Source organism: Chanos chanos, chromosome 15 (assembly GCF_902362185.1).
Source record: "Chanos chanos chromosome 15, fChaCha1.1, whole genome shotgun sequence".
Taxonomy (NCBI): Eukaryota; Metazoa; Chordata; class Actinopteri; order Gonorynchiformes; family Chanidae; genus Chanos; species Chanos chanos.
This window is the reverse complement of record NC_044509.1, coordinates 15,993,297-16,137,475: the sequence shown is the minus strand read 5'-3', so window position 1 is coordinate 16,137,475 and position 144,179 is coordinate 15,993,297. Positions and strand designations below refer to the sequence as shown.

At 41.7% G+C, this 144,179-nt stretch overlaps 3 protein-coding genes across 3 annotated transcripts; 1 reads left to right on the top strand and 2 right to left on the bottom strand.

The window, feature by feature from the left end:
* Positions 1 to 28,501: 28,501 nt before the first annotated feature.
* Positions 28,502 to 91,330, top strand: dscama (Down syndrome cell adhesion molecule a). Its single transcript, XM_030792290.1, has 33 exons — positions 28,502 to 28,634; positions 29,489 to 29,806; positions 29,979 to 30,125; positions 61,672 to 61,818; positions 61,908 to 62,186; positions 62,551 to 62,826; positions 63,378 to 63,674; positions 65,334 to 65,609; positions 66,405 to 66,683; positions 66,885 to 67,004; positions 67,602 to 67,781; positions 74,478 to 74,692; positions 74,864 to 74,960; positions 75,431 to 75,559; positions 75,778 to 75,945; positions 77,023 to 77,093; positions 77,232 to 77,472; positions 79,223 to 79,369; positions 81,208 to 81,363; positions 81,634 to 81,767; positions 82,227 to 82,380; positions 83,339 to 83,456; positions 83,877 to 84,037; positions 84,127 to 84,225; positions 84,522 to 84,710; positions 84,888 to 85,178; positions 86,457 to 86,633; positions 88,288 to 88,318; positions 88,566 to 88,681; positions 88,806 to 88,955; positions 89,074 to 89,268; positions 89,455 to 89,757; positions 90,963 to 91,330. The coding sequence occupies exons 1-33, from the start codon at positions 28,502 to 28,504 to the stop codon at positions 91,328 to 91,330; spliced, it is 6,162 nt and encodes a 2,053-aa protein (XP_030648150.1).
* A 7,172-nt stretch (positions 91,331 to 98,502) lies between these two features.
* pcp4a (Purkinje cell protein 4a) lies at positions 98,503 to 117,298 on the bottom strand. Its single transcript, XM_030793091.1, has 3 exons — positions 117,225 to 117,298; positions 102,077 to 102,128; positions 98,503 to 98,740 (listed from the first exon to the last, which is right to left on the bottom strand). The coding sequence occupies exons 1-3, from the start codon at positions 117,231 to 117,233 to the stop codon at positions 98,607 to 98,609; spliced, it is 195 nt and encodes a 64-aa protein (XP_030648951.1). The 5' UTR covers positions 117,234 to 117,298; the 3' UTR covers positions 98,503 to 98,606.
* A 9,803-nt stretch (positions 117,299 to 127,101) lies between these two features.
* On the bottom strand, positions 127,102 to 136,649 carry igsf5a (immunoglobulin superfamily, member 5a). Its single transcript, XM_030792289.1, has 8 exons — positions 136,620 to 136,649; positions 133,676 to 133,976; positions 130,761 to 131,065; positions 128,837 to 128,936; positions 128,376 to 128,400; positions 128,018 to 128,076; positions 127,440 to 127,480; positions 127,102 to 127,191 (listed from the first exon to the last, which is right to left on the bottom strand). Exons 1-8 carry the CDS (start codon positions 136,647 to 136,649, stop codon positions 127,102 to 127,104), a joined length of 951 nt encoding a protein of 316 aa, XP_030648149.1.
* Positions 136,650 to 144,179: the final 7,530 nt, after the last annotated feature.

Here is a 144,179-nt window from a genome sequence, read left to right as displayed (position 1 = left end):
TTGATTGTAATCCAAGTTAGTCATGACTGCCCCCTGATGGCCACAGAACATCATGCTGCTCTGTTCCATATACTCCGTAATCAGGTTTTTGTTCTGTTTTTTTTTAAACAAACTGCAGTTGCTTGGTCCTTTCTACACCCTTCCCGGGGGGTAATCCAGAAAGCGGGTTTCGTGAAAACTCTAAATCTAAATTTAGTAAGTCATAAACCTCCTAATAGAAGAGCCCCATGTCTTCATTCTCTTAGAAGAGCCCAATGGATTTGTCTTGCTATCAGGAGGTTTACTACTTGCTCCGAGTTAACTAACTCAGAGTTTTCACTAAACCCACTTTCTGGAGCACCCCCCCCCTCCCCCCCCCGTGTATGTACTCAGTAAAGGCACCTCAACCCAAACCCAAATATGCCAATTTCAGTGTAATTAGGAAAATCACACCCAAATACTGTTACAGTCACAATTTATTTCTTTATTATTATTATATTATTACTGTTAAGCAGATGCTTTTAATCAGAATATCTCACAAAAAGTGCAGTTACATCGAGAAGAAGACAACTAACAGTATGTCATCAAGTACAGAACCTCTCCATGGAAAAAGTGCTATAATTTGTGATTTTTTTTTCTTACTTAACATAAGTACTACAGTACCGGTTTGGGTTAGCCTGAGTTCTACGGTGCCACTGTGTTCGTTCTCCCCCTGTGCCACACTCGCCCGGGCGGCGCATTCTCACTGCACTCCATTAGCAGGACTGCCTAATCATTGCTCACTGAGCTTAGCCCCGCTAATTGGCAGATGCTCCGTCATAGAGGCTACATCTGCTACCTGTTTGTACCAATTAGCGAATGTGTGCCGCGCGACTGACACCTCTTCAGTGGGTTAACAGATGCGGCAATTACCGACTCATTTGAATGGCTGCTCGTTTAGCACAAGGGCTCGCAATTACACGACGCCACGCGAGGGTGTTTTATCTCCCCCCCCCTCCCCTTTTTTTTCTCTTTCCTCTTTTTTCTCACTGGCTCCGTAAACGAGTGAAACTGAGACAAGGAAACCCCCAGTGTGTTGACAAACAAACTGTGACGCGGTTCACCACTGTCAAAGCTGATGTGTCTGTCAAGAAATAAATTTGTCATGTGACAATCTTTCTATTTTTATAATTTTGTTTAAAACATGAACGCATATTCACTTGGTTTTCCATTGCAGCTGATGAAACCAGTCAGCATACACCTCAGAGGAGGATTGTTTCTTCACACACACAAAGGAGCAGGACACACTGACTACATTTCTGTTTCTGTCTTTAGACCAAGGAGCCTGGAGTCCTTAGAAAAATCATTCTTAATGTAGTTAAAATGAAAACCATAATGACTGATTGAACGCACTAACAACCCCCCCCCCCCCCCCCCCAAAAAAAACAGATGACACATAAAATAACTTGAGCTTCAGCTGAGCAGTATTTGTGCAGAATTCAATATAACAGATCTAATAATGAACCCAGGCAGGAATTAGTGATGATTAAAAGGTGTGTTCACTGATCACTGCTCCGTGATGACTGTGGAAGTTAATGGCTTTGAGAGGGTTCATATAAAGAGCTGAATCTTTTAAGAAGCCTGAAATGAGAAAGGGAACGATGGTGCAGGGGTTTGGGAGCGAGCGGAGCTCACACGAGCTCAGAGCCCTGTTATATGTTCGTGGATCAAACTGTATGTGTCATTTTGTCTGAGGGTATGATCAAACGCACATGCTTGCGCAGCCAATGAGGAAGGAGAGCTTGTTACTGGGCAGTTATGGATTCAGCCCCCCCCGCCCCCTTTCTCTTCTTGAGGTCGATGTCAAACGTCAGGGCTCATAGATTTTCAGCGCAGCGTGAGTCTGCGAGACACCGCAGAGTCCTGGGGTTGTCATGAACATCGGCAGTCTCTGCTGGTTTTGTAGGTCAGGCAAACTCTGAGCAGCCAGTGCACCACTGCCTGCAACATGCACACACACACACACACACACACACACACACTCTCTCTCTCACACACACACACACGTACTGAAGAATGCTTCCTCTGATGGTTCAGCATTTGTGCCAACAATCTTGATGAACACATTTGTAGAGAACAGACAGGATAATCATATATATTTCTTTTTGAGGCAGCTTGTCAAGGACACAAGATCATTTAGATCAGATAGTTCAGAACGTTTGAGAAGGTCATGTCTCCAGGAGAGCAAAATGGGCCGAAGTTCTGATACGGGATATCTAGTATTTAAACGACAAAGTAAACTGCTCTCTTGGAGCTTTATACTGAGGGAATGATTTGGTATGTGTGTTTTGAAATACATTATTATCTTTACGATGCATATTCAGTCTTAAAATATGGACTCTAAAGAGACACACCCTTTCCTTTTTCAACATAAATGTAAATGCGATTTATCTGGTAATTAAAGTATTTTTAATCCATGTGAGGCCTGAATGTGTGTAGCCACAGTGCTGGCCACGCGTTTAATCTTCACTAGCTTAACGCTTTGTATTAACCTCAGCTCTCAGCATTTGCATATAAAGTATTAGCATATATTAAAGTCAACAAAATGCATCTACATTTGGTCCAGATTTTCATAAATGTGTTACTACAACAGGCACTTACACCTGTACACACAGACATAAGATTACATCCAAATACCCCGTGTTTCAACAATCTCACACAGGACAACACCACATTTCACCTTCAAATATTTCACAAATGATCTTACAGATGAAAAGGCTGGTCTTCACCCATCCTCTGACAACAGAACGAAATAGGTTCAGATGGTTTAGACTTGTTAATTCTTGATAAATTTAAGTCTGACAAATCTAAATTTAAATCTGTTTGATTTCACAACAGCCAGCAGGTGTAGCACAAGAAATTTCAGTACAATCAGAGAGTCCAAATCTTTGACAGCTTTCATGGTCAGACGCCGAGTGGTACCGTGAATCTGTACATAACTAATTTTCCACCCAAATTTAGCAGCATATGTAATCTTGATATGTGGTTTAAAATGTAGGTAGATAAATAAATATGAATGTATAATTTGGACCACAGAACGTGTTTATAAACACAAATCAAAGTTGCACCATAGTTTCAATGACATGATGTCTTAGGGCTGAGGTCCTATCTGCCCCTGAAGATCCATGGTCCTACTGACTGTTTCTGCTCTCAGCTCACCACAAACTGATTTTGCATGTGGAAAACAGCTGTGTGCGCTCTTCAGCCAATCACGTTGTGGATGTGTTTGATATGAAAACCATCTGATGTGATGCTTTACTGTTGCAGTACTCTAAATGAACAGACGAGGGCGCCTGGTCATGAAAACAGAGTCACACTAAAGGACACACAGAATCTCTGGGATTTTCCTCATTCTCTCCTCCCTCAGACTGTCATGCAGTCACGCTGACCAGCGGTAATACAAGTTTTGCTGACACAAACACCAAAAACAGAATTACTACACTAAGATGTAAGATGAATGAGAATCACTTCTGAAAAACAAACAGAAAAACAGCAACAACAAGCAAAACAACAACAACAACAAAAAAGCATTCAACCGAATACTCTAAATGTATACACTCTCAGTATATTATTGAGATTACTTTATAATTCGTCTATTGATTTTTACTGGTTTCTTTTTTTTTTTTTTTAACACTGTGTTGCTCATTTGAAGGATATTCTCTCTGTTACATTTTTTTGTAACTTCAGTAGTCCTCTCAGCTTTAGGCAGTCTTTACATGTACAATGGGTCCTCTCTTCAGGAAGTGAATGCAGGTGCTGAAATCCAGTCAAAACTGACTAGAAGGAGCGTGGCTGATTTTCAGTCTCTATATCTTTAATTTGGCAACTGAGCTTTTGTCAGAAGACAACAAGACTTGAATATAAGACAAAAAAAAAAAGTCGTATCACAGCTTGTGTGGAGTGACAGCAGTTTACCAAGTATTGACTGATACTGAGCCAATATAGCAGTAGTTTGACTCTTGATGCTGAATAATTCCCAGACTCAAAGTTTCCTTGCTTTCAAACTGTCTTTAAATGTCTTACTGATTATTATGTAACGTTGCAACGGCCACCAAAGTGCCCGAAAAGACTGTGGATATGCTGGGCATTGGGATGACGGGTAATGTTTTCATATAGCTCCAGTTGGTCACTGTTTCTGTTGACAATTCTCTATTTAGGTCAGTGAGAGAGAGAGAGAGAGAGAGAGAGAGAGAGAGCCCCTCCAGCACCCACACAACTCATCCTGTAGAAACATGATTGACACATTCTCTGATTACGACTGAAGCCCTGCATTTCGACGCTTCGGACTTCTCAAGCTACACACAAAATGGAGCCGGAGAGAGCTTTCTTTTGCTTTTAGCTTCTAATGTTTGGGAACGTCATTTATACTGAGATAATGCGGCAGAAGGACACTCGATTACTGTAAGGGAAACAGGTAGTGTTTGAATGTGCAGGTGCAAAACACGCAAAAGTCATTTCTGTAAAAGGCCGGTGGAGTCAGATAATAGACTGAGTTTTTCTCTTTGGTTATTTCACCACAATCTCTAAACCTTTAAAAAAAAAAGAAAAACCAGTTTCTTTTGTTGATTGCTCCCAGTATTTGTCTGCCTTCTTGTTGCTGGTTGAAATGGTAAACGCCAGCAGGGGTGTTGTTTTTCGCTTGGGCTCTGTCAGCCCGGGGAACATCACACCCCTCTCATCAAACGCTCTCTCTCTGGATCTCACTTGGGTGTTGTAATCAACAACACTGCAAAAAAAAAAAAAAAAAAAAAAAAAAGACACAATAGCATTGCCAGGCCATCTCTAAGTCCATAATTCTCGTCTTAGACATCGGGCATCTGTTAACAGCTCCTTGTGATAGGGGATGGCGTGTTGCACTGACCCAGGCCACCTCTGACGGTCCAGGATTAAGCAGGGATGAACCGTAATGAGCTGACCACATGGTTCTTCTGTAAATCTCATTTTCCTCTGCCTCTGTGGAGCCCGCGCCTGTTTGTGGCTGTTGACTGGATTGGAGACTGAACCATGGGGGTTTGTATGGACTCCGCCCTCAAACCGACGGCGTCTTTTAAAGGCAATGCAGGAGAGCAGTACTTCATTAAACCAGCGATTTTATTGCACTGTAAACTGACAGATCAATTTTGGGGTCACATTGCTGCAAAACAAGCTTCTAACTTAATGCACATGTCATAGTGTAAACAACCCCTTATACGTCAAATGGAGAAACCAGGCAAAGTGCACACAGTAGAAATCAGAGGAGCAGTTAAACCATACAGAGCAGTACAGGAGAATGAAGAAAAAAAAACAAAACAATGGAAAGACTAAAGAATAAACTTATTCATGAATATGGATTTGAGCTGCTGGTCGCCTTCAAAACAGTCTCACAACACTGGAGAAATCGGTCAAAAGCTCTGTCACACTGTACACTGCTTTGTGTCACTGCACTAGGCCCTGAATTCTAGCAGTTCTGTGTCAGCTGGTGGTTCAGTGTGTGTACATGAGCTCTGTGATAGAGACACAGCATTCATGATGTGCAGAGGGATTGTAAGTTAACGTCTGTTGTGTGTGTGGTTAGTTTACACACATATAACTCGACTTTTGTCCGAATTCTCTGTCACGGCACCTTAACCTTTTATCCCCCAAAGATAGCAAAGCAGGACCAAGAGCGTTTAAAAAATGGGTAGCGAATGTGGCATGAATGTCTTATAGAGTCCTTTTCAAAACAGCCATTTATCCTGCTCGTTAAGAGACAGAGCCATGAAGAGAGCTGGGACAGGACCTGATCATTCAAACTCTTCAGCTACTCCTGTAATCCAGGTCTGGTCAAGGGATTAAGTAAATCCAACAGACACATTCGTGGCTTTGTCTGGTTTGCATTCTAGGTGAAATCTTTAGAGACCAAGTAACTAGCTACGTATAGTCTATCACTGTTAGTTAATCCAACATTGTAATATGATTGAAAATGTATTGTCTTTTTAAGAATAAATTACAGATTGGATTAAATTGAATGTTTGTGCTGGTGCATTATGTCTGGGATTAGAATCTTCAAAAAACATTATTACCTTTCCCTTGGAGATTTTGTCATTGAGATTATTAGGTAGTCATTGAGATTATTAGGTAGTCATTGAGATTATTAGGTAATCATATTCCCTACCACTAAGATTCAGTCCATCCTCACTATAGTCTACTTCATCCTACTTCATAATTGTACAGATAAATGCTAATCTCACAGGAAATGAAAATATATCCTTTTCAACAACAAAACTGTCTCTGCGTGACACATCTCTACCTGGATAAACACAAAACTCTTTTGGCCATAGCGGATGTGTGCGTGTGCGTGTGTGTGTGTGTTTGTGTGTGTGTGTGTGTTTGCATGCGTGCAAACACCTGCCCTCCCCTGCCCTTAGCCCGGCTGCCGAACACACACTGACCCCCCCCCCCCCTCCCCCCATGCCCCTCATGAGGCCACCATATGTGCCAACCTGCTCCACTGGCTGTCAGTTTGCCCGCCGCTCTCTCCTACATGTCAGGCAGGCGTGCAGCTGCGCAGACGTGCTCCTGCAGACAGCGGGAATGACCAGCCCAACATCTGCACGCCCTGTGGGGTAGCCAGAGAGACACTTAGGACGACAAACAGTCTCACGCAAAGCCCAGTGCTGTGCCGAGGGCCGAGCCGCACTGAGGAAGTGAAGAGGGACTCGTAGTGGACTCTCAAAAAAAAAAAAACGCCTCCAGCATGTGGTGTGAGGATACATGTCTCCACAGCACGACGCCTCTGAAACCCTCTGTAACCGTACCACTCCTCTTTAACCGCACCACTCCTCTGTGACCGTACCACGCCTCTGTGACCGTACCGCTCCTCTTTAACCGTACCACTCCTCTGTGACCGTACCACGCCTCTTTAACTGTACCACGCCTCTGTAACCGTACCACTCCTCTGTGACTGTACCACTCCTCTGTGACCGTACCACGCCTCTGTAACCGTACCACTCCTCTTTAACCGTACCACTCCTCTGTAACCGTACCACTCCTCTTTAACCGTACCACTCCTCTGTGACCGTACCACTCCTCTGTAACCGTACCACTCCTCTTTAACCGTACCACTCCTCTGTAACCGTACCACTCCTCTTTAACCGTACCACGCCTCTGTGACCGTACCACTCCTCTGTAACCGTACCACGCCTCTGTAACCGTACCACTCCTCTTTAACCGTACCACTCCTCTGTGACTGTACCACTCCTCTGTGACCGTACCACTCCTCTGTAACCGTACCACTCCTCTTTAACCGTACCACTCCTCTGTGACCGTACCACTCCTCTGTAACCGTACCACTCCTCTGTAACCGTACCACTCCTCTTTAACCGTACCACTCCTCTGTGACCGTACCACTCCTCTGTAACCGTACCACTCCTCTTTAACCGTACCACGCCTCTGTGACTGTACCACTCCTCTGTGACCGTACCACTCCTCTGTAACCGTACCACTCCTCTTTAACCGTACCACGCCTCTGTGACCGTACCACTCCTCTGTGACCGTACCACTCCTCTGTAACCGTACCACTCCTCTGTAACCGTACCACTTCTCTGTGACCGTACCACTCCTCTGTGACCGTACCACTTCTCTGTGACCGTACCACTTCTCTGTGACCGTACCACTCCTCTGTGACCGTACCACTCCTCTGTAACCGTACCACTCCTCTTTAACCGTACCACGCCTCTGTGACCGTACCACGCCTCTGTAACCGTACCACTCCTCTGTGACCGTACCACTCCTCTGTAACCGTACCACTCCTCTTTAACCGTACCACTCCTCTGTGACCGTACCACTCCTCTGTGACCGTACCACTCCTCTGTAACCGTACCACTCCTCTGTGACCGTACCACTCCTCTGTGACCGTACCACGCCTCTGTAACCGTACCACTCCTCTGTGACTGTACCACTCCTCTGTAACCGTACCACTCCTCTGTGACCGTACCACTCCTCTGTGACCGTACCACGCCTCTGTAACCGTACCACTCCTCTGTGACTGTACCACTCCTCTGTAACCGTACCACTCCTCTGTGACCGTACCACTCCTCTGTGACCGTACCACGCCTCTGTAACCGTACCACTCCTCTGTGACTGTACCACTCCTCTGTAACCGTACCACTCCTCTGTAGCCGTACCACTCCTCTGTGACCGTACCACGCCTCTGTAACTGTACCACGCCTCTTTAACCGTACCACTCCTCTGTGACCGTACCACTCCTCTGTAACCGCACCACACCTCTGTAACCGTACCACTCCTCTTTAACCGTACCACTCCTCTGTAACCGTTCCACGCCCGCTGGAATTCACACATCTCTCCCTTAGATTCATGTCCACGTCTCCATCCATACAGCCATATGCCAGTCCCTCTCTCTGAGTTTTCTTCATTAAGCCTGGCCCCTGGCGTTTCTGTTAACCTTACATTAGGTTTAACAGGGAGATGTTTCCATTTTTATCATATTTGGGTTTTGTATACAACATTACACAAACGTTCAACAATTTGCTCCTCTGATATTTAAAATCTGTTATAAAATAATTGGGTTACTGTTATTGTATCGCACTGGTGTATTTTAGAAGAATATTCATGTAAGTGTGTATATTTACATGTTCATGTCAATGTTTCTGTTTCGGTTTTTTTATTGAGAATTAATATAACTTGTTAGGTAAATATAAAACAGGAAAAATAGACATTTAGAATAAGCTTTATGAATACGAGCTTTTAAACTCTTCAGTTTCTAAAACTGAAATGTGCTTTTATAGACTGAAATGAGTTTAAGCTTTTTTTTAGCTGTTGGTTTTGAATTGGTTTGAAATCTGTAAAAAAAAAAATAGAGAGAAAAATAGAAAGGGAATGAAAGGAAAAAAAAATGAAAGGCAACAATGAATTCATCTTGCTTGAGTCTGTTGTGTGATCTTTGAAATGTCAAACGCTCTCCATGACACATGAGCCGACAGAAATTAAATCCATCATCACCACCTGAGTGGCGTGTGGCAGCCTTCACCTGGCCCTGGAGCCGGACGGCCGCTCGAGGATCTAACGTATCCGTGGGTCCTTCCCCTCCCCGCCCCGCCCCTCCCCACCGCGCCCAGCCCTGCAGCCCCTGACACGGGGCTGTGCAGCGTGTCAGAAAAGCCCTCATTAAAACAGTCGCTTAACCGTCAGCCCCACAGCCAAACCCGCTCCACACCACCTCCAACAAGAGCCTCCACCCGACGCTTGCTCCCGGCTGCATTCTGCTGACTGTGTTTATGGAGGGGGGGGGGGGGGGGGGGGATAAAATGGGATCGAGTGAGAGGGGAAAAAAAATAAAAAGGACCTCATATACTTTTATTACCACTAAGATAAGGTCAGGCATGAGCCATCGTTACTAGGCAACGTTGTAGCCTTGCGTTTGACCGCTGGGAATCAGAGAAGTCAACTCAAACGCTTTTTCACTGCCGCCACTCTGACAATCAGCCAGCATCGCATCGCAGCATTGCCAGCACTATCACCAAAACAGCAGTTTGTGTTTTATATATACACACACACACATACACACACACACACACACAAACAGAATATGTCTGTCTGTGTTTGTGTGTGTGTCACAAACTGTTTTAGTATGTATAGACACATGCAGACACACACAGACAAACACACACACACACACACACACATATATATATATATATATACACACACACACACATATAGATATACACACACACATACACACATATATAAGACAGTGCTGTCGTTTTTTTTTTTTTTAAGACATCTCTGCCTTTCACCTTTTTTCCTTCACTCACTTGTTCTCCTGTAGTGGCCTAGTTTAGAACAGCCCCGGTTGGAGAAGTCCATTCAGCGTGCTGCGGTACGGACAGCCAATGGGAGCCTGGCTGAGGACGGTAACGCGGAGGCAGGGCGGGGTTATGATGTCATAAAGGGACTCCTGTTAGTGGCAGGGTGCGCTGAGGAAAACATCAATTCAAATGTACAGAAACAGCTCGGATTCATCTGAAAGTGAGATGAAACAATAAAATGAGATAAAAAAAAATGAAATTGTATACGTGTATTTATATATACACATTTAGGCTACAAACACACACACACAGACACACACACACACCATATACATTTGTAAAATTTGTACATTTGTAGAATATATCATTTTCACATATGCGTTTTGTTTTATAAAAACATAGAAGTAGTCGTGAAAATCCATACAGTAAATATAATTTTAAAACAGTGCCACATTAAAACATTTTTAGAATATTTAATTTTAGAAAGTTGCCATATTAGGAACAGTTCACATTTGATCTCATTCATGAACTTTATTTATGGCATTTCATAGGTTTTGGAATGAGAGCATCAGTTGGTCGGTGCACGAGAGAAAGGACAGTGTTGGCTAAAAGAACGAAGGGGGATTTCTGTCCGATAAAGACACAGAGGCATTGACCGTAAAAGGGACAGAGTGTTCAATACACTCAGTCAATGTATGGATTGACAACGGCTGAGCATCAAGCCTGTTCCAAACAATCAACTGCTCAATGTCTTTCTGTGAAGGGACTGTTTCATTGAGTTCCAGCGATGCATGTTAGTCACCTCTCTAACCAGTCAGTCACCTCTCTAACCAGTTAGTCACCTCTCTGACCAGTTAGTCACCTCTCTAACCAGTCAGTCACCTCTCTGACCAGTTAGTCACCTCTCTAACCAGTGCCTCTCTAACCAGTGCCTCTCTAACCAGTTAGCCACCTCTCTAACCAGTTAGTCACCTCTCTAACCAGTCAGTCACCTCTCTAACCAGTCAGTCACCTCTCTAACCAGTGCCTCTCTAACCAGTGCCTCTCTAACCAGTTAGCCACCTCTCTAACCAGTTAGCCACCTCTCTAACCAGTCAGTCACCTCTCTAACCAGTCAGTCACCTCTCTAACCAGTGCCTCTCTAACCAGTGCCTCTCTAACCAGTTAGCCACCTCTCTAACCAGTTAGTCACCTCTCTAACCAGTTAGTCACCTCTCTAACCAGTGCCTCTCTAACCAGTTAGTCACCTCTCTAACCAGTTAGCCACCTCTCTAACCAGTTAGTCACCTCTCTGACCAGTTAGTCACCTCTCTAACCAGTGCCTCTCTACGGTAAAACCAATGCGGTTCATTCAATGCAATAAACATGTATGGTCCTTACCTCTCTAACCAGTGCCTCTCTACGGTAAAACCAATGCGGTTCATTCAATGGAATAAACACGTATGGTCCTTACCTCTCTAACCAGCGCCTCTCTACGGTAAAACCAATGCGGTTCAGTCAATGGAATAAACATCTATGGTCCTTACCTCTCTAACCAGTGCCTGTATATGGTAAAACCAATGCGGTTCATTCAATGGAATAAACATCTACGGTCCTTACCTCTCTAACCAGTGCCTCTCTATGGTAAAACCAATGCGGTTCATTCAATGGAATAAACACGTATGGTCCTTACCTCTCTAACCAGCGCCTCTCTATGGTAAAACCAATGCGGTTCATTCAATGGAATAAACATCTATGGTCCTTACCTCTCTAATACATACCTCTGTGCTGTAAAACCAATGCATTTTGTTTAATGGTATAGAAATTCCTACGGGAAAAAAAGGTATGTGTAATGTATATGTTAATGGATTATAAAATAATAAGATGTTTTGAATATTTACAGACCTTAAAATATAGCATAGTGTTTATAACTCAAAAGGCCTAAAACCAGCACACTTGAATATTCGAAGGTGTAAGTGGCTGTTTCTTCTCTCTCCCCTGTTCTGTCTGACTTTGTGGTCGCTCCACACTGTCAGTTGAACATGGTTTCTCCATTTCTTCATCCTGAGAACATCTAGACTCATTAAACTTGAATGACACCCCCATCCTTGTTTCAGGATCTGAATTGAACTATTGGACAATTTCTTTCTCCCAGATGAACAAATATTTAATAATGTAAAATTCAAGGAATGTGTTCTTGTTTTCCGTCTAAGTCATGAATTGAGAGTCAGTTCTTACCATATATTTATTTCTCAGATATACTGCTAGTGTTCAAGAATTCTAAGTTTCGGAGACAGCAGTCCAAAATAGTAAAAAAAAAAAATACATTCTGAGGTTAAATGAAAATGGTACTTTTTAACTTTTAACTCAAATACTGTGACGGGACCATTTTCCCCCTCTCTCTGGGACTGAACTTTCTTCACTTGGAGCTTAAACAATATTTTGCTTCAGAAAAGATTTTAAAACAGAATTTAAATCATTGCACATGACAGAGTCCCTCTTTTGATGCCTTCAGTATTTGGAAACCACGTGTGTCAAAACGTTCCTGGTTATCGTCAATAACTTTTAAATGATCTTAGTTTAGACACACTAGACCACACATCTCATCCAGTGGCTTACAGAGATTCTCTCATACATGCCAGGTGTACCTGTCGAGAGAGAGTGGTATGGGAAATGGGAGGGCAGTTCTGTAGAGAAGAAAACATTAGGAGTTCAGGGCAGGCTGGGTAGTTTGGATTCGTTGGATCAGTAATGTAACAGACTATTCAGTAAATGAAATCTGTGTATCACATGGTGTTATTGCTGTAATAAAATTGATAAAATTGCTTAAAATATGAGTTGAAAAGGGCACGCGCCATATTTCCTAGAATGTGGCTCATATGGAAAAACAGAAAAGAAAAAGCCTGTGTTGCATTAATCACACTGCATCGGAACAGCAAACCGTTTAGAGGGTTGGCAAAGGTCCTGCTTTATATCTGCTCCAGGGAAAACCTGCATAGCCCAGCTTGCAATTAGCCACCCAGTTTGGCCGTGCCCCCTGTCAGGTGCTGTCCTGTCGACTGAACTGGATGCGTTCTGAGGAGGCTGGCCGCGAGACCCGTGGCTACAGGCTACAGGCGACGCCCCTCCCCAACCCCTGCCTGCCTCCACAGTCTCTCAGGAGTCAGTGAGCGGTGAGGAGCTGCGCCCCTGGTCCTGGATGAACACACACCATGAGCTGCTGTGATGTGCTCTCTGTGATACCAGTGCACCGGTGGATTCACTTCAGGCACAGTGCATGGCTTTGTACCGGTGCTGCCTCTGTGGGCGAGACAGCTCACGACATGTGCAGTGCTGCAGGTTCAGAGAGAAAACGAAAGAGAAGATTAAATTTCCCTTTCATTTCTTCATTAAAAAACACTGTTTTAAAGAGCGTGTTTAAGGCTCTTTAAAACAGTCATTTCTTTAAACTGTATTACATTTCTGTAGTTGGTTTAATAACAACAACAACAACAACAACAATAATAATAATAATAATAATAATAATAATAATAATAATAGCAGCAAAAAAACAGCCAGCATTACCTTCCAAATATATTCAAATACCCAATGCACAAGAGGTCAGTATTCTGTTACAGAAACCAAATATGTTTGAAGGAATGCTGGAACATGGTGGACATCTTGCATCTTGGCATACGTCTGTGAATAACTCAGAAAAGATCCAAGCACAAAAACCAGGATTATTAAAATTCTCTCTCTCATGCTGGAATAACAACAACAACAACAAAATCAAACCAATATAGTCAAGTAAGGACAGTTGAAAAGACGGGTGTGCTGGTGGTGTTGGAGCGACAGTTAGCCTGAGCTGGGTGCCGCGGCTTTACCGCAGGGCTGCTCTGCGGTGCTGGAGCACGGGGAACAGTCTGAGACGCTCATGGCTGAGCGCCGTCTGAAGACAAGAGGCAGAGAGGGCTGCAGCCGTGCTGATAACCAGGCAGGAGCGCCATTACTGTCGAAAAAAAAAACACCCCTCCCACAGCCCAAAAGGAATGACACTAAAGCTCCCCACCCCAGTCCAGGCAATCAACCAAAATTAAAAATCTTCTCTCTGTGTTATCTCATTGAAAAGTCCATCTTTTTAGGGTGCTGGTTGGTGGGATATTATAAAGGAGGGGGAAAAAAGAACAGATCACTGAAAAGCATGCGGTGCTGTACTGGAAAGGCTTATCGTGGTCTTAATAGGACATGAGTCTAGGACCAGGCAGCCAGAGGCAGTGCGCAGTGGAACATCCAGCGTTCCAAAAAGTATGCAGGTCTGGTGTGGACGTTCAATCCGTCAGACAATGCCTGCATGCACAGGAGGGATAGAGTTGGATTGCACGAACTACAGATAAAATAACCTCACATGAAAACCTACAAACAACAATTCTAACAGAAAACCAAATACATGAAAAAGGTGGCTACATCTGCTTTCACTGCTAAAGAACAATAACCTTGATGATGGGAAAACAGTCTCTCTTTTCTAAAAAGATTTAAGATTTAAAAAAAAAAAAAAAAAAAAAAGCGTGTTTTTGACATTTGATTTCTCTTTAAATAAGATGTTTATTCAGCATTCAGTATTTGTGAACTGAACTGCAGTGAGAGACTGAATGAGCACAGCAGGCCCAGACTCAGATTGGTCAAGGTCAATTAATGAAAACAGCTTAAGGCGGGAAGAAAACCAACAGAGCCTCAGGGGTCATAAATTATACACAAAACGCATTAAAATGACATGATTTGATATCTTGTTATTAAGACAACTAAAGAAAAAAAAACCCCCACAACTGCCACATCCTATTTAAACATTCCTGCAATTCTAGATCAGGTAAGCGCTACCATGACTGGTTCGTGAACGTGAGTGGTTTAATGGGTTTTCACAGAGCTCAGAAATTTACACACCAAAATTTACTGACGCGTCATTGACATTAGGTTTAATAATCACAACATTAGCCTGGACGCGCTGTGTGCTCGCTCTGATGCACGCGCTGGTCTCTCTCTTTAAGAGTGGAGTTAGTGATGCTGCGCGCTGAACAGTGCGCCCCTGCACCTTTAAGGCAATGAAGAAAAGCGGTTGTAGAGGAGGGAGAGAGGGTTATTCCGTAATACTCTGAGGCAGAGGGGGATAACGCAGGGACTAGTGTGATTACTTGTGGGAAGATGCGTGTGCTTGTTGCTTGCTGGATGGAGAGAGGCGGTGAAGAGGAACTCGGTTCAGAGTACAGCTAACAACTATTACCTCTACCCCACATTAACGGGATTTTCGTTCGTTCTTTTTTTCCAACCAGGAAAGTTTTCATTTTTGCAAGCCGGTAACTCTCGTTAATTGACTGGTGGAAGTAGATTTTAATTTGAAACAACAAACGTAATTACCGTTATTCTTGTATGAAACTCCACCTGTGCGCACACTACACTTGTCTTGTGTACACTCTCTACGCTCTACTCTGACTCAGCATCACACCTGGACTGGCGTCCACAGGAGCAAGCCCCGCATGCACCCGTCAGAGTAGCGCGCACGAGACGCCGGGACCGCAATAAGGCAACCCTCATTAAAAGGACACGTCTATTTTGGATCTCAAGTCGGTTTTTACCGAAGACAATCACCAGCGGAGCACACCTCTTCCGATCGTGTGTGTGTGTGTGTGAGAGAGAGAGAGAGAGAGAGAGAGAGAGAGAGAGAGAGAGAGCGCTAATGCCAAATCACCAAACAATATAACAATATTGGTAATGGTGCACTGAATATTTAAGAAATTAAAAAGCAACGAAAAAAAAAAAATTAAAGACGACGGCGTGCGGTGTGGGAAGAGGAAAAATCTTGGATTGGGGATTGAAAGGAGGCGCGGGGCATGAGGATATTGGCTATTATCTTTCTCCAGTGCATCTTGAATGGTGAGTTGTGTGCAATTTATAAGTTCAAATGACGGGGCTACTTTGCATAATTAGTTATGTGGCGGTACGTTATATTTCGGAGTTTTAAACTGTTCAAAGATGTGTGGTGTACATTTTTACCCATAACAATAATTGACATCGAGGTTCGAGCTGCAGTGGTACTAGCTTGGCTATCAAACCACCACGACACAGGTTAATTGCATTCAACTCTGCACACAGACACACACGCCAGTGACACAGGCTTCGCGACTTTTATTCCACAAAACCCTTTTTTCTTTATTCAGTTTTTTCCTCCCTTTCTTCTTCTTAAGTAATGCAGTACAATTTTTTGTAATTAAACATCCGCTCTCATCAGATATGTTTTTGTTGTGATTTCGAAAGTGTGAAATTGAACTATAATTAATATTTTGAAACACTCCTTATAAAGATAAGAAAACACAGGACACAAAAAGTCTCATTCCATCACAAATTTATATCCACCATCATCTATTTTAGATACCCACGTGATCTTATGCGTTACAGTCGTCGGCATTGTGAACACACCTGATCTCCATACGGTTACTCCTTGAATTAGGAATGTGTTCTAGACATAAATATATATCATTACATTTTATTCATTATGTGCATCCCTTTTACAAAACTAACTCACTGTGCACCATTTGCATGTCTGATCATTGACTAGTTCCAGGAACATGTTTCAGTCTTTAACAACAAATAAATGTAATATGAAATGTATTTTGTCATATGAAGAAAGTCCAAGTACAAAACCCCTCGTGATAAGGTCAAACAAACAGTGCATTTTGCCTGACTACGAAATTAGCCCGAGTGAGGTATTTTGTAGGGGGGGGGGGGTCCCCCCCCCCTTCTCTCTCTCTCAAAAAAAAAAAAAGGGTATTAGTGTTTTCATGGCACCACATGCGCCATGTTGTGAGTGAAAACACTGAAACATGAGGTGGGGAAAAAACCAAACATATTTCGACATTTTTATGGCTTGATAACTATTTGCTGAGTTAAACACCTGTAGTTAAATGATTTCCCTCTTTTGCAATGTAATACTAATCTAAATGATATCTGAAAGCTACAACTAAAAAAGATGAAGGCAGAAACAAAAACGTGTTCGTGGATTTAAAATGGTGAGACCGTAGGAAGGAGGGTTTGGTTAAAATGAGAAGGGTGTGTATGCGGGGTGGGTGCAGGGTACGGAATCAGAAATAAGGGCATTTTGAAGAATTTCTTTTTTTTGTTCTTTTCTTTTCTTTTTTTTTGTTAACGGGAGATAAATGGTGGGTGAGAAATCATACATAGATCCGTCCATCCAGACTGAGTGGTGATGGCGATGCAGCGAGCACAGATGACAGAAACCATTTTCTGATGAAGGCTGGGGGGGGGGGCAGTGCTTGTTTAGCACAAAGGATACAGTAAAAGCACCATAGGACAGATGCATCTGGCTATATTTCTGCTCTGATCCATTTTATTTGGTTAAAGGCGGTTACTGATGGACGTAGTACATCATTTCATAGTTAGCTGTGAGGGGGGAAAAAAAAACTATTTTAAAATTTCTTTCAGTTCACATTTATGTACTCTTCCTTTGGAAGATTCGGTAGCAGTGTCTTTTTGTATAAAATCTGATATGGAACAGAGCATTTAAATAAAGACTACTTAGTACAGTATAGATAAATAAACTTATGCCTCTTCTAACAATATCACACATACATGATGCATTACTCATGCACTGGGTTTGCTGCAGAATTGTGAAAATGACATTCGAGTGCTTCAGTTTGATCAATATGGGTCCTATTTGTACCATCCCGTTTGCTCCGACCACACCGCCATCCCACTTTGTGAGTAAATTGATCTGTTTTCCCTGATGCGTTTTTTTTTTTTTTTTTCGGTGGACTGTCCAGGCTGTGTCAGTCTTGCCCGCAGTGTGTCTGAGCAGAGTGATGTGTGGGTTCGTATGTGTGTGTGTGTGTGTGTGAGGGGAGACACCATGCCAGACAAAATGAAGCTTTCAGGATTTGGTTCAGTACATAGCCTACTCCTTCGCTGGTCTCTATGGAAACCCTGGTAATGAATGTTGGTGCAGTGGGTCTGGTTTTTTGCAAGGCTGCATTCTGTGCAGGTGACCCTGGAAGGGCTGCTGTCCTCAGTACACATTGTTATAAATGTGTACACGTCACATTGCTATGAACGTGACGTGAAAAAGCATATGTGTTATTGAAAAAAAAAATCCTATTAGTTATATTAGTTTGTAGTGAAAGGACACAACCATCAGTTAAGTGTGTGTGGAGTGATGATGCTAGCTCTGTATTTTTAAGAAATGACTAATGACTATATTTGGTCATGTGATTATGCACGGAACTACCTAGAGATCCTAGTCGATGGTGCAAATTTTTATTTTTTTTTTGAATATCCTGATTAGAGGTATGTTTATGAGTGTGGATTTAGGGAGCCACACGGCTGATGTGTTTGCGTATGATTTCATAACAGAATTTTTCTCAGTCGCACTGTTTTTGGAGTGCTCTCACAGTAGCATCTTGGTTAGAACACAAAACGCAGCTAACTGGGACGACAGGCCTATCTATGGAAAGACGGTCCGGCCAATAGGAATAATATTATTTTTGCAAAGTGATGCCAGAGGGTGAATCTGATACACACTCAATTTAACACTGTTAAGCTGAGCTAAATATACAGCAATTCGCCAAATCTGCTGTCAATATCGCCGTGACGATGGGACAGACCAATAAAGACCTTTTTTTTTTTTTTTTAATTAACCTAAATCAGGCATCTGTGTCCCCATAAAGCAGGTTTTTGTCAAACCATGTGTACACTTCAGAGGTCTTTCTTTTTCACTTACACAAACAATGGCGCATCTGCCCTTCCATGGAGCACTAAATGCGTTTACTTATTGCAGACAAAATGAATAATGTGCAGTATAATGTCGGCTGAATGCCTGTCAGCTCTCTTTCGAATGCTCATTTAGACTAGCAGAGCAAAGGGAGGCTCAGAGACACGGGCATCTTAATGAAGTTGTCAGGAAGAGAGATTTCAATCTATTTAAATCTGGCGAGAGGCAGACTTACTGGAGTCATGACTCGTAACGTATTTGCCTGATTGGGAAATGTGTTGATGGTGTTTTGATCAGACCAGTTAAAAAGAGTTTGAAAATAGACAGTACACACAGGGCACAATGAGCATCTGTCCTCTGTTACATCCATGCAATATTTCTTTTTCTCAAATCAAATAGTGCGGACATACAAGAACAATTTCAGGTTAAAGAAATAAAATAAATCAGCTGCTCTGAGGTAGATATGAAGTGTGCAGTTATAATAGGCACTGAATAATAATTTTTCTTGATTTCTGCTGTTTCAGTTACTTTCTGTGAAATCTGAGTCTTTTATTTAAAAAAAAAAAAAAAGAGCCTCCGATTATTTTTTTTTCCCCCTTTTGGAGTTTCATTCCTCTCACCCCAGTATGGCATTGAACTAAAACTCTATGGAATTATGGTAATAACTATGGTAGTAATTCATTTGAATATTTTGAAACTTGAAGAATGACAGATCCCTAATGGTTTGCTGAGGTTTTCAATTACTTTTCCCGGCTGTCTGTCGTTTGTCATCTTTAGTAGTCAAATTCTGAGCCAACAGGGCAGGTTACAGTATTGTTGTAATTCATAACAGTAGCAGTAGCAGTAGTAGTAGTAGTAGTAGTAGAAGTAGTGAGAGACAGAGCAGGACCCAGGGTCACAGGGAAACAGAGACATGCTTAAAGCAGGAAAGGTGAGAGAAAATCTTGCCTCTCCTGTTCAAAGTCCAGGGGCTGCTATTGGTGAGTGGTTGGAATGATTAAAGATCACACAGTTTTCCAAAACCTTTTTTTTTTTTTTCATGAAGCTAACAGTTAGCTTTTTAACAAGATGATTGTGTTTCTGTGCGTGAGATTCCTCCTCTCCTCCTGAAGACACACAACTCTGGTGCAGGGTGACATTGTGATGAACTGCACTGACTTTGCCACCTCAAAACACCCCTCTTCCTTTTTCTTTCTCTCTTTCTCTCTCTCTCGCTCTCTTTCTCTCTCTCTCTCTCTCTTGCTCTTTCTCTCTCTCTCTCTTGCTCTCTTTCTCTCTCTCTCTCTTGCTCTCTTTCTCTCTCTCTCTCTTGCTCTTTCTCTCTCTCTCTCTTGCTCTCTTTCTCTCTCTCTCTCTCTTGCTCTTTCTCTCTCTCTCTCTTGCTCTCTTTCTTTCTCTCTCTCTTGTTCTCTTTCTGTAGACTGAGCGTTGTAAGAGGGTAATGTTGTCAGACTGCAAGCTTTTTTTGTTGTTGTTGTTTTTACGGCAGCCTAGCTTAACGTCACTTTATCCCGCAAAACTGCAGGGATCTTCACTATTTGGCTTTGGATGAAAATGACAAACTGACAGGACTAGGCTAAGGGACTGGGCTCGGAATGTATTTGTGCCAAAAATTTTGACGACTTGGCAGCACAAGCGTGTTTTGTTAGTTTGACTGAGAAGCTGTTTGGTTGGGCTTGTATTGTGTGTGTGTGTGTGTGTGGGCGCACGTGTGTGTGCTGTGGATTTTTAAGTTGTGTCCTTTTTCTCAGTCTGTGTCCCCATGTGTACATGTTAGAACAAATACATTTCCCTGTCAAAATTTTGAAAAGTGTAAGTGTAATAACATTTGCATACTTCAGGAAGAGGTGGAGTGACAGGTTAAGGTGGAGTGGCAGGTTAAAGACTGGGTCTGTCTAGAGCTTAGGCCAAGTCAGAGGACTGTTTCTCATGACAGAAAAAAGAATATGTGCATCTGATACAGAAAAAGACTCCCTGTATATCCAACACTGAATCCATCCATCCATCATCCACCTCCGCTCTCCATATCTCACCATTCAGGTATCTCATATCAACTCCAGTTAGAAATGTGGACCAAAAGGTTTTGGTGGCAAGAATCCTCGATTACCAAGATGGGGACATATTTGTAAATGCCTGAAAATAAAACAAGTGCAGTTCATTTAAAAGAGACCAGCTGTGAGGTTATTCAGACACATTACAGACAAACCATTTCATATACACACACATATATACATACATACGTATAATTGAATTATAATACAGACACACTACTGTTGAATAGGTGCTTATTAAGATAGAAGTGACACAATAAGCATTAGTACTTTTGTTATGTCAAAGATTGTGAGGTTTAAGAAGATAGGCTTTTTCTGAAAGGGTTTGTTTTGAAGTTTTATCTGTGAAAAGAAAGAGCAGAGCTCCAGGCATCTCCAGGCACAAGACTCCTCAGCTTTCCCTTTAACGCTCAGCACCAGAGCGCTCTCATTTATAACCACAGAAGGTTCTAGAAGGCTACGGCACAGCAGAGCCCCTTGAAACAACATCAGTGATTGGTTTGCTGGAGAGGTGACGGAGGACATGTGGAATATCTCACACAGAAAATTCTCACTGCCTTACGCTCTTTCTTTTTCTTTCTTTCTCCATCCATCACTGGCTTCACTCTCAAAAAATAGCACATAAAGACACTGTAAAACGGACATGGAATGAAGGTAATGTGAGAAAAAAAGGGGGCGTCTGTTGGAGTTTGAGAACCGTGCAGTGTGGCTTTGTGGTTCATTTCCCTAAGCTTGACTGATGTCTTATATGTCCATCACACATCAAATTCTCTGAGTTAAATTAACAGTCACTGAGAGTGTTAAATTAACACTGGCAGTGTAAATATGTCACGTCTAGGTTAATTTAACACGGTTGGATTTACTGTGTGTATTTTTACACCATATCTTATCTGACTTATGGCAAAACAATCAAGGCACTGGCTTTTTTTTTTTTTTTTTTTTTTTTTCTTAAATATTTAGTTCAGAGGGATTTCAAAACACCTGTGATGAATTCACAGTAAATCAGTATAATATATCAATCTATTCTAGCCTACAGTTGTGGCTATATTATTTTCGTGTCTGTGTGTGACTGTTTAACACTAAATGAATTACAACACACAACAGACATCCTCAGTCTCATGTTTTTGTTTTTTTTCTTAAAAAAAAAAAAAAAAAAAAGAGAGAGATCCAACATCAGGTTCCAGAAATGTGTAACATTTTCAAAGATTCCAGCGAATGTCTCATTAAAGTGTTGCTAGCCTGAAGGTCTGTCCGTGTTCCCACTCCCCTCACTATCTGCCTGTCCTCAGAAGTGATTATGCTAATTGCTGTTTGATCAGATGATTAAATTATAATTCGATTAATCCTGAACGCTAAATGCTCTGAATACATTTACATCTGCTTGGCTGCATCACTTTGAGGAGCTGTGCATGCCCCTCTGCTCCTCCCTCTGCTCCTCTTGCTCCTCCTAATGCCCCTCAGCTCCTCCCTCTGCTCCTCTGCCCTCCTTCTCCTCCATAAGCACCAATAGGAAAAACAAAAGCGAAACAGACACTGACATGCACTGACAACAAGAATTAAAAAATAAAAATAAAAAAAGAGGAGAGCGTAAAAATAGGAGTTTTATATAACTGCTGAGCTGTAAAAAAAAAAAAACAAAAAAAACAATCATATTTGTTTATTGTAAAACAAAACAAAACAAACAAACAAACAGTAGTGAATGAATAGAATGTAATAGAACGAATAGAATTTCATGAGCCTCTCAGAGAATGTGATGAGGATTTTAAAGAACATTCCATTTGAAAGAATTTCCATTATCAAATAGTCAAATTGTTTGTTTTTTTAATAAATTCACGTTCAAACAGCCTTTTGGATTTGGTGATGAGAAATATGTTAGACTGTATAGCGCCTTATGTCCTCAACACAGCGTGTATGTGAGGGAAAGGGAAAAGACGGGGGAAAAAAAACCTCAATAAGGCTTGTCCTAGATAATTATTTTTTTTTCTCCATATGCTATTTTGGATTGTGATCCATTGTTGTATCTTGTGTAGCCTCAATTTGCCAAGGATCCATCAGAAAGATTTATTGTGTGACTGAGGTAGAGCACTCCTGGGGATTGGATCTGAGCACTGGAAACAGTGTCCTTGGTCTCCGTACAGCCCCGCTGTCGCTGTGTGGGGTTTTTGGGTTTTATTTTTTTTTTTTGGGCTGGATTCAGCAGCACACAGCTGACCTGATGGGCGATGCTTTCGACCTGTCAGTCATGTCCTGAGGATGCAGCAGTGTACTGGCTGTGTGAGGAGAGACAGGATGTGTGTGTGTGTGTGTGTGTGTGTGTGTGTGTGTGTGTGTGTAAGGCTTGCGCGCGCAGGAGCGTGAAGAGGAGGAGCATGAGGAGATGAGGAGAGGGGAGCAGGGAGGAGGGCTGGGGGCCAGAGAGAGGAGATGACCATACTCCCAGACATACACAGACGCTCAGGGGCATTCGGTCCTCTTCTGGATTTATTATTATTATTATTATTTTTTTTTTTTTAATTCGGATTAGGATTGGAAATGCAAGAAATTCAATACAACACCCTAGAAAAGAATTAATTTTAAAACTGATGAAATGATGAATGAATTTAACCAAAACTTAAATTAAAATCTCAAAGCCTTTCACATATTTCATAGCTTGCAACACTCAGTGTAGGTTTAAAAATATGAAAAAAAAACCCAAAACAAAAACAATTTTATCATTCCTAATGGCATGTTGAAAATTATTACTGGTTGTCAATTTGGCATATTTATGAATGCCTACATGCACTGGTCTTCACCAAGAATTTATAGGAACTTTACAGCCATGGCAGCTTAAAACCTGTTTCAAAGACTAAAAAAATAATAGTTGTTTTTTTTTTTTGGTTTTGTTTTGTTTTTGCTGGGGAGATTATTTTAGTTTTTTTGTGCAGACTGTATTAGTTTTATGAGATTTTTCACAAAGTGGTGACTGATCTCAGTAAAGAACTCATGTAATTATCTTTAGCAGTGAATCACGCTGAACAGGTTTCTCAACCTGTTCATCACATTAACAAATCATTTCTACCATATGTGAATATTCAACCACCTATGTCCATCAACGCTCCTGCTACTGCTACCTGTACCAGTGAGACAGAAGCAACATCCATAGCTGTGGAAATAAAAAAGGTTCATAAACTAAGTACACAAGAGGCCAAAAAAAAATGAGATCAACAGTATGTACGTTATATGCAAGTTTCGTGCTCCTTTCATGTGGGTGTGTGGTGGATTTGTTTGAATAAAAAAAGTTCCTCGGAGCCGCGGTGAATTTTGGTTGGTTTGTGTCTGTGAGCGGCGGCAGGGGGAGCGCGGCAGGCTCCAGAGGAGTAACTCCTCGTCACACAGATTCAGACATCTACATCTTCACCTCCTCTAATTGATTTGGATCCCACAGGGGGGCTGTTTGATTCCGTTACCCCAACCGGGGAAAACGTGTAAATGAACGTTGAACGAGGTGATGTTCTGATGATATTCAGATCAACTCAATTAAGAGAAAAGAAGGAAAAAAAAACCCCAAAAAACAGGGAGTATTCCACAGGGTCTCCGTTAGGCTCTCCTCGCTCTCTTGACATCAGAGGAGTATCATTGTCTTTACTTAGCGCCGAGTGAGTGGGGGTCCATTAACTCCGCCGTGTTCAGTTCTGCTAAATATTTATGAGAGCAAATTGGGAGCTGGTGAATGGTGGGGTTGCGCAGCTCCGTGTCGTCTCTTCCATGTCCTTGTGCTCTCGCCGCAGGGCAGAGGTACGACTGCTACCTCACGCGGCCATTTGTCCTGCCCCTCTCTCTCTCTCTCTCTCTCTCTCTCTCTCTCTCTCACACACACACACACACACGTTTTCCACCCCCCCCCCCCCGCCATCTACGTGCTTCTGCCCCTGGAGCTGTGCTGAGCACTGCCTTAATTACCCAGAGCCCCTGTCATGAGCTGTCACAGTGTCATGGCCTGTTTGGATGCCCCGCGTAACGCCAGCACCCCCCCGCACACAACAGCACCCACAGCCACAAACAGGCTCCTGCCCTGGCCAGCTGCCAAAGCAAGGCCCCCTTTTTTACCACATCAGCCAGAACAGATCTCTCACACAGGCCTTGGATCTGCTCACTTCTGCCGCTGGTTCAGATGGTATTTTATTTTCACAGATTTTAATTATGGTAACATACATTTTTTTGGACCCATTATCATGAAAACCCAAAAGCAAACAAACAAAAAAAACAGTTTTCTTTTTTGGGGGGGGGGGGGGGGGGGATTTTTACAGTTTTATTTGAATAAGTCACCTAATGACAGAAACAGTGTTGCCTTTAGGATGTTTGCGTTCTCTGTATTAAAGACAATGTGTTTGTGTGGAGCCCTGTTTTCATATATGGGGGTGAACCTAATTCTGCATTAAGAGTTTTGAATGTGGGAATGAATCCTACTTACCGAAAATGCTGAGAAGTGATGGGAAGTCGACTGTTCCAGTGTAGCGGTTTATTAAAACATACTGTAGCGGTGTAACTTTTCCTGTATAGCCGTCTATTAAACATACTGTAGCGGTGTAACTTTTCCTGTATAGCCGTCTATTAAAACATACTGTAGCGGTGTAACTTTTCCTGTATAGCCGTCTATTAAACATACTGTAGCGGTGTAACTTTTCCTGTATAGCCGTCTATTAAACATACTGTAGCGGTGTAACTTTTCCTGTACAGCCGTCTATTAAAACATACTGCAGCGGTGTAACTTTTCCTGTATAGCCGTCTATTAAAACATACTGTAGCGGTGTAACTTTTCCTGTATAGCCGTCTATTAAAACATACTGTAGCGGTGTAACTTGTTGGCTGCAGCTCTGTAGGGCCATCCACAGCACGGTTCGGCTAGTGAGGCATGAACAGGCTAATGCTTTGGGTCTTTGTGCTGCTGTTTGCTCAGCCAGTATTGACTGCACATTTACTTAAATAAATCGCTTGAGTTGTTTTGAAAGCAGCTTGAGATGCCCGGTCACATGATCAGAAGACCACATTTTGGTTTTATTGTCTGGATGAAAAGCAAGCATTTGACCATCCTAAATATTTTATCAAGAAAGACAATCCGTAGTCAGCTGGAGCTCCAAAATGAATTATGATGTGCAGTATTTAGCAAGCGGTAATGGCTATTTAAAAAACACAGCATTAAAATCTTTAATTATAATTGTATAATTATACATTTCAGCAGACTAACTACTTGGAAACTGTTTTTTTTAATAATTTGAGAAAACCTAAAATATTCATTCAAATGTGGATATCTTGTATGAAATCATAACGTGAGAAAATAAGAGGTAATTGGTAGACCAGAGACTTAAAACAATTAGAAAAGAAAGAAAGAAAGAAAGAAAGAAAGGGTTTGTAAACATTTACATATTCAGAAGAATAAAATTAAAGGTTGGAATCATTTCAGAAAGTTAATACATACAAATTGAACCTGGCTAATGTAGGGTTCTGGTAAAATACCTGGTCCAGACTCTTCTCAGAAACAGGGTGTGGCCAGCTTGACTCAGGACAGTTTCTCCTCATCCACTGTTCTGCTCCCCCCCCAACTTGAATTTTCAGTTTCATTTGAGAGGAATTCATTTGAATCTTTATGGTCAACTGCCACAATCAAATTCATCCTGTGTATGGTTTTTATTTCATCATCTCCGAACGAACAACTGGGCAAAACTGGCCTCTTCTCCAACCCCAACCCCCCCGACCTTGTTCATGTCTATGCTTTATGTTAAGGTCAGCACCTGTCCAACCAGGCAGCCTGCCCCCCCCCATCCCCCCCAGTCACTTTAACTTTATGGTTGTCCTTGAGCTGTCCTGTGGTTGCCTTGGGGACCTGAGGCGCGGTGAGCAGGACAGGAGAGCAGTGCATTAGAGTCAGACTCAATCAGGGGACCCACCAACATCCTCAAGAGAGACATTTAACAGAAAGTGACACAAAAATTGGGGCCCGCCATTCTTTTAACCAGATGAGGGTCGGCTTGAAGTGAAAGAACCAAAAAGGTGCTTCCGCCTTCTGACAGGATAAAAAAAAAAAATTATAGACATACTAAAAGCAACTGACCGGCACTGCTTGTTCATTTATTAATATTTCAGTCAGATCAGACTGGTTTTTGAACCCTGACTGCTGAAGGTTTTAAGCATGAAGTGGCTTAAGCTTAAACAAAGGAAAAGCTTGAAGGAGAGAAATAATGAGAGAATTGAAATAGGTCTTGTGAGTTAATTCAAATGCCCTGAACATTTAAAATATATACTGTTTAAACAGCACCCTGGAGTGCTGCCCTGTCTACTAAAAAAAAACAAAAAACAAAAAAACCCCATGAATACAAAAAAAACAAAAAAAAAACCAGCGCGTGTGAGGACTGGATATGTCTATCTTTGTGTGGTATGAATATTGTTTTTTGAAAAATTCTTTCTGTATATTTTTCCCCTTAAATTCATAAATTACATTTTACAGCACAACCACGGTTTCCTGTACATTTACATACTCTAAACAGAAAGTAGAATGTCTGGGCCACACTGGGTTACATGCAAACAGAATCTAGACTATATTGTGTATGATTGAGTGAGAGAGAGAGAGAGAGAGAGAGAGAGAGTGTGAGCAATGGACAATAAGTTAACAGATAATTCAGGAAGAAAATGTGAGGAAAAATGTTTGAAATTAGAATACTACAAATAAGATTATACATGAGAAAACAGATCTTCAGACTGAAATCTGTAGTGCACTGAACATTGTTTTTTTGTTTTTTTTTAATCAAGCTTTTTGCTGGCGTTGAGGCACGGTGTTAAGGCACGGTATTGAAGGGAGCCGCATCAATGTTTCATTGTCTTTCCTTGAGAGTCGTTTTGATCTCTGTCTGATGTTGGGCTCGGTTTTCATCCCTCGGCTTTCAGAACCCTACTCCCACCTGAACAGGCGAGGGGCTTTCTTTCAAGTATTAAATGTACATCTTTGCACTGAGTCAGTCATTTTCATATACATACATGTTTACACACAGATTTGGGGGGGGGGGGGGGGGGGCAAAGCAAAGCAGAGACAGGCAGAAAACTGTAGCTCATGACTTAATTATGAAAATGCCAAACAGGCCTCCATAAGACCACAATGCCCAGTGTAGACCTGTTTGAACCAGGAGATGATGTCATTAGCAAAGAGCATCAGTTAGCCAGCACACACACACACACACACACACACACATCCTAGGGTTTAGAAGATCATGCTTCAGGCTGAAAAGCTGGATGCTGTGGACAGATGACTAGAGCTGAAATGATCAGACTGAGGCACAAAACCATATCATCAATGACCTACAGTTTCAAAAATAGTGTTTTCTTATTGAAATGCCTATCAGTATTTTCACATATCAATACTTTGGTCTATTTGTTGTTTTACTTGAGGAAGATGGTGTTTTTCTCTGGTCTGAATTTTACTTGAGGAAGATAGTGTTTTTCTTCTCTAGTGAGAACTGGTGGCTGAAATATTGCTTCAGAAATCAGAGGAGGGAGGACAGGTGTCAATCACAGGGACCTGGACTTTAAATAGATAGAGCTCATAGAAAGATAGAGGCAGAAAAAAAATCAATGTTTGGTGAAGTGCATATGAAAATGGGAAATGACCAGTGACTCAGAGAGTGTTTAGTAATGGCCTTTCCTGTTTCTAACTCTGTACATGTTATTTACTAAGTGCTTTCAAGAACTTATTTTACGCTGGACTTCCTCTCTGCCTCTCATATCCCAGACAATGGTTCTAAAAAAAAAAACAAAAAAAAAAAAACCGAACAATAAAAAAATGGTTTCTACGTCTCGATGAGCAAAGGCTGTGCATCTTTCATAATTTTACCATCTGGGAAAACAGCTGGTCTCAAAATGGGTATGAAATTTTCATGAGTTCAGAAATGTTGAGACAAAAGAGGTTTTTATCAAAGCTCCAGATTCGTGCCGCCATTACCCGTGAAATCCACAAAGGCATCAAAGTTAGCCAGCCCTCGCAGAGTGGCTATCGGCTCTCAGGACGCGTCCGTCGGCAAAGTGCACATAATGGAGCTGGCAGAATTCTCTAAAGACAAAAGACATTCGGAGAAAACGTGAAATTCCAGAGGAGCTTGACTGCACAGGTTCACAACCGTATACGGGATTCTTTTCTGCCCCCCCCCCCCCTTCCCATTGTATTCACTCTAATCTATGACTGAGCTCTGTCTGGCGTGAGGACCTTGTCTTTGGTTACTCCAGTACTGTCTGAATTCCTGTCTCCCCTGAAATGGGGGAAAAATTTTGAGTGCGAGCGTCATTCTGTAGGGTCTACATTGCATTGCATAGTTTCCTACAGGAATCAGCGGGTACAGTAATGGTCACGCATGCCAGATTGATTTTTTTGAAGAATAAATCTATGCATTTTTCGGCCACATTTAACACTGTTGTCAGGAAACAATTTGTGACTTGGATTTTTCCCTGTTTGCAGTGGCATTGTAAAACAACAACAACAACAACAACAACAAAAACAGAAAAAACCTCAGGACGCTCAGCATGTCCAGTGTTTTTGCACAATGTTTTCTTTGTTTCAGGTGAAAAAAAAAAAAGCCAGAGCTTTGAGAGAAACAGGGTTTTTTTTGGACAGTGTTTGATGAGAATTGTACTGTTGAATGCTGTGGGCGTGTTGTAATATATTTCAGTACTGCATAAACCGTAAGGCTTTAAAGGGAGGAAACACTAGAAAAACACTCACCAGAACTGATCCAGCAACCTCATGAATTTGTCCGCTGCGAGTTCAATTCAGTACTGATTCAGTCTCGTCCAAGATGTGTTCAGAATGAACGATCCTTTATACGTCGCCCCAAACGAGCTGCGTCTGACCTTACACCTGTGTCTCTTTCCCTCTCTTGCAGTTTTTGGTGAAGATCTACATTCTAGCTTATATTTTGTCAATGCATCTTTGCAAGAGGTAGTGTTTGCCAGCACCACAGGGACCCTGGTTCCCTGCCCTGCGGCGGCCGTCGGGCCGGCCTCACTGCGCTGGTACCTCGCCACTGGAGAGGAGAGCTACAATGTTCCAGGGATACGTCACGTTCACCCCAACGGCACGCTCCAAATTTTTCACTTCCCCCCTTCAAGCTTTAGCAAAGTAATCCACGATAACACGTACTATTGCACAGCGGAAAATCCTTCAGGGAAAATTAGAAGCCAAGATGTTCACATTAAGGCCGGTAAGTGCTGGCACCTTAATATTATTATTATTATTATTATTATTATTATTATTATTATTATTATTATTATTGCAAAGGTTAATGACAGTGTTTTCTCTGTACAATGCAAAATACATATTCTAAATCTCTAGATTGGTTCTGATGAGTCCTGTGATGTTGTTTTTCTCTGTAGTTTTGCGAGAGCCCTACACAGTGCGTGTGGCGGATCAGACAGCCATGAGGGGAAGCATAGCAGTCTTCAAGTGCATTATTCCTCCCTCTGTGGAGGCCTACATCACTGTTGTATCATGGGAGAGAGATACAGTCTCACTTGTCTCAGGTAGGAAACACACTCACTGACTCCTCATGCACAATGACACAATAAGTGAGGGGCGGGGCCAGAGCACATGTAAAACCAAGATAAACAAAAGCACATGACCAAAGAACAGAAACAAATGACAACCACAACCAGACATGACCAGCAGAAGCACAACAGAGAAAACAGTTCATGCAGGAACCCTGACAGCTTAACCCCTCACTGACTCCAAACACCACACTCACTGAGTCCTCAACCCCTCACTGACTCCAAACACCACACTCACTGACTCCTCAACCCCTCTCTGACTCCTCAACCCCTCCCTGACTCCAAACGCCACGCTCACTGACTCCTCAACCCCTCCCTGACTCCTCAACCCCTCACTGACTCCTCAACCCCTCACTGACTCCAAACACCACACTCACACTCACTGACTCCTTAACACCACACTGCTGACAGGTCATTTTCTGGCTTTTAGGCTTTTGTGTTGGAGTTCTTCATTTTAAAATTCTTCATTTTGATTTCAATGCAAAAAAAAAAAAAGAGCTCACAGAAAACGTTTCCTTTAAGAAAACGTAACGAAGTGCTCAGTTTATAATGGCATATGCTACGCTTCTGTTCACTCCCCTAAGCTTGTTTATTTTCTAATATTCTAACTCACAGACTGATCCATAAGGCCATTTTATCGTTTGTAGTTTACTCAGCGGTAATATCTCTGCATGCTTTCAACCTCTTCTCAGAATACAATTCACTGTTGTCTTTTGAATGGTAAAGCAGACAAGGGTCATTTCATTGCGACTGGCCTCCTCTTGCATGCCTAGACTCCTCTGGTCCAGTCGCAGACTAGCCGTCTTGTCCCGTTTCGTGTTCCTCCATGACAGAGGAGTGGGCCAGTTCTGTCACTTAGCTTCACTAGACTGACCCAGTTGTCTCCCTGAACTGGAGCGAGCGAGTGCACTGTTTGATCACTCACATCAGTTAAGTGGAACGTTTGTCTATACTCTCATTTCCTCCCCTCAGGCCTGACTGTGCCTTTTATATGGGACATTTAACAAACTCAATGGACAGACTGAAGCCACAGCCCCACACACACACACACACACACACACACACACACACACACACACACACAGGGCAAAAGCAGCCCTTTCCCTTGACTGTTTGCATTGTAGACTGTAGATTTATTTATTTATTTTAACGCACCATCAGTGGAATGTGGAAATGTGGGATTTCTTAAAGATATTTGCATAAAACAACGTTCTAAGTATTAACAATCTGTTTTGTGCGCAAGCTACTGAACACAAACATGCTCCAGAGCTATATCGTCCAACTTATTTTGTGCTGGATTCAGTGTGAGTTATATTAACTGTCTGGTGTCCAAAAGCATAAACCGTCAGAAACATTAGCCTGTCAAAAGGCTTTTGTTTCTTCATTTGCTAAATATTTTATGAGAGGACAAAAGAAAAAAAAAATCACAAACAAGTAGGTCTGAGACAGAGTCCAGTGTATGAGTCAGGCTTCTATTCATTCTCTCTGATACCTATAAGGTACATTTCTGAGAGAGAGAGAGAGAGAGAGAGAGAGAGAGAGAGAGAGAGAGAGAGAGAGAGAGAGAGAGAGAGAGAGAGAGAGAGTGTGTGTGTGTGTGTGTGTGTGACTGAGAGAGAGAGAGAGAGAGAGAGAGAGAGAGAGAGAGAGAGAGAGAGAGAGAGAGAGAGAGTGTGAGAGAGGATGTGTGTGTGTTTTCACCAACAGCTTCAAACAGAATGACCTCTCCTGCTCATCCTCTGAAACTCTTTGTTTTTTATCCATTTTAAATCTTTTATGAAAACACACACACACACAGAGGTGCTTCACAAGAGGTGATCAACAGTTCATTGCACATGAAGCTGACTTAAACAACTCTGCTGCAGTGATAAATCTTTCATTTCTTCTACGTGTTTTTTTTTTTGTTGTTTGTTTGAAGCAGTTTGCCATGAACTCAGTGCCTCTGGAGGTCTCTCTCTCAGTGGGGTATGAGGCAGCTAATGGCTATGGAAGACCGGGGTGTTTTTGGTCAGGTTCTTCAGTACAAATGCACAGACACAGAACAGAGAGTAGGTCTATGCTCAGTGGCACGGCACATAATATCTTTGTTTTTTTCACTTACCCAAATACTTCTTTAGTACTCTGGGCTGGAAATTGGAAAGCTAAGTGAACACTACTACAAGTAAAGCCTCTTGAGCTACCAACATATGGACCAGTAGACTGTATTAGTAAAGTCTATTGTCATTATTACCACTAATTTCAGTCATAAACCCTGCTTTAACAAACACTAGAAGAAGAGTTGAAATTGTGGGCATTTCTCTCTCCAGTAAGGGGCTTGTTGTTAAACATGGAGCAGGACACAGCGCTGATGAGATCTGTGAGTTAAAATCCAAAAAAGAAAAAACCAAGAGAAAGCAACAGCAGGATTTGAATACTCTAGATAACGAATGCCATAATGAGGCTCAGGTGTTGGGCAGACTTGTTCTTTGGTATCCACTGGGTGAACTACCCTCTGGTGCCACCTGTATCTTGGGATGCCCCATGACAACAAATATTCATCTAACATATATTCATCTAATATATATATTCACCTAACATATACTGTATGTTGGATGAACCCTCTTCCTTTTTATACTGTTCTGCCTGCTAAAGAATGCAAGGCAGGAGAATATGTGTCTCTTGTAACAAGTAGCACATGCAGTCAAAAACCACTTCAACCCTAACCTTTCTGAGATATCAGACAGTAGACGGGTGTGTCCGTGTGTAAGAGGATGCCGTCAATACCAAGTTCACTGTGAGAAGTTTCCTCTGGACCAAACCATTAAGCCCTCTGTGCTCCTTTGCGTTTGTTGAGGTTTGTTGAGGTCTGTTGATAGTCCTCTGGTTACAGGTCTGTTTGGTCAAACATTTAGCAGACGTGGTGTCGTGCCATTTCTTCAAAGCCGCTGTAAAGCACATTCACGGTTTTCTCTCTCCATCCTCACTGCTGTGTGGAGAAACCCATTCCCACATCACACTCAGTGCCAACTGTGCCATCACTGACAGTCATTTGCTTGTTTCTGATTGATGTTGTGGGAACTGACAGATGATCTACATGATCATGAGGCTCCTCACTGTTTATATCCGTTTATAGTTGATCCATGTGTTCACCTTTTTCTTTTCTTCTAAGTATTCAACCAGCCTTTTCTCATTCAAGATGGATCTGAGAGTTAAACTCTGCATTGTTCCAACGTTAATTCCTCTCAGATCTCATGCAGATGTCACTGTGACCTCTACATTTATTTTCTTTTCTTAATAAAAAAAAAAAAAAACCCCTTGAGAACCAGTCATCCAGAGAGATTATAGAAGACTTGTAGCAGAAGTGTCGCCGAGTGCTTGAGTACAGTGAAAACCAATGGTCATTTACTACAGAACAACATTCACCGTGAACTGGAGATGCTGAGAATGAATTGAAATGGAGCCCCAAGCTGAATGGGGGTTGAGGGTTAAAGTTTCTAGTGTCTATGCAGCTCTCAGTTGAAGGGGGGCGGGGGGCAGAGAGCCTGAAGAACATGGCTGCCTGACGCATTGGCTGAGCTGTGGAGATGGAGGGTGGGTGAGATGAGATTCCACGGTAAACGGGGAAAACACTCTACAGCGTGACGAGCTGGATTAGAGTGTTTGTATTGCTTCTCTTTTCCTCTGTGATTGGCTGGAGTCTTCTTATTCAGACGAAAATGGGTCAACTGGCCTGCAGAGACCAGGATATGTAGACAGCCAAGGCAAAGCCACAAGCTCTAGAAAAAGAGTAAAAAAAAATAAAAAAAACATATATGTTGTACCCCTTACAGAAATACAGATTTCACATACAGTATCTCACCAAATTATAGTTCACACAGTTTCTACACGAGCTTAACAAAGGGAGGCTTAGCACAACAAAAGGAAAAGAAAATCAATATCTTTGTGCATTTATCATTCTGTGGGAGCTGAAAAGGCTTATGGGATATGGAGGGGGAGAATGCTAAAGATATAACAGACACTCAGTAGTCTGGGACCAAGTTACAGCTAATGTGGAACCCAATCAGTATTCCAAGGCCCTAAGAATCAGAGTTTCAAGCAACTGAACTCAAACTGATTTTGATTTGGCTTGTTTTTCAAGAGATCCTCATTGAAAAGCTATGGATTGCATTTCGCAGATTTCAACCTAATGGGGCTTATTTGGAATTTTATAATGAATGCCATGTAGGTTCATGGTGTGTACGAATAGATGCGAGTCAATAAACTCTAAAAATAAGAAGAGGGTCTTAGAACAAACTGAATTAGAGTGTTTACATTGCTTCTCTTTTCCTCTGCCAAACTGCTTCCAATGCCTAACACTTTGTCTGCCAGGTTGTTACACTCAGCAGTCTTCATCACTCCTCCTTAAAGATATGGTGACAGTCCCAAACTAGTGTCAGGGTTTCCTAATGCAGTCTTCAGTGTACAATGACCATCATCAAGACAGGTTCCAAACTGATAAGGATAAGATTTATTTTAGTTATGATCACTGCTGACTTTAAGAGCATTAGGGTGGGCAACAGCACTTTAGCATCATAATCACGCAGTTCTTCTGAGCCTCAGTCCTACATGCCGTTTAAGGAGATGTATGATCATCCTGCTTCTGGACAGGACATAGGAAACCAGCTGTGTGACAGAAGTGCCAAGGAAATCGTTCTGTAGTAGACTATCCCCTGCTGAATGTAACTATGATGTAGGGAGCAGGGAACTGTTAGTGACAACATCAGCTCTCGAAGACTGGAGACACTGATTGGAAGGAGTAGCCCATCCCTTTGTAATTCTCATGGACAACAGAAACTTAGTATGTGTCCGAGAGGCAGTGAGGCTCTACCCAAGACAAGCCAGGAGGGTTCATTTCTCTACCTGCTTCAGTTTAAGGGTTACCTATCGTCCATGTGCCAAAAACGTCAAGGCAGACGCCACATCTTGGCAGTTCCAGCCTTCCAATTGTGATTGATCTCACATGAAAAGTCCAAGAACCTTAAGATAAGATTAGGAAAAAGTTCTTGCAGGAAGCGTATTATGTTGGACAGGGGGCCACAATTCATCTCCCAAACCGGAATAGCATTCTGCAAGTGTCTGAGTGTCAACGTTGACCTCTCCTCCAGTTACCACCCAAAAACCAACGGCCAGACTGAGAGAACGAATCAGAACACTGGTCTTGGAGAAGTCCAGTCTTAGAGAGAACTGAGGGGTGGGCAGAGGAATTGAGTTGGTGTCAGATTGTTCTAAGCATAGCCTCTGGATGGGACAAAGGAGGAGGTCAGGCAGAGATGTGAATCCTCCTCAAGCCAGACCACGCAGATCTGATGCCTAAGGGAATCCACATCAAAGATGTTCCAAGTTATGTTTCTAATGGTCCATCATCTGGCCTTTATTTTCTTGTTTGTGCCTGCAGTTGGCTTAGATATTAGTGGGGTTTTTGGGGTTTTTTTTGGAGCTGTAGGCATCTGCCTGTGTCACAGTATCCGTTAAAAAACGAAGAGCGAACAGCCACTTCTCAGACAGTGACACAAAGAAATCATCTAAGTTATGCGTCTGTTTATTCTCTATCAGACCCGGACTTCAAATCCCATAATCCTACAAGAGTGACTTCCTTCCACGGGTCTCTGCTGCGTTTCCGCTGTGTTCGTGCCGCATTCCATTTGCCTTGGAAGTCGGAACTCGTAGCTGGGAATGACGTCACACCCGAGTTGACCGCATTCCCAAAACTGTTTTAGCCTGGTTAGCTATTGTTAGGCATTGTCAGCCATACCTGTTGATGACAACATATTACGCGGTATTTTGCACATACAAACACCGTAGCAACATGTCCATGGTCGTACTGTGTGTACGACTGATTTATTGAGACACAACTAAGACAGAAGTGTCAATAAACAGTCAACTACTACAGCCTTCACTACTTCACCACTGGGGGCAGCCATCTTGGATTTTGAAGTCAGGTTTGGTGAGGTTCCTCCAACTTTCGGAGCTGGAAATCTGACTTCAGGGGGCGTACCTGTTAAAATTTTCACCTGGAAACTCGGAAATTCTGACTTCCGAGTTCAAATGGAACGCACCATCATTGTGTGTTCAGCTGCATTCAAAAGCCTCTCTATTGGATACTGATAAAATCAATGTTTGTTTCACTTCTTTATCAAACCCAAGCAGGGGTACAGGGCTTACAAAATTTCAAAATTCAACAAAAGAAAAAAAAAACCCTCACTCCCACTTGACTACTCTTTTCCTCTGTCTGTCAGCAATGATGGACTAGCCCTGCATACAGAAGTGGTTTGCTGGTGTGAGTGTAAGGTGGATGTTTGAGTCACAGCACCAACAAATTCAACACATTTGCAACAGATAGACGTGGAGAGGCACATCAAGTCTGCCCTGATTGTCTCAGCTGGCGAGGCCAGCAAACTCACCCCAAATGAACATGTTCGAATACTGATATCAGAAATGAAGACACCTCCCCCCCCCTTCAAAAATAGGAGCAAATAAAGGTCTCAACACTGATTTTGGCACATCACAAAAAAAACTGAATCTGACTTCAGATATGTCCAATCTGTGCAGCCAGGAGCTGTTCCTTCATTTAAACATCTTTCAGAAACGAGATAGTCAGGAAATCAAAAAAGTAAGGTGGGAAATGACAGCAGTGACCAGGACCAGCTCTGATGAGGGGGTGGGGATGGATGTCCTCTGTTGACACATGGTAGTGACATCCTGGCATGGCTGTGTTGTCTTTAATGCAGACCCTTCTCTACCATCCTTACTAACAGCGTCTCGGGAGGCTGACCACCTGGGCTTGACCTTTGACCCCTAACACTGTATCTCAGTATCTGGACATCTGCGTTAAGGCTGCGACGGCCAATCAGAGCTAGAGGCTCTTATCTTCCGCAGACAGCTGCCGGGGTCTCTTTGAGATGATGACTGACTGTTCACGACTATGCCACTCACACTATTCAATCTCTTTCACTCTCTCTCTATCTCGCTCTCTCTCCCCCCCCCCCCTCTCTTTCTCCCCTCTTCACCCCCCTTCTCCCTCTCCCTCTGTCTCCCCCACCTCTCTCTCTCTTTCTCTCCCTCTCCCTCTGTGTCGGCTATTGTTTAAGGAGTCAGGATGAAATGAGGTGGTTGGAGCTTTAACAGTAGCACAATAAAAGATGCTTGTGTGTGTGTGTGTGTGTGTGTGTGTGTGTGAGTCTGTCTGTGTGTGTGTGTGTGTGTGTGTGTGTGTGTGTGTGTGTCTGTCTGTGTGTGTGTGTGTGTGTGTGCATGTATGTGTGTGTGAGTGTGTGAGTGTGTGTGTGTGTGTGTCTGTGTGTGCATTTTCACAAACTGGATTTTAACTATGCATGCTATATAGACCCAACAGAGTAATATTAGTGTTTGGAACATTGTATCTGTATCTGTGAGTGTGTGAGTGTTTGTATAAATGTATGTAATTGTGCTTGTGTATGTATTTGTGTATTCGTATGTGTGTGTGTGTGTGTGTGTGTGTTTGTGTATGTGTGTGTTTCATAAAAAACCCAAGAAGATGTGTGATAAAGCTCAAATTAATCCATTTTATCAGTGCATGGTGAGGCAGGTGCAGAAGACAGATCAAGTTACTAATCTTTTACAATTTACAATTTACAATTTAGTTATTTGGCAGACGCTTTTTTCCAAAGCGACTTACAATTGGTGCATCAGTCGGATTTCTAATACCTTCAACAGAGATCATAATAAGACTGAGCGTCAAATTGCCCTTTCGCATTGCGCCCCTGGGATACTTTTACAAACAGAAATACAAGACAAAGGTAATTTTTTTTTTTTTTTTTTTTTTTTTTTTTCTCTAGGGAAGGGAGGTTAGGCATTGGGGGAAGGGAGGTTAGGCATTGGGGGACAGGTGTGTTCTAAAGAGGTGGGTTTTCAGTTTCCTGCGGAAGATGGTAAGAGACTCCGCAGTCTTGACTGCATGGGGGAGGTCGTTCCACCACCTCGGGGCAATGGCAGAGAAGAGGCGTGGTCGGGAGGAGCGGCTGCCGGGTTCCCGGAGTGAGGGGACCGTCAGTTGTCCGGAGGACGTGGAGCGGAGGGTCCTAGTTGGGGTGTAAGGCGTTATGAGAGACTGAAGGTATGATGGGGCAGAGCCTCTTGTGGCCTGGTAGGCCAGCACCAGTGTCTTGAACTGGATGCGGGCTGCTACCGGAAGCCAGTGGAGTGCAGTAAGCAGCGGAGTGACATGAGAGTGCTTAGGGAGGTTGAATACTAGGCGTGCAGCGGCGTTCTGCACGAGCTGGAGCGGCCTGATGGCGCAGGCCGGCAAGCCAGCCAGTAGAACGTTGCAGTAGTCCAGGCGGGAGATGACAAGCGCTTGGACTAGGAGCTGGGTTGCCTGTTGCGTGAGGAAAGGGCGGATTCTCCTGATGTTGTATAGGGCGAATCTGCAGGATCGTGTGACTGCTGCGATGTGCCCGGAGTATGTCAGCTGGTTGTCGAGGGTGACGCCAAGGTTTTTGGCTGCTGAGGTGGGAAACACCGCAGATCCCTCGATGGTGATTGTATTGTCGATCGCTGGGGAGTTCTTAGCAGGAAAAAACAGGAGCTCTGTTTTCTCCGGGTTAAGTTTGAGATGGTTAGCAGACATCCAGGAGGCAATGTCAGCTAGGCAGGCTGCGATGCGAGGTTGAACCTGGGAGTCAGAGGGGGGGAAGGAGAAGAACAGCTGTGTGTCATCAGCGTAGCAGTGGTAAGAGAGGCCATGGGTGGAGATAACCTGGCCAAGTGATCTGGTGTAGAGGGAGAAGAGGAGTGGACCAAGTACTGACCCTTGTGGGACACCTGTGTGTAGAGTGCGGGTGGAGGAGACCGATTCCCTCCAAGAGACCTGGTAGGAGCGGTCAGACAGATAGGACTTGAACCATGCGAGTGCAGAACCCGCGAAGCCCAGCCCAGCAAGGGATGAGAGGAGGATCTGGTGGTTGACCGTGTCGAATGCTGCGGAGAGGTCTAGGAGTATGAGGACAGAGCTGAGAGACTTCGCTCTGGCCAAGTGGAGCTCCTCCGTGACAGCAAGAAGGGCCGTCTCGGTGGAGTGGCCGGCTTTGAATCCGGATTGATTTTGATCCAGGAGATTGTGCTGCAGAAGATATGGTGAGAGTTGGTTATATACAGCACGTTCCAAGGTTTTGGAGAGAAACGGTAGGTGAGAGACTGGGCGGTAGCTACTGACATCCGCAGGGTCTTGGCTGGGCTTCTTGAGTAGTGGCTTGACCCGTGCTCTCTTCAGGGCAGAAGGAACCGTACCAGTAGATAGGGAGCTGTTGATCAAGGACGAGATGAAGGGCAGAATGTCGTCCGAGATGGCCTGAAAGAGAGGGGAGGGGATGGGATCAAGAGGACAGGTAGTAGGACGATGGGATTTGATAAGTAAGAGAGCTTCAGCGTCAGATAGAGGGGAGAAGGAGGAGAAGATAGCAGGGGGGGAGGGTGCAGGATCCGAGGTGGGAGGGGGAGGGGGGAAGGAGTCGCAGATGTCATTGATCTTCTTCTCGAAGAAGGAGACAAAGTCATCAGCAGATAGGGATGAGGGAGGAGGAGGAGGAGGAGGAGAAAGGAGGGAGGAGAAGGTGGAGAAGAGTTTGCGGGTGTTGGAGGAGGCAGAGTTGATCCTAGAGTGGAAAAAGGCAGATTTGGCAGCGGACAGGGTAGAGGAGAAAGAAGAAAGAAGAGAGTGGTAGTGGGACAGGTCGTTGGAGGATCTCGATTTCCGCCATCTCCGTTCAGCCACGCGAAGTTTGGTTCTGTCGGCACGGATACTATCAGTCAACCAGGGACTGGGGGCGGAGAGGCGAGCCGGTTTGGTGACTGGGGGGCAGAGGGTGTCCAGGGTGGAGGCCAGCGCAGAGAGGACCGCAGAGGACTTCTTTTCCACGGGGAGAAGTGAGAAGGCTTCTACAGGTGGGAGAGAGGAGCAGACCATAGAAGAGAAGGCACTAGAGGAGAGAGTGCGAAGGTTACGTCTAGCTGCGACTGGTAGCTTGGGTGCTGAGGATTTCAGAGAGGGAGAGATCGAGAGAGAGAAGGACATGAAGAAGTGATCTGAGGTTTGGAGCGGTGTGACCGTGAGATCAGGAACTAGGCAGCCTCTTGTGAAGACCAGGTCCAGTTGATTACCGCCCTTGTGTGTTGCAGTGGACTCCACGAGGGTAAAATCAAAGGACTGAAGGAGGGAGAGTAGGCTGTCAGACTGAGTAGAATTCGGAAGGTTGAAGTCTCCTAGCAGCAGGATGGGAGTGCCATCTTCAGGGAAGGCGCTGAGGAGGATGTCCAGTTCATCTAGGAATGACTGCAGAGGGCCTGGGGGGCGGTAGAGAACAGTCATATGTAGTTTATAAGGGGAATAAACGGAAACAGCATGGAATTCAAACGATGTTGGGGAGATAGAAGGGAGAGATGTTGCTTGGAATCTCCACGAGGGGGAGATCAGGAAGCCAGTTCCCCCACCCCTTCCCGAGGGTCTGGGAGTGTGGGAGAAGGAAAAGGCCGTGGAGAGGGCAGCGGGAGTGGCCGTGTTCTCCGGTGTGATCCACGTCTCGGTGAGGGCCAGAAAGTGCAGGGACATCAAGGAGGCTTGGGCGGAGATGAAGTCGGCCTTCTGTACCGCCGATTGGCAGTTCCAGAGACCACCTGAAATGCCAGTAGCAGTGTTAGCAGAGCGTGGTGGATGGATGAGGTTAGACAGGTTGCGTCCGCGAGGATGCTTTGGACGCCACCTGCGGAGATTGTAAGAGGAAACTTGAACAGGAATAGGGAGATGACACATGATTAGTGTGAGGGGGACAAGGTTTTTTTAGAAGGTATGGAAGAGACACAATTACACAGATAAGCAAGTGAGAATAAAATAAATCAAGATGAAAATAAATCGCTTAGTGTACGGCAGACAGGCAGCAGTTGTCTCGGCTTCCTCGATGTCCTTCCTCGGTGGACTCCCGCAGGTAGACTCCCTTGTCTTAGTTCGACCGAGTCTTCGTCCGAAGAGACAAGGGAGACGAGACCGCTACAGCTGCCGCTACAGCTGCCGCTTAGCGGAAGCACTATTACTAAAGAGTCTTGTGACTACCGCGTTCGCGGCTTAAGGGCTGGCTACAGCCCCGCCCCCTCAGAGCAAAGCGTAAATTGACTGAGACCGAGAGTAACAAACAAATGCAAATCAGCAACTCGGCAGCTGATGCGACAGGAATTCAATACAAACTCCCTAGTAAAGTGAGCTAACAACGCTACCAGACAGCGAACACAGTTCTAAACAGACGGAGAACCTAAGGTAAAGCAAACGCTGAAAGAATCGCGCACGAAGTAAATTATATACGGAAACGACAGCAGAGTATACAGGGCAAACAGAAATCGCGGCTACTCGGACAATTACACGCAACAGAGACAAGAGAGAACCCAGAAATCGCGGCTACTAAGCAATATAAAGCAAAGTCTTACTAGGTACCTGCTCTGAAGGAGAAATAATCTGACTGAAGACGATGCACGCACTAACAGCAAGTGTGAGGGTATCGGTATTATGTGGGCTGGCTACAGCCCCGCCCCCTCAGAGCAAAGCGTAAATTGACTGAGACCGAGAGTAACAAACAAATGCAAATCAGCAACTCGGCAGCTGATGCGACAGGAATTCAATACAAACTCCCTAGTAAAGTGAGCTAACAACGCTACCAGACAGCGAACACAGTTCTAAACAGACGGAGAACCTAAGGTAAAGCAAACGCTGAAAGAATCGCGCACGAAGTAAATTATATACGGAAACGACAGCAGAGTATACAGGGCAAACAGAAATCGCGGCTACTCGGACAATTACACGCAACAGAGACAAGAGAGAACCCAGAAATCGCGGCTACTAAGCAATATAAAGCAAAGTCTTACTAGGTACCTGCTCTGAAGGAGAAATAATCTGACTGAAGACGATGCACGAATCACTTCAATGCCCTTCAATGCCCTTCAAATACAAGCAGTACACACACACACACTGTGCAAACTATACACCGGCGCACTTTATAAACACTATATGGCAACAGAAATGACTGAACTTTTATGTCAAAATGAAATTTCAGTGAAAACTAACAATGTCTCTGTCAGATTTTATGATGTAGCCAGAGTGTAAAAGTAGGCCTGTTTCAAAAAGGCATATCAGAAAAGCTAGACACATACTCCATGACAATACATCTGTCATCCAAAAGTTCATGTAAAGGACTTTTGCAATTCCACTGTAACAGTAGATATGAAAGTTCCATTTCAGAAGTCAGAATTTCGGAACGAGTCAGTTGTCAGCAGAGACAGTTGCCAGGACACTTAGGACATGTTGAAAAGGGTTTCCAGGGTGAGGAGTAGAGGAAACGGGGTGTGGTGGATGATCATTTTGGGTATGGATTTGTGTGATGTTGGAGATTATTAAGGTGGAGATGGTTACACTCAGTATACTGCATGACTGGAAATCACTCGAAGAACATTCAGAGTCAATTAGCATTTACACATAATGTAGAGTACAGCAAGGCCATCCAAGATGGCTTTATTTTCACTTTTTCTTTCTTTCTTCTTTCATTCTTTTTACATCTTTTGCTATTACAATACCTACAATCACTATTTTTTCTATAGCCACTGCCTACACACGGTGTAGTTATTAATTGCACATCAAAACATCCAATCTAATTCCCTGAGGGCATCGAAGGTCTTTTAAATGCTGAAGGCCAAGATGGTTCACTTTTTGTTTGTTTGTTTGTTTGTTTGTTTGTTTTGTTTTGTTTTGCCCCTCAGTGTTAGCAATAGAGAAAGATGCTGTATGTAGCCTGTTCTCACACATATTTTATAAGATCAAAAGACAACACATTAAATAATGCTTTACAACTGCTGTCATGAAACCTTTTATAGCATTAATGACTATATGCTTCAGCTACCACTACAGCTAATAAGAATGGTAACAACTACAGTGTACACTGCGGTAGGAACAGGAAGAGATCTGTAATAGTCTGCGAGTGCACGGAATCCATTTGCATAATCCATTAGTTACACTCTGCAGCTGTGAGGCCCGATAGGTCACTGCAGGACTCAGCAAACAAACAATACATAAACAAACAAGCAATACTGCCATACATACATACATACATGTATGAAGAGGTAGTAATTGAAATTATGTTTGTTTTTCCTTTTCAAACTAAAATGAGAGGATGAAGAGTTACCATTACTTTTTCAGACTAAAGATACATTAGGCACCAATAACTTTAAAAAAACAAACATGTTACGTTCTTTTCACTTTTCTTCTGTCATTTGTAAAAGATCGGTAGGCAGCAGCTTTGTTGCGTCCAGGCGGCGATTAGAGGAGAGACTTTTTGCACTGCAATATGTGGGCTACTAAATGTCTCACTGATTCTGAGGTTAAACATTGTACAGACTCTCCCCATGTCCCCCTGTCTGTCTCTCTCTCTGACCCTCTCTCTTCCTCCCCCTCTGTTCCTTTCACCTTTTTTATGGCCCAAGCCTCTCTGAGTTCAGGAACAAAGCACACCTAAGCAGAAACCACTCGCTTTAACACCTCACAGACACCTGGCTCGATGTTTTAGCGCAGAGACCCCTGTACCGTTTGGTCCAAAGTTGATAAGAATCTATCCTAATGAGGGCCAGGCCACCTCAGAGGTTAGTTTCCCATGAGAGTGGAATTCAAACCGTTCCTCTCTCTCACTCACCACCTGTGCTGAACAAAAGAAAAGTAAACTAACCTGTACAACACTACGGAATAATTGCACATACTTAACCACTAATGAATAATATAGCTGTCAACATGCTATAGGGCTTTAAATAACCACTGGCCGATTAACCAACAGCTGATTCTCCGGCTGTCAGAAAACCTAAGCCGTTCGCAATGTTAGAGCAATCATATTTGATATCGCTCTGAAACATAAGATGCTGATGATATGAGTGGGCTAATAAAATTTTACTATTCCATAACTGCACAAAGTTATGTAAAATTATTTAAAAAGAGCTCAAATGAACACTTTCCAAATTCCAAGGAGTGTCTCCTCCCCTCAGACACAGACACTTTCAGAAGGATGGCAGCACCCCCATCTCCAAATCAGATACAATGCCTGATCCCCTGCTACCCTGCGGTTCAGTTCTGGGTTCAGTTCCAGTTGAGATCCGGTGGTGACAGCAGTAGTGTACATCCGTTCATTCCACATTGCTTGTCTCTGCGAAGAATCGGTCCAGTCTCACCACTTTGGAAGATCCGCGATGCTAAAAGACTCTCCTGGCCCGACACAAAGTCTTGTTCAATGGTCTCCTACTGCCAACCTCAGTAACTCCAATCTCTCACACCTGAACGTGGCCGGGCCTGCTCTTCTCCTTTTCCTGTCCTCTCCTTCCCTCACCATCATTAGTGAGAGTAACTCCACTAGAACATCGCTCAGATAGATTCTTTTGGTTAAGCGTGCCTCTTCGTGAGTAATAATTCATGTACGCGTTTAGCAGTTACATTCAGGTACACTTAGCAAGGATATTGATATAACCCTGCATCTCTAGTCTGCTGGTCCTCCATGTGTAGTTTAGATGTTGTTGTATGTGTGTAGTTTAGACGTTGTTGTATGTGTGAAGTTTAGATGTTGTTGTATGTGTGTAGTTTAGACGTTGTTGTATGTGTGTAGTTTAGATGTTGTTGTATGTGTGTAGTTTAGACGTTGTGGTGTATGTGTGTAGTTTCGATGTTGTTGTATGTGTGTAGTTTCGATGTTGTGCTGTATGTGTGTAGTTTCGATGTTGTGGCATGTGTTCAGTTTAGAAGTTGTCTGCATGTCTAGTGTAGATGTTGTTGTTTGTGTGTAGTTTACATGTTGTTGTTTGTGTGTTGTTTAGATGTTGTTGTTTGTGTGTTGTTTAGATGTTGTTGAATGTGTGTTGTTTAGATGTTGTTGAATGTGTGTAGTTTAGATGTTGTTGTTTGTGTATAGTTTAGATGTTGTTGTTTGTGTGTTGTTTAGATGTTGTTGAATGTGTGTAGTTTAGATGTTGTTGTTTGTGTCTAGTTTAGATGTTGTTGTTTGTGTGTAGTTTAGATGTTGTTGTTTGTGTGTTGTTTAGATGTTGTTGTTTGTGTGTAGTTTAGATGTTGTTGTTTGTGTGTTGTTTAGATGTTGTTGTTTGTGTGTTGTTTAGATGTTGTTGAATGTGTGTTGTTTAGATGTTGTTGTATGTGTGTAGTTTAGATGTTGTTGTATGTGTGTAGTTTCGATGTTGTTGTATGTGTGTAGTTTAGACGTTGTGGTGTATGTGTGTAGTTTCGATGTTGTTGTATGTGTGTAGTTTCGATGTTGTGCTGTATGTGTGTAGTTTCGGTGTTGTGGCATGTGTTCAGTTTAGATGTTGTCTGCATGTCTAGTGTAGATGTTGTTGTTTGTGTGTAGTTTAGATGTTTTTGTTTGTGTATAGTTTAGATGTTGTTGTATGTGTGTAGTTTAGATGTTGTTGTTTGTGTGTTGTTTAGATGTTGTTGTTTGTGTGTTGTTTAGATGTTGTTGTTTGTGTGTAGTTTAGATGTTGTTGTTTGTGTGTTGTTTAGATGTTGTTGTTTGTGTGTTGTTTAGATGTTGTTGTTTGTGTGTTGTTTAGATGTGGTTGAATGTGTGTAGTTTAGATGTTGTTGTTTGTGTGTTGTTTAGATGTTGTTGAACGTGTGTTGTTTAGATGTTGTTGTATGTGTGTTGTTTAGATGTTGTTGTTTGTGTGTTGTTTAGATGTTGTTGTTTGTGTGTTGTTTAGATGTTGTTGAATGTGTGTGTATGGCGGATGTGCCTTAGTCCTTCCTAAATCCCAGCATATTAAGCATTAGATTCATCTTGTACCGTTTGAATTTGGTGGTTCCACTAAAGGTTTAACATTCATGTTTCTACTCTTTGAGTACAAGATAAATCATTTCTTAGTTTGTTGAATGTGGTCATCTAGGAACTTAGCTAGCAGTATTGAATTCGAAGAGTATTTTTGTATTTGCAAATTTAATGCGGTAATTTAATATATGTTAAGGCTGATGAAGAGTTATTTTGAATAATTTCTAGATTTAGTGTTTATAGCTGAGCTATAAATAGAGTTTTCCAGAATAACTGTAATTTCACTGGGTTCAGGATCTCAAATAAGGTTATGGTGACAGCTAAGTGATATTAGTTTTAAGTCTAATATTCACAGTGAACCATTAACCAGAATTTCTCTGTACCACTGGCACAACAGCGTAGAACAGGAGGAAACCATTAATGACTCTCTGCTCTCTTCTTTGGAAGACTTTTTGGGCCCCATAATAAATTGCCTGGAGAACCTGAAGTAAACGAGTGAGAGAGAGAAACAGTGCGAAGGAGAGAGGCTTTCATCTAATTGCGAGACTTTTATTAACTGTGGAAGGAAGATAAGCTCCGTGCTCTAAACAGCCATTAAAACTCAGTGTTTGTTAGGCAGTTTCATCCTCTTGTTAATTTGGTTTGGTTTTAAATGAGATTTCTGCCGCGCCACGACTGACTCCATTTACACAGAACACACACACACACACACACACACACACACACACACACACACACACACACACACAGGCAGCTGCGGAACATGCTCAAACACGGCAACTCCAAAACGGAGACAACATCACGTGACGTTCGTCAGCCATCTTCCCTCTGACATCTTCGCCATATTCAGCACATCGTGAAACAATCAATAAGCACTTTCATTGCCTACACACTGTAAATGCTAAAGGCTAAGGTTAGGACACAGTGAGACAGAAATCAAGATATTCCAACATATTCCAAGAAAATATACATATATGTGTGTGTATGTGTGTGTATGTGTGTGTATATATATATATATATATATATATATATATATATATATATATATATATACACATATATGTATGTATAAAAATATATAAATAAAATTTGATAAGACCCATCAGTAGTTTAAGTATAACAGCCAGCCTATGTAGCAGGTTTATATCTTATTGATATAGAGAACTGAAGTGTGAGGTGAAGTGTGATGATCTCTGTAAGTCGTGACGTTCGAGAGTTGTTTTTTTTTTTTTTTTTTTTTTTAAATCAAACTGCTCTCTTTTTTCAAAACTGCTCTGACGCTCGGTGAGAAACTGCCGTTTGCATCAGCATATGGAGGCGACATGTAGGCTCCAGGGGCTTGTATCGCCGTGATAACAGGTATTACCAGGCCTTGTTTGCGTGCGGTTTTGTACACAATGCATGGGACAGATGGGTATTGGAGGATTAGCTAATCTAAAGCAGCGAGGCAGGGGGCGGAGCCAAGCTTAAGAGCAGACTTGACCCTGAGATCCGCCTGCTCCACTGACCCAAACGCCGCCATCACAGGCATGTCAGCCTGCCAATCAATAATTAAACACATATGTCAGATGAGTCAAACATTAAAATTAAACATAGCCAGACAGACAGTCAACACCCTTGCCACAGGAAGACTTAAAACAGCCTATAGTCAACAGAAGTGTCTAATGTCTCAAAGTTTGTTTACAAGAGCATTTGGAGGTGCTGTTACAAAGCTGCAACTTCAAATATGTTTAAAAAAGAAAACATCAAATTTGTTAATGAGCAGTTAATAGTAATGTAACTGCTTCTTTTTTTTCCTTTTTTTTTTTAAAACGCATACACGGCCTTCTCTGTCAGTAGATGTTTATTTCCATAATAATCATGGCCATTAAAAACCATACTCAGTCTGTTCTGGGCTGGTGAATGTTGCTCACAATTTATTATAACAACCCACACAACAGGACTTACTCCCATTTAATAATCAGTGTTTATGCTTGGTGTGTTTTCATAAACATACTACATATGGTCACTGAGGTCTTTAGCAGAGTTGCAGTCCAGAGCTCAGTGGGGTTACAACAGCTTAAATCTTCTAAGGACACTGGAGATCAACTCTAAGGAGTCTATGCAGACAACACACAGTGAAAAAACCCAGCTGGAGAGATGCTACAGACCACATCCGGACAGATGCTTTCTGTCGCTGTGGTTGTTTTCTGTCGCCGTGGTTGTTTTCTGTCGCCGTGGTTGTTTTCTGTCGTTGTGGTTGTTTTCTGTTGTCGTGGTTGTTTTCTGTCGCCGTGGTTGTTTTCTGTCGCCGTGGTTGTTTTCTGTCGTCGTGGTTGTTTTCTGTCGCCGTGGTTGTTTTCTGTCGTCGTGGTTGTTTTCTGTCGCCGTGGTTGTTTTCTGTCGTCGTGGTTGTTTTCTGTCGTTGTGGTTGTTTTCTGTCGCCGTGGTTGTTTTCTGTCGCCGTGGTTGTTTTCTGTCGTCGTGGTTGTTTTCTGTTGTTGTGGTTTTCTGTCGCCGTGGTAATCCAAATGGAGATGGAGAGGAATTAACGCAGAGGAGGAAAATAAATCAATCAAAGCAGCCTGTTCTTGGGGGTTTTTTTGATCACTAATCTGAGTCTTTAATTGGGACGGAGCTGATTCTTACAGACTGTCTGTAAATACTGTCCTTGCTTCTTAATCAAAGAGACTTCCTGCCTGTGGAATACAACCACAAGGGTAATATCGTCTGTGCGCACTATAACTATTCAAAATTTGACACATTAACCTGCTTGGTTGATAGTATGTTACAGTGAACTATATCAAATATAATTTCTTAATGCATTTAGGTTCCTGTAAATTGATTTAAGGAGAGAACACTAGCATTTCTGAGAGCTGGGAAGGTTTTTTTTTTTTTTAAACTGAAAAGGTGTGAAGGTTTTGACATTTTTGGAAACTAGGCTTAAAGGCTTCTGAATACCAAGAAAAAAAAAAGCAGGCCGGTTTCTCTGACAGCGGACTGAAATACACTCTGACAGGAGATTTTTCCATGATAAATGCAAATTAGTCCAGAAGTGTTTTTTCTGGAATACTGGACATTAGAGATTAAAACAATAAATAGGAATCCTTGGATAATACAACAGAATTCTCAAAGCTGTGCTCAAAATAAAAAAGAAATCTTTTATGGTACCAATCTCTTTGATGTGTTACATGATTTTAGTGTAGGTATGCCTCTAATAATTGGTCATTTTAACACACATCAGTTTGAGTGATATCTAATTGCTCTTTAACAAGGCCCCTAACAAGCACTGGAGGGTTTGGAGATTCCAGCTGATTAGTCACCTCCATGGTCATGTGATTTTGATTTTATTTATTTATTTTATTTATTTATTTTTTTTACCCGGCTCATTTCTTCTCCTGCTCAAATGTCTTCAGTTTGTCTGGTAATGGAGTCCATCATTTCCCTGCCATCACCGCATTTCTTCTTCAAATCTAATATAAAACGTGATACAGTTACTCAGTACGTTACCCAGTTTTTACCACAACACGTGTGACGATTGTTTTTTTTCTGCCTGTCTTTACCTAAAATTTTTCTTGATTTTAAGCAGATGTAAGTCTTGTGTTTAAGTAAGGTTTACAGTGATTGAAGAAACAGAGAGAGAGGCTGAATCCACGCTGCTAACCCTCTCTGATGGATCTGTTTGTGTAATCAGTTCAGTGTGATGCACATCGGCATAGGCACAGCTACTCCTGGCTTTCATGTTATTAAAATCTGCTTATCTTTCATTCTCTGCTATTCACACACTCCTGGATCAGGTAACATGGTAAAGGATTACAGTGGAAAATCTCATTTTCCTCATCCATACTGCTTTAAAGGCTTCTTTACACCTCAATTGTCTCTCCCCTCGAACTGGGCCATTTTTACAGATCTTATGGCAGGATAAGACATCAGCTCTCAGAAACTATATAAATACTGGTTTTGAGGGATTAAAAAACACTTTATTCAGATCTTTAAATACACACTTTGGCATCTGCGACGTAATTTTTTACTTGGATCAAGCTAAGTCTGCATCTTGATGACAAACTGTTCCTCCAGCAGACAGACGAGGGTTTTTTTTTTCTACAGACACTTAAAGTAATAAACATTTGACTGTAGCGTCTAATGAAAAGAATCCATTTGCCATCAGTGCAAGCAATGAAAAAGAAAAAAAATTACATACAGTACGTGCAAAATGTCTAAATGGATTTTTAACAGTTGTTAAATATATCAAACAAGCACACCCAAATTATATTCATTCATGACTCCTATCAGTCCAGCTCACAAACGTTCATCTGCACGTGTGTATGAAGAGGTGCGACACAGCCGCGGATTGGGAGAAGGACGCGTAAGCCTCTGGCTAAACAGTAATAACTGAGTAAACCTGCATTGGCAGGGTTACATATACATCCTCAGATTGTGCTAATTTAGAAAACAACCCAGGCTCCCGGGCACTGGATGACTCTGGTGTTCCCAGATTTCACATTCGAGTGCTCCTATTATTCAAGTATATTCATAATAAGCTCTGAAGGATGGCTCTGATATGAGTTCATCAACATAAAACCATCCTGGAGTGCCTGGGGCCACGAACAGATGGAAACGTTTAGCGAACTCACCGAGCCCTGTGTCTCTCACAAACCAGACCCCCCCCCCGCCAAAACCTAGGCAAGACTCCCCAAAGACGTCTGTTAACCTGTCAACTGTCAAACTGCACAGGACTCAAGTCCCCTTATGCCATCGCCCCCCCCCCCCCCAACACACACACCTTGCACGCACACACACACACACACACACACACACACACAATGTCCTGAGAAAGAATTCTACTGTTACTGTTTTGGCTGGTCTTTGATGTAAGACATGCTGTCACTACTAAAGATCTGAGGTTTTCTCAGCCGTAAGCCCTAACACCTTCCTTTCCTATTGATCAGCAGTGATCTGTTTGGCCATAAGAGAGCTCTGTGTTTTGTTTTGTCCTAAGATTTTTTTTTTTTTTTGTCACTAACATGTTTGGGCATTAACATGTTTGTTTTTAATATATATATATATTTTTTCCATGTCTCATGATTCATTTTATAAGAGAGAAATTATATGATTCATACTGCAATGCTGAGTGCCCTAAGCTGCAGTGTTTTACGAATCAGTCAAAGCAAAATTTCTCTCAATTAATGACACCATTAGCTAGATCTGCTGCATTTTTCTATTGCTTAACGATTCCTCTCCTGTATAGCAGCCAGTTGAACGTGACAAGTCCGGCTTTGTTTTGGCATTCTCTAAGGTTATCTACGCTGCAGGTGGCAGTGACACATTCCGACCGTCCCCATGGTTACGTTTCTGTTTTCCATCTGTTTCCTCCCAGGTTTCCACAGATCTACTCTTGACTGGTTAGTCAGATCAGGCTTACCTTCACCTACAGTATCAGATCAATGGGAACATTTCAAATGACTTTGCCTGGCAAAAAAAAAAAAAAAAAAAACAGCCAAAAAAAACAACCCCAGTCTGTTTCCATTCCGACAGCTTACAGTCACACAGTTCCCTCTGTACGGCCTCTCTCTCTTCTGTCAGCTAGTCCTGACTGCTACTGACGACGTCTTAACTGAGAATTCACGCTGAGAGCCGGAGAAGAAAAGCGCTGATGTTTCAGCTGATTCTGACACATCTGCAGCACTGTGCAGAGCTTACTCTGCTTAATTTTCTCTCATCTTTTTGAGCTTCTTGCAAATGTCTGGGGTTCAGTGTAAGTTCACCGCTCATATTCACTGCTGGTGACTCTTTATGTCTCAAACCATGCCAATCCGTCTCTCACTCCACTTCATTTTATCTCTCTCTTTTTTTGGGGGGGATTGGCATTTTATGTGCACTTTATAAATCTTTACATCAAATACAGGTGCCATTCTCATACCAGACAAAATATATGATTTCAAAAACTATGCACTGACCAGCTGGCTTATTCTATGTATAACACCTATTTATATTATATATATTTTTTAAAATTATTTTTCATCTCTCATTTTTAATGCAAGACACTGAGGAGCCATTAGGTTTTCAGTGCAGGGCTGTATTGTTTTTCCCAGTGCAGTGTGTCTGGGAGAAAGTCGTCCACCTGGAAGACAAAAGAAGCCTCCTCTTTTGTTTTACCCTTCACTCTCTTGACAGGAAGAAAAGAGAGTGAGTCTCCCGTTGCACAGGCCTGCTGCTGACACATCCCTCTGGTCTGAGTCCCCCCCCCCCTTACCCCCTCCCCAGCCCACCCCACCCACTCCCAACCCTTCTGTGCTAATGTCACAGCCTGCAAGTCACTCTCCTGGTTGCCACAGTAACCACCTCACCTTCTCTTTCTTGTCACGCCACACCTAGAGAGAGGAACATGTCTAGTGCTGGAGAGAGCATTTGATAGCAGGAATATAGATATCAGAGGGGGGGGGGGGTATACATGTCTTAGAAATGGCTTAGAGCTGTTTCACCTTTTTCACTCTCTTGGGTGTGTGTTTTTTTTTTTCTTTTCTTTTTTCCAAATTTATTTGTTTAGTATTGTACTACTGTGACTATGAAAACAGAGAAAAAAATCTGTAAGGGTGTGGGGGAAGGAGAGAGAGAGCGAGAGAGAGAGAGACAGAGAGAGAGAGAGAGAGAGAGAGAGAGAGAGAGCGATTAGACTGAATTGTGTGTCTGCTCTGAACACTGTGACAAGATAACCTTCTTTAGATAATCTTTATGTATTTGCCAGCGTCTAAATGATCAATCCCTCTATTTCCCGTCCGTCCAGCGGGTCCTCAATCCTCTATATATCAGCTCCTCTGACACTGAGGAGAAAGGAGGGAGAGACGCCCCACATGCATCTGACTGCATAATGCTGACGGTCAGCCATGCTATGATCCCTGACAGCACACCAGTAGTGGCTGGGACAAGAGATAACATAAATGAATTCAAAATGAATTAAAAAAGGACAACCCGGTGTGCAGGGGGACATCATTTGTAATATTGGGAACATTCGGTGACCTCATTATCTCCTCTGTGTAATGGTGGAGGGAAAAAAAGGTCTAACCAAAAAAAAAAAAAAATTTCAGAAAAAGTTTTTCAGAAAAGATTCATGCTTTTTGACAGTAGCTGTCTCACGTACTCATGAACATTATATCATATATTTTAAATTCAAGTCTCAAGTTTTGATTTTCCGAAGAAGTGACATGGTGTGAGATCACATAGTGTCTTAAATGGTTTCTGTTACACCAAGTCAGGACCTGTGACTCTGATATGAAACAGAAATTCATTTTCATATTTTTGCGTAATAAGATTCTCTCTCTCTCTCTCTCTCTCTCTCTGTCTCTCACTTACACACATACACACACACACACACACACACATACACACACACACACACACACACACACACACACACACACACACACACACATGCAGTTATTGACAATTGACATACTCTGGCTTTATCAGAGATTGGCTATATGTTAATGGCTCTCTTTGGGCAGGATTAGAAGGTGCTTGTTGACGGGGGTTGGGGGGGGGGGGGGGTGGGAGCTGGGCAGAGGTCCCTGTATAAACATTACCGTCTGCTTTCACTCAGCCTGATGGGGGAATTCTGTAGAGAGTCACAGGGGGGACGAGAGAGGAGGAACAGCCACCGGTGCAATTAAAACGTCAGGCCGCTGGCAGGAAGAGTGACATCACACCCCGGCGTGTCTGCGCTGGACGGCCTGATGGGTGCATGGGGACTTCCAGAGTGTGTCCTAAATGTTCTTCCCTCAGAAAATGGTCGTTTGAATGGTTTCACGCTCTTAAAACAGGGATTATGTGCCGCCTTGTAATTTCACTCATAATTGTAATTCTGTTGGTATAAATAATGACATAATTGTCTTTTGTCTACCAATACACGAGTGGTTTCGTGAATCTAGTATTGCTTCAAACTTGATTATTCTGACGCCAATTTAGCTGCTTGTGTGAGTAATCTTTTGCTATGTAGAGAATAATTAGCAGGTTTCCCTAAAGTCTTTCCTTGTAGATGTTCTTTCTCTCTACAAAGAGAATTTGCCCTTAAAATTACTGTTGTTTAATTATGTGAACTGCTGCCACCAGCAGACTGTAAACTGAAACTCATTTGTCACTGAGTAGTATATCATGTGAGATTAACTGGATCTCATCTGCCACATGATCTGCTATCATACGCCTGCAGTTTCCAGCTAATGTTTATGGCTGTTTAAATGAGTCCCTTTCTCTCTCTCTCTCTCCCTCTCTCTCTACTTCTCTCTCCCCTCTCTCTCTGTCTGTCACTCTCTCATTTTGAATATTTAATGGCAGTGAAACATGAAGCTTGTCTGCTCTAATGAGAGAAAATTATTCCCTGAATCCCTGACACATCTCAGCAGAGTGGGAAAGGGACTGTAAGTGGCACGTAGTTTGATTATTCAATCTTGGCCTTGACCCGCGTGTTGTACTCACTGCGCAGTGGACAGCTTGGGTAGCATTTCAGAGTAGCCTTGGAAAACCAATATGTTCGCATGGCAATTCGAAGCGAAACGGAGAGAGATGAAGTTTTCAGACTGAACCCCAGTGATACAAAGCAGTGATAAAGAATTAGGAAGTGATAAAATGACAGAGGTATCTGGAGTGTCCTTGCTCTCTTAATGATCAGGCTAAACTACAGATTTGTTGAAGACTCTGTAAGACATTCACATGATGTTTTGTTTGTGTTTGCTCCAACACTCTCAGTGCTGTTAGAATTTTACGAGCTTTAGTAGAAAATGGGCTGAGGGGACCACACACCTGTTTCCCAGGTAATAATCAACCTCTAATTAAGTAGCAATTAGAAATTAGGAATGCTGTGTTACAATGTTACAGACTGTTTTACATTGTTTTTGACGATAAAGGCTTTTATAGTAACTCTTAAGATTTCATACGTTTCCTAAGTGGCTAGTGTTTAAGAGAACTGACCAGCGGTAAGGTTCTGTGAAAAATATTGCTGATAGGGAGAATAACATCAGGATACTCAGACTAATTACAAACTGCTCAGCCTGAGCAAACCACACAGTCTCCTGAGGGCACACATGTTTGGCTTACTGTCAGCCAATCGAGCAGGTGCTTAGTGTACACAAATGGAGCAGTGACTTTTGATTGGTCACAAGGGAAAGGAGGTGTCTGGCTGTTTTGAAGTAACAGAATTCTCAAAAGCCTTCTGTTATTCCTCAACCAATCAACACAACAATGGGAAAAAAAAATATCACTGTCTCCACAACAAGACCTCCTATTGCATGTCTGTTTAAATGTAAAATAACTAGAGTGTTCCTCCATGATTTAAGCAATACATGAAGATACATAGACCTAACTGTCTGTGTTTGTGTAATCCTAGTTTTCTTGAATTCGTAGAGGAAACGTCTCCGCGAACTAGTGAATAAATGGAATATGGAAGGGGGGCTGGCAAGAAATAGTGTGGGGACATGTCAAAGATACCCACAAAAGAAATTTTTTTTCTTTTATTAATGTTGAGGATAAATGTACCGCAAGGTTTAGAAGCAGGTTTAAACATTTGACTTTTGAATTGCAATAACTGACGTCAGGGAGAAATCCCGATTAGCAGACTTAGATAAGTGAGCACTCTGTGTGTGTGTGTGTGTCTGTGTGTGTGTCTGTGTCTGTGTCTGTGTCTGTGTGTGTCCGCACACGCATGGCTGAGGTTGTACAGTATCAATACAAAGCATGTTGCCGTGACAACAGCAGCAGCTGTCAACACCTCTTTCTTTCTAATCGTGACAAATAGTACTTATTACATCAGTGTTAATTTAGTCTGATCTCTTTCAGATGAAGACGTTTATCCCGCTCTGATCAAACGGAGTCGTAGTAATTACTGAGAAAAGACCTTATTATGAGCTTGCGTCCTTTCACACAAGTCCTCCTTGCTTCCTCTTTTCACACATACATGTTTCCAAATGCCAACGGTCATGTAATATGCACCACGCGAGTTCCAGCGCGGTAACAGCAGCGCAAACCTTCGCCGGAGTTTTGCCAAGCAGTCTTTTTATTCAGTTGATAATTGTTATGCACACTTCTCTGATTGGAGAGTGGCATTATTTGACATCCCCGTTTATTGCCAAATGATTGAAAGAGCAATATGAGCCCTCTTGGATATCGGCGTGTCGGATACTGGATCACTTTAGACAGACAGTCGAATACTGGCAAATGACTGAACCTTAATGACTTGACTGACTTGTCTAATAGATGGTGTGAAGGGAAGTGGAAAAGCTATTTTCAATGTGATCGACTGGTAGTGTATGCAATGACTGTACTATACTGTACTGTACACACTGAATGAGGAGAAGGCAAAAACATTAACTAACGCATGTGAACAGATGTACCTAAGTCACTCAGTTTTAAGTGCTGTAAAGACAAGTCTTTTGTTTTTTTTTAATAATCACGAACCTATACCACAACTTCATGCTCATCTAGGCTACATAAGAATAAAATCTATTTCCACAGCGTGAAGACATATAATTTCCTAAGTGCTACATGTCGCTGAAACTGAGACTAAGCGAGTTTGGGGTGGGGTGGGTGGGGTGGTGTCGGGGGGTGGGGGGGTCAGAGTACCACACGACTCCACCCCCACAGTGATTACGGATGAATGCAGTGCTCCTGAGGGAAAAAGACCCCTGCTTACAAGGCTAATTCCAGGCTGTACTCAGAGAAAAATGTGATTTTTTTTTTCTGTGTGAAGAGTCTGTGTGGGTGGAAAAGACAGAGATGGGAGCACTCTGTATACTGAACAGTCTCAAGGTTCACCGTTTCCTGCTTTTGAGCATCTGTATTTATTTTTTAAATTTTATTTTATTTTACTTTTTTGATGAAGACACGAGAAAGCGAACTGCGTCCAAGCTGACATTTCAGACATTTGTTTGGACATTTTCAGACATTTGTTTGGACATTTTCAGACATTTTAACACAGCTGCATTTACCCATGATTCCATATGGATGCAACAGGAAAGAGACATGCTTTTATGTGAAATATTGGATGGAAATACCCTGTTCCTTTCCAGGCAGGGACTGGGACTCTGTTGTTCAGAATTAAAATAAAAACCCTTGCAGGGCTGATTCTGTGACATCGTAATTGTGTAAGGTGTCTGTTCTGTACAGTAGTTTAGCTCCTGCCATAGCAGGCGGGGGGTGGGGGGGTTGTATGGGAGCACAGGCAGACAGAAAAAGCTTAAGGAATCAATGGGGGCCTCAGGCTATGTATTAATTAAAGATTTAAGTTGCTGCAAGTGAGTATTGTGTCTCTCTGCGTAACCACGGTTACGACGAGTGCAAAAGTCTCTTCACTAATGAACTTCACCCTCTAAAAATGTATTTAAAAAAAAAAAAAAGAGCAACAACAAAAAAACAAAAAACAAATTATCAAACAAAAAAGCCCCCGACAGCTAAATATGTTTTAGTCATATAACCTGTGATGCCCAAAGCAAACAGCGATCAGAGAAACAAGGGTTGATTACCATACATCTAACACCTATTACATTTTCCAGATCTGCTACAAGAGGTCTGAGGGAGGTACAAATGTCACTGGGCTGCTGTGTGTAAAGGTGTTTCAGTTGAAAAAAATGTATACAGTTTTCAAGGAAGGATTGGGATAGAGGACTCTGATTTGGGGGGGGGTGCTGTAGAAACAGAGCATTGGTCAGACAGGACACAACAAAGTGATGAGACCAACCAACAAATGGTGGAGCATGCAGAAAGTGTGTGTAGAGTCCCTGTGCCGTCAGGGGGTTACTGAGCTCTGCCACAGCCGTATGGAGACAATGTTTGTGTGTGGGAGTGTGCACCAGTCAGGCACAAGGATGTGTTCTCCAACTCCAACTGCTCCCATGTATTATTGAAGGCTTTCTCTGCACTTCTGTCAATTTGCATACTGAGGGCAGGCCGTCGAGCCCAGGGTTGGTGCACTGAAGCGGACTGGATCGTTATTATTGACCACACTTATGTGCTCCCCCTGTGTGTGCTGCGGACACACACACACACACACATTCAGACACACAAACACACGCACGCACACACCTACACACGGACACACGCGGCCGCAAATGCAAGGGTAAGCTGTATCAAATCCACATGTACACCCACACAGAACAGAGAATCAGTCGCCTTGTATGGGGGAATCAAAAGCATGTCTTTGTCAGGCTTGTGAAACAGAAGACGACTGTCACATTGCTGCATTGTTCTCTGTATGTCTTACTAACCCCAGAGGTTACATCTGATACCTAGGAATAAACAGAATACATGACTCTCTCTCTGTGTAGTTAAGTAATTTAAAAAAAACAAAAAACAAATAGAATTACTCATAACAGACAAACAGAGTGAGGTCCGTGGAACAGCCCTGACAGCACAGTAATTCCTCTGATAGGAGTAAATCCAGGTAACACACATCTATAACACTAAAGCGCCAGAACACGGGCAACAGTAGACCGATATTCATCTCACTGTTAGCCAGTTGACAGCATACACGCCTGTAGTATCAAAAACTATGATCAAATCAGGATCAACTCAGGAACTGATTACACAGACCACTATACATTGCCATTTTAAAAATAACCTCATTTATCACATTGGTTTTAGTTTTTTGAGATGTGCAAACACATGGGAAGATGGGCTGATATTTCTGCATATTTCTGGTCATGGTGGAGACCTGCTGACTGATGTATACGTTTCTGTCAAAGTCCTGCCTTTAACCGTAATGGAGGTGTAATCAAAGTGGGATGATCACGTGTTTCTATACATAATAACTAACTGCTCTTAAGAAGACCCTAGTGGTCCTTGGTGGAACATCAGTGGTTCATGGAGAGAAGAATGACATAGTAACAGAGAGATTTTTGAGGAAGTATATGTTTAAGTAAAGTATCTGACAGACAGCCTGGCAGTTTTATACAAACAGAGCTATTCAAAGGATTCTGACACAAACATTAGCAAGATTACAGCAAGTATCCCCAAACCTGCTTAGTCTGTGAATTTGACCAAATTCAACCGTTTCTCTGTGTCTCTCAATCTCACTGGTTGGGAGGACATTCAGCCAAAGGGTTGCGTAAGTACAATACAAAACAAGCTGAAATGTAAGAGGACAGTCTTCACAGCTAATGCATAATGAAGCAGAAACAGTTTAAAGCAGAAGGCATTTTGTGCCAGTAAAATGCTACACTGATCCGTTTTAGCCTGTGCCTTGGTTTTTGTTTTTTTTTTCCCCCAAAACACCAACACTCAAAGGTGGCTGTCGCCCTGCTGCAGCAGCGCACTGTAAACGTCTCTTCATGTTCACGCATGCTCTCCGCTTTGCCTTTTGTCATAGCTGACAAGCTGTCTGATTTCATGAAAGCGCTCCTCCTTTAGAGGCTCATGGAACAAAATATGCGCTTTTGAATATCTCTCCAACTTAAGGCGTAGAGCAGGGAGTCAGGGAGGGTTCAGTCAGGGGAGAAGAAAAGAAGCTATGAGGAGTGTTGAATATATATATGTGTGTGTGTGTGTGTGTGTGTGTAGGTTATATATTTGTATTGTATAATGTAAATAAGTTAAATTAATTAAATTAAATGTAATGGCAAGAACTATGCTTTCTACATGTTCATACCAGGGATCAGTCAATATTGATTTCTCTTTAGTGAATCATTATAATCATTTACACGAAAACACACGCACACACGCACACATACTCACAGAATCTCTGCTATAAACATTGATTCCTCTTTAGTGAAGAATTATAATTATACAAAAAAACACACTCACACACACAACATATACGCACGCGCACACGCACACACACACACACACACACACAAATCTCCTCCGCTAGCGGTTGCCTGTCACGTACAACTGAATCTACACCACAAGCTGAAAATGCCTTAAGGATATCAAATTCATGGTCTCTCAATCTGGGTCAGAGCATACAAAAGCTGCTTCCTCATTCTAAATAATGTGTCTATCTTTCTCCAGCTTCAGCCTTTTCAAACCAAATGTATTTATTTTCTGACAGACTGTGATTATATACAGGCCAATAAATATAATATTTTGTGTATATATATATATAATTTCAGTATTGCAGTTTAAAGCATTTTACTATAATGTAACTCAATCCCTCAGACTACACATAAAGGAGGGAAAGAAGGAGTAGATTGGAAGCCAAGGAAAGCGTCTTACGGTAAATGAACAAACAGGCTTCTGTTAGCCTTTTTGAGAACACAGATACACGCAGCACAAGGAGTGATGGGCATATAGGAAAAAAAAAGAAAGAAAAAAGAAAAATATATCTTCTTTTGTGTTGATTGTTTGGTTTCTACAGTGAAGTCAAACAGAGATCTTTAGGTTGGGAGACATGTTTATTTAATGAGCAGATACATCTTCCCATGGGGCATTGGCTACTTTACCCTTCTAAAGGTTTTGGGCTAATTGCTTTGATGCCCCCCCCCCCCCCCCGCCTCGCCCCCCCTGTTTTATATTTTTACTCCCTGTTGAGTGCTGTTTGTCACTCACTCCAGTGGTGATGATTCTGAAAACGGAAAAACCTTTTTAGGTCTTGCATGAATGCACATCAATTTACATTCCATTTTTGACTGGTCATAAGGTTACACCCTAAAGGTTTAAACGTTATGATGGAGAGGAAGTTTTTTTTCACTGTTTTTTTTAATGTGTGGTCATGTTATAACCCTCACCTCAGCATTAGAGCTCAGATTTTTAGCTTAGATTTTTAAAATTACAATGACTTTCCATTAAAACTTGGGAACACACAATCAGTTTCACCTGATGTACTGTGCCATTAACAATGGTAGCTGTGTAAACAGTACATTTCCAAAGGATCTCCTAAATATCAAATGAGATCAATTAAAAAAGAAACTATTTCTAATGCACATTGTTTCCCGCTCAGTGTATAATTTGTTTTCATTGGCTCCTACAGAAGGTAGGACAATGCAGTTCCTTTTACTATCGGTGTGCCATTACTATAGAGTGTGGCATTAGTTTAGCTTAAGCTATGCTTAGTGTAAAGCTGTACTAATCAGGTTTAAAAACCTAAACAGCAAAACATTAATACTGATATACATATTGGTCTACTAAAATAACATGTCAGAAAAAAAAAAGAGAAGAAAGTCACAAGGAGGCAATTGTGAATATGGGCCCACATGTCAGCTTCCCCTTTAAATCAACCTGAACCGTGAGTTTCTCTGTTTAGGGAATTCTGCTCCCTTTGCTGCAGCCAGAGGCAGATTCTCCACTTGAATATACGCCATAGTGCGGCAGAGACAGGTCCATCCCAATTGAATTCTCCATCATTCCTGACACAAAGTGTGCGCCTGATGTAGGCTAGTTTGACATTATTCCTCATAAATGCTGATGACCTTCCCAGATTATCTAAGGAATTGAAACTAAATAGATTATTACTGCATTAAATAAATTAAACAGAATTAAACAGATATGATTGCTACGCTGTGTTCCCATTGGGCCATATCAAAGTGGCACTTGATCGCCGGTTCTCGGTGATCAAGACGAGCGAAATAATCAGAGACTCATTTTGTACCTGGAGGAAAATGATCTTCTGTTAACCTTCTGTTAATTCTCCTGACATAGCTTGTCAGATTCATGTGGTGTTTCTACAATCTCCTCTGATAAGCAGTGAGAGCCATCTGACCTTTTCCACCGTTTTATTTCAGGACCTCGATTTCTCATAACATCCACAGGAGCCTTGTATATCCTGGATGTACAGAAGGAGGACAGTTTATATTACTACCGTTGTATGACTCGACATCGCTACACCGGCGAAACCAGGCAAAGCAATGGTGCACGTCTTCATGTTCCAGGTGAGATTAGTTTACGTGCAAATTAAACAAACAAGGACAAGTGTTTCAGGGCTTCTGATTACCAGCACTTTTTCCTAATGTCTTTTAAGACCCCGCGAACTCAGCACCGGTGGTCCTTGATAGCTTTGAGAAACGTGAAATTATGGCATCGCACCGAGTAGAGCTCCCATGCAAAGCTTCAGGACACCCAGCACCAAAATACCGTTGGCTGAAGGACAACAGACCTCTGGAACCAGATACACGTTTCCGTCAAAGTGTGACGGGACTGCTGATCGAAAGAGCCCAACCCAGCGACACTGGCAACTATGTGTGTGAGGTGTGGAACAGCTTTGGAACTGACCAGGTCATTGGTCATTTGTTGGTTAAAGGTGAGTCTCTTTAAGGTCTCTTACTTTTGTAGCCATGTATTAGTTCCTTCCCTCATCAGTGCACTCATTAGATGACAGCTGTCTATTTCGAATATCAAAACAGAAAATATCCGAACAAATAAAAAAAACAAACAAAACACATGGGCAAGCAGAAATGACACATGATCACTGTTTGACCTGATATACCACTCTACATAACCCCATGTATAGTCTAATCTTGACATGCTGCAATCCAATTCTGTTTCAATAAATGTTCCATCTATCTATCTATCTATCTATCTATCTATCTATCTATCTATCTATCTATCTATCTATCTATCTATCTATCTATCTATCTATCTATCTATCTATCGTGGTATTACAGAGCCTCTGAAGGTGGTGGTCAGCCCAAGGAAAGTGAAGGGCAGTGTGGGAAGCCAAGTGTCCCTCTCTTGCAGTGTAACTGGATCAGATGAGTATGTGCTCTCTTGGTACCGCAACGGCGTCAGAATCAACGCAGGCATCAATGTTCACATAACTGGGATCAACCAGGAGAACTTGGCAATGGATGGAATGGCAAAAAGTGATGCTGGAGTCTACCAGTGTTTTGCAAGGAAGGACAAGATGTCCGCTCAGGATTTTGCACAAGTTATCTTGGAGGGTGAGTATTTCTGTTGATGTTTTGAAGCATAATGACTTAGGGACCAGAACATAAGATGTACTGACTGTGACTGTAAAGTACCAGCTTAAATTTTTCAGTATGTTCTATGTTAAGTCCAGAAATATTGAAAACAGATACTGGAAGTATACTTTATACATTATATACATAAATGGAATCAGCCATTTGCGGCCATCCGTAGACTACCTTCGGCTTATACACACAAGTCACCAGAAAATCAGTGTTTCTCTTTTCCTCGGAAAATGTGTAAACAAGTCGGCACATTATACTACCACCAATAAAACCAACTGTTTTCAAGACCTGCAGTGCAGTCTCTGCTTCTGCTTGTTAGATTTTCTGTAAAGCCTGGCAGGGATTACAGTTACTGAACATGGTTTCTGCAGCGACTATCTTCCATAGCCAATGAGCATTACAAAGAGGATATTGATCCTCCTCTGTATAACGAGCATTAGAGAAATTGGAAACCCTTTTTTTTTTTTTTACAACAGCGTTCTGTCTGAGTGTTAGCACTAAGTACTTTCTCTTCTTCTCAGATGGCACCCCTAAGATCCTGTCTGCGTTCAACGAGAAGGTGGTCAGCCCAAATGAGTTTGTTTCCCTGATGTGCAACGTCAAGGGAACCCCTCAGCCGATCGTCTCGTGGACGGTGGACGACGACCCCGTGATCAAAGACAGCCGTCATCGAATGGGACACAGCATAACGGCCGACGGGAACGTGATCAGTTACCTGAACATCTCGCACATTCAGGTCCGTGACAGTGGGGTCTACCGCTGCACTTGCAACAACTCTGCAGGGACCATCTCCTACCAGGCTCGAATAAACGTAAGAGGTGCTTGTCAAATCAGCTCCTCCAACACACACACACACACACGTGTAATTCATTTTGGTTGAAGTTCATCCATGCCTTGAAACCATCTAAGTATAGCTCCTGACTAATCTTTTTTTCTTGGTACATTCTCTTGGGTAACATGAATTTCTTCTTATTTTTTCTAGTTTGTCTCAATTTCGGTTTAAGGTTTGTCAGACAATGACCTTTCCTCTGATCATGTTCAGTCATGGTTACGTTCATGTGGTTGAGTTGTTCCTCATCTGTACATTTATTAATCTATTGTTCTCTTTCCATTCATTCATTCCCTCTTCCATTATTCAAACCATTGAGACAAAGGAAATTTTTTCAGTTTGAAATTGCCTGGAGTTGCAGTTGTTTAAGTTACTTTAAATTAACACTCAATTCTGTTGAATTTACTTCATTTACACTTGTGAGTGTTGACCTGGAATTCTGTTTATATAAAAGAGGATTAACACCGGAGTAAATTCAACACTGGTAAATTTGATGTAACCTGCTGGTAAAATCAAATGGTGTGTCTCTTAATTCTGAAATGACACAACGGTAGACAGAAAAGGTATATGAAAAGCCAAGTTCTGAATAACTGCAAAAATTTGTCTGGTAATGCTGTTTTGGTTTGTTCGTGTTTTTACGCTGAGTGTTTCATCACTAGGTGATATGCCCTTCATGTCACTTTTGACAGTAGGCTTTCAGTCAGCTATCTGCAACTCCTTATTTACTGGGAACTGAAAACCAAGCAGTCAGTGGGTGCAGACCAGGCATTTGTTGTGGTCTAATGACTGTGTATTGGCTAATGAGAACATGATCATATTACTGTTATGTTCAGTGAAGTTAATGTGCTTTAGTGAGTCCACGTGAATGTCCACAGCCGACGACGATGACCGCATCAAGAAAATAGCCCTACCACTCACCATTTCTACCATTTGCTACCAGAAAGAGTAAACTGGAAAAGGGCAATATATTTTGAAGTAAAATGTCCTTTTAGACCCATCTGAGTGAATGGTCTGCTCGGCTGTCATCAGCAACAGCGTTGATGAAGACAACTCTTCTGCATCGCCATTTAAGGCACATTCTAATGCCAGCTTGTGTCCCTGCTAGCCTTGTGATAGTGTAAATGAGCCAATGCATTTAGAGACCATTCTAATGCCAGCTTGTGTCCCTGCTAGCCTTGTGATAGTGTAAATGAGCCAATGCATTTAGAGACCAGTTAAAAGACAAGACAGTGAATTCCAGAAATTACTAGTTCCGATAATCTGATTTTGATTCCACTTTGTAGTGGGAACCTTAGAAGTCTTTTATAAACATGTAAGACATTAGCAACTTAATAATGTCACAATTCTTCAGGAGTGTACGGTACTTGGCTTATTTTTCTTTTAAACAGACGGTACCCCAATCGGTGCCTCAGTGTTGTGCTGGCCTCAGAAGAGCTTACCTTGTTTAAAAGCAAAAAGACAATGTTCATCTCTCTGCAGATGCAATGCAGACAACTTAGTGATAAGAAGGTGTCCTTCAATTAATTTCCAGTAAATGGGATCCAGAGCTAAATATTGCAGTTTCATTACTGTTTTCCTAACTGACATGTTTCTCCTCCATTCTTTTAATCAATTTAAAGAGAGGTATTTCTCTTATGTGTCTTTACAGGTCCCGCTGACATTAGACCAATGAAAAACCTAACGGCCATAGCTGGGCGGGACACATATATACACTGCCATGTCATTGGCTATCCATACTACTCCATCAAATGGTTTAGGAATTCCAACCTGCTCCCCTTTAATGACCGTCAGCGTGCGTTTGAGAACAATGGTACTCTGAAGCTTCTGAACGTGCAGAAGGAACTGGACGAGGGAGAGTACGCCTGCCACGTTCAGGTGCAACCACAGGTCTTCAAAAATCAGAGTGTCCACGTCACTGTGAAAGGTAAATGCCTCTCTGTATCAGCCGCTCCCTGTCAAAGCCTGAGAAAAGGTGAACCAATTACACTAAGAACAATGCAGACTGCATGCAGAAGGTAGGGAAGTAACTGGAAGGTTATTGGTTCAACCCCCGAGCGTGAAAGTTCACTGATAGTGTGTGTTCTGAGAAAGGCTCTAAATTTCTGACATAAAAAGGAAACTGTGAGTTGCTTTAGGTAAGAACTGCAGCTACATAAGTAAATCTAAGAGCAGGGTTGGTATAAACGTGGTATAACATTCATATGAAACTCCTTCGGCCTCCTGGGTCTCGTGTCAGTTGCAGTGAGTATGAAAAATGTATGAAAGTGCTGCTTACTGCAGTATTGCTTTGAATGGTTAACTCTTAAAAGCTACATCATCCCTATGGCCTGAGATTTGTCCCTTGAGAGAGTGATATATAATGGATAGTAATATAGTAATATACAGACACATCTCTGATGTGCAAGACAACCCGGTATGAATGGATCAATAAACAATGTGTCAAATCAAGATGGCTGTGGTCTGGCCATCATAATCCAATTCACTTATTTAAATCATGCGAAATCACAGAGTGGCATGAACTCAAACCCAGAAATGGTTTATACCTTTGATGTTACGCAAGGAAAGGTAGCTATTCTGACTGTCTTACAAAATACAAAAAGATTTCCTGTAGAGATATTGTCAAGCTTAACAATAAACAACAGACGCAACAAAGGTTTATTTATTTAAATGTGTGTGTGAAATAACTGCTGTTTGTTCAAACTGTTTATGCTTTTCTCAGTTCCTCCTTTCATCCAACCTTTCGAGTTCCCTCGATATTCCATTGGCCATCGCGTGTTCGTGCCCTGCGTGGTTCGGTCCGGCGACCTGCCAATCTCCATCAAGTGGGAGAAAGACGGAAAACCCATTAACGCCAGTCTGGGCGTGACCATTGACAAAATCGACTTCACCAGCTCCCTGCGCATCTCCAACCTTCAGCGCATCCACAATGGCACCTACACGTGTATCGCCCAGAACGACGCGGCCGTGGTGAAGTACCAGAGCCAGCTCATTGTCAGGAGTAAGGAGGACATCACTGACTATTCACATGACAATGCAAAAGAGATCAGGGCAAAATACTGACAATGATCAGTATGGGTCCGGTCCAGGCAGTGCTTTTCTACACATTAGCTAACTGGGGTTGAAGTGAACAGCAAAGCACGTTTTTTTATATGTACCAGTCCGTGACCCTTTCTTTCTTTCCTCTTTTTTGCTTGTCCAGTTCCGCCGACGTTTAAAGTGCAACCCAAAGACCAGGACGGTATTTATGGGAAAGCTGTGATCTTGAACTGCTCTGCAGATGGCGAACCTCGCCCCGCGATTGAGTGGAAGTACTCTAAAGGTAAAGAAGGTCCCAAAGAAAAAACCCTACTGTTAAAGTCTCAACAATGACTGATTATGTTAATGGTAGTAGGACTGGAGACTGGGATTTGACTGAAATGATTCAACAGCATCAAATCCAAAGCAAATTCATGGGGAAACTGTTAAAAAAAAAGAAACACAACCTCCACCACTGATTGGCTCATTTATTAACTACTTAGTAATTTAAAAAGAATAATTTTCCTGCTTCAAATCAAAGTCCTGACTGAGAACCTACGACTCTGAACTAAACTGAGCTGAACTGAATCATATCATAGTGCAATGTTTCATATTTAGACATGTTGTTCCCGAATCATATCCCAGACCATATACATCACAAATCGATCTGAGAGGGAAAGACACACAACTCCCAAGCCACTGCAGGAAAGAGAACAACTCAGAAGTTACTGAAACCTTTCATTTCATAAATGGCACAGACCTCTCCCATCTTACAAGAGACCACTCTATCCTGTCCTGCAGAACTGTATGTGTGGCAATGCAGCGTTAGTTAACTGACTTGTTGCTGTGTGGAGTCTGACTCTACCTCTGCGCTCTCTCTCTCTCTCTCTCTCTCTGTCAGGGTCTGGCGTTCCTCAGTTTCACCCCATCGCCCTGAACTCTGGCTTCAGGATCCAACAGCTCGACAACGGCTCATTACTGATCAAACACGTGCTGGAGGAGGACAGTGGTTACTACTTGTGTAAAGTCAGCAATGACGTGGGAGCTGATGTCAGCAAGTCCATGTACCTCAACGTTAAAAGTAAGGCCCAGCTGGGCAGTCTGTCTTTACGGGCACTTACCATTACTGTTGGCTAAAATCGAAGCATTCTCAAAATGTTTGATTTCTTTAAATGGTCGACGGCAGTATTTACAAAAAAAGAAAAAAGAAAAAAGAAAAAAAAAAAGAATCTTGCATCTGCTACTTTCACTACAACCTGTAGAGAGTCATAACAAACAGTGCTGTTCCTGTTTCAAAGAGCATATTTCTGTAGAGAACATTTGTACTCTCATACACAAACACGCAGTAATATGCTATGTCACCGAAACAGTATTAGAATGGCTTGTGAATGTATTTTATGGATTTCATTTTTCAGAGCAAATTAAAGTTCGCATGGACCATTGCTTTTTGAGCAATGTTTGGTCATAACTCTAAATAGCCTGGCCCAAAACCCATTCTACTGTCATTTAAATAGACAACACACACAACACATTCAAAGTAATTCCGATTCTATATATGCGCCTTTTGAACATGATGATCCATTTCCAGCACAGAATTTGCACAGTGGCTTATTTCATAGAGCAGCACCAGACACCAACCTCACCATCCCCAGAGTTTTAAGAAGTGATTTGATTCGGTCAAATTCTACCAGTGTGAGAAGCTTGCTAAGTGCATTTGTGTTTGTCCAATTCTATTATTGGGCACTGTTAGCTGCTTATGAATCACCATTTATTGCAACCCTGATGATGCAGAGGTCAGGTAAACTTTTGTGTGGGTGTGTCTTAGTACAGGCTGGGCTGTCAGCTAACCAGTCTACATTGTTTTTGGACAGAGAGGTCCAGCAGTGGCAATAACCGACCAACTACTACTCAGTGGTCAGGGCTTCGCTGAATCACGCAGCCTATTCGTCTGAATCCTGGAGCATGTTTGTCTGAATCCTGCAGCCTGTTTGTTTGAGCAACTGCTGAGCCACCAAACGATTATGTCCCCTCCATTAAGTCTCGAACTCTTTGCCCAAGCAGAGGATACCATGTGGAAAATCAAGCTACACAAAAACACACACATTCTCTCTCTCTCTCTCTATCGCTCATTTCATATCTAACGCTTCCTTTATCGGTTATTGCTACTCTGTGCTGCCAGACGCAAATACAGAGCTGTCGCCCAGATCATACCGTTTTAAATCTCAGTGTAAATTCATTTCAGTGTTGTCAGCCTCCTATACAGCCTGCATTTCTATATCCTCTATTCTAACACAAAACACAGGACAAATTTTGCACCATAAAGGAGTCAGAGAGAGGCACAGTGTCATCTGCCAAATACATCAGACATGAAGTGATGAGAAACACTGGTGGTCAGCTGAATGTCTCACTCAGAGAAGGGTACAGAGAAGTCAGGTAAAGTGCATTCAGGTTGAACATTCTGGTGTAAGTGAACTCACAAACATTACGCACTACTCAAACTTGTATTTGAAGTTTGAGTGTGTGTTTCCAACTAAATTAGTCACATTTTCACTGAGTAATTTTAAGTCTCTCTATAGCAGTGTGGTGGATTCCTGTCTCCCTCCCACTCTACTTTGGCAAAGGCTTTATTTCCATTTGATCAGACTGATGTTTGAGGAGCCTATTTTTCCTTATCAAGTCAAAGCAGGAGGTTCCCTGCAGAGCGGCTCTCTGACTGAGCCAAACACGGCCCCTCCCCCTTCTCCTAACCTCTGTCTGTCTCCGTATCTCTCTCACATACACTTTAGCACGCAAACCCCCATAGCGTTATCACCATACCACACCACGGCGTCGGTGCGATCGGCCAGACAGACGTGTAAAATAATGCCATGTGTTTCGTGTGTGTCTCCATGCAGTGCTGGAGTAGAGAGAGCGGTGGCGTTCCCAGGTGTCACGCAGTTGTTTTGATTCAGTGTACTTTTCTGTGCGGTAACCTTAGCCTCCCGCGGTGGCCTGTTTCATAGCCTCCTGTGATCTCTGCAAGTTGGCTTCAAAGGAAACCCTCATTAAGGGCTAGCCTGCCACTCAGCTCTCACAAAGAGTCAAGCAGCTGCTTGACTGGAAGGGACAGGTCCATGTCTTCAATAAATAAATAAGTATGTAAATCAATAAACAGAAGGAACGAAGACAGTACTTACAGTGTGAACCTGTGGGCCTGTTGTTGTGGGCTGGTTTTGGTTTTTTTGGTCTGCTTCATCAGCACTTTGTCATTTTTTGGTTAATTCAGGGTCACCCCCTTCATTAGACTCTGATACTGACTTTGAGATCAATTTGGTTGAATGTTGTTGTCAGGAGCTTTTATTATAATTTATGCCACACAAGGTAACCATGTTACTTTAACACTTTATCTGACGCAGCGCCACAGGAAATGGAATTCAATCCTCCAATGGCCAAAGAGACACTTGCTATTTTCTGTGATTAGCTTTTATGGACAGAAATAATAGATGTGGCAAAATGAAATCAGTTTAGATTCTTCCTTATTTCCACTGTCGCTGGGTCTTATGTGAAGTGCACACATTCCTGCCAAATTTACACATATTTATGTTTTTTCCTTTCTCCTCTTTTTTTCTTGGACTTGGGCATTTTATGTTTGAACACTCTTCAGCCTCACTTTAAAAATGCACAAAAATACTAATGCTCACGTTGAAGTTTAACTAATAAAATGAATATGAATGTGAGTTCATATTCTGTTTGAAACAATGAGAGAGAATGCGAGATAATAAGCTATGGGGGGAAAAAAAAGAACATTAGTGTTTGTTGGCAAGTACGAGACTAAATCCATCCCGGATAACTCCTCCTCTAAGGCTCTGTGATTGGCTACAGGGCTTTACATCACTGGCATCATGATGCAGATCATTCTCCATGCAAAGCCCAATTGTGCAGCAAAGGGCAATACTGTGGCGTACTGAACGTCCCCACTTAACCAGTCATCTCCCTGTTTACCCCCAGTGAGCAATGCCAGCGGGGGACAGGGCGCTGCTGTACACACCGATCTCGTCTCTCTCGCGCATGGCCCAGTCAGGCATGGGAGCAGTGGCCTACATTTCTACACCGCATGCAGAGCACTGACAAAATGCAGTCTGAAACTCACACTCACACGCACAGCAAGGGCACACACCAATCACACAATCTGTAACACACACACACACACACACACCCTCATACACACAGGGAGAACGATCAGTCTAAAACAAACCCATCCTAAAACACAGACAGTAAAACACAAAGGATGAGTGAACACGGCGAGACTGAGGCCAGTGCTGTATTAGAGAGAGGGTCACACATGGAAGAGAAGGAGAGACAAAGAATGGGGTCTTCAGGAGGGCATCTGTCAATCAAATCAATTTCATTTTAGCAAATATTACCAATACTAAAGCCCAACGTGTTATTTTATGAATTACTAAATTTCTTTGTCATGACGTCAGATGGCGTAGAGTGGTGGAAGGGAGTATACAGTAAACATGATGTAAGGTTTGTATAATTTTACTTCAAAGATTGTTTTTAATAATATAAACACAACATTGTTCCTTATAAACACAAAATGCCAAGATTACTTCGAGCCATAAAAACAAAAAACAAAGAAACAAATAAAATTAGCACAAGAGATGTTTTTTTATTTAACCACTGAAATGCCCTGGCTCCACTACCTGTTAATGAGAACTGATCCTTTGGCTTAGAGGACAGTCAGAGACCTATATTTACTACAAACCTAATACTGCAAAGACAGTAGAGGAGTACATAGCTAATCTAAGCCATTATCTAAAAGGCAGACCTGACATTTCACACTGTATCCATCTATTTGCTAAAAATGTCATTCTGAACAAAAGGCAAAATGGTACACCATTCAGAGAGCTTTCTCTCTCTGCGCTACATCAAGTAATATTACAGAAGGAGATGTGATAACTACACTCTTATGAAAATCAATTCTGGATGTTTGTTCTATTCTCGTCCTGCACTGACAGCCCCTCTCAGAGCTGGGAGAGAGAGGGGGAGAGAGAGAGAGAGAGAGAGAGGGAGAGAGAGAGGGGGAGAGAGAGAGAGAGAGAGAGAGAGAGGGAGAGAGAGAGCTGGCAGGCCAGGGTCGGTTGGCATGGCAACATGTCCAGGTGAAAGGGAGTTATTGAATGGAGGGAAGAGGACTCTTGCATGGGAAAAAGGCAGTAAAGAAAACAAGCAGGATTCCCTACACACACACACACACACACACACACACACACACACATCCCCACAAACCAGCAGCAAGCTCTGCTCTCACAGGTATGCTGTACCTAAGTCTAAAGAGAACAAAATGAATGAGCATTAGCCCAAATAGGATCTGTCAGGGTTACTTTGCTAATAGTGACATCATTCTACGCTGCCATTTAAATGCGTATTCCTTCAGAAGAAATCAACGGATGACTTGTTATTGCGGACTGTTTTAAATCTGCAACCAAAAAAACAGAAGATAGGACCTTCAGTGAGATTATCCAAATCAACATTGTATCTAAACATCATCCTATGTCTTCTGAATTTTGTAAAAAATAAAACTTAATGTTTGATAATGATGGTGATTCTTCAGTAAACAGGTCTGAGAGAATTTTCAGAAAGCATGCGTTATTCATTGTTGTATATTTTATAAATAAAAATAAGATATAATATATTTAATGAACCAGCCAATAAACATAGGTTCCACATGCTCAATTCTTGCCAGTTTCTGGGGCCATTTTGAAAGCAGAAGTAATTCGTGACCTGGGAAGAGACAGGAAACATAACTTTTACTTGGCTGATTGTGCCATTCTATTCTATAAAACACATCTGGTTTGCTAATTAGTCAGTGCAGACTTACATTAGAGACAAGTGCTGCAAAACATTATTAGGCATTTTATTTACACATACACCATACACAAAATTTCTTATCTCCCAATTGTCCTCGTTTCCTGAGTAAGCGGACAGAACGGGATAATTATTCTTCCATTCAGCCACCTTTACTGAACTGTGTGAACCTGTAACTCTACTGCTACAAAATTCCTCACAGTTTCTCTGTTAGTATTCATCAAACCTGTACACCCCCTGCCTTTGAAGGCTCAGCCGTGTTCTCACAGACTCAAGAGGTTTTACTTAAAAAGATATTTATTCGCTTGATGGGGCAGGGGATAGAAATCATTAGGTCCCAGCATGCTTTGCTTGCTGATTCTCTTACTTTTCCCTTCCAAATCCTTCTGTGTGTATGTGTGTGAGAGAGAAAGAGAGAGAGAGAGAGAGAGAGGTTGTGTTTTTTCTCAGTAGATTATGGATTCCTTGCACTTGTGCTTCATTAAAAAATGTCAATACTTCTATTACACTGCTGGCCTTTTGCCTTGAGGGCAAATCATTTGCATGCAATTGCTCACAATTCACAGTATCTTTACCTCTCCAGTACCAAACCTCACAGAAAAAAACCTCTCTTGCACACACAGAGAGATGAAAAGAGAGAGAGAGAGAGAGAAACAGCCATTTTATTAGGAGCATCCATTTATTTTAAGTGATTCAACTGCCACACACTGTTTGAAACACAAATTTAAAGAACTTTGGTTCCCGTAAGAGTTTGTGGTTTTGTTTGTTCGTTTTCTTAAAGCATGTAATGACAAAGGCAGGTGGTCCTGCCCAGCAACAGTCCCAGCTGTTCAGTGCGGAATACCAGGCAGTGTACTGGGATCTCTGGAGAGGAATAACCTCCTCTTCCCCTCAGAGCCCCACTCTGCTACCCATAATTCTGCTGGATATTAAAGAAATACATCATCAGAGCAATTATGTGGTCATGAAGCTGACAGGAACCAGCCTTGGGGGCGTGGTCACGAAGCTGACAGGAACCAGCCTTGGGGGCGTGGTCACGAAGCTGACAGGAACCAGCCTTGGGGGGGGGGGTGTAGGGGTTGGCTGGGGGAGCAGACAGGCAGGCCCACCATAAAGACAAAGACCTTTTTTTTGCTTTTTTCCATTATTTTACTGGCTCATCACACCATGACAAAGGAGAGCAGTGGTTTGGCACAGGGAACAGAGGGCACGGTTATCCTGGCTTGCTCGTGTGGGCTGTAAGCTGTGGATAACTGAGTTTCAGACTTTGTTCAGACAGGACCTCATACTCTGGCTGCAAATTTATTAAGGCATTCACAGCACTGCTGTGTGGCCTGTGACTCTCCAAAAAAGTGAGAACAGACCCATTTACTTATTTATTTAAATGTTAGATACATTTGTATTTATTGATTTATTTGTTTTTTATTTAAATTTAATCCTTACATATCAAGGGTTATAATATTGAGATTGTCATCTGTTTTTGAAAACACCGCAGCTCTGAAAGATAAAATATAGTTGTCTCTGGCTGGGGCAAATTATGGGAGGGTCATTACTGCTCCATTTCATTTCTTGATGGGTCACTTTCACAGAGTTAATACTCCTTGTTTACCCACACAGGTATTTGCTTTCATTCAGTGACAAATGAACCCTGTTAGAATAGAGTTAGATATATACAACATGAGCCGTGCTCTTTGGGCTGAAAGACACATGCAAACAATTTGTGTCAAAATCATTTTTACCATGTGAAATATGATGGTATATATGTAAAACAACCTTCCTGTCTCCCAATAAATTTATTCAACAGAAGTTGTGAGCTATGTAAGACTCATTCATGAATAAACTACACTACTAAGTACATTACTGAGTATACTAGTCAGTCTCATTACATCTCTGTCTGTCTGTCTGTCTCTCTGTCTCTTTCTCTCAGTACCTGCAATGATCACATCATACCCCAATACCACCCTGGCGACGAAAGGTGAAAAGAAAGAGATGAGCTGTAAGGCCCATGGTGAGAAGCCCATTATGGTGCGCTGGGAGAAGGAGGTGGAAAAGGAGAAACAGTCTCACATGATTAACCCGGATATGTGGCGGCACACTGTAACGGTTAAGAAAGTTGGTGATGAGGTCATCTCTACCCTGCAGGTAAGCACGCTACAAACTATAAATGTGCCATGACTTATAGATCTTAGAGTATGTATAAGATCTATGAGAGACTGATCCCTGATATCCTCCTCTTAAGGATATAAACACATTAAACTACAAAGACATACTGTAATTTCTGCAAAAATGATAACCCTGTGTCCATCCACCAAGATCTATCCAACTCTGAGGGAGGACTCTGGATTTTTCTCCTGCCATGCTATCAACTCCTATGGTGAAGACAGAGGAATTATTCAGCTGACAGTACAAGGTATGTTTCAGTATCACTGCAGCATTCATTTCCTAATCTTATGAAATGTCATTTTCACCGTTGTGTGATAAGTTATGGGCCCGAACCTTAAACCACGCATTAATCATTACTAACTTTGTAAATTTTTCAAGACGACCTTGCTTGTAGCATTTTTGAACAAAATGGCACCCAAGAGATTGTGATGAAAATGAAAATGAGAACTGAGAAAGGGGAAATAGAGACCCCCTGTGGCTAGAGTTGGAAATGCAACCATGTCAAATATTGACACTTTTCCCAAGTAATCTATGAAACATTGATGTCTTTCCATGGATCAGTATGTGATGCATGTTTGATTTAAGACAAAGTATATACAGCCTTTGGGTCAGAACAATAAATATGACAGGATTTTTTGGTGTAAAGATTCTGATCTTTCAAATCAGTCAGAGCACAAATCAGTCATGTCTGACTTTCCTTTTCTCTGTGCATTGAAGAACCACCAGACCCACCTGAGGTGGAGATCAGAGAAGTAAAGGAGAGAACGATTGCTCTGCGATGGACAATGGGCTTTGATGGGAACAGTCCAATCACTGGATATGACATTGAATGCAAAAACAAATCAGGTAAAATACAATACAGTTTGATGAAATGATCTGCTAGAATGCAAATAAGTCACAGTAATCTTAAACCTCTGACACGTAAGTGCTTCATCTAGATACAGAGTGATCTAACACCTTGTTCGTTTTATATCTAATTACTTGTTTGTTTTTGGATGTTTTAAGCCATCAGTCTCTTTGGTTTTATTCCTTTCCTGTGTTTGTACCTAAACCTTCTCTTACAGCATCCTGGGAAAAAGCTCGCAGAACAAGAGATGTGTCTCCTACACTGAACCAGGCCACTATTATTGAGCTACACCCCTCGTCCACTTACAACATTCGGATGTTTGCCAAGAACAGCATCGGTGACAGTGATGCCAGCAATGAGCTCACCGTTACCACAGATGAAGCAGGTGGGGGCAAAAACACAGATCACATGCCAAACATGAACCACTGCATGGTTTCAAAATGTTCATCCCAATGAGGAGTGGCCACTGCCACTCCAGATAATTCTGGCAATACTTAATTGACAAAACGTTACCCAAAAACACTGTCAAAAAACCCCACTGTCAAAATACTTTATAAAAAAAAGCGAGGAAACACTTAATTGGTTTGTAAAAGAATGGGTAACAATACAGAGTGTGCAATAAAATTATGTTTTTGTGCACACCCTTTACTCTTGTTAATGTTTGAATGCGAGTTTCCTTTTCCTCCAGCAATACATTAAAATTTACCACGATGGTTAACAGATAAATATAAAGATTTTTTTAAATGTACATGCTAGGTAAACTTTCCATAGCATACTGTTTGAACTGAGCCCGTCAAGTTACCCTCACAACATAATTTTGTAAATGCAAGCTGGAAAAAAATGACAGTGACATTAATAAATGTCTGTGATGAAAAATGTGATCTCTTGTGGCTCTGATGCATTATTGAACACAAGCTGACCATGCAGTAAAAAGAGACTTTTCAATTAGTGGCCAAAACAGTAAATGTCACAGTTTGGTCAATGATCCACAAATTAGCCTCTGTTGAGAGCAGCCCTCCCTCCCAACTCTCGCCACTTCATCTGCTTGCCCCAGGTTCTATGCACTGCTAAGAAGAAGGTCGATATTTAACTGATATACGTTGATAAAGTAGGCTTTTGTTTACACTCTACACAAAGAGAGAGACAGGTTGTAACCGGCAGAAAATGTACATTTACTGTAAATTTGCTGCCAACTAGTGGTTAAATATGATATAGCAAAATTATCTTCACATAAATGATGAGGATGCAATAAAAGACACAAACTGTTCAGTTTGTGACTGTTTGTGGATGAAAATTAATGTGAGTAGTTCTGTAGTGATGTGTATTTTCCCATAGCTATCTTCCCATGGCTTTGGAGTACTCACAGCTCTCTTTCTCCTTTGAAACAGCAGCAAACACTTCATTTTTCAGTGTACCTTGTGTGACATTTCCGTTGATCCAGAACTCATTGGTTCGTTTTCAGATCCCGAGGGTCCACCACAAGACGTGAAGCTTGAAGCCATCTCTTCCCAAAGCATCAGGGTAACCTGGAAGGTGTGAATCATTTGGTTGATACTCCTACAAATTGTCATTCGCTCATCTGTGTGGTTTTCCTCTTATGCTGTATAATGGATTGTGACTGGATTGCCCATGCGATGACATACAAGCTTACTCTTCTTTTGTCTTACCCAGGCTCCCCAAAAGCACCTCCAGAATGGTATGATCAGAGGATACCAGGTGTGTCACAGAGAACACACCGTTAACGGAAGTCACCAGTTTATTTGCATCAGTGTGGAAAGCACGGGAGACAGCGAAACTTTAACACTGAACAATTTGAAAAAATTCACTCAGTATGAGGTAGTGGTGCAGGCCAGCAACAGTGCAGGTCCCGGGCCGGCCTCCAGTGAAGTTCGCGCCACCACCATGGAAGATGGTAGGTCGTATTCTATAGCCTTGTGCTTGAAAGACTGGGTTTAGATTTCATTGCCTATGAATTGTGTACTTGTCTGTCAGATCACAACTCTTAAATATGTTAAAGGTAACTCTGTTTTTAAGTTCAGCGTTCTATTCCACAGCCTATTGACTGGGAACAAGCAATGTCAGAACGAACCTTATTTGTGTAAAAGGAATCTGTTTATATAGCAAAGGGTTTTTTGGACCGAACTCCACTGAAAGGCACTTAGGATCACTCATTGGGTTTTCACTAATACAACTAGAGATCACACAGTGAGCTGAATGACATTTTAATGTTGTCCCAGGATATACCAAAGTTGCCCAAGAAAACCAAGGTAACGTGCCTAAATGACTACTGACCTAGGGTGCTCACATCTGTGGTTATGCTGTACCTGGAGACCCTCATTATAGCTCATGTAAACCACACCTTCTCTCATTCTCTTGACCCACTCCAGTTTGCATACCATCCAAATGGGTCCATTGATGTTGGCAAATCTCTAGCCCTGAACGCTGCCCTGGGGCACACTGACAAGTGTGGTATCTTTGTTACATGGCTATTCTTAGACTTAAGCTCAACATTTAATACCATCATCCCCGCTAAACTGATTCCCAAACTTAGGGGTCTAGGCTTCTGCAACTCCATCAACTAGATTTCTTGACAGGCAAAACCCAGATGGTGAAGGTTGGCAACTACACAGCGAACCTCACAATCTAAGCTATATTCACCAGTTCACCAGTGACTGTACAGCCATCTGCAACTGCAACCAGATCTTAAATGTGTTGATCAGCAACAACGATGAGTCATTGCACAGGTGTTAAGCTGAGCATCTTGCAAAGTAGTGTCAAGACAGTAACCTGGCCCTCAATGATAACCAGACCAAAGAACTTTTAGCGGCCTTCAGGAACTGCAGAGGACATCACACCCATCATCATCAAGGGCACCACAGTGGAAACTGTCTGCTGTTTTAGGATTCCTTGGCTTGCAGATTTCATCTAACCTGGTCTCAAAACCCAGACTGCATGACTAAGAAGGCACAACAGCACCTCTACTTTCTGCGGTGTCTAAAAAATGTGGTATGGGGTACTGACTACTTGTGACCTTCTGCTGCTGCACCACTGAGAGGGTCTTAATGTCTGGTATCACTGTTCAGTATGGTAACAACAGCAAACATGATGGGGAAGCTTTTCAAAGGGTCATGACAATAGCGCAGCTGATCATTGGAGCTGAATATGCCATCTATTGATGAGATCTACAGCCTCTGCCTCTGCTGCAACTCAAAATTGAGATCCAGGATCTCAGCCATTCAAGCCAGAAACTGTCCTTGATGTATAGTGTGACATTTGTAATTTGTACTGTTGTTGTAACTTATACCACGAGAGAACTAACATGAACAAGAATCGCAATGTACTTGTATCTGCTCTGGGCACATGGTAAACAAAACTCTCACCCCCACAACATCAGAAGTGTGGGATATACTATCATCTAGCGGATATATAGCACACTACATTTCCACTGCACTCCCATTTTTAAATAATGGTATTAGCCTGAAAAAGAAAGGCGGCAGAAATCAAATTAGGCAGTCCTGCACGGAGTTCCAGTTTCTTAATCCATTTTCCCTGAATTCAATCTCAACAAAAGGCAATGGTTAAGCCCTGGCTTCTGAAATAAAACATGGTAAAGGGATATTTTAGGTTTACTTATGACCCTGATTTCATTTCTGTACTTGCAGTTCCCAGTCGCCCTCCAGAGAAAGTTCAAGCCGTGGCCACGTCCCCTGAAACCATCTCTCTATCGTGGCAGACTCCTGTCAAAGAAGCGCTGAATGGCATCCTCCAGGGCTATCGTGTCATCTACTGGGCAAATCTACCTGATGGAGGTATACTCTACTGCCCTGACAGCAGCAACACCAGCATACACTCAAAAACACTGCCTTATTATACTGATTATACGTAGTGTTTCCAGTTTGCTCGCACTGTGGGTGGACTCAGATACTGTCATGATTCACACACACTGCTTTCTGACTGGAGTGTTAGATAAAACAAGGATAAGTACACAGAGAAACAAAACTTTTGGCTTTAGAATTTTCACCAGGTAAAGCATTTAGACAGATTTCAAAAGACAATCAAAAAAAAAAAACAATACACAAGTTGCAAGTTGGCATGGACAGTTGCTGTGAGAAGCTGAATTGCTCAATCCAATAGTAGACAACTTTTGGGGTCAAAAATGAAAGTAAAAATCAATCATTATTCGCATCCTTTTCATATAATTTACCGGGGCATTCTTTTAGATCTCCTGCAATTTAAGTATGCCAAATTGTGTTAGCTGTTTCTTGATGTTTGATACGGTACAGCTACGGATGCCAAAAAATGCCTAGCATTTCATTTGGTGTATACCGCCAGTGTAATCATGATGCAAGAAAACATTTGTAAAATATTAGTAACAGCTGTGGTTAGTATCTGTATAGGGTATCTGTTGTGGATTGTCAAGTAGACATATTGCGTTATTTCATATAGTATTACACCACCAGAGGGCAACACTGATCCTATAAATTGATGGAATTCCCAATCACTTAGGCAATATGGTTGTCACAAGTCTAGATCTTAGCTGTATGTTTTCAGTGCATTGCTTCCTTGTATACGGTCTGAGTCAAATTCTGACTTATACCTCTCACACTAGAGGTTGCAGTACATCCTGGAGTATTCCCCACTGATTCAGAGGTGGAATGGAAAACTTGCATTAAAATATGATTAGCTACTCTTGTAAAGAACACAAACTTGTGTTGTAGAAATGTATTGATATGATAAATTCAGTCTCTGATTCTTTTATTCTGTTATATGTTGGTAAATGTATTGTGCCTCTAAGCAGAGGTTTGGCTTTCCTGCAACAATCAATAGACATCGATTAACACTATTAACACTAGTGATTTATAGAGAATGATCCAATTCACCATTACATATACTGTTAATTCACACAATTGCAGATGGGTAAGATAGGATCTCATATGCTTAGTCTGGTATTACATAGAATTTAAAATAGGTCATTTTTAATTTGCTCCTTCTCAAGAACAATTTGTTTTGAACGGCCTCATTCGAAGCAAGTGGAGAAACATTGCCTGTACAATTTAAGCAGTGTCCATACAATGCATTGCTGTGTTTCCCTCCTGGTGGATGTTCAGAGAGAGAGACAGAGAGAGATATCAATAATTCAAATGCTGCAAACCAGAGGGGTCAGCATCAGAACATCAGGAAGAGACATTTCTTCAGAGCTTGGGTTTATAGTGTTCTTTCACCATGGTGTTGATTTTTGAGTGTTGTTACTGTTATTCCCAATATAACATGTTGAGGTTTCAACATAAAAAACAGCCGAAAAATATTATGGTAAAAGAGAGTCTGTATGGTACTGTAGATTAGTGCAAACATTGCTTGTGACCTTCATTATGTGCTAAAACTCAAAGGTATGGAAAAATTTACATTACAGGGTGAATTTTTTGTTATTGTTGGAGTAAATAGCAATGTATTTCCCCAGGGGACATCATAACTCATGTACAGCAGTAATGCAATTATGTTTAATTGTGAGTAAGATAAATGAGAAGATATGCCATCTAGCTTTATATATTGCTCTACATGCATTCACTGCACTGTTGTCAGTGGTGGTAGTCTTGTGCTTTAGAAGAAAGGTTTGTGTCTGACCACAACATTGTCTCTCATTCCTCAGAGCTGGGAGACATCCGGAACATCACCACTCCTCAGTCTCCTTTGGAGCTGGATGGCCTGGAGAAATATACCAATTACAGCATCCAGGTGCTGGCCTTTACACGTGCTGGGGATGGTGTGCGCAGTGAGCAGATATTCATCCGCACCAAAGAGGATGGTATGGCCAATTCTAGACTCACTCAAGAACATTGCGACGTTCAAGCTTGTTGAGCAGCGTCACCAGATTTCAGTTATTATTCCTGACTACACGGTACAAGTCCTTGGCATATTTCATATAAAGCATTTTGAAGAGATTTGTGTAGTACTAGTTAAGGAAAGTTCAAGAGCAAAGTGCAAGGACTCAGCAGGCACCTTTCGCTTTACTCAGACTGCTGGCATTTGGGAAGTGTCAATTGTCAAAGTATCTTTTTTTTTTTGTCACCTCTAGTCCCTGGTCCACCAGGTGGAGTCAAGGCGGCGGCAGCATCGAATTCTGTGGTGTATGTGTCTTGGCTTCCCCCACTCAAGCTCAATGGTGTTATCAGGAAATACACCGTGTTCTGCTCCAGTTCCTACCCCACGGTAAGACGAGAAGTGTTCCTTGTTTCCCAGCTATCTTTTGACATCATGTAGTCCAGGCCCCTTGGCTTTACATTCATATTCTTGTCCCATAGCATCCATTAATCCTCCAGCTTTAGCCCGTGGAAGGCCTTATCTCTCCCGATGGGGTTTCAATCGGACAGTCGGGCTTATGCTAGGGTTAGAAAAGGCCATCTAATTTGAAGGAAAGGAACAAGTAAGGTCTAGATGAGCAGTCAGATACAAATGGTGCCAGAGCGAGGCTGCATAAAGCACCTTGGGTTCAGCTGCAGGTTGAGTAGACTCTTATTACAAAGACTGTGTCATCAGCTTTGAGCTCCAAGCTTTAACAACTACCATCATATATTTCTCCTCACTTTAAGTATTGGCAGCTAATTCACTTAGAGAGCTGTGCAATCCATGTATATTGCAGCCTAAGCGAATCTTAACGCTCTCTCACAGGTGGTTAGCGAATTTGAGGTGGCTCCGGATGAATTCCTGCACAGAGTCCAGAACTTGAGTCGGAACCGGAAATACAGCATTTGGGTTATGGCTGTAACCGCAGCTGGCCGTGGGAATAGCAGCGAAATAGTCACCGTTGAACCTCTTGCCAAGGGTAAGCACATGTGTATAGAGTGTGGAAGGTGTAGCTTTATTTTTTTTAAACGGAAGCAACCCTGACAAAGCATGACAGAGTTTATCTATAGCTAACACCATCATAACCAACGCCAGTCTTGATTTTCAGCTGGCGTCAGCACTTTTGTACTTACGCCATGTGCTGACTGTGAAGAATCATTCGTCTTTGGTTCACAATTTCAGGACACCAACTCTTCATTCTCTTAGCGTGATACGTATGATTAATGAGCCTCAGAACACCACTGTTTTTACAACGTGCTAACACTGTAAGTGCAGGTGCAAAGCCTTCTCTTGCTGGTTATATGTGACTACTATGCCTTGCGGATAAGAAAACCTCTTTAAATTCCCAGAACGTTCCTAATCGCATATCAGAAACAGAGATTCCGGACACAGTAATGTGCGTTTCCAAATTAATCTCATAACTGAAAGCACTGTTCCACTACCTTACCTACAAAGTTAACAAATGCTACCGTTATTTGGAGCTTATCTGAACATGAATTAATTTAGCTGATATCCTAATTCAGAGTGACTTACTATTTTCACTTTGCGTCTGGAGTGAGTCCTGAGTTCTGGACTGCAAACCCACAGAAGTCTTTGGTGGCCAAACATAGTAGGCCTGTATTTACAAAAACACAACAAGGATAAACACTGATTGTTCAGAGAGAGTAAGTCCTGTTGTGTGGGTTATTAAAAACTGAAAGCAACAGTCACCAGTCCAGAACAGACTGAAAGTATTGTTTTTAAGGGCTATGATCAGTCTGTAAATAAAAATCTACAGACAGGTGATGGATGTGCTTTATGAAGAAAAGGGAAAAAAAAGTAGTTGCTTGACCATGAGGGTGGAGGTGCTTTGGTGTTCAAACCTGTGGTCACTATTGCCCGCACCAGTATGCTTTTCAAGTCCCACTTAACTAATAATCATCTGTGTTTCCATCCAGCACCTGCCAAAATCCTCACCTTCAGTGGAACAGTGACAACACCCTGGATGAGGGATATTGTTTTGCCCTGCAAGGCAGTAGGGGATCCGCCGCCCACTGTCAAATGGATAAAGGAAAGGTAAACACAAGCAATGCAACAGCACATAACACAGCCAAGGTTAGAGCAGCCTAAACTGCATCTGTTCCTGTTTTCTCTCCGATCGCACAATGCCACACGCTGCAGATGTCAAAGATATTGCAGAAGATCATATTATTCTTACATGTAAATGTAAATGTAATGTAAATGTACACAAACCACACAATCTATTCATATTTTAGGTTCCTGTTTTCTTTTTTGAAAAAAAATTAACTGACAAGTGGACTGAGGCAATGTCAGCGAATTTGAAAGAAAATGTTTATTGACACGTCAGTGTGAAAGCTCAGTTCAGTTTAGTTTGTAAATAGTTGGTGAGCAGATGTGACGAAATAGTGGCGATTGTTGAAAGGGAACTGGGCAAATATCAGGCCTACTGAAATGTCCCACACTGTGTTTTAACAGTGGGAGCCCAGCCCCCGCAGTGATCGACGGGCGACGGAGTATCCATGGAAATGGCAGTTTTGTCATGAAGACTGTGAAAGCTGAGGATTCTGGGTACTACACCTGCGTGGCAAGCAATAACTGGGGATCTGATGAAATAACACTCAACCTCCAAGTTCAGGGTGAGAACACAGCATGCAGTGGAGATGGGAATATTTATAGTTGCACAGTGAATTCTCCTTGACTGTATAATCAATAATGGTTCTTTCAGTTCCTCCTGATCAGCCACGTCTCACCGTAACCAAGACAACCACTACATCCATCACTTTATCATGGATACCAGGAGACAATGGTGGAAGTTCCATTAGAGGTAGATCATTTCCTCTTGTCAGATGTCCAACAAATACAGTGCTCAGGAACTGGGACATGAGTAAAATATCAAACATAATATGAGTGTAATGTCCAATAATGCAAACAAATAAATGCCTGACCAGTTATTCTCAGTAGCAATGTAAATTACATTAAAACAGCCTGTAATCAATAAGGTTATGAATCTGAAAATTGCTCACTAGCTTTTCAAGTCGTTTGTCTATGTCTGATTTTCACGTAGAGTTCTTATTGTCATTTTCAAAGTTTAAAAAAAAAAAAAAAAATTCTCATCTGCAGGTTACATCCTGCAGTATTCAGAGGATAACAGTGAAAAGTGGGGAAGCTTTCCCATCAGCCCAAGTGAGCGTTCATATCGTTTGGAGAACCTCAAGTGTGGAACATGGTACAAGTTTACCCTGACTGCCCAGAACGGAGTTGGGCCAGGACGCATCAGTGAAATCATTGAGGCTAAGACACACGGGAAAGGTAGGGACCTAGCAGTATGCTCTGTTGTGCCTGTGTATTCAGAGTCTAGTGCAGGCAAGGACACATGTACAATATGCACTACTCTCAGTCCTCAGGAGCAGGGTTGAGAAAGACTGTGGTATGGTGTTGCACTTTGATCAGTGTTCACTGATGTTCTGTTCCCTTTTTCTACCCCAGAGCCACAGTTCTCCAAAGAACAAGAGCTTTTCACCAGCATCAACGTCACCTGCGCCAAGCTCAATCTGATTGGTTGGAATGACGGCGGCTGTCCAATCACATCTTTCACGCTAGAGTATCGCCCCATTGAAAGCCCTGTGTGGACCAAGGCCCAACGCACTTCCCTCACTAAGAGCTACAGCCTGGTGGACCTCCAGGAGGCTACGTGGTACGAGCTGCAGATGAAAGTATATAACAGTGCCGGGGTGGCAGAAAAACGGGTTAAATTTGCCACTCTCAACTATGATGGAAGTAAGTGCTGTTTTTGTATTGACCGTGCTGCATACTAGAAACGATGACAATCTACTCGAGTTCATTTAATCAGCTATGATCTTTTTCATGCACAAAATCAATTCCTAACTTTAACTGGTTATTATCTGTCCCATTAACTGTCCTGTTAACTGGTTATGTTCTGTCACACTGAAAGGTTGTGTAATGAAAATTGAAACTCCACATTGACAGACTCGTGCATTTCTTTGGTGCGAATATGCTGGATTTCACAGCATGGTCCTTTTAAAGATGTTCGGATCAGGCAGATGAATAGAAAAAATTAAATACATGCTTACTTTATAATGTTTCAATGCTGCTCTCCAAAATTAAATTGATGCTTTCCCATCACAGTACTTAACGAGTCATAAAAATGTCAGCCCCACTAATGAAATGGACAATAAAATATCTCTGCGTTTTATGCTGACTTCAGTCGCACTTAGAGCTATGTCTACTGGGGTAGTGGGTTTTTTTTTTTTTTTTTTTTTACAATACCTCTATCAAGCTTATATTGACCGTTTTGCTGGCTGAATTAGTACATGGTTCACCTGTGACTCCCAGGCAGTGTATGTGAATGCTTCTCCATCAGAAACCCCAGAGTAAATCAGTGTGCTGGCCTCCCTTGCTTCAGACCATGGCCCACTTCTCCTTCAGCTCTCTCTCCTCAGCAATTGCGAGTTCTCAGTGAAGTTAGGTGATTTAATCTCTTTTCGGTAAAGTCAAGTGTTCATTTCCGCCAATTCCACGAAAGGTCAGTTCTGCAGCTGTCATTGGGCGGAACTAAAGCCTGGTTACTGAGGTTCTGATTTTCTATCTGATGAGAACTGAAGACTGGTACCTGTGTGCCTACATGCAGCACATCACAAACATATCTATTCCGCAATTACAAAACTCAGCAGTCAAGAGACCTATACATTATGTGATGCACCAGCATTAGAAGTTTTAATGGTACTGATGTACTTTAAACCCACTTATGACCAACTGAGCTTTTAATGTGCTTAAGCACTCCTGATATGTACCTGAAATTGCTAGTCAGCTTTATAAGCTGTTTGCCTGAGACAGACCTGCTAATAAATCTCTTTCTACACTTTTCAAAGTAGGAGTCCAGTTATTGAGAAAGGAATTTGCTTTCGAAAAACAAACAAATGAACAAACATAAATAACAACTACAACAACAAGGGTTATTTAAATTTTCATTAAGTTGTATGTGAAAACTGCACATTTCTATATGACGCCAGACTCACAGTTTTATCATGGTCACAGGTACAATCCCTCCATTGGTGAAAACCGCGGTGAAGGACCCAGTGAAAAAAACGAGTGGGGAGGGTGTGAAAATGATGGTGACCATCTCCTGTATACTGGTGGGAATTGTTTTGCTCTTCGTCCTTCTGATGGTGTTGAGGAGGAGGAGAAGAGAGCAACGGCTCAAGAGGCTGAGAGGTCAAACTCCTTCATGTGTTTTTTTTTTCTCATGACCTTCACACATTCATATTTCTGGATTGATCAGTTTGCATAACTGTTGCAAATATGATGACATTAACATCTACATGCCAAGACACTGATACTTCCTCTAAGTCAGATGATTTCTGGAGTCTTTCTGAAAGGCAGGGTGTCTTTGGAAACAGAGAACTGTGGCAGATTGAAAGTTTATTTAATACTTTTACAGTGTCTCAGTAACTGATGCGTGTGATGCTCATATCCCCTAATGTGCATGGTGTAGCCAGGGTACTGGGTTCCTTTCAACCCTCAAATCAGTTCTCTTTAACTCCAACACACATGCTGTTAATGAATTTGGGCCTACCTACTGTATCTGGACGTAAAATACTAAACAATACAGGCAAACCGGAATATTTTATCCCAAAGGAAGAACATAGGAATAAGGGTACTAAATTCTTACCATAAACTTCTCTTAGTATGAAGGGTGCACACAGACCAGACTGATCTCATATTTACAAATAATAATCCCCAACTACTTACAAATTAATACAAAATAGTGTTCTGTTGTGTCACTCCTTCCCAATTTTACACACAATCTTATTTTTTTTTAGTATTATTTTTACGATTTTCGTAAAGTTCAACTGAAATAAGGTACTTGAAATACATCAGCAGCTTCACACACATACCCTACAGACCGTACTGAGTGTGCCCATACACACAGTCATAACACAAACGCAAGAAAACCGAAAAACGAAAACCGTTGCAGGGATGCATCGGAGCTCATGGGCATCGTGTACCAAAACAAATGGCCGCTTCAACCTTAACCTAGCACTGACACAAATTGTAGGATGGTACCTGTTCCCGCTCAGTGTTCCGTCATGTCTTCACTTCCTGTAACAGTCGTTAGTGTCTGTCCTCGAATACGATGGCGTGGCGTCTCCGTTGGGTTATGACGTCCAATCCAGTGGTGCTAGAGAAACTTCGAACATATACCGGGTAGCCCAAAGCGTTAACTGATTAATTAATTTCGTTTCCAAACGAAACGATGAAATTCGAGCCAGTACTATCAATATGTCCGTGGGTAACTGAAAGTTCGTTCAGTGAACCGTTCATATCGTCAGTGAACTGATACTAACTTCGCTAATCTATTAGCCTGACACACTCGCGAACGCACTTCAATATGAAGATTCTTCCAGCTATTTGTCAAAGCGAACCATTTACAGATTTTCTAATCGATTATCGCTTATATAATCAATTAAAAACGTATACATTAGTGCACACACACAAACTATTCAATAGCTTAATTTGGTCATTGGAAGAATGTCATCAGACGCGCTTCTCGCTCTCTCTCAGTTCGCACGCGCTGCGTCTCGTGAACGACAGAATAAACCTTTTTTTCCTAATCTGTAAACTACAACGATGAGAACATGGACTAACAAATGCTAGTACTTTTAGCAACTTGTACAACAATGCACAAATAATATATAATATTAATCAGGCTTCAGTTTTCTTTAAAAATAACCCCTGATCACCAACTGTTTTTCTGGCATAGTGGTTTTTATACTTCAGTATTCGACGTTATTTTTTGCTCTAGGTGTGAGTTTTCAGATGTTTTTCAATGTAAAAAGTAATTAAATTTACCTGTTCGTTTTCTCAGATGCAAAGAGCTTGGCAGAAATGCTTATGAGGTGAGCAAATTTTAACATGCTTGAGTAATGAATCCCTCTCTCATGCTTCTGTGCCTTTTTCACTAGTCATATTTATCACTTACTAAAGTTCATGCGCTGCAGTGCTGTCTGCTCCTGTGTCTCTCAATGTTTTATGCACCCTGTATAAGGCGTGTCATGTTTCTTTTGTAAACAGCTACTCTATGTATTGCTCTAAATGAGGTTGTAGATGTGTTGTGAATATACAGTTGTGTCTTGTGTGCCCCAGTAAAAACACAAGGCCATCCGAAACACTGAACAAACAACAGCAAACACTCAGGATGCACATCGACATCCCCAGAGCCCAGCTGCTCATCGAAGAGAGAGACACCATGGAGACGGTCGGTGAGTGGAGTCTTTCCCACACCCAAAACTCTGCTGATCTGAAAATCAGTCCATCCAATCAGGTTTCACTGACATGTTCTCCATGAATGTTTGTAACCCATGTCTATTTTTGTCCTCAACTCAGATGACAGGTCGACAGTTCTGCTTACGGATAATGATTTTGGCGAGACTGCGAAGCAGAAGTCATCCACCGTCACACACACTGTTCACTACCAGTCACTTTCGCAAGCCACGGGACCACTGGTTGACGTTTCTGATGCACGGCCTGGAACAAGTAAGCGTTTAGATTTTGTGCCAGTTTGGTAGTGGTTCCAATGATGTGGATGATTTGGAAGTTTTAGCTACTGTTTTAATTTGACTGGTGATGTACGGTACTGTGATGCTGTCTGTAGACCCCACCGCACGGCGCACAGCTAAAGCAGGGCCGGCTGCACGGAACCGCTACGCCAGCCAGTGGACACTAAACAGACCACACCCACCTGTGTCAGCCCACACCCTGAGCACTGATTGGAGAGTGACGCCGCGGGTTGCTCGGTCTGTAGACAAGGAGAGCGACAGCTACAGTGTCAGTCCATCTCAGGACACAGGTGAGACAGCAGGGACTTGCCAAAACTGTGACAGGAAGGACACACGTGGAATAGACAGGTGGTCCAGTGCATAGCTCTGTTTAGTCTCAAACATAGCCTTTCTATTGTCCATTGTAGCGTGTTGCATTGTGTTTACTGTATGGAAGTGCTTCAGAGCCCCTTCTTTGTTTTTGGGTTGGTGTTCAGACCGCGCACGGAGCAGCATGGTGTCCACCGAGAGCGCGTCCTCCACGTACGAAGAGCTGGCTCGCGCCTACGAGCATGCCAAGATGGAGGAGCAACTTCGTCATGCCAAGTTCACCATCACAGAGTGTTTCATCTCTGACACTTCCTCAGAGCAAATGACAGCGGGCACCAATGACTACACAGACAGCCTGACGTCGAGCACACCCTCAGAATCGGGCATATGCAGGTTCACCGCATCCCCTCCCAGACCTCAGGATGCCAGCAGGGTCATGAACATGGCTGTACCCAAGGCTCACAGACCAGGTCAGAACACAGGCTCTTTAAAACTGGCACAGGGTTTCAGCTGTGACATTAAGACTACAGGGTTCCTGTTTATGGTTTAAAAAAAACAGGACATTTGTGGGAGCAAATTATTTTTGAGTCACCTTTCACAAACATCAACTAGTTGGTAATGAAAAAAAAAAAAAAAGAGCTTGATTCACACTTAAAATAGCTGGTTATTTTTTTGCCAAACAAGAATTAATTTTGGACTTGAGACTTTTTTAAACATTTTAAAACTGAAATGACTTTTAAAAGAGTTCATGTTCCCAAACATTGAACATCCTTATCTATTCTCAGAAGGCTTCAGAGTATTTTAACCGCAAGGCATGTTTGGATCCAACTCAGGCCACTGAATGGAGAATGGAAAAAAATTATCATCAGTCCATTCCAGTGAAATGTGTGGTGATTTTTCTAATGGATATCTGTCTTGTAAACCTAGTTCTTTCTGGTCTAAAAACATTTCAAGTTCCAAAACTGCCGGGGAAATAACATGAATCATATATGTGCATTTGTGTGCCACCGTGCCAAGGGCCGAGGGCTGGTCTGTTTTAAACCAGTTTCTGTAACGGTCTTCCTGACTTGTGCTAATGGCTACAGTTTAGCTTTTGTGTAGGATTTGTTTGTTTGTTTGTTTGTTTGATGGCATCGCATCAGTAGGATGGCATCTTTCACCGTCTCACGTGTTTTCTGAGTCTGTGTTCCAGAGTTAGTCAGTGTTTTATCCTGCAGAACACTGAGGTGGAATTCATTTTGTATTCTGTAGATAATACATAATTAATTATTTCTCAACCATCACTAGCACAAGTGTTTTAGAAAATATAGGCCTGTGAGGTTCCTGTAGGCTTTCCTTTGGAAACTGAGATGTTGGGTCAGAGACCTTTACACACACACACACACACACACACACACACACACACACACACACAGACAATAATAGGATAACCAGAGCACAAGCACATTTTATTCAGTGAAATAAGGAGAATATTGTTTTTCCTCATTGAAATGACAAATATTAGCCCAAAAAACTGCATGACCCTCATGCAAACATGTGGCCTAAGCCTCTTTTTTTTGAGAGTTTTGGACTAATAAGAGGATTCTCTGGACCATTTCTCTTTTATCAGTTTTATGTCCAAATGCCTGAGTGCGGTGTAATTAATATTTAAATCTGTACCCCTCTCATACTGCAGGGGGAGAACTGGTGCACCTGCCCCCTTACCTGCGCATGGACTTCCTGTTAAACCGCAGTATGTCGAGCGGGGGTCGGGAGGCGGTGCTCGGACAGGCCTGTCTGGAGCCTCAGAAGAGCCGCACGCTGAAGAGACCCGCCTTGCTGGACAGGCCCTCCCTGCTGGAGCCCACGCCCATGGAGGGGCCCGGCGGCAGTGACGTTCAGCAGTGGCAGCCGGGCACTGCCTCCACGCTGCCACAACGAGATGGGGGTTCGGACTTGGCACAGGCTGCCAAACTCAGCACCTCACAGGAGTCTCTGCTGGACTCCAGAGGACACCTGAAACAGAGCAGCAACCCGTACGCAAAGTCGTATACACTGGTATAACACAGCCCCCGGAGCAGACTGCTTCTCACACACAAACTCACACAAACGTCTACTTGAGCAAAAAGCAGACTCTCAGAAAACAAACAGCTGTAAATAAAGATTTCTCCCCTCTCCTCCTGGAGGGTCACTTCTCCTCTTACATTTTTTCTTTATTTTAAGCGTTTTTTTAAAATGTGACTTCACTTATTTAAAAGATGACTCCTAATGGAGATTGCCAAAATTATTTATTTCAAAGGTAACATTATTATTATTATTATTATTATTATTATTATTATTATTATTATTATTATGCACAAGTTGATGATTATGAATCCACTTTTTCTACTGTTTTTTGTGTTATTGATAAAACAAAGTTTGGAGGTAAAGTGATCACCGTTGGTATGAAGTCATCACCATTCTCAGATGATACTTTTTTTTAAAGTAATCTTTTTCATATGGATGCATGGGGACTTAGAAGTAAAAGACAATGACCATTACGCTAACAGCCGGGACAACCTGGTTGATTAACCTTTTTCACTTATGACATGATGATCCAACAGGAAGATTTAGAATTCTTATGGATATAAGTATATAAATATATATTAAATAGGAAAATACTTTTATTTGTGGGGCATTACAGGGATTTCTTTTTTAATTTGGTTAATAAAAATCCTTAGTCATTTTGCACATATCTTGTTTCAACTGGGAAATATGGAGTCTTGGTTAATAACTATATACGCCCCATTCTTTGATGGTGCAATATGAAAAAGAATGAAAAACTTTGCTTTATACCGAAGTGTATGTAGCCTTTGCTGTGAGGATAAGACTATAGTGAGAGAGACAGATTAGCTATGTATCGGGATGTAAAATAACATTGGATGTTTACAAGGTAAAAGTTCTGTTTGTTCTTGTCCAGGGAAGAATATTTTATAGGGATTGACCCTTGATGACACTAGAGGACAGTGTTTGATTTACTCAGTCTATGGCCCCTATGCTAAATGCACTAGGTAATGTTTTCAGGGGCATTCACTTGTCCTCGCTATGTTTTTAGGTTTGTTTGTTTGTTTGTTTGTTTCATTTTTTTTTTTTTTTTTTTGCTGCATTGCAGTGATGCTCCTCTACAGGGAAAAAAATTAAGACAATCTAATAGAGACCCCCCCCATTTAGAAAGTAAGAAAGAAAGAGCCAGACTCAAATTCTGTATGAACATTAAATAAATGGACTGTGTCGGCTGAAGTCACGCTGCACCAACCTTATGTCTCTGCAGGGAGAATTTGATAAAACCGCTGTGACATTAGAGGCCAGTATATTTGATCAGATTGTTTTATTGTCCCCATTATAATAATTTTTATAAATGTTGACCTTTATTTTTTTGGAAAGGGTATTCACAGTCTTGTCACTGAAATAAAGATTAAAATGCCATTTAATTCCAGTCGATGAATAAAAGGCTGTTCCCCAGATGCGTCCTCCGTGCTTTGATATGGCTAAAACGCACATGCACACGCACACATACACATACACACACACAAACACACACATACACTTTATACAGATGTAAGTTTAGCAGCTCTTCAAAAGGTAAGCATGCACGTTGTGAGTAAATGTTGGGGAAATTAATTTGCTCTTATCTGTGTAATTATTTAGGAAGGTTCATTAATCATCAAACAGGCCCGACGCGGCCTGATGGTGAAGATTAACACTAAAGACACTACCCTGCAGACCTGGGTCATGTAAGGATTTGAAGTTTTCTGAATGACTGGTTCTGGTTTGAGTTCTTTTACATGGCTTCTTACCCACTGTCCTTTCCCGCTAAAGTTATTACAAGTTCTAACAGGATTGAGTGTGTTGAACACCAAACAGACATCACATAAATGCCTTACTGAGTCTTGATCAAAACTGCCATTTATCCTGTTAATGAGGATAACAAGGTTACAAGGAAAGGGATCACCGAGGTGAATTGGAATGGAGCCAATCAGTCATTCACACATGCTTCTTTCACTCAGGTCTGGGATACGTTACATAACAAAAAACAAATTTGGTAACAACAAGGCGTGTGTGAGGTTTATGAAAAACAATCACATCTCATCGCATTACCATTACTTTGTATCACCTATAAAATGACACATAGATATAAATATAAGCCAGTTAAGGCAGTGTTTTAAACTTCAACGTAAAATGAAGGAAAAATTGAAGATTGATTGATCAGGTGAATACATGCAAATGAAAAAATAGTCCCTCCTTACACTACACAGTCAATTAAAGGCACAGAGCATGCTGTGTTTCAGCCTGAGACTAAGGAAAATGTGTTATAACATTGAGGTAAACACACACACACACACACACACAAGTTATTAAAGCTCATTTGGCCTTGAGGTCACCTGGGATGCAATTTCAATAGAACAAAGGGTTTCTCCTGAGAGAACAGAACAGGCTTCTCTCTTTTAAAATGTATGCGTGGTGTGTGCTATTGGATGAATCCTGTTACCAAAAATAAATAAATAAATAAATAAATAAAAGGATGGGTGCAACTTTCTCCTAAATTGGTGTATTGATTTGGAGGCTTTGAGTCCTAGGAGCGTCAGACAGCTCCTCCTTAAACGCTTCAACTGAAAATTGGTTTTATGGTCCTATATCACTGGTATGGGTAATGGGGGAAATGGATTACTCAAAGTGACAACTATATTCGCCGTCCTCCGCTGGAGTGCACAACAAATTAACCGCGCTGGCACAAATTTACGTGCCGCCAGACTTCAGCGTTATTAACTGCTGTCATAAATACTGCCAGAGCAGCTGAATTCCACTCCTCTGATCGTTTAGAGAAATACAGCGCTGTCTGACGCAAGACATTGATTGCATCGTGAAATGGACAGGACCATAGGCTGATTTCTCTTAATTACGCCGTGTTAAACCCGCCGTTCGCCAATTTCAGGAACAGAAAAAAGTGAAGATGCATCTGTTGATACATGAGGAGTAATTGAATTTCCACGGCGCATGTGGAGAGAATAATGTTGTGAGCGTTGCCTCATTTCGCTGTCTTTTTTTAACTGACGAGGGTTTAGATGCTGGTGTACTTATTAAAATCTAAGCAAAAAATATTGTCTTTGGTCGTGAATAAAACCTGGAGGTGATACTAAGGAAGCATTTAGATTTCAGGGAGTTGACCCCACACCTCACAAACCTAAATACACTGTACATAGAGTTGAGATTTGACAGGATACATCACAAATAATCCAAAAAGCAAAACAATGGATCAGGACAGCTTCAGTGAGGTTCTCCTGTCAACCATAGCACACGAAGTTGATGACATCGATTTCACACAAGTATGTGAATCTCAGAGATTTCTCCTCCACCAGCTATGAACTGAGATCACCCCCCCCCCCCCAACCCTGTTCTCTGCACACACAGTACTGGTGTAATTCTCTGAATAGTAAGTTTGGTTTCACTACATTCTGAGTCATCGCTTTAAAGATGTGATGGTCTCCAAATGATGATTCAGAATATTGATCTCTGCCTTTGCAGGGCTCCCATCTCTTTTCTATTTTTCTCACATGTAGGTGTTGTTATTTTCTGTGATCGTACCCAGCGGCGCCTACTTTCAGGCCAAGATCATAAGCACTTTGCTGGACACTTCCCACAGTACAGATATGCTCTCATACTGGCTGAATGCCAGGCTATGCTTAAAATGTGAGAAATGTAACTCACACACACACACACACACACATAGAGAGAGAGAGAGAGAGATTGTGTGAAGCATGCTTTTCCAGTGCTAAAACTGAAATAGTTCATTGCTTTTCCTTGGACTCCCAGCCTCCCAGCAGCTGTCATTCAAACAATTTACAGTCTTACTATATATTATTACTATTATTATTGGTAGTAGCTGTAGTAGTAGTAGTAGTAATTGCAGTAGTAGTAATTGCAGTAGTACTACTAGTAACTGAAATAACTATGGTCTGAGAGTATTCTTTGTAGAAATTCATTTGTTTAATGCTTAACCCTACACATGAAGCTTTATTACTTTTGTGTAACTGATGATAAAGTTTCATTCAGACATCATAAATCTGACTGAAATATGATGCAGGACAGACACCAGATGTGAGGGTAACATAATCATAAGATCTGAGGTACAGCAGAACAGCTGTCCTGTTGACAGAGGAGGTACACCTTTCTCTTTTTCATTCTCTGTTATCTCTCTCAGAGCTTCATGCCTAGTGTGAGAACAATTCTCTAGATTCTCTGTAATTTGTGAGAGACATTCCTTATTCTCTTTTGTTTGCCAGTCGTTCTGAGAGTTCAGCAGGAGTTAAGATCCTTTTCCTCTATTTTCCGTACTTATCTCTGAGCCCAACAAAACAAATGTTCATAAAACAATGTTTTGTGTCGAATCCTCTGTCTCCACTGTGAGGGATTAACTCAGCTGTTAACGCATGGACTTAGCTTCACAGACCTGACGGGGAGCGTTAACCAATCAGAGATGAGGAACACATTTCATGTACATTGACCACGTTGCCACACAGTGTGTTAGCTCCTGGTCCACACTGAAGCATCAATGTTTAATCTGATGTCTGATGCTCTGGTATGACCATGTAATCTCAGCACAAAATGTCTTTGAGCTAAACAGAGACGGTACAGCCTTAGGACAACAGCTGGACCACAAACACTGCATCCCAAACAGCACCAGTGCTCTGAAAATGAATACAAACCATAGAACATCATCATCATAAATTTCATATTTCAGCTCTGCACATGAAATAGAATGAACTAACACCCTGATCAAAAGCTACAGTGACAGACTGTGGAGAATTCATGAATATGTGTTTTTTTTTTTTTTCCATAGGGATTGCATGGTGCGGGTGAGAGACACCGTGAAATAATAACTGGCCAGAAATTCAGCCCTGGATCTTCACACTGGAGCATCAAACGGACAGGATCACATTTTCTTTTGATTTGGGGGTTTCCCTTGCCGTCTGGTGTCAAACTGATTGGAGTGTGACATAAGGCATCCCATGCTTCACTGGCGATATCCTGAGGAAGACAGGAAAACACTTATCTGTTTCTTATTTATTTATGTGTGTGTGTGTGTGTGTGTGTGTGTATGGGGGGGGGGGGCTCCTCCCATATGTCCAGATATAAGTTCCAGAAGAGTTCTCATAAATCTTCTTCCACAAAATTAAACACAAAATCTATGAGGATAGTCAACGTCAGGATTATTTATGCTAACTCATATTTAACATTTTCACAGGGAAGATTATTGTCTGTACTGAACTGGTGAAAACACAGGTGTGATTTGATTGTCACGTTAATCAGGGAAACAAGTTTGTAATTGGTTTGAGATGCCTTTACTCCATGCATTAATCAAAGAAAACACATTAGCCCATTAACCCCCATTTAACCTATTCTTTGGCTAGACCAAATTTTAAAAATGTAGTAATATTATTAAAAAAACAAAAGACTGCCTGTCACCATATGAAATCTTCTAGACTGTCCCCAAATTAATAATTTTACAGAGTTGAGATCTAGCAGATGTTTTAATAACAGGGGAAAAAATAGATTATCATTAATTACAATTCTGTATTGTAATTTATTACCACGCTGGAAATCGGTTTGGAGACATAAACAGAAGCTCCTTTTCATTACTGTCTGTCATCTATTAAGACAAAAACTGATTAACAAGTCAGGGAATCAGATGATCAAAGGAAGCCCAGTCACCTCAGTTACATCACATAACCATATACCTACAGAGATGTGTCTTGACCAAAGAAAAGGTTGGAATGCACAGGAAAAAGAATTTTCTAGGTCATCACCAGATATGTCAAACCAAAATGCATTAGATCCATTAATTATGGCCTGGAATTGGTCTGATAAAAATGTCCATCTTGATTATCCTGCATCTTGATTGGCTGTAGAAAGCCTTCAGGTAAATCCTTCTACCAGACTAATAAACCACAACTGAGCCCAAAGTTCAGTGCAAGCTAAGGAAAAAGTCCACGGCCAGAAACCCTGTGATCCATCTGATGATGCTGTTGTTTTAAAAATTCAGCAGCTCTGTTGGACTCTTTATGATCACCCAAGCATAAAAAAACTCGGACAAGGACTGACCATTTTTATCGTTTCACAAACTGACAAAGGGGAAGTAAACATAAAAAAAAAAACATTTCTTCATGTCAACGAAACTCACTAGATGCATCTAGTACATTGTCTTGCACGAAAAAAAACACAGAGAGCAAACAATTTCCCGATGTTTCCCCATGAATTTTCAATATTTATTCATTTTTAGATCAAAGTATCCAGTGGTCAAGAATAACAGTGCTGATGTCATGTTTTTTTTTTCTTTTTGATAAAATATTGAGGGAAATATAAGCAATCATGCCACAAGCACAATATATGTCAAACAAGCCACAGACTCCATAAACAGTACATGACAAAGGAGGAATATACAGTTCTTATGGGCGTGGCAGGAATGGGAGGACCCAATGTAAAAAGAAACACGCCTACATGTCTATGTCTCAATTTTCTAAACATTACAATGGGGCTAAACACAAATTAAACATGAATAAAATTCAAATTCAAATATTCAGATTCAAATAAAACAGTTATAGAAAACAAAACAAACAAATGAATTAGGCATTGGTAGGGATGTATTAGACAAGTAATAGGCTAATACCTGTTAATGTTTTCATTATTTCTGAAGGCAGTATCAGTAGGTGACTAGTTGGAGGAAGATTATTTTTTAGATTTTACCTCTGCAGTAAAAAGACCTGCAAATGTCACCCTGAGTTGAGTAGGATTAGAAATCTCAACAACACCTTCAATCATGTACACAAATTCACCCTCAAATATTTTGAGGGTTGCACAAAACATTTTTTTGACCTTTTTTTTTTCTGCTTGGAATGGGTACTTCACACATGTGATCATACAAGGTGCATTTCACCCCATGGTAAACTCAGAAGGGAAAAATAAAACAGTCAAACGAAACAGTTTAGCATTACTGAGTTTGACTGTGAACGTCAATGGACAACAGAATACAACTCACACATCTATGTATTTATCAAAATCTGCTAAACAAAAGGGAAGATCGATATTCCTTAAAAATCCTTGGTTTAGAGTATTCAATTGTGAAGTTAGACATTGTTATTAATCCTTAAAGATTCCAGAGGTTGGCAGACTACTGCCCCCCCCCCCCCCCCCCCGATCACGCCCCATCCCCCAACCTCGAGTCCAAAACAGTACGATTTGTTTGACATGCAACACCAAGCCCTCATGGCGAGCCTGTCTGGAGGCCCAGTGGAACCAGTGTGGCCTAGGACTTCACTTCCTGCTTCTTCTTCTGGTACTTTCTGAACTGCGACTGGATGGCAACAGCGGCCTTCTCGGTCTCTGGAGCACCCATGTCAATGTCAAAGTCGTCGGCCGGAATTTCCTTCTTGGACATATCTGTAAACGAGGGAAGTTATCTTGTTACCAACTCTGATATAGCTGAAAAGTGCTTCTCTTGAAGTTGTACTGTACAAAAGATTTGTGACTGCGCTGATGTCAGTAAGCAGTGGTTTGACAAAATGAGACTGTCTCTGTAAATATATCCGATCAGGAATGATCACTCAGAGCGGGGTCAGCCCCCTGCACAGTTTTATAGAGGAGATCTGCAGTTTTCTGTGACAGGCTCTTCCCTATTCAGAAACACTGACAGAACCCAGACCTAATGTCCCAGACCTAAACTGAAACGGAAAGTCTTGTTTTGTATGTCAAACACAGCAGTCAAAGAACTAGACACTTACAAAATTGTTTCATATGTGATTACTGCTTCTTGTCTCTCAAAATCACAAGAAGTTTTTTTTTTTAATTATTCTTTCATTGAGAATTCATTAAAAGAATTATGGAAATTAGCTCAAATTACAATCTGTGGCACTTTTTCTACTAAGCAGGATGAAGAAAAAGTATACCCTCACACAGCAACATGACCCAGAATCACACAGCTCCATCATGCACGCACGCACGCAGGTATATACATGCTGCAGTAAACACATTTTCAAAATCAAACAGACCATAATAATATCTTTCAGGGTGACTACTTTTGATGTCCCTGGTGCTGATGAGGCCAACCTTCATAGAAAAACAAATCATGTTTGAAGACTGCAAATGCACCAGGCTCTGTGCAGTGACAGCTTTGAGAAACACTCTTCTATTCATTCATGTCACGGAACAGAATCACTCTGTGACACGGGGCCAAGAGCTTTTTCCTATGGACACCACCCAGTCAAACTCAACATCCCAGCCAGAGCCAGCGGGGCTTTCCTCAAGACCTTTACCAAATACAGAGTCTTGTGTTTTTTTCTTTTTTTTTTTCTATCAAACTAAGTGCCTCATCAAGAGATTGAACGGAGCCAAGCCGGTCCCTGTCTTACCAAAACAAATGCACTCCCTCTGAGCCGATGGGCTCTCCGCCTGACCCTACCTCAGATGTGTAAAGACTTCCATTCATCTCCACTGCCATTCCTCAATGTCCTGAGACCAAATTATTCATCAGTGTTTTCTCAACAGCAAAGCCACATCAGCAATACCAATTTAACATGTGAGTCACCCATTTGTAAAATACACACACACACACACACACACACAAACACATACAGTCCGGTCTGAATATTGTCAGCTGACTGAAAATACATTTGTCACCATCATGAGCATGTGTCAGACATCTGAGCCACTGTGGAGTTAGAGTGAAATATCTAATCTCTTTATAACAAGACTGTCAATAACCAGGACAAACAAACAAACAGAGTAACCAGGGTCTCTAGTGTGAAATTGTAACAGGTATAAAATATGAGTCATGGTGAAACAAACATGCAGCAAAAAAAAAAAAAAAAAAAAATCCATTTAAAGAAAAAGATAAGGCTTAACAAAGTATCTAGCATTCCCTTATCTTTGAAAGTAAATCACATCACATTCCTCAAAATCTGTGCTGAACAGGACAGGACACATAAATCATTTTTGAGTTGAAATTTCCACCCAGTGAATAAAAGTGCTAGAACAGGATTAAACTGAGGAAACGTCGGCCAAATCCAGTTAATTTGGTCACTCTCATCAGCAAGCCATGAAAGAGTCAGTGCTATGGACCCTAAACTTTTTCTGAGCCTCAACAAAAGCTCTCCAATTCACACAATGCGAGGAAATGAGCCCCTTTGGGAGCAGCGCTGGTTATCTGAACTGGTCCCTATTACACATTAGATGCAAATGGGATTTTTCTGAGGATGGTGGCTGTCCACGCCTTCACTGATCAGTGTGTGGACGGACAAACAGGATGGAAATCTCCTCTGATTGGCAGTCATGAAGTAGACCATTTTTCAATGCAAATTTCAGATAAAGGTAAGACAGCCCATCTACATGCCTCTACAACAATGTATCAAAAGTAGGTGAAATACTAGCAAAGGTAAGAAAAGAACCAAAACACTGCATTTAGATGAGATTTGATCCATGATGTATCAACAGTCCATTACCAGGGATGGAAGAAACCAATTACAGTTACACCCGTTACTGTAACAAAGTAGACCTTTTCTGTACTTATACTTTTTTGAGTATCTTTTTAAAAACTGTCATTTTATTTTGACTTCAGTATGTTTATTTTGAGGTATTCTACTTCGCTAAAATTTAAATTGCCTCTGTTACAGAATTTAAAAAAAAAAAAAAAAAAAAGTGTCCCCAAGAAGCATGCGTTAGGAAATGACGTGATCTCCTACACCAAGACAGCCAGCCAGTCGCTCCCACACCAGACCTAAACGAATCTGAACCCCAAATCACGCTCAGCCGAGGCTGAGGCTGATCAAGCATGTGCAGGGAAGTTAATTAACTGTAACCACTGAATTTCAGATCTATCCGTGGTAACAGCCGGTAGCATTGCTGATGCTGTTTCACAGGGTATTGGTAGCAGACCGTTAATGTTTTGTGCTTGTGTAAACCTGGAGGTGTAGCAAACTTTAGCTCGCTAGTTTTAATTACTTAGGCTTAAGTTACATCCATACCAGAGACATTACCATTCTTGCTATGTTTATTCGATCTCAGACCTGATAGAGGTTGTGCTGCGTGAGAGTAAAAATTCAGCAGGAATCAGCATTTTAATACAACCTAATCTTTTCTGTTATAACATTGGCTTGTTACATTTTTTTAATGGGTAAATTAACTTGAAGGAGCAAAAGTAATTCACTGTTTTCTTCTGCTATCATTTCTATTCTGAAGATGGCATGGTCAAAAAATCCGTCAGCTTGACTGTCAGTTACTTTATTTTATTAACGTGATCTGAAATTAAAAATAACATGTTATATGACATGCTCCTGCCCTGTCTGCATTGTCTGGTAAAGGTCCTAGAGGACAGTCTATCTGCACCTCACCAAATAAGTTATTTTTTACTTTTATTTGAGTGGATTTTTACACAAATAATTTTACTTTGACCTCAGTACAGTTTCACCATAGTAACAGTACTTTTACTTGAGTAAAACGATTTAGTATTCTTTACACCTCTGTCCATTAGTCATGGTGTTCAACCCTCCACCGCATCCAACAGCAGAAAACAAATTGGTTGTTAGACAAAGAGTAGGAGCCCTTCAGAGCACTGTCCTAATGAGCGTCCAGTTAAAGATGAGACTGACAGATTCCCGGCTGTTCCCACTCAGCCTAACTAGTGATGCATCGTGTCACGCTCACGTTTGTCATTCTAGAGGGCAAAAGCATTACTGGCACCATGCAAGTCCAGTTAAGGAGTCTATGATCTAAAGAAAGTACCTTGTCCACCAGAGGTTTTGCTGTTCCCGGTTGCTGGTCCAGATCCTTGTCTCTGTAACCCAAGAGAAAAAAAAAAAAAGTCAAAGTGAATATTCATCTTTAAATGTCCACTCTATATTCACATCTACTTTTCCTCGTTTTGCAGATGCTTTTTTCCAAAGGGACTTCCAAGACAGGCAGAGCACAAAACCAAGCAAACAGCCAATGAAGAAATGATTGTTGCATAAGTGCCACCGCTACGTTCATTATCAGATACCAACTATATCAGTGCACACACATCACCAGGACAGTTTGATCTAAGCCAACATTCTCCCAGGAACTAACTTTTGAGCTAAGCTCTCTATTATATGGTCATAATGCTGATTTAAAACAATTTTAATGTAGTATGTATAGTCTCTGTGTTTTAGGGAAAGTTCATGCTGATTTAAAAACTATTGCACTCCACACTTAGTGAAATGCAGAGGTAGTTGTTTGACATTGTGGAAGTGATCTCAAACATCAAACCAGCGAGTCCCAAGATGCCATAAACAACACTGCCTGACGGAATTTAGACCTAACCTAGGAAATCCACTCATTCATCTCTCTAACCATGTGGCCACCCAGTCGGCATTTCCACCCATCCATCCAATTATCCATCTATTTTCCATCATATTCATCCATCCATCCATCCAACCACTCATCCATCCACCAACCCACCCACCCACCCATCCATCCATCCATCCATCCATCCATCCATCTCAATTAGATAACCAGGGGAGCCATCACAGGCTGTAATTAATTAAGTCTGTCTCTCCAAGCCTTTAAAAGATTAATGAGGACAGACAGCCTACAAAGATAAAACATGGTCCTATCCACAGCACACAACTCACTGACACACCACCCTTCTGTCCACACTAGGCTTCCCCTCTAGTCCACCTGGTCTCTGTAGTCAGGATGCACGCACATGTGTGTGTATACAGCTTACCAGCGAAAGCCATTCCACCATAGTTCAGCACACTATATCTTGAATTATTAATTCTGTGCTTTCAATGAATTTCAAACACTTCTGTGCAGCTTTGATGCTCAGGCTCTGAGCGGGAAAATAAAATAGGGTGTGTGTGTGTGTGTGTGTGTAGGGGGGGCATCACTCCCTTAGTGCAGAGGCTGCAGAGGAAAAAACTCAGCCAAGTCCATCTGTTTCTCTCTTTATTAGCTATGCGAGGGGGAGGAACTAATTGCATGTCGTTTTATGCCGTTGTCTAGCAGTATTGCACTCTCTTGCGTGGCACAGACTGCTCTAAACAGCGCATTAACAGACAACAGAGAGATTGGACCCAATTCCCGGCACTGCTACTGTGAAAATGAAGAGAAGGTTTCAGGGCAAACAATGAAATTACAGAGCCCCCCCCATCCTCCTCAGTCCCCATCTCCAACTCCCCCATCCCCCCCATTTCAGCTCAAAACAACACCCTGCAGACAGGCAAGAGGCTTCGCACACGGACTGCAGTTAATCCGAGTTCAAAGGGAAACACTGCCTCTCCACATCTCACTACATTAGGTCCATGAAATGAGGTTCCCCTCGCCAAAGCAAGGCCTCTCAGCATCCCATAGCCAACACTGTATACACACATCCACGCACACACACAGTTAGCTGCGTCTCAGTGTATGAAAATAAAATTCATATAGAAAACAAATAAACAAACAAAATCTCCCAGGTTGTGTTGACGGTAACAGCAAGTCAAATTTATGAGCGAGTGTATGATAAATAAGTGGAACAAAAGGTGATGAGATTGTTGTCAAAGGCTGTTCTATTGGTTGCACAAACACACACACACACACACACACATACATATTTAGGCTGTTGCCCCCAGCAACCAGTATATCACGCTTTATGTTCTAAGACAGCCGACAGAAGTTAATCATAACCTTTTACCCATAAAGCCTTGTCTAAGCTGCTCTAATGCCCGTTCTGTGTTTTTCTTCCTGATGGATTTCACATGACATGAGGACAGTGAGACATACATACAGTGGGTTGATTTTGCTTTGCCACTATTACATCAGCCTCTCAAGTGTTCCTGTCTCCTCTCCAGTGTTTCCCTCCCTGTGAGTGTACGCTGCAGAAACACAGTTACATCATAAACTCTGCCTAACGTGCAACAGGACGCTTTCCCAGGCACAATTTCTGCATGTTACCATTTCCTCTTTCTCTCTCTCTTTCTCTCTCTCTCTTTCCCCCTCTCTCTCTCTCCCTCATGCTGTTATCACTTCTGCTTTCAGTTTAGTCTTTGTTTTACAGCCACTGATAAAAGAAAGAAATTTCCATGCAAAATGTTCAGTAGGACAAACCTGTGAGCAGATTTCAAAGGTAACGGGTCATGACCACTTGAATCTGATGTTACAGGCACTGCTCTGGCCCCCGACGCCACTCATTCGGTCACTGCTCAGCACTATGAGACTGCTGGCAATCTGTCCCTTTTCAAAATCTCTATCCATTACATAACGCTGATATTGTAAGATTATCCTTTAAAAGAGAGTAAAACAGACAGATCCTCATAAAGACAAGAGCTGGGATGAATGCCAAATCCCTTCATTTGAACTGTGTACCTAACGTGAGTTTGTTTATTTCAACAATGGGCCCTGTCCCAATTCTCTTCTGCGACCCCTGTCTTTGTGACCTTGTAACCTTATTTTACCACAGAAGGGAAATCGTGATAAAAGAGTCCTGTTAGAATTTTAGCAACTAAAGCAAAGAAAGGACAGGAGGTAAAGGAGCCACATAAGAGGATTGGGACGGGGCCCAGTCGTTCACATTAAGTGTTTACTGAGGTCGACTCTGAGCGGAAGATGTTTACTGATATTGGCCTGAGCATGTGTATATTAATCTTACTCCTCTAAAACTGTTAATAACTTGCAGTTTTCCATCAGTCATACACAAAAGGAGCATGAGGATGGTAAATTAAGAAATCAAAACTTTCCTTACTAAAAGGACTTCCTTCGACAACGAATTTCTATTTGCATGTTTTTCCTTTTACTTAACAAATTCCATTGAGGTTCCAGGGATCTCTTTTCCAGGTGATACCCGGCCAAGAGGGCAGTTAAACACACAAAAAACACAAGAAAACATAAAAACAAAGATGTTTGAGGTTCTCATGAAGTCTGTCAAACATGTTTTTTTCCCACTCGGATGTTTTTTTCACCTCACGTTTGTAAGTGCCAAAGCAGAGATTTTGGAATCCTCAACCGTGTGCTGAATACACGAATACAAAATTTCACATTTCTTGTTAACTCTGAGAATGTTTATACAGTCAAGCATGGCACCTGTTATTAACACTTTCAGAGTTAATTTACCACCGATGAATTTGTTATGTATTAACTTACAGACAAAGAATAATCTCTCCCCCTCTTTCTTCATCTAAGAGAGAGAGCGAGAGAGAGTGAGAGAGAGAGAGAGAGAGAGAGAGAGAGAGAGAGAGGCAGACAGTGAAGGGAACTTGAAGGAAAATGACACAGATGGTCTTTAATTTGTCATAGGGTCTGTGCTGCATTCACGCCTCAAGCATGATTTGTACCTCAGCACAAACACAGACAAATCTAGACACAGCCCCACACACACAGGATGCACAGCCCAGTCACTGTAAACGGGATACTGCACAAACGGCTCTGAAGAGAGAGGTTCTGTGGTCAGTGAGCACCATGAGGTAACAGCGATGGGGAGAATTCCTGATCGTGATGTAACCCGCGCAGAATCCGACGCAAAATCCAAAATGTCTGTGGGTGAAAGTGAAAGTGAGGCATGTCTTTCATGTGCTATGGATGAGCCCATGTGACGACACAGTCGACGGTGCAAGTTGGCGTTTTTCGTCTTTATTGTTCTTCACATATTCATGCAAATTCATCTCTGATGTGAAACTGCTTTGACCGTTAGGACCCCCACCCCCCTCCACAGAAATAAAATCTTCTTAAGATTGTGTTTAAAGAGAATCTCTCTCTCTCTCTCTCTCTCTCTCACACACACACACACACACACACACACACACACACACACACAGTCTCACACTCTCTCCCGTTTTCTTTCATGTTCACTCGCAGAGAGACCCCTCCCCCACCCCCACTCTGCAGAGGAGCCTGATTTGGGAGCTCCACACTCCACTCCACTCGTATGTGTTCTTCATTCCTTACTCTGTCCATCTGCATGAATACTGTGCCGTAGACTGAGTCAGATTATCCCATTAAACCAGCATCTGAAAGCAAAACGTGTAAAACCTGTTAAGTTACACAACTGCTTGGACTGTTTCCTCCAGCTCAAGGGCAAGAGGACAGCCAAAGATTCATCTAGAACATCAGTTAACATCTTGCGGCATCAGTGAAACGCAACAAGACAGACATTTGCACACACCTGCTGAACTCAGAGTAACCACAAGCGTCTGGTCCTATTGTAAAAAAAAAAAAAGCATATTCAGCAGGAGATGAAGGGTGGAGGTGATAATATGGTAGAGGAGAGGTCAATAGGCCGACCGAGGAGAACTCAGCTCAGGTTGAGTCAGCCCGGGGAGATGGAACAGATGGCTTGCTGTGATGGAACTGAAGTCTGTGCAGTGTGTGGGTGTGTGTGTGCGTGTGTGTGAGTGTGTGAACGTGAGTGCCTGCGTGCCGTGGCATGAGAGCATTATCCTAGACAAAAGTGAGACTGAACGCTGTCCAGCCCTGCAGACACTCCACAGCCCAGGCACACACGCACGCTCACACACACACACACACACACACACCGGAAAACAGATGGAAATCTGGGGTAGATACAAAAGCCCACGCAGCAGCTGAAGCGAGAGCCAAGCAGACATTGCATACAGAGAGGGGAAGCTTGAGGATGCTGCGTGTTCCGTGTGTCTCCCAAAAATAAAGAGAACACACAAGGATGCAAACCGGATAAGGATTCAGAAACTCAGCATCAGTGTCAGCATGTCCATGTCAACATTCTGGAATCTTCTACCTCCCTACCTTTTCTCTACCACATGAAACACTCCTCAAATAACACTAGGATCAGTGACTCATGGAAGTGGATCACCACGGATACCAAAGATCCCTGATTGACAAGTTGTTGGCAGAAAAAAAAAAAAGCTCTTGTTCTGAAAAGTGCACGTTGGATTCCGCTGATACAAAACACTGAGCTGACCTGATTGGGATGTGAACATACATTGGAACATCTTTGTTCTGCAGTAATGTTGGTTACCATAGTAACATGTCTGAACAGAATTTTTTTTTTAGTTAAATCACTTAATTGAATAATACAAATCCATAAAAGGACAACTGCATAAATAAAGTATGAGACAACTTGGAGACCATTTTTGTGAAACAAAAAGTAAAGAAAAGAAAAAAACTTTGTTAGAGTGACTAAATTTGCAAAAGACATCATGTTAACAGGGGGATGTTTGTATACTCTTATTCCCCTAAAGCCCCGCCCACTCACTCACTCTCATTCCCTTAAAGCCCCGCCCATTCACTCACTCTCATTCCCCTAAAGCCCCGCCCACTCAGTCACTCCCTCACTCAGAGTTGTTTATCTCAGACTGCTAATGAGGTTGATCAGCCTCACTGCTCGGTTTCATTAAGAGCCATGGTAGTCCTTGTAACAAGCATATGAAACAAACAGCAATGCTTTCAGCACGGAGTCACAGAAAGGTACCTTCTGTAATTTCAGAATTTAACAACTTTACTCCATTACTATTGATTACAACATTACTACAGATGAAACAAAATTGAGCACAAAGACTCAGGAAATTAGCATACCACAAAAACAGACACTCCAAAGCATGATTAAAATACAAAAAAAAGCTCTGTGCTCAACTTTTTGCTTCAAAGGAAGCTGTGTGTTTCTCTTCACGAATTTTAGGAACATTTTAGAGACAGGATGAGCTTTTTTAGCCTCACAGTAGCACTTAAAGTAAATTCTCCAGCACTATGTTAATACTCACACTGTTATTTCAGACCGCGTCGTCTCACTGCACAGCAAACAAATATCAGGACAGCTATAAATAAATGAAACAACTGATCAGTTCAGGTTCAGGTATGTATGAGTATGTAATGTTGCTCAGAGCTAGAGAAGATCTCTTCAGGACCCACTTGCAGAGACCAAACAGCGCAGGAGAGTTCGAACGGAGGAACAAAAGAGGCTGACAGCCAAGGTTAACAAAGCTCATGGTTGTACTTAGAAAAACCAAAAAAGAAAAGAAATAGAAATAAATGTTTAAAATCAATTAGTCTCCAAATGCTCATGGTTTGTCAGCGTCTTGAAATGAGTAACATGTACACAAGTTGAAGACCAAGCTAAGGAGAAAACAAAATGGCAGGGTTTAGATAACAAGTCCCTCCACGAGGCTCAGGTATGGGGCTGACTTCTTCTCTGGTGTCATCTGACTGCACTGCCTTCTGCTGCCCCTCGCAACAGAGTAGCTTTAAAGAAATGGGGTCCAATGTGAATTTTGGGTTTTGTTCACACATTATTTGAGACAAACATTTATCTCTAGTATTCTAACCCAACTTATCTGGGCTCGCAGTGCTCCGGGGAGTGCTGCGTACTGCATTTTCTTCCAAGCCGAGCTTGGAGTTGACAGGAAGATACCAGTGAAATCATTTCAAACCTTTCCTTTTTGTCAGCATGTCACATACACACAGTTATCTCCTAGATCAGTGGGTTTTCTCTGGAGATACAGACCAGAGGTAACACAAAAAGCCTGTTTGGCATGCTGAGTCTGGATGGCAGAAAAGTGCAGTGTTTAACCTGATCTCACAGAGACACTTATGCTCAGGAACCAATAACAGTTCTTGGCACCGTCACACAAGGCTGCGCCAGCAGTGCAGATCTTCATCACTTACCTATCGCGACATTTTCTCTCCGCTAGTTTTCGGAACATGGGCAACACTGTCAGACCCAAACATCCTGACATAAAGGCACGCTTTAGTACACTTCAGCTCCAGACTGTCTCAATCCTACAGGAGCAGTAAGAGCTGTGTAAAGCTACAGTAAGAGCTGTGTTATGGTTCAGGAAGAGCTGTGTTGTGGTTCAGTAAGAGCTGTGTTATTGTACATTAAGAGCTGTATTATGGTACAGTAAAAGCTGTGATATTGTACAGTAAGAGCTGTGTTATGGTTCAGTAAGAGCTGTGTTATGGTACAGTAAGAGCTGTGTTATAGTTCAGTAAGATCTGTGTTATAGTTCAGTAAGAGCTGTGTTATGGTACAGCGAGAGCTGTGTTATGGTTCAGTAAGATCTGTGTTATAGTTCAGTAAGATCTGTGTTATAGTTCAGTAAGAGCTGTGTTATGGTACAGTAAGAGCTGTGTTATAGTTCAGTAAGAGCTGTGTTATGGTACAGTAAGAGCTGTGTTATGGTTCAGTAAGAGCTGTGTAATGGTTCAGTAAGAGCTGTGTTATGGTTCAGTGAGAGCTGTGTTGTGGTTCAGTAAGAGCTGTGTTGTGGTTCGGTAAGAGCTGTGTTGTGGTTCAGTAAGATCTGTGTTATAGTTCAGTAAGAGCTGTGTTATTGTACAGTAAGAGCTGCGTTGTGGTTCAGTAAGACCTGTGTTGTGGTTCAGTAAGAGCTGTGTTATGGTACAGTAAGAGCTGTGTTATTGCACAGTAAGATCTGTGTTATAGTTCAGTAAGATCTGTGTTATGGTTCAGTAAGAGATGGTGCTATGGTTCAGTAAGAGCTGTGTTATAGTTCAGTAAGAGCTGTGTTATGGTACAGTAAGAGCTGTGTTATTGCACAGTAAGATCTGTGTTATAGTTCAGTAAGATCTGTGTTATAGTTCAGTAAGAGCTGTGTTATGGTTCAGTAAGAGCTGCGTTGTGGTACAGTAAGAGCTGTGTTATTGCACAGTAAGATCTGTGTTATAGTTCAGTAAGAGCTGTGTTATTGCACAGTAAGATCTGTGTTATAGTTCAGTAAGATCTGCGTTATAGTTCAGTAAGAGCTGTGTTGTGGTTCAGTAAGAGCTGTGTTATGGTACAGTAAGAGCTGTGTTATTGCACAGTAAGATCTGTGTTATAGTTCAGTAAGATCTGTGTTATAGTTCAGTAAGAGCTGTGTTATGGTTCAGTAAGAGCTGCGTTGTGGTACAGTAAGAGCTGTGTTATTGCACAGTAAGATCTGTGTTATAGTTCAGTAAGATCTGTGTTATAGTTCAGTAAGAGCTGTGTTATGGTTCAGTAAGAGCTGCGTTATGGTTCAGTAAGAGCTGTGTTATGGTTCAGTAAGATCTGTGTTATAGTTCAGTAAGAGCTGTGTTATGGTTCAGTAAGATCTGTGTTATAGTTCAGTAAGAGCTGTGTTATGGTACAGTAAGATCTGTGTTATAGTTCAGTAAGAGCTGTGTTATAGTTCAGTAAGAGCTGTGTTATAGTTCAGTAAGAGCTGTGTTGTAGTACAGTAAGAGCTGTGTTAATGTACAGTAAGGGCTTTGTTATGGTTCAGTAAGAGCTATGTTGTAGTTCAGTAAGAGCTGTGTTATAGTTCAGTAAGAGCTGTGTTATGGTTCAGTAAGATCTGTGTTATAGTTCAGTAAGAGCTGCATTATGGTTCAGTAAGAGCTGTGTTATGGTTCAGTAAGATCTGTGTTATGGTACAGTAAGAGATGGTGTAATGGTACAGTAAGAGCTTTGTAAAGATGCAGTAATAGCTGGTCTAAAGATAGACCGAGGGGACATGGCTCTTTGACTCTTATCTTCCATTCACAAATGTGTGTCGCCTCACCAGAGCAGACTTTTTCATCCTTAATAATGCAGATGTACAGCATATGTTTGCCCATGGACACACACACACACACACACACACACACACAGAGAGAGAGAGAGAGAGAGAGAAAAAGAGAGAAAGAGAGAGAGAGAGGTAACACGTTAAAGAAAACACACACATATACACACCCAAAAACACACATATAAAGTTCTGTAACTCCCTACAATTCCTGCAGCATTAAAACAGTTAATGGATTTGGGCGTAAGTGAGTAAATAAATAAATAAATAAACAAATAAATAAATAAATAATTTTCTGAGCCATCGGTGGAGCTATTTTCAGCCTTTTGGCAGCTTGTGCTCTCCGGAGGAGTTCCATACTGCACTCAGTGTCTATTAAGAATTTAAAGAGGAGAAACGCATCTAGGCCAGAGACAGAGAGACAAGCCTCATGCCTGTCTCCATCAAGCTACACTCACGCTTCTGAAGTCTGACAGATGGTTAAAATTAATTGAAAGAGTAATTTTGAAGAAAGGGAACTGCGTGAAAGGCACTCTTGTTTTGAAGGTGTACATCACCGGGGAATCATGACGTGACAAATCAAATGTCAAAATTGCTTAGAATTTATTTTCTGAAACCTGCACTCTATTGTCTGTAGTTCAAAATAATATGACAGTTAATCAGCTGGGTTTGCTAAGAGGCTTAAAATGATTTGATTATGGGAAAACTCTTTCCTTTCACGGCTGTCCACACCCTACATATAAACATGTCAAGATGAAAAATCATCAGAAATCATAAATCAAAATAAACACAGAGAACAAATATATCCATACAGGCATGGAGTCCATTTTCACACCTGAGTGTGCACAATACCAATGTAGTTTCACTGGTTGATTGGTCAGTGCATCCATGAGGTAATACTGACAGCCACAGTTAACAATGAGGCGGACAAGCAGAAGCCAGGAAAGGGAAAAAAAAAGTTTGAGGTGACCAATAGAAACTAAGAGAGCTGGAAAGTATTCCAGTTTGGCTTCTTTTCCCTGCTGTACTGGGTACTTGTTTCCTTGCTGACAGTGAGCAGCTAAAGGAGGAGGTCACTGATTCTCTTTCAAGCATGTCAGCACATTACATTTAATGTGAGGTCCCAGAATTGAACATGTTAAAGAACTTCATTAGGTCGTCTTCCCGGAACTAATTACTACAACCGATTACTGTGCACTGTGCACTTTCTCTGGCTGTAAATATTTTTCTGTGTTCTTCAGACATCTGAGAGAGGGAGAGAAAGAGAGAGCGAAAGAGAAAGAGAGGGAGAGGAAAAAACAGACAGACAGAGAAAGCATGTGTGAGACAGAAAAAGATGAAAAACAGAGAGAGAGAGAGAGAGAGAGAGAGAAAGGGATGAAAAACATTCAGACAGACAGACAAAGTGTCTGGGTGAGAGAGCAATAAAAAAAACAGAGAGAGAGAGAGAGAGAGAAAATGAGAGAGACTGTCTTGTCTAATATCTCTCTGAAAACAGAATTACAGATGAAGATGTAGGATCAAATTCCTGATTTCTTTGATTCTTCTATCAGACAGGTGGTCACATGCTGAGCTCCAGGGAAATCATCTACCACTGCCCATTTGAATCCCCATCTTTACTCTTCATTTCTGTTTCATTTCTAGGCTTCATTTTAAGACGTGAGGCATCTATTTATCCTGCTGAGATAATCCAGGCAAACTTAATGATACAAAAAGCCTGGTGTTCTCATAAAGCATTCAGCAGCACAAGTCTGTCTCCTGGTATATCAACTGCACACCAGCTCAACGGCATCATCAAACGCACGCACACACTGCGCGGTCGTTCGGTCATAACAGACAAATGCCTTCGGCTGCCCATTCAACACATCGTTTTTGTTTTTTTGGTTTTTTCTTATCCCTTCATATGTTCAAACAGAAACTTTAGACAGCCCAATGTGGAGGGATAAAAGTCAAAACAAACAAACAAACAGAAAAACAATAAGACAAGCCAATCTCAAAGCCTCTTCGGCAGTGAGCCTCCTCATCCTCCAGCTTTCTGCATTTCCACTCATCTGTCCCTCATTGTTATTTACCCTTCATCCTGCCTGTGGAGATTACTTCAGATGTAAGGTTGTGTGGAGTGCAAGCCAGGAGGACCACGGCTGACAGTTTAGATGGATTACAGATTATTGCAGATTAATCACTGTTTATTGAGAGGCCGATCAGGGTTAGAGAACTTGATGAATTACAGGCACCAAATCATGAGCCTAAATGACATACTGTTGTCAGAGTCGCTGTGAAAACACATTTAGAGAGCAGGGGTTTTTTTGGGGGGTAGGGGGGGGTTCCCCTTGTGAAATGGTGTTATAGAAATGCATAGAACCTGATTAATGAAGAATGAATCACATTTTGTTTTCAGTAGATCTTCAAATTCTCTCTCTTTCTCTCTCTGCTGTTTTCATTTAGGTCTGCATCCCCTCACACGGTGTTTGAGTGATGGAGGATTTGATTGCAGTCTGTCAGAGAAAATACTCTACTGCTTCTTTAAGACAGAGTTCATTTTTGATGCCAATGCAAAAAGAAAAAAAAAATCGAATCTTTCGGGGGGAAAAAGGGAGTGGAGCATCGATAATATGAACGATGTTAATTTTCGTCTCTCTCACTCAAAAAGCTTTTCATTCTGTCAATCAGCCACACAGTTTGGACGTTTTGGGATGGGATTTACGCGACCCCGGTGTCCCTTTAATCTCCAGACTGTCAGTGCAGTGTTCGTAAAAAGAAAAAAGAAAAAAAAAGACACAGTGTAGTGAGCCAATCTTTCCTTGGGCTTTTGGGAAACACTGACCCTTTTCACTGATTGGTAGCAATCTCCTTAAGCTCTCACTCCTCAGGGAGATAGCTCAGATGGCCGACCCAACCCCCCCCCTCACCGATCTGCCTCTGCAGAGAAAGCGCAAAGGCAACCGGTAGGGGGGGGGGGGTTGCGGTTGGTGTGAAGAAAATCAATGACGCTGTTCAAAAATATTACTGACGTGGCAAAGACGCACAGCCAACATGCTTTAAATGACGTAACAAAATTCGGTTACAATCTACCTAAAGTATAGTATGTGGGAAAATATATCGCTTTGCTTTATGGCTGTAACTCTTAGACAGAAAATGTGGCTCATGACTATTGTCATGATGAAGTATTAATATTATAGGGACCTGTGTTTGCTTAATTACTACACGCTGCAAAATGTATCTGTGTGTTAGAACAATGAGCATTTGTTATGTAGAAGACAAGGCCTCTGAGTGTCTGCAACACCTGGGAGCGAACAAGTATCCTACGCTCCATGAGAAAAGTTATCTTGTAAACCCCAACACATGTCCATGGACCTGTTTGTCTTACTGTATGAAAAGCTCTGCACTCCTTAAACATGGTGAAAACTGAGCTTCATCTCTGAGGTGTGCTTCTCCCGTGATCATGTAATAAAGGAAAATGATTCATCACATCTGAAGTTTGTTCTCTCTGAGAATTAGCGACTTATTTAGCCTACCTTACAAATACAACCATGTCTACATTTAGAACGCTCCATCATAACCATTTTTGTCCAGTCAAAAGCAAGCCGTATGATTGCATCATATTCTTTGTCCATTTTCTTCTCTTAAATCGACAAACACAAACGGTGTGAATTACTGTACTCTAAACACATCGTGCTCTTGTTGGCAAATGTTTTATGTTTATGTTTACTCAGCAAAGTCTCTGATTCTTCTACGTGAGTTACTTCCACATATCTATCTGTGTGGAAAACACGAGTCCACTGGACCATAACGTATAAAGACCAATTGTCAAGGCTGATTACATCCAGTCTTTAAGCCCTGGGGCTTTGAAGCTGCTTTTGTTACTGCTTCCAATCCAACCATCATGACGCTGAACGGAGAACTCAAATCAATGTGGCAATATATTCCATTTCATAACCCACTCTTCAGTGCTAAAACCACAGCGCAGGACTCCAGTTCTCCATTACGAGAGTGGACTCCTGTGTGTATTTACTGAGTAAATACATCAAAATCAGCTCTTGACCTTCAATGACATCTGTAGCACTCATTCTTCATGGGAGATGTTAAGAACGATTCACCAAATGTAAATCCCAAATCTACGGTCGCCGCAACCCGTGAAATACTGTACACTGGCAGCGTTTCAGGTCACGGCGCGCATTACAGACAGTTCATGATCTGGAGCGTTCATTCTGACTGTGGCTTATGAGGCAAACAGCCCGATATTCTCATATGGCGGAGGTTAAGCCCGCCTCATCCTCGGCCGTCTTTAAAAGCCGATGCGGCTCAGTCCCAGTGCCCTCCCCTGATGATGGTCTGCAAGAGCCCACCCCACATCACATAATCCATCGGAGCAACAAAAGTAATTCACAAATCCGCTTATAATATCTGTGTGTGGAAGGCATTTCAATCTCACCCCTGGCCTCAGATCTGGACATGCTGGATTGTGCTTGTGCTCTCTCTCGTTCTGTGGGCTTTAAAGCAAGTGTTGATATGTTAACCAATAAACACGACCACTGTTAGACAGACAACAGAGACTTAATCTCAGAGAGATGAGAGTGAAACCCAGCGGGAATGGGACTATGCAGTGCACTTAATACACACTTTATTTCTCTCTCTCTCTCTCTCTCTCTCTCTCTCTCTCTCTCACACACACACACACACACACTTTATTTCTCTCTCTCTCTCTCTCACACACACACACAAACACACACACACACACTGTGCAAACATAAACATGCACGATCACACACAGACTCATAACACTCTCCCAAGAACATACACATTCAAACACAAACAGATTCATATGCACTTATTCTCTCTCTTTCTCTGTCTTTCTCTTTCTCTCTCACACACACAGACAAGCACACACACACACACACACACATTCACTCTCGTAATCACACACATGCATACACACATGTTAATTGGACACTACACATACAGGTACACATACACACAAATAAAACATGAATATTCTTTTTAAATCATGTTACCTCACCATCTACTTTCCCATACGACACTAAGAGGGCAGGACTATACTTTCAGCTATAGGGAGACTGCCCTGTTAGGATCAGAGGCAGCTGTGGAAAATAGATACATTTTAGTACAACTGAGAAAACTGCACCCATCTGGCATTCAGATCCAGTTTCCCACATCACCGGGAAACTTCTCAGACCATAACAAAAACGCAATCACGGAAAAGAAGGCTGGCAACATGCTTAAATCAGTGCCTAAGTGTTCGTGCAATTGGTTGATTATCTCAGATGAATCAGCGAGTGTCAGGAAGATCCCCATATTTGAACATTTTCTGCAGAATATATTGCTGAAATGGGTCAGAAGCATGCCTTGAATAATTTACAACTGCTGCATATGATTTATACGTGAGCAGAGCTTGTATGACGGCATCTCTGACTAGCCCTGGTCCTCCCTATGTGTACAGCTTTACTGGAATCTGGAGCACCTCCCCAGTTAGGAAGCCACAGAGCAAAACTTATTTCTTCTCCTGTTACTCGACTTTTTCCACTAGTTGTTGGTATCAGCAAAGGCTAGCTGAACTGACTCGGACTGCGTAAATTCGGACCCGGACTACCTACACAAACAAACGAACAAACAATTTAAAAAATAAGCCAAAAACAACAAAAACAACAACTGTACTATTCGTCATGAGAGAAATCCAGCACTAATCCTTCATGGCACAATTTCTATTTTACCTTCTTTGGTATGCGTCATTATGTCTAGTGTCGACTACACACAAATACACTCGTGCGCCCGCGCGCTCACAGACGGACACAACCTGGCATTTGCCTGACTTTTTGATGAAGTTTAAAATGAGCAAGAGAACCGCAGGCGAATATAATCCTTATAACCTGCAGTGTAACTTTCTGACACAGCCTGCAGAAACTATAGCATAAAACATAATTTGTGGTAATGCGTAAAATGAATGTAAGACACAGACTTTATGCGAAGATCGCCTTGTGTTCATCGTTTGGCAACGAACTTGCATCTTATTTCGACTCTCTAACCGTTCAATGTTATCTTCCAATTCTTGAGAGAATAAATCGCAGTGTTAGGCACTGGGAAATCGTAATATGCTTATTGTCAAAGCACTGAGTAGGCGAACGGTTGTGTACGCTTTTCTTGGGTTACCCACAACGGTTGCATATAAAGGAAGTTATTTATTGTACTCCGTTTCTCAAGGTGCAAAAACTGAATTAAATGGGTCGGACTGAATCTGAATAGAATACGTGGCAAGTTAAGCGAATAATTAATCGATATACAAACTAATTAATGTAAACGACATTTTGCAGATTAATGGTCTTTCTTCATATTTGTCAGCGCTTGTAATTAGGAAAATCAGCAATAACACCAAGACGTCGAAACATTACCGGTCCAGCACCTACCTCGCTCATGATTCTCTCTTCAGAGATAGTTCAGTGCTTCCAGTAGGCAACTTGACGTTTGTCGAGGCGGTGCGGTCCTCCCGTTTACAGTCGGTACTTTGAGTGAGGTGCTTTATAGTTGAAGCTCCGACTACTTCGTGTCATCACGTTTTCAGCAAACCAATAGAAAGGCGTCGACATGTTCGCCTCTGATGTCAACCCCATCATATTTACAATATTCATAGAGACGTACACGCAGTGGATGCATGAGTATTGATAACACGATTTAAATTTAGATTCTCAAGGATGGTTTGATATGATGATTGTACAGTACTACATTAAAAGGCATTTCTCGCTCAAAATCATGATTAAACGATAAAAACAATACTTTTTAAATACATTTCGATCAAAACGCAGATTTTGGGGTCACAGGTATGAACTACAAAGTCACAGCTCATTTTTCGTTAGGGAATTGGTGGAGATGTATTTTGTAAAACTTCTTTAGAAATGCATCATATTTCAGGTACTTGAACTGTCGTGGGAAGCACATGGAGATTGATGTTCATTTATTTGTCGCTTTGTGGGTTTAAAAACACGTCTCTATAAAAGGTACGCTGATGTTAACTGGGCAGCAGGTCATTGTGCACGTGCTTCGAGCCAGGGATAAAAGAAAAATGCCAGTGCAATTAATTTGTACAACTGGGCACAGTTTCATCCTAAAGCAAAGTGGGGAAAACCCCAATCATTACTGTGAATGATTATTAAAATGCTCACCTTGTTGTACTGTTGTACGTGTAGTAGACGTCTTCTAGCCCCTGACTATTCCTCCTCCTCCTCCTCCTCCTCCTCTGTCTCTCTGGACCCCGGAGAAATAAGATGTTCCAGTGCAGCAGCAACACTGCTTAAATATACCGTTGGATACATAACCCCTGCAAATACGAAACTGTCTTATTTTTCTTTCCTTTTTTTAAACATCATGTACAAATGCATAAGAACTTAACAGAGCACGTGGTTGATCCCGCATCAGCTTAATTTAATAATATTGCTCAACTTTTTTATTATTATTTTTTTCTTACAAGACACAGGTTTAATTTATATTTGGTACTCGCTTTTTAATTAGCCGAAGATTATTTACATAAAGAGCTTGTAATATTTCATTTTCCAGCTTAACAAGCCGGCCAATCGATGTTAGATAAATGAACACATCCGTTTGCTATGCTAATTTCGAATGATTAAACAGCTTGTGGTAGGGTGCAGCAATGCATTTTAAAACAGAATTGTTACAAGGCTAAGTAGTCATCCATCTCCTTGGGAAATCCCTCATTTCTATGCAAACATAAGCTGAAGTTTTGCTGATGGGTTGAAGTTTTCACTTGTTTTCAGTCACGACTTCTCATCATCTTGTCACATAGAGAGAATCCGCTAGCATACCAGCTTCACTCGCACGCGACGCACGCAATATATAACGCGTCACTGACACTTTTAGTGTCCTTTTCTCACGCTCCATATCTTTCATTCTCACAGAATTCAAAAGGAAGTGCAGGTGGAGTGGTGAGTTTTCTAGCATTCCATTTCTGAAGAGTTTCCATATGTTGGCCTTTAAAGACAAAAACAGTTCACGTCCGAGTCAGCTTCTCTGTTATAGATGCTTTCCTTTACTGATTCTAGTAGAGGTGATTCCACTGAGGATGCTAATTAAAGAGCAAGCCCTGACACAGACCACTGCCAAGGTGACTGGCTTGGAGTTGACATAAGAGGGTAGGTAAACCATCCATTGTCCTTGGGTTCACAGACATCCTGATGAACACTTAAATGACTTCATTACCACACCAGAAATCATTCTGATCCAGCTTTTATATAATTTTTTGATGATCTGGCACTGTCAGTAGGTCTCCCTCTCTCCCACCCCCACCCCCCTCTCCGCCACTCTCACTCTCACTGCATTTTGTCCCTCCTAAAGCAAACAGTGTTGACATGCAGGCCTGAAAATGCATTGTGTTTGAAGTGGCAGGATGGTGACTTGATGTAATCCTGAGTGTATCTTTTCCACTAGTGCGCTCAGACAGCTGCATAATAAAGTCCACGAGCCGGCATGCCGTGCAGCAGAAATGACAGAGAAAGGATTACTATTTTAAGGTGCACTGACTGTCAAAGCCCTCCCATACACACACACACACACACACACATACTCGCATTCATGCTGTCATGTATTGGCTTTTAATAGGAAGCGTATGGCTTTTGATGGTTTGGCATTAGATTCCTGGAGTTTTTTTTTTTTGTTTTTTTTTTTTCGGACCAAAGAGTCTTTGTGCTTTTCCTGTATGAACAGGCCCCAACACAATCCCCAAGGCATTTGCACGATGCTATTAATCTGAAGGATATGTTATCTAGTCAATTAACTCTGTCAGTTTAAAGGATGGGCTATCTACTTCCATCTCACTGCATGCTGTTTTTATTTTTGTGAGTGTGGTTGGGAAATATCAGTGTTAAAATGAAGCAGTGGCAACTCAATGGAAGTAGTGTGCGCAGAGAGGAAGAATTATTTCTACTCAGCAAACACCTTAAACACATTTACAAGAACGTGAACTAACCATCTTTAAGATATAGTTTTCACGTTCTGCAATAACTGGATGTACAGAATGCGCTCATGACCTAAATATTGAGTCAGCATAGTTTCAATGTTAGTGTAGTTTCCAATTTTTTTTTTATAAATCTGACTAATTACAATAGCAGTAAAACGTGTTCTCCCCGTGTTTGTACATGGGAGGTTGAATCACGACGTGAAAAGCATGACTTTTTTCAGGATTGGTGCATGCTGTTCTTCAGGCTGGTACAGATTGGGAGAAGGGGTGAATAGCTATTTTCAAATACTATTATTTTCAATAATATTCATGATTATTCACAGACAGTGAATAATTAAAATCATTCGAAGCCATTATATCTGTTTCTGAAGTTTCGTGGTTATTTCAAAATGAAAGCAGCCCACCAAACCTCGGTACTACATCAGCATACAGTTTCATATGACTCTGTCGTCATGACTAACAGACAAATTACCCCAAATACTTCTATGTAGCCAATTACAAAATTAAAGGCTCTTTTTGGAAATTACTTTTCAGCTATTCATCACTCAGACAGGCTTGGGCGTGCTGAGAGGTAGCATTACTGATGGTCTATCAATGGCCATTAGCGGAATTCCATCAATTATTTCTAATTTGCCAATGGCTTGAGAATTGCCTGCACTGAAGAAAGAAAGAAAGAAAGAAAGAAAGAAAAGAGACAGAGAGAGAGAGGGGGAAAAAAAGATGTGTTTGCCTTGGAATCAATGAGGTTCAGGTTATATTTAGCTCAGCAATTGGTGCCCCTGCTTAGCAGCCGTGCTTAATGTGTGTTTTTGTATGGAGAGGGGAGAGCTGTCGCCCCACTATACCCTGCTAACAGTCACAGAGCCCCTTCTCTGCCTCCCTCTGGTCCTGCCAAGGGGCTTTCCCTGCCGTCATTAGTGCCTCTGAGAAACAAGGACGTTTATCACTGATGAAATACATATCCGGTCTCATGTGCAGAGACGAAATATCCAGCTTACGTCTTTCAGATCTGTGGCCATTCAGACGTCCTTCTGTCATCCCGTATCAGGGTGACGTGGACTTGAGCAACATCTTTGATTGTCTTCAAATGTTCCCCTAGGACGTAACATAGATTTAAACCACATCTCGCTGAAGTGGCTGGTTATTTTTACCAACCGGATCATCATTTAGTCATATCAGAATCCAGATATCTCAGAGTTGTGTCTATTTATCTACCCCCCCCCCCCCCCCACTGTCTCTCTCTCTCTCTCTCTCTCTCACTCTCTCCCCCTCTCTCTCTCTCAGTCCCCCCCCCCCCCCCCGTCTCTCTCTCTCTGTCTCTCTATGTATATATATATAGTATACATCCTGCATCTGAACAGATCTGAGTGCGAGGATTAAGTTGCAGTGTACAGGCTGTGGGTTTTGTGGCCACATGTTTTATTGTTGAGTGGAATGTGTTTGTGAGTGGAATTAAAGTAAGCCTATATCAACCCTGAGCTGCACTCTTCACCGCAGTATTGCATGCATTAGATGATTTTATATTTTACAAAATGTGGACGACTGTGTCGACCCCAGATGGGGTTGGAAATGTGAATCGTATATATGTCAGTCAATAGTAATTAAACGTGAAGTAGTTTCATGCTCAGACTGTTCGTAGATAATTTGACGACACCTTGATAGAGATATAGCTTCAAATTTAACAAACCTATAACAGGCCATAAATACCATGATTTATGAAGCAGGTCACCCATAGAGCAAGATCCCCAAGTAGACCATAGCATCAAGAGGATTGGAGAAATGTCAATACAGTATGGATTTCCAAAAAGCTTCAATCTGCTCCATTGTCAGTTCAGTTGTAATAAGAAGTGGCCACTCTCCCAAATAACAGTGGTCAAAACCAGTTATTATTAAAGGACAAGTAACATATGACCTGTAAGTAAATTATTTCTGTACGAGTCAGCTACTTGTAGACTGAGCCCCGATCTATACGACATAATGATTTTGTGATAGTCGTATCTGGACATATCTGCTGTCTGCGAGGCACTGTTAAAAAATCCTGCTCTGTGGATGATCCTGAATTACTTCACTGTGTTTCATTGTTACCCATAGTGACATGTAGGTCCAAATAAACTGCTTTGATGCCATGCTGTTCTGTGAAATTCTCCAATGCATGTCACATAATCAGCTGGACTAGTGCTACTAGTCTGGATATGTCACGTCGCAATGCACGTTGCTGCTCCAACGGTTTACCATTTCATAACAGGGCATAAATTATGGAGAGTCTTATGTGATTATGTGTGGATGTGATCCAGAATCCTGAACATAACAGGAACATTGTCACATCTACTTCCAGCCAGTTCACCGTTCAGTCACTCCCAGTCTGCCATCACTCCGTCTCTCCCGATTATTCAGAACTCCTGCTGTTCGCTGAGTCCATTATCCTGTGTATATATAGCATTCATTGTCAGTTTCTTCCTTGTGAGGTATTGAGTACTTTGTGCGAATACAAAGCATTTGTTCATTGTTTGGTTTGATTTAGATGAAACCTTTCTTTATTAAACATCACGTTTCTGCTATTGGATCCTACGAGTGGATTATTACACATATTTCAGCTCACATATTTTTATCAAATTTCACCGATCCTGTTCGCCTGATGTTAACTGCTGAGAGATTTTATGAGATGACAAATTTAATGATCTGAGAGAAGAAGAGGAGAGAAATCAAGTCTTCATCTCTCTCCACTGAGAGCCCCAAGCAATTGCTTTAGTGTTAAATTCATTAGAGACGAATAAATGGGCTGAAACCAATATTGGTAGGGAAAGCCAGAAGAAATGTAAAAAAAAAAAAATTATACATATACACATTAAATTATATGTATACTTTTGATATGCTGCTTCCAAAGCTCTGTGCTAACACTCCATTGGCCAGAGAGGTGTGGGGCCAGGCCATTTTTTTTATGTGTGTGTTGTTTGGGTTTTTTTTGGATCTTGCCTCAGAGTCATGAGTAGTGGCCATCGTTTGACCCTGCTCAGTCCTCTCTGATACGGTCCAATTGCACTGACAGAGCCCAGGGCTGGCGTGGCCCCACAAACACAGAGACTGTGGACAAGGAAATGCCTTCCATATTTTTCACTCACATGTTCATATTGCCTTGAGAAATGTAGAACCTTCTGAATCAAATTGAATTAAATAGCTAATTACTGTAAGTGAGAGATTTGATTTGGATAACCAAGCTGTGTTTGCAGCAGGGTCAAAACATTACAGGGATTTGCAAATCCAATCAGAGTTAACTTGAGCAAAGATGCTTTTTAAAGAAAAGACTTTAAATTGCTGTGTTGACTCAATACGTCACCCTTCACTGACAACATACAGGGTGTAAGCGACGAAACTGTGTAGTGGGCAGTTATAGGTGCCAAGTGGGGTTCATCTGAGTTCATTCATCCATTACAAACAAGCTAAGCTATGCAATACAGTTAAACCCCAATTCACTTAAGACCAAAATGGATGACTAAGTGCTGTAGAGCATTATTTTGTGTCATCATGTTAAATGATAGAACTGTAATTGTATATGGTTCATACACACTGGGAACATAACTGAAATGGAATAGCCGTAGAATCATACTCGCGCGCACTTATGTAAAGGCTCCAATTCTAGTTCATACTAGAGTGCATTCTAGAATTAGAATGCCACTTTACACACAACTGTATCCTGCAGTGGAGTTTCTTCTCCAAAATGGAATTTTAATCTTGCCACATTTTCAGACTACAGCCAATAGTTCCGAAGAAACACAAACAGCCCAGGTTCCCTTGAGACCGGGGACTTAATCTCCTGGTTGTCATGCAACATGCTTTTAGTGCAGCACCAACAGAGTCCTGAGAAAAATTCAATCAATAGCACTTTTCACCAAATGTGTGGCATCGTTCAAAGACACTATTCAGATTGTGGTATAAAAAAAACCCCAAAAAACACACACACCTTCTACAAATTTAGGTGTTGTTTAAAATACTGCACTGGTGTTTTCCGTCATTGACCTATGAAGTGAAATCAAATCTAATCTTGCAGAGTAAAATATTCTGTAAATAAATAATGTTCTAGATGCATGCTTAATAACTGCACTGCTCTGAATGTGGAGCTATGGTATGCTCAGTAGCTCGACCTGTAGCCAGGCAAGCTGTGTGAGATGTAGACTACGTTGCGGAGACAGGAAGCCAGGGCTCATAACAAGCCTCTGGGGAAGCCCTGCCTGACTACAGATGCCTATTATCTCCTCTCCATTTATTTATATACCAACACACTCATTATCCAGAGTTTTAGCAGGGAGAGAGACGGGCCTACACCTCTCAGCAGTGTAGAGTTCTTGCCCATAGTTTGGCCACTCTAAACAAAACTAAGCAATATCCACAGAGAGTCAGAAGTTCAGTGTGTCAACATATTAGCCTTCTAATAGGCTCTGATTTGAGATCAGCTTAAAAGTCCGCAGAGGCACTCTTCTCGTGGCCGGACTGAGCCAAAGGAAGAGCCAAGTGACCACTTCTGACCACTGCATAGTATATTATCCTTGTGTTATAATGGGGGGAACTCGTAAGACGTCACTTAACTTCCGTGACTTTCTCTCTTAAGGATCGAGCACTGTCTGAGAGAGTCTACACTCTGCTAAGGTTTTCCTCTGAGATCGCCAGAATGGAGAAAAAAAAATTATGTAATGTTTTAGCTCTCAAAGACAAGGTGAGATATTACGAAGTCTCTCCCACACGAGAGTCAGTCCCTAGAGTCGGAGAAGAGTGGCAACACGGCTTATTACTTCACAATACCAGGCAGGCCCTGGGGAGGTCATTAGCAAATTGCGGTGAGTGATTGGGTGCTGGGGGAAAAAGGAGTCCAGCCCTCTTTTTAATTAAGCGGCACTGACTTATTTGATTAAAATTATTTTGGAATGACACAAATTGCAGTTTTTTTTATAATGTGGTTGAGAAAGAGTTTTCAGCCAAGCATTAGAGTGTAATGGAATTATTCCTGAGGATGTGAACTTGTCAGTCATATACGGGACAAAATCCTCATGATCAATGCTGTGAGTCGAGAGACATTATTCATTTAGACCCGAGAAGCCGGATTATGAGAGAGAGAGCGCGTTATGACGGTCGTCAAAAGCAGACCTTTGATCTATCAAGTAAAATCAGTGAGGTTTTGCAGAATAAAAAAAACTCACAGTGGAGTGAAAAAATGAGCCCCATTCTTCCTTTATTTTTATTTGGAAAGTTTTAGATTTATCAGAACAATCTGCACCTGTGGTTAGTTGATGAGATTAGGCCTGAGGTGAAGCATGTTGAGTTTATGATCATGTGAGGGGGAGCAGTGATCCATTATGATCCTGCTCCAGTAGCTTTGATTAGATCAGGAAACAAACCATGGATTAGAGATAGAAATCTTTTTCAGTTTTGCCCGCAGCAATGTATAAAACACTGTATTGTAAATGTGGGTCGTTATCATTACATAATTAAGTATCTGGAGAGCTTCGGCGTAGCCTGAGACGGTGGCTTAAATCCGCAGTCTGTCAAAAACGTTTTTGTAGTGGAGTCTCCAAATCACCTCCTGATCCATACAACAGGAGCGTAATGTCGGATAATTATCAAGAGTTATTTAAAGAGAAACTAAATGTAAAATTTATTTTTTAAACTTTTCCCATTTGAAATTGTAATAGGCTATAAAGAAGCTAGGAATGAATGCCTTGTTTTCCTTCATGAAAAATTCATGGCATGAAAATGTGAATTTAATGTAAGGTTGGTATCAAAGTGAATGAGACAAACCCTCACCTCACAGGTGTGCGGTCTGTCACATCACTCTTTATTGCTTATTATTACAACTTAAATAAAGTACACCCTCATTTAATCACTGAATAAATCAGCTTTACGGAGTCGAGGCAGATTGTGTTTTCCTTTGCAGCTTGCATTTAAAAAACACGGAGGGTGAAATTAATCAGGTTTACAACATATACTCTACAAAGCGCTGTGTCATTGAATGGGTAACTCTAGGTGTGTGCTCTATTTGGTCTCTTCATCAAGTCTGAGAGTCAAGTAACCGCCTTCAAAGGAGAAAAAAGAAAATGAATTATGAATTATGGTTAAGAACATAAGGCTGTATGCAGAGACATGTGGTGAAACGCGGTGGAAACACTAAAGGAAAACATCCCAAATCAAAAAGGTTCTCACCATGCCGCCACAGACTATTGTGTCTGCTTGTCCCAACAAAACGAATTTCTTAATGAAGTCATCAATTCCATGCACATCCAAAACTGGAAGTATTCATGCCCCCCCCCCCCCCTTCCGAATCCCCCAACATCCCCCCCCCCCACAACCCCACCCAATCCCCATACCCCCCAAATAGACTTTCTATACATTTCGTATAAACTTTTCTGAGATTTACCAAAACATCAAAAAGAGGGGTGTTTATTCTCCATTACAATAGCAAATGTTTTGTCACAAATGTATTATCAAGAATGATTAAATTGGACAGGAGTCACAGAGTTATGCTCAGATCAGGTCGTTTGTCTGAGTTGCTGGATTTCTTGACTCTACATTAAATTTAGTCGCAAAGTTGGCCTTTGAGAATTGAAGGGTTTTTGTAGTGCCACCTAGAGGCCAGGCAGGGACGCAGTCAGGGCAACAGTAAGGTTAAGAGTCATTGAATATGTTTCATTAACGTGGTCCTATTAACATGCACTAACAAGATTTATGAGCTTTGACTGAGTGGAACTGGGTGACAAACTGTCTTCTCCGTAAAGAGGAAGAAGAAGAAGAAAAATAAAAACAAGAAAAGACCACAGAGGAAAAAGACTTTTAAACACACAACAGTGTCTGTGGATCTTCAGCTCTTAGTCTCTTTAACAATGGACACAGAAAAAGTGTTTAACTGTTTTTACTGGACATAATTCAGCAAAACCAAATGTACACATTATTACAGGATACAAACAGGATTGATGTGGACTTTCAGTATATGATTTAAAAATTTAAGAACATCAAATTTAATGTCTTAAAATAAACAGTACATTATTTCAATGTTATGGTACAATATTGAAAGGGTTAGGCTTCAGTGCAGCCTTAAACTTGCTGAAAGAACAAGCAAATATATTATTTTAAAAGTATTGACAGAACACTATTATAGCGACATGTTTATGTTTCTCATAAAAGAAACATAAAAACAAAATCAAAATGTGAAACCAATTGCAAAATCATTAAAGATTTATAACTTATCGCAACTTTAACGACATAAAAGTCATTAAACTCAGATGTGTTAGAGGCAGGTCAGGAGATAGCGTGGTGTGTGTGTGTGTGACTTGTCAGACGATTGTTTGGTGTCTGTGTTTCCTGATGCCGTTCCCACTGATGGTGCTGAGGTCATAGCCTTGACTGTTCACTGAGTCAGCCATCTACAAAATACCCAAACGACAGAGACTTACACGCTGCCCTGTCTGACTGTTCACATCACCAGTAAAATGAGCAAAGCACAGATCACACCATGTTATAATATGAATGTCAGAATTATTACACAGGCACGTCTCTGTCCGCTTAATAAAGCACTGATTTTACAAACTGCTGGGGAACACTTCAGAACAGACAGGTGACCCAAGCATGCGTGTTAACGTGCCGTGAACTGCGTGATTTTCATCTCTCTCACCGTTAAATGCTTCCCGTTCTGTGGCCGCTGCACACTGTCGCCTGCCGTGGAGTAAAAAAAAAAAAAAACATGAACTGGGAATCTTTTTCTGAACCTTATTCATTCATTAAAACAAATTGCAAGTTAACATTATAAAATATGCTACAACTGACAGCAGTATCACTGTCCATAATGATCTCTATTTTGGTTTTCTTTTAAAAGACTAAGCAAATATAAAATTCATATTAATAATAATAATATTGATAACAATAATGACAATGATAATGATAAATCACAAACCAAATGCTTAAGTATGCGTTTCTTATTATTATGTTTAATATTATTATTGTGGTTGTTGTTGTTTCTATCATTATTATTATTATTATTATTATTATTATTATTAGTGGTGAGAGTCATATTGGTAAAAATACTTTGAGCCATTGAGCATGTGTATGTGAGTGATGCTGTCTGTGTGTTTGTGCCACGTCTGTGTGTGGTGAAGGTGTGTTTGTGTTTGTGTGTGCGTCTGTGTAAAGTGTAGGTGTGTGTGTGTGTGTGTGTGTTTAAGAAGGTGTGTGCTTATGTGTGAGATTTCTCACTGTTATCTGTAACATATCCAAGGTTATTTGTCCCCTGTCTCACACTCTGTGATCGTGCCCTTCAGAGAAAAAAAACAAAACCTTTCAGTAAATACATTCCTCAGGCCCAGTGCTTTCAGGGAGAGGCCAATAGTTCAGACAGACTTCACTGCTTTGTTTAGTAACTCTCATAACTCCAGCATATGACACAACAGAAGAGCGCTGCATGGCATAGGTGGAATAGTGTGGTTCATTTCTGGGTTCTGAAAATATTCCAGATATGTCACAATATTGAACTGAAAAATAAAATTAGATAGACAGACAGACAGACAGACAGGTAGATAAACATCTATTTGATGAATGACACGGTGTATATTACCTTACTTCCTCTTGATAAGTTGACCCTGTTAAACAGTGAAAGGAAAGCCATGAGGTTTAGAAGTTCTTTTTTGTCCCATCAGAGCTGTCTTTACTTTTGTCTCTTCTTTTAACGTATGGGTCGGTCTAAAATTACCCGCTAATCCACAGATTAAAAGTCATATTACATTATTATCACAGAGTTAGGCAGCGCCATAACGTGTCATAGAAACATCTTTTTAATAACTGTCAGTCTCTCATCTCAACAGGTGTGAGACAAGATGATAGACACGCATCATCTCAGCACAGTGCTCTGCTTGTCCAAGCCTTTCATTAAGGACACGTACGTTTATGCTGCAATGTGTTACATCACTGTCCTTGAACTGACATTGAGAAGAGACCCTACGTCATAATTTTATTAAACTTTCCTTGTCACTATTATCTACGGCAACCTCAACAGTGGAAAACCGAAACATCACTCACGCGCTTTCTTCTTCTTTTTGCAACAGAACACGATGGCGATAATGAGAAGCGCGAGCAGGGCCGCCGAACCGAAGGACACAGTGACAGCAATCAACACGGTGTAATCCGTCCGCCGCGGCACGGTTTCCTCTGCAATACAAACACAAGTCAGTCAAACGCTTTTCCATTCACACACCATCTGCCACGCGCGCTCCGAGTTGTGTAAGATTCCTCACAGCTAACGTAAGATTATGAATGAGAACGACATCATCGCACTGGCTGAGGGGATACTATGTAGGATCAGTTAAAGACTTAGCATTGGGATCACCGAACGACATTACCAATAGCCAAAAGGCAGTAATGCGGCGTATAACCCGCGACCTAAGTCTCACTCAGTTAAATCCAGTGGTGTAAAACCGTAAGAAAAATGACAAATACTCCAGTCCTATAACTGTTCTTAAGGATTTTTTAAAAGGAATTTGTTGTTTTCAGTGTAGTCCAAATGGCTGTTGTTTTGCTTCCATTTTAATATATATTTTGCCGTGCTATTTCTCTCCACAAGGCCCATCTCTGTTATGTTGCTATTTGGCTAGAAACTTTCAAATCAGCTAAACACTTTCACTGCACACTGAATGCTTTTCAGGATAGCTGCTGACTGTGGGAACGATAGACTGTCTAAAGGTGCTTTAACACAGGCAGGTGAAGAATCACAGCTCTGTGTCGTCCAGTCCGATTCAGTCACACGGAGCAGCAGCTAATCACACATTCCATTTGTTGTTGTGCTGAAAGAAACTCTCTACACTAGCTTGTCAAGCCTGAACAGACAAATTTCGTATAAACTGAACAAACATCATGTCTCATATTCACTTGTCATCTTCCAAAGAAACTCACAATTTTCAGTCAAAGACAATTTTCATACAGAAGAATAGATTTTAGCTGCAGGGATACATAGTTAGTCTACGTAATATGTTAATGTGGTTTAACGGACATGTTGTATTTAGGGAAATATTTAAATATTTACGTAAACAGACATTTAAATGCAAATTCAATAATAATTTGTGATCTCATTTTAACCTGATATCATGGAAAAAAAGGACATTTTTCATTGACTTGATCAGTGATTTTCATGTCCCAATCATGGCACGTTCATTTCATACTTGCATGAAATGATGCTTAGCTGGTTGCGTCAAAAAATCCAATTAAAGTTACCAATTAAAATTCAGTTTTCAAAATGCTAAAATGTACAGTTAGTAAGTATAGACAGCCCTGAGATGACACTGGAGAGTCCTATGGCAGAAACAAGAGGAACTTAAACTGTCAAGTACTGACATTTTCTCTAAAAAAAATGTCAAATAATGACAGTTTTACACAAGTTAACAGCCATTGTTCCTTTCTTGCTTGTTTCCTGGATGAATATTCTTACTTGTGTAAGAATGTAAGAGTTATGTAAGTATAAGAGTTACCAATGTTTAATTTTATGTTTTGAGAAAGGAACAGTTGTGTATGCGTCAGTAAATGTCCAGTGCTCCTCACGCCACTATTGAAATCATAATATAGGTGAGGAGATCACACACAGCTTATCGAGCAGAGAATTCACCTTTCACCAAGGCCCCTGTTTTAACAGACGAGGGAAATTAAACCGAGCTGTTCTGTAGGGAATGATGAGGTGAACCCTTTTGCATTTCTTTAAGGCTGAAAAATCACTGCAATTGGTTGATAAATAGCAGCAGTTTTCAGATTAAGATTTAAATTGGTAGACAACCCTGATAACTGCACTAGTCTTTTACTATCGCCATCCACGTCCGAACTGTACACAGCAACAACTACGAAGGAAATCCAAAAGCCATCTCTTTTTTACCCAGCAGAAAAACACACCTACAGTAAATAAGGCACTGCTTTCATGTCCGAGTGATGAGCGGCTACTCAAACCTGAAAAACAGGTAATGGAGTTCCTCTTACCTACTATTAAATAGACACTGCTGCGCAGGGGAGTGCTCATCGCAGGCACACTGGCCAGACACTCCACAGAGGAGTTACCGAGGGCAGTGTGTCGGAGAACACTGACAGAGTTAAAGAGAGAGCCCTGCTCCTCTTTGGTGGTGTTATAGGAGTTTTTGTCAACCACAACGCCATTGAGGGTCCAGGATATGTGTGGTTCTGGGAACCATCCGTCAGCCTGGCACTGGAAAATGGCTTCCTCGCCCTTTGTTATGGTCTGATCTCCTCCCACTATGTTCACGGTGCCTCTCTCTAGGAGAGACCAAAAAAAAAAACAACAATGTTTACAACATAGCCAAAGTCAAACATAGTCCACAAAGTCCAATCTTTTGGAATAAACACAGACTTCTTTTACTGTTGTGGCCATTTTGGCTTGAAACTGAATTACATCTATGTACAAATGTGTCTTTTTGTGGATGTAATTAAATTACTTACAAAGGAACCTCCAACTGCTGACTCAGAACATTTGATCAAGAAGAACTACACTCAAGATCAAGATCCGAACAAAGCCGAGACCATCTCATATGAGACCACCAGATAATGATCTGTGTGCCTCACTGAGGCTCAATGTCCCAGTGTATCATTTACAAATAAAGGCTCTGCTTCTGGTGTGTCTAAGGAACTGAGCACACAAGATCAAGGGCTGATTGATCATTTAATCATCTGTGAAGAACAGTACCTCCTCCACACACATGCACATGCACACGCACATGCACACGCAGACGCAGACACACTTGTGAAAAATGGAACCACAGATTTTAGAGGAATTAGGACAACTGAAAGACAAGATGGTCTTAAATCAGTTAATTTAAAAAATGTTTCAATACATGAGCCTCTACAAAAATGAAAAAATTTTACTCAGATAATAATAAAAAATAAACACAAACTATGACCAGAGAGCAGACACTGGACCTGGGACCTAGACTGACTAGAGATTTTTTATTCAAATCTCGAATTTCTTAAGCATCATTTTTCAGACACATCTGCTATTTTTAGCCTCGCAAATCCCATATGTGTTGTCCGAGATAAGCAAACGGAACTATTTATACGAAGCTCGTGAGGAAAGGAATTTTTCAGACGGTTCCTCAAAACCCACTGCCGATCAGACGTCCGTATGGTTTAAAGCTGCCACCTACCGCGTGTTCCACGTCTGTCTGTTTCAGTCAAATACAAACCCCTCCCAACTGCCTGTGCTCTCAGCCAATCTGTCACTCTTATGACATCCACGGAAGGGTTTTCCGACTCAGGCGAGATTAGACCAGCCCCACTTCCATTCCCTCACTGCCACTGGGGTCCAAACCCCAGACCCACATTCACGGGCCGCAGTGCCTGCTCCCACTCAAAACCTGAATTCTTCATCTTTCATTATTCACTGAACACACACACTGCTTTCAAACGTTACAGAGATTCAGCAGTGTTACTGGCAAGCCATATGTTTTCTGTTGCCCTTTCTTTCTGTTTATGTCGCCTGAGTTTCAGAGTTTAGAACTCTAGCATCTGTGTTATTAGCTAAACATCACTTAATTAAAACAAATGAAAGCTTCAAATGTTAGCAGTGTTGCAGGATCGAGGTATGAAAAGAAAGAAAATCAACTGCATTGTGTTTGTTCCACGTGTTACGACAGCCGTGTTGCCATTCACCGGGTCAAATAGCTAACACACACATAATGTTCATAATTAATACACTGATCAAAACGGGTACAAAATGCTGACAGATAAACATAAACCATCTCTCACAACAGGGTTTAAGTCAGAGGCATTTCATTCCAGTCACAGCTAAGTGTTGTCTTCTCTCTGTCTTACAGAAACAGATGGGGGGAAAAGCGCTGGGCCGCTTTCGAAGGCTGCGGATTGTTCATCTTGTAGCTCGGCCGGCAGAATTGGTGGAGTGAGAGCTGTGTTTAATCTTGAAGAGGAATGAGGATGAGGATGGCCAATACGTCACGTTCAGATGACAGTCGCAGTGAGTGTCCGCTCACAGCCTTAAACTCTAAGCTCTCATCACACTCATCCTTCACAGCAGCTTCCAAAATATGTGTGTGTGTGTGTGTGTGTTTCCATAGTTTAATCTTTTTGTTTTCACAGTTTAATTTAATTGCTTCAGTGGAACTTTGTATGTGCATGTGTGAGAGAAAGAGAGAGAGAGAAAGAGAGAGAGAGCGAGAGTGAAAGAATAAGCTGGAAAAGTGGCAAGGGGAAAAACCTAATACCTGGATTTGTTTATATATAAGTTCATTTGAAGCAGTCTTGCATGAACACACACTTGCTGACTTGTTATTCGAAATCCCTGGGAGAGTAATTTAGCTTAAATGTCTGTCAGCACAGGCATCCCAGCAATCCATCTACAGGAGAGTGGTGTTTCTCTCATCCTCTCATGCATTACTAGTAATAAGTATATTTGTCAGTAAAGATTTTCAGCACCATCAGTAGTGTGGCACTGAGGACATTTGTTTTATTGAGTATGTTGGGTTTTTAGCTGAGTGCTAAGTTTTGTACCCGGTGAATTAGCTGAGTAATGTCCTTATTGTCTGTACAGCAGGCTCAGCCAAAGTGTACCATTTCAGTATGTGGATGACAGTTAAAACCAAGTCAGCCTAAATTTTACAACCCAAACTTAAATTAATTATAGCATTTGTAAAGTTAGAATTATTATTATTCCAAGTTGTGGTACACTGTTGCTTCTTTGCACAGTTTTCATCTTAAAACATGAAGCAGTCGCCAATAAGTCAATGAGAACAAAATTATCTGCACATTACATCTATTTTAGAAAGAACCTCAACCGCCCATTCAACTCCCGTTGAACCGCATCCTTATAACAAGCTCGTCATTTCCATAATTTAAGAGAGGATAATATTCACCCACCCTGGACCGTCAAATTTGCTGTTTGTCGGCCGATGTTTTGGATTGCACAGGTGACCGGTCCAGAGTCACTCCTGCTCACATTTCGTACGATCAGTTCCCATCTCTGGCTCTCGGTCGTTGTGTAGTTTACGGCACTGAAGCGGTCAGAGTTTTCCACTGAGCCGGTTTCCTGGACGACAGTGAGCACAACCTCTTCACCAACTGACCAGATCATGACGTGCCAGACGTGGGCAGTAGGGCTACAGTTAAATCTGGCTTCCGCATCCACGAGGACAACTGCGTTTTGAGGCTCAATCTGGACCTGTCCGGACACCCCTTTAAATCACACGGATCACGGATCAGTCTTCATCAAATACATTGACTCATTTGCACACAGAACACAGATCAGGGATCAGGCTTCATCTACATGCTCATTAATTTACAGACACAGAGGGCAGTTCTCAGATCAGTCCTGATGCCCCTGTTCTTTCACTTACAGGTGAAGTTCATTCACTCTCTTGTCTGCTCACTGCTGACTGTCACTCAAAATCAGTAGTAGAAGAATTATATCACAACAAACCCAAAGAAAAGTGAGAAAGGGCAAGAAAGGACAAAGAGATTTGAAACTGAATTTCCTGAATTTCAGTGTGAACGGACTAGGGACGCTTCGCTTGTGGGTTTTATATAGCCACATTTTTTTAAAACCACACCTTTGGGCGTCCCTCCCACGGCAAATACTGAAAACGTTTAAGTCAATGTATTCAATCAGAATCAGTCTCTTTGAACTCAAAGCAATGAGCAATAGCTGTGACGTGAAACTGTGTAACCTGAGACCATTTCACTACAAGTAACGGTGGTGAAAATGTATGTATGTTACCAGAGCAGATGACAGCTCTACAGGATCTTAAACCAAAGTGTTTTCCTATAAACATTAAAGATGATTTCCCGTAAACATAAAGTGGAAGTATTTAGATTCCCAAAACATTTCCAAATGTCACACATGTTACTGTGTTGACAAATATATACGGGCATGCTTAAAAGATTTTTTGGCAACTTGCCTCTGTTTGTAAACCCCCAGGCCCTCCCTTCCTGAATCAGTGCGTTTGACTGTGTGTGTGTGTGCGCGTGTCTGTCTTTGGTTTGGGCTGAACTGATTTCATTTTTATTGTACATTAGCCATAGAATCAAAGAGGTCCAGTGAACTGGCAGGCAGTGCTGTTCTGCCTTGATAAAAAGGACTGATCTCTCCGTGCGTATTACAGGGTTTAATCAAATTCTGCGGAAAACGCTTCTGATTAGCGCAGACGGCGTGAGCGCCTTCAGCTGCGCTGCGCAGACGAGTTAAAGCCGTGTGTTCATCTGTGATCTCCCTACGTGATGAGCAGTCTAGATTTCTTCTCTCCTCCAGTGGTGTGAAGGCTTTTATCTGATTGTTTGTGTAAGAACTGAGGTTGTGCTAATGGCTTTCCCTTTTTTTCTTCTTCCTGATATCAAGAGTTAGAAACACTGCAGGAATGTTAGCATCTGAACAGTTATGCTATCTTCATCAGAGAAAGTCGGTGAAGTTTTCCAGTGGCTACTCAGTGCACTTGGCGGTTTCACGCGTCTCTGATTATTGTTGGATTCCAAATCTGATCAAATACACACTGCTGACTGTACCAGCAGATGGGTTCTGATACCAGGTAATGAGGAAGCTCCTCAGGGTTAAACCAGTATGTGTGTTTTTGGTGAGTTTTCCAGCGCTGAATAACAGAATAACTGCCAGGAAAAGCAATCAAAACATAAGAAAGGAAAGACAGTAAAACAGAGGAGAGAACTCTCACCCCAAACTGTGAGAGACAGCAGGACCATAAGGATGAGTCTGCTCATGTTGTTCCAGAAATGGCTCCTCCAACCCTCAAAGCCTTCAAAAAGAACGACAGATCATAAAATAAGGTCCAAAAAACACAGAGGTGCTTGCGTTGCTGTTTTTTTTTTTCCAAATCATCTTAATATGAATCTTCCATTCCTTACTCCACTCAACAGAAAACTTAAAAATAAAGAAACATGTAAATAAACTGTTCTGTCAGTAGGTGGGTACTCATTTATTTCACCACACTGTTAGAGAGACAAAAATCTCTCCTCTGAGACGCGTAATGTGTGCCTAGTGTTTGTTTTGACATATGAACATATATTCAGTTCCGTGTATGAAAGCCAAAAGGCGCAGTTTGGTATTACATAAATACAAAGGTGTTGGGGACAATATATGGAGTGGTACCAATCTTCTGACAAGCTAGCCCTTCTCAGAGCCTTACGATTTTATATAAATGTTTTGATCTTCATTTCGAACCAATACTACAATATCTTTAATTCTTTTTTCCTTGATTTCTTAAATACGGAAACGTACCATCCTAGAACTGAAACTCTCTTTGGTTGTTTCTTTCCAAGACACGTCAGAGTCAAGCATGATCAATGACAACACGAAACCCAAACCCAGACAGAACATTATGAAGTCTTCGATTTCTTACCTTCAGCTAAATCCAAAAATTAAGTCCAGGACTTGAAGTGCGACCCTGAGCGGTTGCATTCCTGAAAGAATAAAAATGAAATCTGACAGAGGTGAAAAAAAAAAAAAAAAAAGACTCCACCCTCATCACCTGTCGACCTACTCAGAGAGCAAAGTCCCCTTCCCTACTCCTCAGTCTTATCAGAGGCTGGCTGTGAGGCACTCTCCCATGGCTTGGCCTTTTTTGCATACAGTCACAGCCGTGGGACAGGTGTGGGGGAGGGGATTGGAAGTCAGAATGATAAGAGGTATGGTTAATGAAGGTGACTTGTAAATCAAAAACCCTCAACCGTTGGGGCTGCAAACCGCCACCACAAAACTTCTTATGACGCTTCTCTGTCCGTCTCCTTCAAATGTGCTCCGTCGTGTTGGGTATTTATACTCCAGTGGCTAAACTGAATATTCAAATTTGACCGATACCGGCACACCCACAGCCTCCTTTGTCGGCATGGTAACCGCGTTTATGACAGGGCTATCATGACGACATGCGTTTCCCTCTGATAACACACATCCTTTACGTCATATAGTATGTCAGTTCCTTGAACCGGATGAAACTTAAAAACAAAAACAACAACAACAACAACAACGGCTTACAGAGAATGAAGAGAAATCTAAAGGTAACATCTCCCTATCTGTAGGTGTACCGAGGAAACACAAAGGCCCTCAGACGCAGAGCACACATGGAAATAGAAAGCTATTGTGTTCTGTGGAGGGCTTTTGTTGAATGGTTTGAAAACCCATTAGGTCGCAGGCAGCTGAGTATTGTCCTCTGCACTCCTGGCCTGAAACAGGAGTGTGGAGTGTGGAGTGAGGAGCAGCATGTGGGTAAAGTCTCTGTTTAAACCATTATGACTGCACTGAGGCCAGCACACACAGGTACTGCTTTTAGCAGCAACACTTACATCTGAGCACTGCCATCAAACCCCAGTCACATACCAACATGTGGAATATGATTTTATATAAACCTTTATAATTAAGAGAAATTAAGGATGTACGCCTGTGTGTTAGCAATCTGTGTGTTAGATGTTGTCTTTTGACGTTTTATGATAATATGTAATGAAGGGCTTGGTTGAAATTTCTGATACCGGAAGCTCTGATCAGACACTGTGCCTTTAACAAGCAGAGGGCAGGTACCGTGAACGAGGAGGAGTGTGTGTAGCGGAGTGTGTGAGAGAGACACTGGACAGGTGAGGTTACATTTAGAGACAGTGTGAGGAGGAGTGTGTGTAGCGGAGTGTGTGAGAGAGAAGTGCTGGACAGGTGAGGTGACATTTAGAGACAGTGTGAGGAGGAGTGTGTGTAGTGGAGTGTGTGAGAGAGAAGTGCTGGACAGGTGAGGTGACATTTAGAGACAGTGTGAGGAGGAGTGTGTGTAGCGGAGTGTGTGAGAGAGAAGTGCTGGACAGGTGAGGTGACATTTAGAGACAGTGTGAGGAGGAGTGTGTGTAGCGGAGTGTGTGAGAGAGAGGCTGGACAGGTGAGGTGACATTTAGAGACAGTGTGAGGAGGAGTGTGTGTAGTGGAGTGTGTGAGAGAGAAGTGCTGGACAGGTGAGGTGACATTTAGAGACAGTGTGAGGAGGAGTGTGTGTAGTGGAGTGTGTGAGAGAGAAGTGCTGGACAGGTGAGGTGACATTTAGAGACAGTGTGAGGAGGAGTGTGTGTAGTGGAGTGTGTGAGAGAGAAGTGCTGGACAGGTGAGGTGACATTTAGAGACAGTGTGAGGAGGAGTGTGTGTAGTGGAGTGTGTGAGAGAGAAGTGCTGGACAGGTGAGGTGACATTTAGAGACAGTGTGAGGGGGAGTGTGTGTAGTGGAGTGTGTGAGAGAGAAGTGCTGGACAGGTGAGGTGACATTTAGAGACAGTGTGAGGAGGAGTGTGTGTAGTGGAGTGTGTGAGAGAGAAGTGCTGGACAGGTGAGGTGACATTTAGAGACAGTGTGAGGAGGAGTGTGTGTAGTGGAGTGTGTGAGAGAGAAGTGCTGGACAGGTGAGGTGACATTTAGAGACAGTGTGAGGAGGAGTGTGTGTAGTGGAGTGTGTGAGAGAGAAGTGCTGGACAGGTGAGGTGACATTTAGAGACAGTGTGAGGAGGAGTGTGTGTAGTGGAGTGTGTGAGAGAGAAGTGCTGGACAGGTGAGGTGACATTTAGAGACAGTGTGAGGGGGAGTGTGTGTAGTGGAGTGTGTGAGAGAGAAGTGCTGGACAGGTGAGGTGACATTTAGAGACAGTGTGAGGAGGAGTGTGTGTAGTGGAGTGTGTGAGAGAGAAGTGCTGGACAGGTGAGGTGACATTTAGAGACAGTGTGAGGAGGAGTGTGTGTAGTGGAGTGTGTGAGAGAGAAGTGCTGGACAGGTGAGGTGACATTTAGAGACAGTGTGAGGAGGAGTGTGTGTAGTGAGTGTGAGAGAGAAGTGCTGGACAGGTGAGGTGACATTTAGAGACAGTGTGAGGAGGAGTGTGTGTAGTGGAGTGTGTGAGAGAGAAGTGCTGGACAGGTGAGGTGACATTTAGAGACAGTGTGAGGAGGAGTGTGTGTAGTGGAGTGTGTGAGAGAGAAGTGCTGGACAGGTGAGGTGACATTTAGAGACAGTGTGAGGAGGAGTGTGTGTAGTGGAGTGTGTGAGAGAGAAGTGCTGGACAGGTGAGGTGACATTTAGAGACAGTGTGAGGAGGAGTGTGTGTAGTGGAGTGTGTGAGAGAGAGGCTGGACAGGTGAGGTGACATTTAGAGACAGTGTGAGGAGGAGTGTGTGTAGTGGAGTGTGTGAGAGAGAAGTGCTGGACAGGTGAGGTGATATTTAGAGACAGTGTGAGGAGGAGTGTGTGTAGTGGAGTGTGTGAGAGAGAAGTGCTGGACAGGTGAGGTGACATTTAGAGACAGTGTGAGGAGGAGTGTGTGTAGTGGAGTGTGTGAGAGAGAAGTGCTGGACAGGTGAGGTGACATTTAGAGACAGTGTGAGGAGGAGTGTGTGTAGTGGAGTGTGTGAGAGAGAAGTGCTGGACAGGTGAGGTGACATTTAGAGACAGTGTGAGGGGGAGTGTGTGTAGTGGAGTGTGTGAGAGAGAGGCTGGACAGGTGAGGTGATATTTAGAGACAGTGTGAGGAGGAGTGTGTGTAGTGGAGTGTGTGAGAGAGAAGTGCTGGACAGGTGAGGTGACATTTAGAGACAGTGTGAGGAGGAGTGTGTGTAGCGGAGTGTGTGAGAGAGAAGTGCTGGACAGGTGAGGTGACATTTAGAGACAGTGTGAGGAGGAGTGTGTGTAGTGGAGTGTGTGAGAGAGAAGTGCTGGACAGGTGAGGTGACATTTAGAGACAGTGTGAGGAGGAGTGTGTGTAGTGGAGTGTGTGAGAGAGACACTGGACAGGTGAGGTGACATTTAGAGACAGTGTGAGGAGTGAGAAGTCCAAATGAGGAGAAGCAGGGGGTGACTGGCTTCCAAATGGAGGAGAACCATGTGGAAACTCACTGTGAGCTCAGAGGCAGGTGGGCTCCACACAATAGGTCTAACCACAGGTAAAGAGACACTGATATTACAAAGCCACAAAGTTCAGGAACTGGGCACACGATAAAACTAAACACATATTTCTTCTCAGACAAGTAACCTGTAAGGTGCAGACATGTATTTTTGTAATTTAGCCATTGCAACACAAATGTATGTTACATTTCACAGCAGAAGTAGAGTCTGCTCATACCAGTATGGCTGAAAACCAGACCTCCCACAATGAAACACAAAATGAACTGAAAAGGCATATTTTTCTTAACCTACACAATCTGCCACAAAGGGCAAGGAACAGAGAAAACTGACTTTACAATGCCTTATGTTGAAAGAAAGATCCTTATATGACATCAGTTTATATTTCTATGATTTAACAGGTTGTGAAATTGCTTCTTTCAAAATTATGTTTGACTACATATTAAACTCATTGTCAAATGAAAATATAAGAATGAAAGCTCATCGTGTGAGAGTTCATCCTTTTTTTAATTGCTTTATTAATTAAGTGCATATGCATTGGTCTTAAATGGTGCCATTATCCATTTGGTAAAGAGAACAATAATGACAACATGTCTCCAAAGCTATTGATCTCTCATTGTTTTGACTAATTTATCACAGAGACAGAGTGCTCTTTGGAGACTGATTCACGATTCACACATTCCCTCTTTCCTCTTAATGAACAGGATCATCTGAAGTCTGTTATGTGGGACAAACTTGCCATGCCCAGTGGCTTTGTTTAACTTTCATCCATGAAAACTAGAAAACTGGTGGTGGTTGGTGAGGAATAGAAACAATTTCTGTGATGTCAGCGGATGTGTTTAAAAGCTAACTCTCTACAGTTCAGAGAAACCAGCTCATGCCATGGTAAGTCTGATGGTTTTCTGTGCTTCAGTCCACGGTCATATGCTACGAGTCTTGTAGCAGCATCTCCACATTTAACCCCATCTTTCTTTAACCACACTGACGATAATGTCCATCTGCTTCCGTAAGGAAGCTGTATAATAATATGGGGATTTGATTTTGATTTTTTTCCTGAGATGAAAGATAAATTAAGCTTGCAGAAAGAAGTAGGTGGAGCCTACTTGGGGGGGAAAAAAAACAGGTCACAACGGGAAGTTATGATTGGTCCTCTTTTGTCCTGGGCGCCAATGAGAAGCGACTGTTTCTGTAGCTAACTGGATGGTACAGTTTACCAGTCGCTGAATCACAGAGTTGAAGCTAGTAGAATTGTTAATGGGATTGAGTACTGGGCCACAGAGGGACTCTTTACTGTCTCAGCTTATACTGCAGATCCACCTTTTGTATTTCAATAGTGTGTTGATAAGACTTGAGCTGCATACAGTTTACCCATCCCTTTAACAGTATATGTTTTGAATATTTTAAAGAACTGTGTTTCTGAGCACATAACGTTTACTGTACTTATTATTTCTTTTTGTTGTCTTTTTTTAACAAATCTGATTGGTTCAAAATTAAAGGCGATTACATTTGCTTAACACTGCAAATCACTCAAAGCATGAAGATCTTTTAAGGTGAACATTTGCACACTGTCATTTTAGACTGTGTTCAATAGCACAGTAGAGATACTCTTGACTTCCCCTCTTGTATAAAAAATATGATGAGACATAACGTTTTTCTTTCCACAATAAAGCTAACGAGTCAATATAGCTCAGTGGATCCTTTGTCTCTGTCGCCCTCTGGTGGTTATTTAGGGATGTCCAGGTTCATTTATTCATTAGTCTGCGTTCGTATATTGCATGAACAACGCCTTCGTTAGCGTTTCGGTTTTCACATTTCACATAAGCACTATACAAAGCATTGAAAATGTATGATCCCCTCAGTCACATTAGCACATTTGTTACATTAGCACACTTGTTACATTAGACTTTAAGTAGTTGGCAAAATCATTTATAAATAGGGTGAAAGAGAGTGTGCTGCCTTTCCATTTACAAAAATGTTATGATATTTACCAAAAACAATGACGAGATTTAATTTAACTGTATCTGTATGTCCAAGTTGTCCATATAATAGATATGTCATAGTAAGTATAATAAGATATCTTATCCATTTTCAATGACAACCGATTATGAATATCAGACCAAAGCAGCTTACTATAAGAACACTGAAAACATAAAGGTCCAACGAATTCCGTCTCTGCAGAGCAAAAGCTCGGGGGCCACTTTCACATTTAAACCTTCTATGTAGAAAACCATTAACAGGGTATATTGCAGGTACGATTTTAAAGTGACTTTAGGAGCAACAGGAGATAACAAATACAAAGCGAGGGCTCCTCTAGTGAAAGAGATCTCTGTCTTCTCCCGTACAGAGCATGAGTTAAAGTTCCCAAAAGCATTTTGTTTGAAGACCATACTAACTAGTTTGTTGTTGCATTTTTCGTCCAACAGATTAAACATTACCAACTTTCAGAGAAGGTAAAGAAGGTGTAATAGAGGAAAACCTGATTCGGTTTTGTTTCATGCGGAGTAAGGGGATGGGAACTGCCACACATACTTTGTGATTTTGTCATACTCCTGGCGAGAGACAGTAATTTTATACTTTCTGGTAAATTCTTCAAAACGTGAAAAACTGACCTCTTAAATTGAATAAGTTCAGGACAAACACTAAACCACTGTCATACCAATCAGTTTTACATATGGATTCTCATATGGCAATAACCCTGTCATTCCAAAATATAGAATTATGTGCTGAAAAATTATGGGTAAACATCACTGTCCCAAAAAGTAGAGCTTGTCTGTGTACATCAGACAGATTTACAGGAATTTTAGACATTTCAAAATCATATTTAAGCAGGAGGTCAATCCCTCCAACCTTATTGAATATTTTGTTAGGAATACGGAACCATAAAGGCTGAGGTTTAGACAGAAATTCTTTTAGCCATTTGACTCTAAAAGCTGCAATTACAGTCTGAAATTCCATGGCTCCTAGACCCACATTATCATAGTCCCTGACTAGTTGTGATTTGCATAGGTGTTGTGTTTTGATTCTCCATATGAACTTAAACACTATGGAGTTAAATAACTATCACTTTTGAGGAGGTGTAAAGAGAATGTCATGGATAAATGAGCCTTGATCAGCCTTCAGATTTAGATAAAAAGTAAAGAAATCGCTAAATCATTGGCTTATGAGAGATTCATCTATATTGGGTAGAGTTCGATCGAGAAGTAATATTTATATTTTCTCGGTTGTTTTTATCTTTTGTAATAACCAAACCAAAGTATTTTGCCAGATACTATCTATGCTACTTTTATCACAATTATGAACAGCCAAAAGCTCAAATTTCATAAGGTTTAAAGTTAGATCAGATGCTCCTGAGAAAACATTCATTCTGTCAATTGCAATCGAAACCATATTTTTATTTTAAGAAACAATGCTGTATCATTAGCAAACTGGCTCATTATGAATTCCTTACCCAGTAATACCTTGAATGTCAGAGGACATTCACAGAAAATGGCATAAGCCTTAGGCAGCCGCACGACGGCTGTCAATTGCATAACCATCCTGGAGATAAGCTTTCAGTCTTAAAATAGGTCACCATCAAATCCGCAGCTAAAATAAATAATTAAAAACTAATCAGGCACCTCTGCCAAATAACCCACATTATTGGGAATTGTATTGAAGAGTCCTGGCTTAGGGATACACAACTATGTATGTCACTATAGGACATTCGAAAAACTTCACAGAAGTTCGTTCCAAAACCGAACATTTCCAAGGCCTTAATCAAGAAAGGGTGTTCTAAAGTGTCAAATGCTTTAAAGAGGTCTAAGGATAATAGCTTCATTTTATGAGAGATCAATGAATTATAATCTAGCATATCTAAGTCTAATCGGACATGATGATGTATATGGCTCACTTTGATAAAAGTCTGTTTCATCCGGTATTTCACTCAGTCCTACTTTATTAAGTCTACTAGCATAAACATGTGCAAAAAGCTTGTAGACACAACAAAGGAGTGTAACTGGCCCTCAATTCTCCAAGTATAATTTATCCTTGTTTGGTTTTGGAATAAGCATCATAAGACCTTGTTGACGCAGCGGCTTCACGCGGACCAAGCAAAACAGTGTTTTTGTTGTCTAATGTGTCTGACAATACGGAAAAGAAGGCCAGCTCTTCCGGGATACACAACTACAGATTTACTGTGCGTTACTTATTGTTTTATGTGGTATTTGTTTGTTTCATGTGGCACTGTGGTCCTTGTGTAATGCAATCTCGTTCCCCTGTATGTATGAGTCATGCATATGTGGAAATGACAATAAAAGCAGTCTAAGTCCAAGTTTCATACTTAGTGACATAATGGAGTTATCTGTACATTCTTTAAGAGTGGCTAAAATCAGAACCCTAATTTTAGGCCAGAAGTGTTTATAAAGTTCTGTTATTAAACCATCTGGACCCGGAGACATTCCACTGGGCATCTGTGACATGGCAGCGTCCGGCTCATAAATGGTCATAAGCTTCAGTCAGTACTCTGAA

Bases quoted from the DNA above. Each gene is read 5' to 3' on its own strand.
- dscama (XM_030792290.1), top strand. From the start codon at position 28,502: ATGTTGAGACAAAAGAGGTTTTTATCAAAGCTCCAGATTCGTGCCGCC. The intron at 63,675-65,333 runs GTGCTTGTCAAA...GTGTCTTTACAG, and splicing joins GGCTCGAATAAACGTAAGAG to GTCCCGCTGACATTAGACCA. The intron at 77,473-79,222 runs GTAGGTCGTATT...CTGTACTTGCAG, and splicing joins CGCCACCACCATGGAAGATG to TTCCCAGTCGCCCTCCAGAG.
- pcp4a (XM_030793091.1), bottom strand. The intron at 98,741-102,076 runs GTACTTTCTTTA...CCTCGTTTACAG, and splicing joins CAAAACCTCTGGTGGACAAG to ATATGTCCAAGAAGGAAATT.
- igsf5a (XM_030792289.1), bottom strand. From the start codon at position 136,649: ATGCCGACAAAGGAGGCTGTGGGTGTGCCG. The intron at 128,937-130,760 runs ATTACCTGTTTT...CGGACGGATTAC, and splicing joins TAGTAGGTAAGAGGAACTCC to ACCGTGTTGATTGCTGTCAC. The intron at 127,192-127,439 runs GTGAGAGAGATG...GGTATTTTGTAG, and splicing joins AGAACGGGAAGCATTTAACG to ATGGCTGACTCAGTGAACAG.